Source organism: Coenobita brevimanus, chromosome 14, assembly GCF_032717465.1.
Source record: "Coenobita brevimanus isolate Jiangsu-jjx chromosome 14, ASM3271746v2, whole genome shotgun sequence".
NCBI classification, from domain to species: domain Eukaryota; kingdom Metazoa; phylum Arthropoda; class Malacostraca; order Decapoda; family Coenobitidae; genus Coenobita; species Coenobita brevimanus.
This window is the reverse complement of record NC_136967.1, coordinates 58702491-58829400: the sequence shown is the minus strand read 5'-3', so window position 1 is coordinate 58829400 and position 126910 is coordinate 58702491. Positions and strand designations below refer to the sequence as shown.

Below are 126910 nucleotides of genomic sequence, written 5' to 3'. Positions count from 1 at the left end.
GAGGGGAGGGGGTAGGGAAGAGGGGAGGGGGTAGGGAAGGGGGGAGGGGGGAGGGGGAAGGGGGAGGGGGGAGGGGGAAGGGGGAGGGGGGTAGTGGGAAGAAGGGAGGGAGTAGGGAAGAGGGAAGGGGGGTACAGGGAAGAGGGAAGGGGGGTACAGGGAAGAGGTGAGGGGGTAGAGGGAAGAGGTGAGGGGGTAGAGGGAAGAGGTGAGGGGGTAGAGGGAAGAGGTGAGGGGGTAGGGAAGAGGGGAGGGGGTAGGGAAGGGGGGAGGGGGATAGAGGGAAGAGGTGAGGGGGATAGAGGGAAGAGGTGAGGGGGTAGAGGGAAGAGGTGAGGAGGTAGAGGGAAGAGGTGAGGGGGTAGAGGGAAGAGGTGAGGAGGTAGAGGGAAGAGGGAAGGGGCTAGAGGGAAGAGGTGAGGGGGTAGGGAAGAGGTGAGGGGGTAGAGGGAAGAGGTGAGGGGGTAGAGGGAAGAGGTGAGGGGGTAGGGAAGAGGTGAGGGGGTAGAGGGAAGAGGTGAGGGGGTAGGGAAGAGGTGAGGGGGTAGGGAAGAGGGGAGGGGGTAGAGGGAAGAGGGGAGGGGGGTTAGAGGGAAGAGGGGAGGGGGTAGAGGGACGAGGGGAGGGGGTTGAGGGACGAGGTGAGGGGGTTGAGGGACGAGGTGAAGGGGTAGGGAGGAGGTGAGGGGGTAGGGAGGTGAGGGGGATAGAGGGAAGAGGTGAGGGGGTAGAGGGAAGTGGTGAGGGGGTAGGGAAGAGGTGAGGGGGTAAGGAAGAGGTGAGGATATAAGGAAGAGGGGAGGGGGTAGAGAAGAGGAGAGGGGGTTGAGGGAAGAGGAGAGGGGGTTGAGGGAAGAAGTGAGGGGGTAGGGAAGAGGTGAGGGGGTAGGGAAGAGGTGAGGGGGTAGGGAAGGGGGACTGGAGTAGCGGGCATAGAGAAGGTGGGAGTTTAGAGATGGTGTGTACAATTAGCCACTGCTAAGACGCCAAAACACAAAAATCTACCTCTGGAAATATATCAAAATGGTTGTTTGTAAATGTTGGCAAATTTAACAATGGTATTTAACATATTTTCCATCGGCTGGTGAATTAGCAAGGAGTGTTTGGAACTTTTCATAAACCTCAGGGCACCTTTGAAATAAACAGCTGTTAACCAGGATTATTGTATCTCCCTTGTCGGACGGGTGTGTGAATAATGAACTTATTTCTTAGTAGGGATTGTCACCGAAAAAATAGTTTCTTTAGACCCAAGAGCACCAGCATTGTCAACAGCTCGTGTCATAGTGGAATTGCTGTACCGTGTAAATATGTAGTTATAATACGTCCACATCCACGTCATCCAATAGAGTACACGAATTATTTCTTTTAAGTAATTTCTCGGGGGGTGGGGGTACAGACAATCTTCACCCCCTCCCCCCGTAGTTCACACAACGCACGACGTCAGAACGCATGCCCTGATCAAGGAAGGGTGTAAATTACTATCTTAATTCAAATATGTGAACGGTACAGTCATGAGAGCCAACCTGAAAGCCGTTATGGCCAAAGCCCCATCCTGTCACCGACGACGACTACAAAATTTCAGTCAGTTATCGAGAAGGTGAATAAATCGGATAATGTCGGGGTAAATGATCATGTTAGTGCTAACCCATTCAGCCAGGAAATGTTGTTCATTATATTCTTGCAACAACCTGATGATTTTATTCAGCTTAGGGTACACTTTTCAAATTGAAGGAATCAGATACAGTACTAATAAAATCTTTAGTACGAGAGGCTGCTCGTAAGCTGAATAAAATGGCTTGATACCAATAAGAATAAAATAAGAATGATGTCACTCTGGTTCAGGGGAATAAACGAATCTTTACCTAACCAAGGTTTTCGTAGCCAACACATTTCGTACAGAAATAACAATGATTAGATGGACGTGTAGTTCTTACTTAAATGTTAGGCCTGGGTTTGGGGGGAGGCTAGGTTTACTATTGACGAATTAAGAGGAGGGATTGGGCAAAAGTGTATTGTTGTGATGAGGAGGGATACATTGAGATGGTTAGGACATGTAGAGAGGATGGAGGATGACAACTGGGTGAGGAGAGAGAGGTGTGAACGTCGGAGGTTGGGCTGCGAGAGGCAGACCGGAAAAGGCCTGGGACGAGGTCATAGTGTGTGACTTCAGGGATAAGGGAGTGAATAGGGAGGCTGCAAAGGATTGTGCAGTGTGGAGAGCCGCCATTATGTGACCAAGGCCGACGACGCATGCAAGCATGTTAGATCCTTTATAAAGATACGATACGAACGACTCGATGCAAGTAAGGTTCAGGGATCACCATTTTATATAATTCATCTCCTGCCACCTTTGCCTTCCATCTCTACAGTATCCGCGGCCATCCTATTGCGTTGACGAATAGGGGAATTTGGAGGAGGAACACGAACAACAACAGTCTACCCTCCTCCTCCCTGCCTGACTTGCCTCATGTCCCTCTCCCCCGCTCTCTCTCTCTTACCTCATGCCTCCCCCCCCCCTCTCTCTCTCTCTGTCCTATCTGTCTGTATCTCCACACTCCGACACGTCAACTAAATATGACCCACCACCTGTTTAGTGGCTGTGTGTGTGTGTGTGTGTGTGTGTGTGTGTGTGTGTGTGTGTGTGTGTGTGTGTGTGTGTGTGTGTGTGTGTATCAGTATGTGCGTGAACCTGTGTGTGTGCATGTGTGCGTGTATCTACTGTATGTGCTCGTATCTGAGTGTGCGTGTATCAGTGCCTGTGTGTATCAGTGCCTGTGTGTATCAGCGCCTGTGTGTATCAGTGTGTGCGTATATTAGGGTGCGTGCGTGCTCTGATCAGTGCTGGTATCAGTGCTTGCGTGAATGAATACGTGCGTGCATTAGTGTGTGCCTGCTCCGTGTGTGCGTGTTTAGTGCGTACATGCCGCAGCGTATGCGTGCATCGGTGTGTCCGTGCATCAGTTTGTGCGTGCATCAATGTGTACTTGCTAAGTGTGTACGTAGTCAGATTGTGCGTGTTCAGTGTGTGTGTGTGTGTGTGTATCAGTATGTGCGTGAAACTGTGTGTGTGTGCATCATTGTGTGCATGTATCTGTGCTCGTATCAGTGCCTGTGTGTATCAGTGCCTGTGTGTATCAGTGCCTGTGTGTATCAGTGCCTGTGTGTATCAGTGCCTGTGTGTATCAGTGCCTGTGTGTATCAGTGCCTGTGTGTATCAGTGCCTGTGTGTATCAGTGTGTGCGTATATTAGTGTGCGTGCATGCTCTGATCAGTGCTTGTATCAGTGTTTGCGTGCATGAATAGTGCGTGCATTAGTGTGCGCCTGCTGCGTGTGCGCGTGTTTAGTGCGTACATGCCACAGCATGTGCGTGCATCTGTGTGTGTGTAAATCAGTGTGCACGTGCTAAGTGTGTGCGTTGTCAAATTGTGTGTGTTCAGTGTGTACTTAGTCAAATTGTGCGTGTTCAGTGTGTGTATGTTCAGTGTGTGCGTGTTCAGTGTGCACGTGTTCAGTGTGCACGTGTTCAGTGTGCACGTGTTCAGTGTGTACTTGTTCAGTGTGTACGTGTGTGTGTGTGTGTGTGTGTGTGTGTGTGTGTGTGTGTGTGTGTGTGTGTGTGTGTGTGTGTGTGTGTGTGTGTGTTGGTATGTGCGTGAACCTGTGTGTGTGTGCATCATTGTGTGCGTGTATCTGTTCTCGTATCAGTGCCTGCGTGTATCAGTGCCTGCGTGTATCAGCGCCTGTGTGTATCAGTGCCTGTGTGTATCAGTGCCTGTGTGTATCAATGTGTGCGTATATTAGTGTGCATGTGTGCTCTGATCAGTGCTTTTATCAGTGTTTGCGTGAATGAACACGTGCGTGCGTTCGTGTGTGCCTGCTCCGTGTGCGCGTGTATAGTGCGTACATGACGCAGCGTGTGCGTGCATCGGTGTGTGCATAGTCAAATTGTATGTGTTCAGTGTGTACTTAATCAAATTGTCCGTGTTCAGTGTGTACGTGGTCAGTGTGTGCGTGTTTATTGTGTGCGTGTTTATTGTGTGCATGTTCAGTGTGTGCGTGTTCAGTGTGTGCGTGTTCAGTATGTGCGTTTTTATTGTGTGCGTGTTTATCGTGTGCGTGTTTATCGTGTGTTCAGTGTGTGCGTGTTCAGTGTGTGCGTACTTACTGTATGCATGGTGTGTGTGCGTATTTACTGTGTGCGAATACCAGTGTGTAACAAACTGTACAAATGTTTTTAAGAGTGAAGGTATGAAAAAAGTTAATGATGATGATGATGACGGCTACGATTGTGGCTGTGGTGGTGGTGATGGTGTGGTAATTTTGATGATGATGATGATGATAATTTTTTCTAGTTCTTTTTAATCCGGAAACGTTTATGTTATCATGGAGGGTTCTGTACTCTACTCCTTTCACCTTAACTTGGCCCAAATTTTCGTCCATTTGCAGCTTTTCACGTGTCGCAGTTGCGTCTTTGAAACAGCACTTTTTCGTGACAAGCATAATATTCTATTGTTACAACTCAGCATTCGAGATGAAGAGATTGCAATTTTAGGCCGAGTTAGAGTAAAATGAGTATAGTGAAGGGGATGGGATGGAGGGATGGAGTTGGGAGGTATACAAGAGGGTGTAGGATGGGGGAGGGTAGCGAAATGGCAGTGTGCAGGGCGACATGGAGGCGATTTGTTTATGGCCACCCCATACAGGTTTAAGGCGTCTAGCTATAGATATCTAGACAATTAGGGCTATAGATATAGGTGACGATACAATACTATTAAAATTACATCCATTTCCCCTATTTTCTACAATTTCTTTGGCCTACAACGCTTCCTGGCTGACCGTAAGATATCCCCGTGTCATAATTTAGTCACCTTAATGGCAAAAACAGCAAAACCAACACTTGCAGCAAGAGAAGAAGCCTACACACCATCACTACCCCCTAACCAGCAAAACGACGTCTATTGCCCTCATCTGTTGAATCTATTTGACCTATGTCACTTCCTGGTTGGTAGCAAGATACCTCTGTGTCCTATCTGAATCATCTTAATGGCAAAAACAGCGAAATTTAACCCCAAAACAGTAAAATTTGACACTTACAGCAGGAGACGGAGCCGACGCAGCCTCACCCTCTTATCGTCCCAGTACCACTGACTGACCAATGGAATGCCATGCTTGTTCAGCCCAGAAACTTGTGTGAAACTTTACCCAACTGCTTTTACATCCACTAGAGGGCACGGAGGCCCTCTCATCTTCAGGGTAACTCTAGTATTTTATTCTAGCTAATACAAGAAGCTAATATGCACCTGTGAGCTATTTATAAATGTCTGAGAGCGTTCATGCTGTAAATATTAACCCTCCAATGATCGTGACAACGCTAGTACTTTTTATATTTGACTCCAGACGATTTTATTCAGCCGGGAATGGGTCTTAGGAGCCTGAGTGCATAAGAGAAAACCGTCGTAGATGAAGCATCAAGGACCGTAGCAAACGAAGTCAGAAATTATTATTAGATGTTTACCATACTCTATTCACTTTCACTTTGCCTAATATTGCCATCTCCTCACCTTAAATGCTGAGCTGTAAGGATACATTAACACTAGAACATAGAACAATACTCTCGTTTCCCTAACTGGACCAAAAATTATGCTGAAGAATTAAAATGTAATGAACAGAAATAAATGCTGCATCAAAATGGGCATGCCCTCAGTTTCAGATTTTATACAACTCATGAAACAAGTCTTCAAATTTCAGAGTACTGAATGGTGGATAAATAAATGTGAAGGCCAATAACCCACACACCTGACTGATTTTTATTCCTACTTGACCATTTCCTTACTTAATTTCACGATGCTACTCACATGCCTGTGATGGAGAATAGGGATGGGATGACGATAATATGTAAGGTGAATTTCCCCATACACACAACTTCCTTCGGAGGATTTGTGGAATGTACAAAGCAGTTTGCCACATTTAAGTAAACAAAATCTATAGCATGCATCTGTTAACCTAGTGCCATAAGACTGTGCAAAGAAGACAATGAAAAACTACATCTTAAAACTCTTACCTTCTCCAGTCATATTTTCTGATGAGTCTCGTCGATGGCCATTAGGTCTGTCTGATGGATAATTCTGCTATGTATTCTCAGGCGTTGTTACCCCTGAAGTGGAGAAAGTTAAGGCATAATGAGATTCGTTATCTATCATATCGTTTATAGAGGTTCCAGCATGCTTACATGAATCAGCCTTGGTCACCTAATGGCAGTTCTCCATGTTGCTCAATCTCTGGCAGCCTTCCTGTTCAGTCCCTTATCCCTGAGGTCACACTATGACCTTGTTCCACGTCTTTTTCAGCCTGCCTCTCGCAACCCTACCCTCGACATTCACATTTCTAACTTTTCACACAAAACTGTCATTCTCCATCCCCTCCACATATCCTTGCCATTTCAGTCTATCCCTCCTCATCACAACACCAGTACACTCTAGTCCCATCCTTCCTCTCAATTCTTTAGTTGTAAACCTAGCCCCCACATGCCTTGCATTCAAGGATGCATTACACATCTATCTAAGCATTGTCAATTCTGTATTTTGAGCCAACAAATACAGCATCCTCTTCCTTTACTGCCCCGGTCTCACTACCATACAGCATTACACTCCTAACATATGCTGCATACAAAGATCCCTTAGCATGGAAGAAGAGCCCTCTTAATGTCAGGAAAGGCAACAGCTCCTTACACCTGTGAGACTTCACCTTGAATGATGAGTGAATGGAAGCATGGCCCATTGGATTGGGCAAATATGGGCTGTCTGGACATTGCTACTCATCCTGCCCTAGGGTGAGTGATGATGGTGATGATGACACCAGTGAGACTTAGTTACTCTCACTACCAATCGAGGAGACTGGCACATATTTAACAAGACCTTTTTCACCTTAACTTGGTCCAGATCTTCATTCCTCTGGCATCATTATAACTAAGCATTCAAGATGTCAATTTAAGGCCATGTAAGAGTAAAAACGAGTGCAATACAACAGACGGCCTTCTTCACTGACATACCTGCACTGAATTTTCTTCGACTGAAAATCCCCAACTCCTTTCAGCATAAATGATGACCAAGTGTAATAACAGAAAAATTTAGACAGCTAAAGAAGAGGTGCTGGGGAGCTCTTTAACTGATGAGAATGAGGACCTTACCGCGGATATAGAAGACCCTCACTTTACCAGACCCCACAAGACCAAGTATCAGATTCAACAGACACTATCATGGCCCACGTACAAGCCGCTGAACATACCGGATACCATCCATTGTGGAAAAAAAAAAAAAAAAAAACAAGCAGACCTACTGGGCAACTCTAGCCCCCCCCCCCCCCGACTTTTTTTGCATTTAACATGTGCTATCCAGTACATGGGACGTATGACACATGCCTACTGGATCACTCCCCGAGCACAGGGTCATTCAGAATGCAGTTACCAATGCTTGCAGCGGTTTTTCCCATCCACTTGGGTTTGGTTGTGGAGGACAGAGCGGGAAGTGGTGATGTGTCAGACTGTTTTCAGGATACTTCTGGTAGGCCTGGGTGGGACTGGAGGCTGTGGTCACACTGTACTGCACGTGGTCAACCTCAGTCTTGCTGCACCTTTTACTGTGTTAATATCTCCACCTCCACATCTCACGTCCCTCAAGTGTGAAGTATTACCCAATCATGAATGTGAAAAATGACTTCTCAACCAGAATCACCTTCCCCATCCTCTACTGAGAAAGTAACGAGGATGGTTTTTACAACTGCAGAGAAGATGGAAATGACAGAGGCATAAGAGAAAGGCACGAGCAGGGGCAACCTCAGTAGCAAGTACAATATGGCATAAAGAGATCAACACTGCTTGACATCCTGAAGACCAAAGACAAACAAAGGTTATAAAGGAAATGGAAGGCATGAGGAAGAATAAGGATGTGTTCAGGAATAGGCAGCTGCCCAACAAGAAACTGGACAAAGTGGTGTACATGCAGAGGTGAGCTGAGGGTGTTTCTGTACATGGCCTGGACATCCAACATGCAGCACAACTGCTTGCTACTCACCTTGGAGTAGAAAATTTCAAGTGTATTGATAGTTGGTTGGCTGCGGAGGTTCACAAGGCACTATGACACTGTTAACAAGGTCATAACTGTTAAGATGCTCAGCGCTGATGTCAATGCTATGGAGCTGTTGGTTCAGCATCTTCAGAAGCTCATGGATGATGAAGACCAGCAAGAATTCCAAATTTACAATGTCAATGAACTAGACTCTTCTGGTGTGATCTTCCTCAAAATATCCAGGCTTCAAAGGATATTGGCAGCAGTCCAGGGCACAGCACAATGAAAGAGTGTCTCTCCATTCTGGCCTGTGCCAATGCTGTTTTTCACTGCCAACAGCCAGTCATAGTAGGTAAGAGCAAGCGACCCTGGTCACTCAATGACATTATGACAATGCGTCCTGTAAAGTACCATGGGAACAAGTCTGCCTGGTTTACCCAGGATATCATTAATGACTGGTTCCACTGCGTCTCTAACCCGTCTGTGAGGTAGCACCAAAAAAGGTAAGGAATCAGTCCTAACAACATGAAGGCAGTGCTGCTGCTGGACAAGGCATCAGCCCCTCCTTCCTCCACCAAACTCTGCAGCAATTGATGGATGAATCAAGGTATTGTTTCCGCCAGCCAACACCACTGCTCTTACCCAGCCTGTGGATCAGGGAGTTATAGAGTGTGAAGAGGCACTACATAAACCCCTACCTGCACCAGAGCCTTATTGTGATTGAAGATGGACGGACCAAGAAGACTATGAGGACACTACAGACAAGAAACCTCTACACCATCAAGGACGCCATCATTAATTGGGCAGAGGCATGGAAGAAAGTGTCTCTTGCCACACTAAGAATGGGTGGTGTAAACTCCTCAAAACCCCCCAGGACTCCAGCACCACAGCATGATTTTGAGGGATCTGAGCCACAAAGGCTGGCAGAAATGTTGAGAGCTGCAGGGTGGTGGAACCTTGCTGAAAAGGAGCTGCAAAAGTGGCTGGATGAGGATGCTGTGTGTCTGGCTGCCATCACCAGATGGAGGAGGAGATTGCTGCTGAACTGTAACATGACCAGTCACACGCAAAGGAGGAAGATGAAGAGGAGGAGGAGGTGGAGAAACCTGGACTGTCTTTGGCTGCAGGCACTGATGCTGCAGACACAATTCTCATCACCATAGACAGAGTTGGTGGGTCTACTGCTCACCATTATAAGGTCATGTGGCTCATCTGGTTGAAGCTAATGCAGCTGCAACAGCCAAGGAAGGTCCAGGCTAAGAGCTCCCAGTTTTTCAAGCATGTGCACTCTCCTGCTGCCAACAGGATCTGCACAGAGTCGGAAACCTCTACCGTGTCTGTAGCATCAACATCCTCAGCCAGCCTCCACATATCCTCAAGATCCAACAGTACAGCCTAAAGGACTCTCTCCATATCAGATATGACACCAGAGCCACCAGAAACCATCTTTGCAGAGAGTGACAATGAATGGCAGTGAGCAGTGTACATCCATCTCTACAGGTAAAATGTACAATAAATGAGTTTCCTACCTTTTTTACCCCAACCTGGGCCTCTCCCCCCTCATGACTGCTAAATTATTATGCAAGGCTATAGTAATACTGTGCTAGTCATGAACTGTTATGACAAGGGCGTAAAATTATGGGCCAAGTTAGTGTAAAATGGGTATCGTTTTCATTTCTAGTACAGTACATCCCCACAGTACGCGAGTATATGGGCGGCAGAGGACGTCGCGTATTGTACTAGGAATTCGTGTATTGTGAATATCATAAACTTATGGGAAGAATTACATATGGGCGGCACCCCCCTTCATAGGCAACCCTTGAGACCTCTTTCAGACCTAAGTATTGTATTATACAGGGGAACTATCTAAGACATATTACCTAAGATAAAGTAAACCAACAAGATTATGGCTTTACTAGGTAAATCATCATGGATATGGCTTAACTAAACCAACAAGAATATGGCTGCTCACCTTTACCCAAGAGGACAGCAGGCATGATGGAGGTAAGAAGAGGATCCGAGGCAGGATGAGGCACCTAGCGTGCATCTCCTGCATCACCCACCTCACCACCCGACACACCACCTTCCTCACCACTTTCATCACCAGCACTTTTGACACTTGCACTAGCTAATGCACTCACTTCGTTCATAAACTCTTCAAAGTCTATTTCTGACACCTCTGACATCAAATCAGTCTCTTGATCCTCCTCAGGATATGGCTCGTCTGATGTTGAAGGGAGCGATTTCTCACTTTGTTCAAGGCGAAGGTAATGGGTGATGAGTGTTTGTTTGTATCTGTTTACTTCCTGGTTGTACTTGTTGGTGTAGAAGCAGAAGGTTTGTCCAGTGAAGACATCACTTCCTCCACTCGCAACTGAGAGCATTCGATGTCCTTGAATTCTTCCTTGAATTTATCAAGGAAACACAGTACCCTGCTGATCTCCATCATGGACAAATCTTCACTCTCCATCACTGGTGTTGCTGGCTTTGCTGCGATCTCCTGCTCTGCGTCGGCCTCGTCCACTTGATGCACAATTTCCTGGGGATCCTGATCTGCTGCTGCCGAATGTAAACCCCTGATCTCCCCCAGCGAGACGGCCTGAAACCCGGGGCACAGCTTGTGCACTTGTGAGAGTGGCTGCCTTGGCAGTGGCCAGAGACTGAAAGCCACTTCCTGGTGCAATTTCACACAGGTGCGGTACAAGGAGGCGCCAAGCATAGTTAATTGTTGCAGTAGTTATATCTGCCCAAGAGGACAACAAGAGATTGATAGTATCCTTGAGGTTGAATGACCGCCAAAAAGCCATAATAGTCTTCTCAGGAGTTGAAGTTGGTTGTGCGGGTGCTGTGCGTGGTGAGGATGAAGCGGGTGGTGAGTCCAAACCATCCTCGGTGTCCATGACATCACTCCCAACTGTGTTCAAGTCAAGAATTGCCTGCAGTTCCTCACAGCTGTCGGTCTTGCTGCGGAGGTGATCGCAGAGGTGTTGGTGGTATAGCTGCTTGACCGTTGCAATCAACTCCTGGTCTAGTGGTTGGATGGGAGGGGTCGTTCTTGGGGGGAGAAAAACGATCTTGCATTCCTTGCTAAGGTCTGCTAGCCAGGTTGGATGACTTGGGGCATTATCAAGGATGAGCAGCACCTTGAAGGGGATGCAAAGTTCCCGGGATTTTGCCTTGGCATCAGGGATAAAATGCCACAACAGTCACTCGGAAATGATGCTGCTTGTCATCCAACCATCGGAGTTGCTGTACCAGTATACCCCGCTGTCATCCATGCAGCACAGATTCTTGTAACATCTAGGGTGTGCTGCAATATGCACCAAAACAGGCTGCATCTTATGTGAGGCTGATAAGTTCACGGCAAACATGACTGTTATCCTGCTCTTGTCGATTTTTCTGTCCCAGGCCTGGCACTGGTGCTTACTGATATAAGTACACTTCGGCATAGTCTTGCAATACAGGGCTGTTTCATCAGTGTTATAAATTTGGTCTCTGATGTAGCCGCCCTTGTCGATTATCCCCTTTAGGATGGCTGAATAATCCCTGGCCGCCACTTCATCTGCTGATGCACGCTCCCCCATGAGCCGAATGTGACGTAGCTCCTTCCTCTTCAGAAAGCGGCAAAGCTATCCCATGGAGGATTTAAATAATTTCTTAACAGCAAGCTTCAGAGCTGCAGCTTTGTAGAAAATCTTGGCCTGGTCCCTGATGTAGTGCCTGTTCAGTGGAATTCCTTCCTCCTCCTTCCTCAGGATAAATGTAGCCAGGTACCACTCGATAAGAATTATAGCCTGGTTAGTCAGCCTGCTTCTTCTGTCCAATGCCGCTGTCCCATATGTTTTCACAGTCTTCTTTATGGCCTCCCTGTTAGCCCATATAATTCGGACGGACGATTCTGCCGAGCCTAGTTCCTTGCTAATGGCCGTGTTACCCATCCCACTCTCCTTCTTCCTAATGACTTGCATCTTCATGGTATGGGTGATGCACATCTTCTTCCTGGAGGGGGGGGCAGACATCTTGGCTCACAGAAAAAATAGCCTCTGAGTACACGGGGACGTACCTGGAACAGCAAGTGTACCCTCTGTGCACATGTGTTTCCTCTGCTGGGACTCTCACCTCACCACCCTCCAAGCGGCGCATATGGGCATCACGTGACGAGTGAGCAGCATCGCCATCACAAGGTGGGAGGAGCGTAAGTACCGTAACTGTTATCGCTTCTTGGGGGGGCAATGTCGTGTACTCGGGGTAACCCGGAATTTGAGCCACTTTTCGCCCCCCATCTCGCTTACAAGGAGTTCAATTCGCGTACTAATAATAATACACACACACACACACAAAAATAAGTCCTCACGTACAAGGGGGATCACGTACTCGGAACTCGCTTACTGTGGGGATGTACTGTACTGTACTAGAGTGTGCTATTTTACGCATTTTACATTCTGTGATTGAAATCACACTCGGGGGGGGGGGGGACACTGGATTTGCCAGACTATTGGCTTTATTGGATTTGGCTTCCTCCACAACAGACCCGGTATAAAAAGGCATCCACTGTATCCTCTCCTTACATGCTTTTTTTTTTTTTTTCTTCTTATGTCAAACTGGGAGGACATTGAGGGGAATTCAAGGTGCCCAGTGTCAAATAGAATGAGTTTCTACAATAGTGCTTTTTATGGACCATATAGTCTGGCCTTGTTATATGACTTCTTATTCTGTGATACATCCATCCATCATCCAATCCTATGTTGACCCATGAGGAGTGTAAAAGCCCGGGGCTAGGCAAGTTGGTCCTGACATTTAAAATGACAGTGACCTGCCCCACTCATTCCTGAGTGGCATTACATGAGCAATAAACCCCAACCACCTTTTGGATATAAACCTGCACCAGCTCAATGCAATTGGAATGCCATAATTACTCACTAAACCATCAGGCGCCATAATTTGGTTATATGGTTACCACCCAGCGTAGTAAATGGTTTCCTGGTGTATAGGAAACCATTTGGTTTGTCACTCAGTGTAGAGTCACCCACAGGCAGAAGGAAGAGGAAAGAATGAATGAAAGAAAAAGAGGAAGGAAGGAAGAAAGGAAAGGAAAGGGGAGACACCCAAAGCAGCACTACATCGAGTGAGTGGATGGTGAGTGCCCCCACCTACCACAATATCGCTACAATAATTCATAAATTATACCCTATCTCAGTTTGACATTAAAAAATTCACCACGATTTTGCTAGAAAAATGTTTTCAGTGGCCACCTCTAAGAATCTTGTGCAGATTTGGTGACACAAGTAAGTCTGGATAAATAATACCCAGCAAGAAATATCAAATACATGGTGTATTCTGTACTTAATAATGTACAACAGTAGAAGTGCCAATTTTCTCAATCTTTGTATGTTCACAATTTCACACATAATTTGGGAATTTTTATTTCATCATGCAAGTTGATGAATGTTTCAACAGGAGTTAGAGTATAAAAATGTTATTAATGGCTTCAACAAAAAATGGTGCTAGGATAAAGGTTAACTTGGGCATACTTTAATAGTTCTTTCTTTCCCTGTCGTACTCTTTCTTGATTTGGACCCTTGGCTGGGAAAGATGTCAGGATGATATACTGAACTGCAATTACATTCAACATATTTCTTTGCTTGTACAATAAAACACTCATGTGTTCTTTTTATATTTACATCCAATAAATGCTGATAAAAACTTAATATGTGAATTTGGTAATAACTGTATATGATAATACTATGAAACCAAAAATCTCTAAAGTTTGCTACATACACGGTTCTACTGTATATCCTAATACATAATGTACTATGCTAAAGTGTGTCAAAACATATGATGCCTGGGTACAAAAGCACTTTCACATGTACTGAGAGAAAGCTACATTTTTTATCCATTGAAGATGAGCTGTGGCTGCAGCATATATCCCTGGAAAAGCAGCCTGGCCACACCCATATCCTGCTGTCACCACCCCAGCCAGCATATACTTCCCAAAAACATTGTACACCACTGGTCCTCCAGAATCACCCTGGCAAACAAAACCCATAAATAATATGAAAAAAAAGTATTGCTGAGAAACTGGATAGTCATCACAGTGTCTGTCTTAAAATACCTAATTTCATAATCACTGTGATTAAAAGATGGAAAGACCTAGACCTCTGCCCCAAGATAAATGTTATAGAAAATATGGAATCAAACACTATTAACTGAATTCAGCATATCCATTTAAATGAAGACATAAAATGTGAGATCTGTCCAATTTAATCAGACTTGTCTTCTTCAAAATACTTCCCTCCACTATTCATTCAATGTTCCAAACATTTTTTCCGTTCTGAAACGCGTCCTGGAATGCATTTTCAGGGATGGTGCACAGTTCTCATTGCAGATTTTCTTCTATCTCTTCTGTCATCTGAAATTGGAGACCTTTTGGGGTGGATTTCAACTTTGGGAGAAAAAAAACATCTACAAGGGCCAAATCTGGAGAGCAGGGTGACTGGGGATTGAAAGTCAACTCATCTATCTATCTATCTATTGCCAGACGCCACAATCCCGCACGGGGTGGCCATTTGACTCTGAGTTATTTGTTTTACAAGGAGGGGCACTAACCCTCCACCAACCCACATGACACGTTGGGAGCACGTATGGTTTGGTTATATGGTTACCACCCAACGCTGCAAATGGTTTCCTGGCTTACAGGAAACCATTTGGCTTGTCACTCAATGTAAAGCCACCTGTAATGGAAAGAAAAGCAGTAAGTAGTGACAGGAAAGATGGGAGATATAAGAAGAGAGGAGGGCAGGCACAGAAAAAGAATGATAAAGGCTAAGGAAGAAAGTAGGCAGCACTACATCAAGTGAGTGGATGATGGTCGCCACCACCTACCACTCGTGCTTCGCCAAAATGTCACAGATAAGGAGCAATGCATGAGCAGGTGCATTGTGATTGTGCAGCATCCAGGTTTTGTTTGTCCAAGCCTCAGTCCTCTTCCTTCGCATTTCCTCCCTCAAACGATTCAGGATGTCTATGTAAACCTCTTTATTTACTGCCTGACCATGTGGACGAACTCATGATGAACAATGCCCTTCCAATAAAAAAAAAAAAAAAGGATGATCAACAAAACATTCAATCTGAGGGACTCTAACATGTTTTTCTGGTCAGAGTACACTTCCACACCACTGCGATGACTGCCTTTTTGTTTCAACATTGTAACTGTACACACATGTGTCATTACCTGTTACGACATTTTTCAGAAATTTTCATCAGTATTTGAACAATCATACAGCTCCTGCTTGACACTGAAAACGGTTCTCCTTTTGTTCATACTGTCAGCAGACACAGCACAAATTTTGAGGCAACACAATGCATCTTCAGTTTTTCTGTGAAAATCATAAGCTACCAGCTATTACAGATGCCTACTACTTCGGAAATTTCAAGAACAGTCAGGTGACGATTTCACAGATCACAGCATGCACTTTCTCAACATGGTTATTGTCTCTGGACATGAAAGGCCGTCTAGATTTGAGATCATCACTGGTGGATGTTCTTCCTGATTTGAACTCCTGGAACCACTTGTGACATTGTGTACTGCTAAACAGTCCTCCCCATATGCCTGTTGCAACATCTGAAAAGTCTCCATAAAAGTTTTCCCCACTTTGAAACAAAATTTCACACAAACACATTGCTTTTCAAGATCCTTCATTGTTCAACTTCCAAAAACGATATATTGTATTTCAATTCCAAATATGCAGTTTTTGCACCAAAAGAGTATATGACCAAAAATAGGTCAAGGTCATTCATATTTGGCACAAGTACTTGGGTTACCCTAGGATATCTTCCTGTATATCATCAAGGTTCTAAGAAAAAAGGGCAAAGAAAATAATAATAATAATACTTACCAAAACAATAAACCTCACCATATATATGTCGAGTCTTAATAAAACTCCTTTTAATATTGATGACCAGGGCTGTCTGATCACAGCTGGTTACCCAGAGAAGGCCCATGGGATGTACATGACCTTGCCAATGTCAAGTCACCTATGTTAATTTTCTCTTTTGAGCTAAATATGTTATCAAAAGCTGTGACAATGTGTCTAAAATAGTAGTAGCTAGCTAACAGGACACAACATTCCAGCAGGTCTGTCATGACTGCACAATCATGGTGATAGTGCAGTCACTGGTTTTGGTAATACACTAGTATGTAGGCTGTGCAAACTTCAGTTTTCACATTTGGCACATACCATGAAGATGAGTACCAAGGCCATATGTGCAGCAATGAGCCTTGCTTTAGACGCCATGGTGCCCAAGAAAAAAGAAAAAAAGGTGTGCATGATGGTCTGGCTTAAGAAAAGAACAAAATTCACACATCATACTGGTACCTTTCTACAGGACTAAGACTGCACAATCATTCCCATACATCGTATGGCATGACTCCGCAATCTTTATGGATGACAGAGAAATATCAAACCATGCTAGAAACTTGCCCAATCACAACTGACTATGTATGGGGCCCCATGAGAACTTGGCACTCAGTATAAATTAATTCTCAAGTCTATCTATCTAGCTATTGCCAAATGCCTTAATCCCACAGGGGGGGCGACAAACAAATTGCCTCCATGTCACTCTGTCCAATGCCATTTCACTGCCCTGCTCCCAGCTCACACCCTACTTTCTCATACATCTCTCTACTTCATCTCTCCATCTCATCCTTGGCCTCCCCCTCTCTCTCCTCCCCTCCGCCTCACTCGCATACACTCTCCTCGTTAGTCTCTTGCTCTCCATCCTCTCCACATGGCCAAACCACCTCAATGTATTTCTCCTAACGCTTTCTATCACATCCACATCCACACCACAATGCTCCTTCACTTCCTCATTTGTCAGTCTGTCTCTCCACGCAATTCCACATGCTCCTCTCAAATAACTCATTTCCACTGCTCTCTCTCTCTCTTGACTTGTGTCCTTCCAACAAGGTCCAAGCTTCACTTCCATACATTAAGACTGGTATCACAATACTGTCATGCAGCAACTTTTTTACTTCCATGCTCACTTCTCTGTTCCTTATCAGTGCTTTCAAAGTACTCTTTTCATTCATACTGCAGCACCATGTCTCACGCCTTTAGATGTTCTTACCTTACCATAGTTCTCATACAAAGATCTGTTCCTCACTCCAACTATGTTGCTAATGTCATAAGCTGTTCTACAGGTCATTTGTGCAGCCATATCATGAGTACTCTTCTTAAGGTGCCTCCAGAAGATGGAATGAACATCTTTTTATGAAACCAAGAAGACATCTATTACTTGTAATGAGTTTTGGTGGCATTCAGTTTATGAAGCCCAACCTAAGGAAACATACCTCCCTCTTTCTCCTCAAGTTGCACCAAGGGAGTAACAGTGGCACTGCTCACTTGCACAAGAGTACCATTGCATGGGGGGGTTCTAGCTAGTCCAGGAGACTATGATATAGGGAACCCGGAATCAGGAGCTCATTTTAAAGACAAAGCAAGGCACTTGACAGCTCTGGAGGGAAGACATTATGCTAAATTGTGACATTTTAATTGGAGACATGGTGTAACATGTTCACTCCATAGTTCTATGAGTCTGGGATATCTTCCACTGCCATTTCTAATGCCTGTGTGGTGTCATTAGTGGCTTAAGGCTACTTCCTGAAGTCCCTTCATGACATACCTGGTACTTGCTAAAAGTTAAAGAAAATGCTTCTTTGGCTGCATAAAAAGCTTTTTTTCCACCACTGATTCCTAAAAAAAAAATAATAATAATAACAAAATAGTTAACAGTCATCATCCTTATAAGATCATATGCCTTTCCTTCTTTCTACTTAAGAAACTCATCACATGTTTCCTACTAAACACACTGTATTACCTCCTCCTCTTATCAAAACTCCTTTCTTGCATCTACCTCAACCACCTACTTTTTCTTCCACTGTTCTTCACCTCCAAATTCCACCATGCCTCTCTTTCTTATTAATAACACCAAACACAGCATTTGCATTTCTAGCCAAACATTTTTCCTAGGTAAAACACAAATATTCCAAATAAATTTGCCCCTAATTTGCCACTTCTAACTTTGGCCCAACTTTTTCTTATAATAATCTGCCACTGCATGGCTTATTACCTTCATTTTTAACCTTTCACTTTCCTCTTACTCTCCAAACTCCTCTCATGTTTTGATTTCAAAATCCTATGATAAGACACACTTCTGACCTCTCACTGTCCTTGCATCACTAACACTACCAAACATCTTTCATTCTACAGTACATGTACTGTACTGTACTGTACACTCAAGGAAAGTTCGGCATTATATGTTCCCACAAGTTCAAACTTCTGAATAAGAGACACACATTAATGAAGCAGTAGCCAAACACTCACTGATCTAGTAACTGTGTGTGAGAGTGATGGGGTTATGGGAGGAGGAGGGTTATGGAAGCTTAGGACTCCTACTCTATCTCCTCCCATTCCCACGCCTCTCACATCATTATCAGACAGGTGACTGTCTGGCCACTGCTTCACTAGTAATCTCCCATTCAGTGTCTGAAGTGGTGGGCAAGAGTTTAACATAAAAATTGCCTCAACTGTACATAATCAGTAACAACCCTTTCAACATTCTCTCCAGTTTCTCTATACCACATACTTATAAGAGGTATGGAAGAATAAGGTGGCTTTAGGAGTGGTTGAGGATGTGAGGATAAAATATGTGCAATAAGACATAGTGGAGAAGGCTTGTGAGAGTGACTATACAATATTTATGGCATTTATGGATCAGGAAAAGAGTGTACGACAAAGCTGATTCTTTCACCAATTCTACCCCTTTAAAATCTTCATTTACACCTCTCATATTCAACAATCTTTAAAGCCTGCCTAGTGTCCTGGAACCTAGGCAGGGACAGGACCCATATTTAAGGCCATCTGGACCATGGCAAAAGTTTTTGACAGCAAAGGATCCTGGTCTGCATCAACTTCTTTCTAACCTACCTGGTGTGCAAGGAATATGGGGGCAATATTCTTTCTCCCTAATCCTAGGGACAGGATTTACAGTATAACATCCAAGGATGATGAATAGTTTCCTGATACAGATAAACCACTTGATTTGCCGATTTTATAATCATTGGTACGAAAATTATGTCAAATGAATGCAGTATAGGGTGGGCACTGTCATTCAACACTGCAATAAGAAGGCAATTTTAAATAACCATTCACTTGGTGGAAAAAAAGAAAAGAATAATGGAAGGAAAATTGATGGAACCGAAATGAGGGCTACATGTATGGTATCCTGGAGAAACTTGCCACATTCATTCCTTGCTGAAGGGTTGGAACAAAGCAAGTTCTGAATGTTATTCATATATATATATATATATATATATATTTATACACACACACTCTATATGGAGAGAGAGAGAGAGAGAGAAACAATGACACTTCATCTGTGGAACATTTTACCTGGCAAGCATCCTTCCCTCCAAATCTGCTGCCAGCACAAAGGAAATTTGAATCAACACCACTTGGGAATCTGGAAAAAAATAATAATACAGTAATAATACAAAGCTACAGGACTGTGATGTTTCCTGGGTGGCTGGCTATCACAAGGGTGAAAAGTGACAAAATGCTTGGTAACTAGCTACAAAATTATCACTCAGGGAAGCTCTGCCGCAACTAAAAATAGGTGCAACCTAAGCCTAATACAAACCATATTATACATATAAATTTTCTGGAGGTACCTCTGAGGTTCTGAAGATATTGAGGTTTATGAAGAATTACAATGCTAATTTGTATGTAAAACCAAACCAATGTACAAAAACCCAACTAATGTATTCTGTCTAGATTTAAGTCTAATTCTCCAATAACAATGACTACATGAATAAGGAAACTCTTTGGAAACTGTCATTCACGAGACAGCTCTCTTGGTCTACACTTACTATACAGCCTACAGCCAAAAACATAGTGGCCAATCACACATTTCTCTATATGTCTCTTATCACAATGCTCCTTATGTCTTGTAAATGTTATGAATACTATAAAATGTGGTGTGGTGGGGGGGCTGTGTGGTGTGATGTAGTGTGTAGCTGCATGGAGTGATATGGTGAGTAGCTGTTTGGAATGATGTGGTGTGTGGCTGTGTGGTGTTGTGTGGTGTGTGACAGTGTGGTGTTATGTGGTGTGTGACAGTGTGGTGTTATAGGTGTGTGACAATGTGGTGTGGTGTGGTTTATGACTGTGTGGTGTGGTGTGGTATGTGGCTGTGTGGTGTGGTGTGGTGTGTGGCTGTGTGGTGTGGTTGTGTGGCTGCATGGTGTGGTGTGGTATGTGGCTGTGTGGTGTGGTGTGGTTGTGTGGCTGCATGGTGTGGTGTGGTATGTGGCTGTGTGGTGTGGTATGGTTGTGTGGCTGTATGGTGTGGTGTGGTGTGTGGCTGTGTGGTGTGGTGTAATGGCTGTATGGTGTTACATAGTGTGTGGCTACATGGTGTGATGTGGTGCATGGATGTGTGGTGTTATGTGGTGCATGGGTGTGTGGTGTTATGTGGTGTGTGACTGTGTGGTGAGATGTGGCACATGACTGTGTGGTGCGATGTTGTACATGGTTGTGTGGTGTGATGTGGTGCATGGCTGGGTGGTGTGATGTGGTGCATGGCTGTGTGGTGTGGTGTGATGTGGTGTGTGGTTGTATTTACCTATTTGTATTTACCTATTTGTAGTATACAGGAATTGAGCAATGCTCGTGTTGTCCTGTCTCCATATCCACATTTATCAAGTCTACCTTTACACACATGAATGTTTTTCTCATGCACCACTTCTTTGTCTAAGTCGTTTCAAATATTTAAGAATATACCTAATTGTGATATACACGAAATGTACTATGCTCGTGGGTTTCCGTCGCTGTTTCTCAGTAAGTCGAATTTAACTTTAAACTCGTTTAAGTTTTTAGACTGGACGATCTCTTTGTCCAGGCTATTCCATAAGTCTATACTTCTGTAAGGAAAGCTATATTTCTTGATATCCTTCAAGCAGCTTGACTTTTTCAATTTCATTCCATGTCCTCTTGTTGCTCTCTTATCCCATACAAACAGATCTTCTTTGTCAATTTTATCTACTCCCACCATGGTCCTGAACACCGCAATCATGTCTCCCCTCTTTCTCCTTTCCTCTAACGAAGGCAAATCCAGTTTTTCCAGCCTCTCTCTGTATGACAGGTCTGTCAGACTGGGGACCATCTTGGTTGCTGTTCTTTGTATTCTCTCAATCTTGTTTATATCTTTCTTTTGTGTGGGCACCACACTACCGCTGCATATTCTAACCTGGGGCGGATCATGGCCACTATCAATTTTTTCATCATTTCCTCATCCATATAATGAAATGCTACTCTTATGTTAGTCAAGAGCTTATAAGTCTCTCCAACTATCTTGTTAATGTGCTTTTCTGGTGACAAACTATCTTGGACCAGCACTCCCAAATCTTTCTCTTCTCTCCTTTTTGTGATTAATTCATTACCCAAAAAATAATTCAGTGATGGTCTCCTGGTACTTTTACCCATTTCCAATATTTTACATTTCTTTACATTAAATTTCATTTCCCACGTCCGGCTCCAATTGTGTATCCTATCCAAATCCTCCTGCAGTATTTTACAATCCTCCTCAACCTCTATCTTCCTCAAGATCTTTACATCATCAGCAAACAGACTCGCATAACTGTTCACTCCATCTACCATATCATTTACGTAAATCAGGAACATTACTGGCGCCAACACTGAGCCTTGAGGGACTCCACTTGTTACTTCCCTCCATCCAGACATCTTTTCCTTTATTACTGTCCTCATTTGTCTGTCTCTCAAAAAGTCTCTCATCCATTCCAGAAGTTTCCCCTTTAGTCCTCCTATATATTCTAGTTTCCACATTAGTCTCTTATGAGGTACCTTGTCAAAGGCCTTCTCTAAGTCTAAGTACACACAATCCACCCAACCATCTCTCTCCTGTACCACATCAATCGCTCTTGAGAAAAAGCTCAACAAGTTTGAAACACATGACCTTCCACTTCTGAATCCAAACTGACATTCAGCCAAAATATTCATCTCTTCCAGATATTTTATCCATCTGTCTTTCAGGATTCTCTCACACAATTTTGCGACCATGCTGGTTAGAGACACTGGTCTATAATTCAGGGGTTCTTCCCTGTTTCCCCCCTTGTAAATTGGTACCACATTTGCCCTCTTCCATTCTTTTGGCACTTTCCCCTCTTCCAGTGGGCATACAATTAAGCTGTGAATTTTATCCGCCAGTTGTTCTCTGCATTCCTTCAGTACCCAATTAGAAATTCCATCAGGTCCTGGGGCTTTCCTTACATCTTGAGTTTCCAGTAATTTATACACTTCCTGCACCTCCACTTTTATATCTTTCATCACCGGAACATTTCTAATCACTCCCTCCCCTTCCACAAGCTCCTTTTCTTTAGTGAAAACTGACTGGAAACGTTTGTTCATTATTTCTGCTTGCATTGCCGCATCCTTAAAGACCTCTCCATCTACTTTCAGCTTGGTGATTCCTTCCTTTTGCTTCAGTTTAACATTAACAAATCTATAAAACAGTTTGGGTTCATCCTTGCATTTGTCAATTACACCTTTTTCAAAATTCCTTTCTTCTTCCCTACGTATTCTTGTGTATTCGTTTCTTGTTCTTTTATATTCTTCCTTTGTTCTGTCGTTACCTCTCTTTCTCCAATTGTTCCACGCCTTATCTCTCTCTTTTTTGGCTATCATACACCTTCTATTAAACCACTCCTTTTTCCTGTTTTCTTTCCCTCTTACTCTTGGTACAAATTTTTCCACTCCCAAGTTATAGAGGTCTAGAAAGATATCCCACTTCCTCTGTATCTCTCTTGTTTCTCTGAATTTTCTCCAATCCGCATTTTCAAAAAAATTTCTCAATCCTGTAAAATTTGCTTTGCCAAAGTTGTATCTTCCCTGTCTATGAAGCTCGTCTCTTGGCTCGACGTTTCCTATTAACATCTGGAACTCAATGACCACGTGATCACTTTTTCCCAAAGGACAGAGATATTCCAATGATTCTATTACATCGGGTTCTTTGGTGAACAGTAAATCTAACCTTGCTGGTGTGTCCTCACCTCGAAACCGTGTCTCTTCTTTGACCCACTGCGTCATCACATTATTCATTATTATATTTAATAGCATAGTACCCCACGAATCCTCGCCGCCTCCCGAGTACCATTCCTCCCAGTTCACCTCTTTACAATTAAAGTCACCCACCAAAATTATATTATTGCTTTTCTCAATTATTTTTTGCAAGTAGCTAGCCATATCTGACAACATCTCATGGTATTCGTCATCCTTCCATGCTCTCGTCTTTGGGGGAACATATACTACCGCCATATCTCTCTTAACATTCTCTCCAGTTTCTAATTTCATATATATCACTTCAGCCCTGCCTTCTCCCATTTCCACAGTATCTACATTTATGTTGTTCTTCACTGCTATCATCACTCCTCCTCCCTTTTTTTCTTTCCTGTCTTTTCTCCACAGTTTGTATTTACCATCTCCCAAATGAACATCAATATCTTCTCTTAATTTGGTCTCTACAAGGCACATGACATCAGGTTCATGTTCTCTCAAGAAATCATTAATTTCGATCCTTGTCGATATGAAACCATCAACATTAGTATATATCACCTTCAAATTATTTTTGACATTAATAATACCCTCTTCTCTCCTACTCTCTGTCCGTACCACTTCTTCAACTTCTGATCTTTCACAACCATTCCCCCTAGTTTCCTTCACTTCTATTTCCTTAAATACCATTTCCTTACTTTCATATCCAATACTCTCCAAAAAAAAGTATTACGTTCTTCCTCTGTCCTCTTATCATTTTGTTCCTTTACTTCTTCCTTTAATGATTTTAAAACTTCTCTTTCTTCTTCATTCAGATCTTTTCTTATTATAATATTTTCCATCCCCGCCTCTTTGCTTAATTTCCAGGTCACTTTAAGTATCTCATTTATTACACTTTCTGATGTAAACTTGACTCTCATTGGTCTTGTTTCCCCTTTCTTATAAGGCCCTATCCTCCTTACTTCCTCAATTTCTTTTACCCACTTGTCTCCTTCAGGGTCAATCTTGCCTAATATTCCTCTCACCATGTTCGTGTCTTTCTCGAGTCTTGCGAACCTAACCTTTTCTTCCTCTTCCCTGTTTCCAAATACTACCACACATCTGTTCCTTTCTACAGTTTCTCTCACTATTTTCTCTTTTTTCTTCAGTATTTTCACTACATTTTCTTCCATTTCTTTCTTGTTCATTTCCCTTTCTTCCTGGATGATCTCTCTTAAGCTGACCACTTCTTTCTGTTCTTCTTCTACGTGTGCCCACTTTGCCTTGTGTTCTTCTAGTACATTACTCACCTTCTCCGTTTTATTAGTACTCTCTTCAAGTTTCCTCCTCAGTTCAACATTCTCCCTCTTCAAATTCTTAATCTCTTCATTGGCTGTTTCGTTGGACTGGATTAGACTCTGTATGGTGGTTTCCGTATTTCCTGACACATCCTTTATCACTAGATTCTCTACTTTTTTTTCGAGTTCACTAATCCTCATAATTAATGTTTTCATCAGGTCCATGACATTAGTATTAGCATCAAATCCTTGAAATTCCATTCCCTCATTGTTTACATTTTCGGCCATCTTTAACGTACCGGTAAAGTACCTAAACAGCTGTTACCGAATAAGCCACAAACATTCATGTATACTATTGCCAACAAATCTTTACATTTTTGGTAGTCTACCAACTTTCATTATTTTAAATTTAAAGAAAGACCCTAGGAGACAGGACAGACAAAATTCCTGAAACTACTCAAGGTTAGGAGCGATGCCTGGGACGACCTCTCTCTCCGGCTGCTCTGTGTTGTAACATGTGCGGCTGTGAGGTGTGATGCGGTGTGTGGTGAGAGATGTGACGTGGTGCATGGCTGTATGGTGTGTGGCTGTGTGACTGCAGTGTGGAGTGCAGCTGTGTAGTGTGATGGGGTGTGTGACTGTGGTGTGATGTGCAGCTGTGTGATTTGCACCCTGTCTTGTAATATGGGTGGGTAACTGGGGTACAAAGTGCATTTCATTTCATTTCATAATCTATGCATGTCTATATTAACCTTCCTTCATTCCACATTCTGGGACAGGGTACATAATAAATACCAAAAGAGGTCAGGCAGCTTATACAAAGAAAACATTTAAGAACTTCTGCTTTATCTCAGCATTTTTCAGACTATGATCTGGAGAAAACTGCAAGATTTAGCAGCTGGTTTGGCATCCCCTGAATAGAAAACCTTAATGCCACTATGTCCAATCCTGATATTGGAGTTCCACTAATAAGAAGAATAAAATCATTTTGACTAAGTTTCTAAAACAATGTCTGGCCATTATCTCTGATAATTACATGCTTAATGTTTAATGTAATGCCTGACAAAGTAACTGCTTACCTATTGCTTATCCTATTGTAGTAGAGGTATATGATTTCTTATGCAACCTCGGTATACCATTAGATTTAGAGTACCCTTGTAAAACTGAATATGATGTATTGTGTTATGTGATTTTTGGTCCTGGAATTTGAATATGTTTAGTATTGAAATCTGAAACATAATTGTTTTGTGATGCAAAAAAGGTTACTGGGGACAAAAGATATATAGAAAACCCTCACTATGACAAACCCCAATATAGCAGATACTAGATTTAATGAACACCATGAAGCCCACCAAACTCTCATCAGCTAAAACGAACAATGTCCATTAAATGGGTCACAATACATGTGTTTTCTACCCTTTTTACTCCAACCTGGCCTGAAACTGCATTATCCCTATCATGATTGGTGAGTTGTAATAACCAACTACACTTTACTAGTCATGAAGAAGTGCTATGACAAGGATGTGATGGCAATATTATGGGTGAAGTTAATGTAAAATGGGTATAGTTTACATTTTAAGTACTAGAATATGCTATTCATTTATTTTCAAACATGAGCCTGAAATCCCACCTGGGAGGAAAGCCTCAGACCGAGTATGACGAACAATCAGCTTTAACGAACTTGGCTTTCCCCCAGTTAATCTGTTTTAGAGATGGTCTACTGTATTATAAACATTATTAACAGATGACTATAAAACTATTGCTTTTGTAACATACTGGCTCTCGGTGTACCTTGTGGTGTAATCGAAGAGTCTTCTATAGGCTGCATCACACTGCGAGGTTGGAAACAAAGTCACCACCACCTCACGTAGAACATCGCTCAGATCACCACCTTGAAAGATGAGAAAACAATTTGAGTAAATCTTCAGCACTTCCTTAGAGACTCAGGCATCACCAGGTTTACTGCCTCAGTCCAGTTTCTACACAGCCTGTTTCACCTGAAGGATTTGGTAGCTTTGTTATCAACTAGAAGCACAATACACCTGCAGACTCCCTCTACTACTGTAGGACAGGCATGAATGTCAAACTGCACTGCACAGGCACAGGTTCTTCCAGGTTCATCCCCTGCCAGTGCAGCCTAGCCTCATGGGTCTTTACAGAAGATAATTACCCTACTACACTTGAAAGCCAATAAAACTTTACTATTACCATCCAGACAGCCCTCCAAAACTGTGTTTTCATCACTACCACTGTCACAAACATGTAGACAGGTAAATTTCAGCTGATCAAGCAACACCTTGATCTTTCTCCAGTTCATTCTTAATCATCAGTCACCATTCATCCAACAATGGGTTATATAAAACAAAATGAGGTATCTGTTCCCTTCACTTGCCCAAAGTGGAAGAAATGAGGCACAATCCATCCCCTCTGTTCAATCACAGTCATTATCCAGTAACCATTCCTACCACCAAACCAACAGCTGGCTTTATTCTTGAACCTGAGGATGGACACACCAGCCTCCACTATGGACTAAAGGGTGATTCTTATTGTGGCTCCAGGCTCATTCGAATGCGAACCCAGTGGACTGCAGACAGAAGATGCTCTTCTTATGTCCACCATCTTTCTTTCAGAGGCTTAAGTAACTGCATGTGGAGGAAATAAATGGTTGTAAAGCCTGGCACAGAGGGGGTCCTCTGGTCACAGGGCAATGTAGAAATAAGCAGCCACAATCATATTCTTTCAAAAACGTCCACGCAACACACCAAAAGAAGTGGGGCTCTAGGCCCAAATATTTTCCTGAAATGTATTGCTGCACATTGCTGTACAGAACTAGAACTGTGTCCTTCTGCCAGTTTCCAACACCCACCAGTTTGTGATTTAGTGCAGGACCAACACCCTACATCTGAATCGTGGGGCAGTGCCTTAGAGCATTTCTAACTATACCAAGCAACAGTGTCAGTAATATGGTTCAAGACAGTGTGTTAAGCAACTGGTTATGACTGACGTTGTGTGTAACATAATCCACCCAGAAATATTTTAAATGGTGTTGTGACAATTGCTATGCTGTTATGGATCCAGTAGTTATATTGTTTCTGATGTGTGACATACCCAAATGTTGTTTTAAAAACTACTGGGTTCATTGTAATCTGCAACACTGTCTAATACACAAAACTGGCCCTTACTGAAAAGTGTGAGACTGACAGCACTGGAAATTATCAATGATGCAGGCTACTTCTATACCTCACTTCTGTCAACAACAAAGTTACAGAAACATGTGACATATGTGGATACAAATTGAGCCCTGTTTCCAATAATGTATCTATCTTTAGTGAAAACTATGAAAACAAAGTTACAACTCAAAAGCAATATGGGTATAGGGGGCAACCTAACTGAACTAATCGCACTAATAACATCATAGAGATTTTTCCATGACTGCAGCATTCCTACAAAATGGGATGCACAGTTATCAAATGGCAAAGGATGTTTACCTGACACTACATACAGTGAAGTAAAGTCAAACACTTGGCTTAACTCCTTAAAGGCGGCCGTGTACAGTCGCTCCCCCCCCGAGTGGCGGGGTTGTATCGCGGTCTGAGTACCTGTAGGAAAATATTCGCCAAAAATCAGAGATTAACCCTAGAACATTATACTTGGTATGGCAGATAGTACTTACATTCAGCTTTCTCCAGAGACAGGTGTTGAGCCTTCGTGGACTACCCAAGGACTTGTGGAGACTTGCAAAGTTGGGTAACCAAATCTTCACTTTCACACCTCCAGCAACCCGGTTTCCCCTCTACCACAGCCTCATTTTGTCACGGTAAACTTTATACTACAACGTAAAGGTAGTTAGGAATCCGTATTTGTACAATAAGCACTGAAAATAAGGCTAAAATCAACGGAGTGTACGGCCGACATGCAGTGTGGCGGTGGTCTTCCCGTCACTCAACAAACATTTCCATTTTCACAGCTAAAAACATGTATACTACATTATTTTCAATCATATTACTTCCCAAAAGATCACCACGGTGCGATTTTTATTCTGCCTTACGCCCGTCACTTTATTCTCGTTCCTGTCGGCCGCTTGCACTGACTCGGAAGAGCTAGAACTCGCCATAATGTCACTTTGAAAGCCTGCGGTAAACTGACGCTAAACAGGGGCAAACCGTGAGAAAAAAAGCTAGTGTTACAACTGGGGAAACAAGCGTTTCCTATTAGCATAAACTGCTTGTGAGAGGAGAGCGTAGATTTACAGTTCTGAGCACTCAGAGCGCTGCCATGTATCACAGCCAGGCTGGCAGGGGCCGTGGTGGGGGGGGGGGATGGGGGAAAAACGCGATACTTGGCAACAACGGAGGTCAGTGGTACAAAGGTCAAGTGTGCTAAAAGTAGCTAAAGGGTGGTGGTACTAATAGACAATACTAGCTGGAGCCTGCCTGCCCGCGGTTATTCAAAATTTACTAGAATCGCAAATGCGACGCTCCGCCGTTATGTCCTTTTTGCCGAGCGTCGCAAACACGACGATCCGCGTTTAAAGGGTTAAGTACACTCTCATACAGTCATCCACAAATACCATGTCATCAATCCAGCCATCACTTCCATCCCTGAACTAATATCCCTCCTCACCCTTAAGCCCTCACCAACCCATAGCCCTACTTATACAGTTACCAGAGAAATGCTCTTCTCTCTGCAGCTTCAAATTACTGTAATTATCTTAAACTGATGGGGTTTATGGATGACTGTTAACATGCATTCACATCAACATTCACACACAAAAGTTACCAAATTCAGTGGCACCCCATCCAGCCAATACCAGTCCATGACCCAGCGGTGGTGCATCTTTGGGATTCCAAGGTAAACACACTGGTGAAATCTGCAAAAACCCAGCATGTATTAGGAGAGTGTCTGTACTGATCAATATCAAAATGATCATACTCTCACATTTAGCTAACCAAACAAGTATAGACAACCATCCGGAAAGAATACTGACTTGCTAAACTTGGGTTCTTTGTAGGCAATGCTGAGGGCAGAGCATAAGGACAGCACACAGGTGAGGCATACTCTTCTGGTACCTCTCATTCTCAATAAAGTCCTTTATACAGTGTCTTCCTACATTACCCTACTTGTATTTACAGACAGAGAGAGAGAAATATCCAGTGGACAGCCACAATTCCTCCCTCACCTAACTCAGTAACCAAAATGAACAATTCATGCTGGAATCTATTCATCACTTCTTCACACAGCCCAACCGGAGAGGGATATGTTGATACAAAAGCGTGGATATAATGATCAATCAATACCTCTTTAATTAGAATTCTTGCATTCATTCTCCACACCTCAAATTACTTGTCTATTCACTGTTCAGCAATCATAATCCCTACTCTACTGATCCCCACAGGACACCTCACTACTCCAAAAGAAATTACATCTGTCACATGAACCTCTCTCCACATTGTCCACTGTCAACCTTACACATAATCTCCCTCCCAACTAATGTCTCCAGCACCTCTCCTGCAATCCCTGAGCATTCCTACATTCAGGAGTCAGAGAACTTACTCCCTCTGCTGCTGATCAGTGCAATCATTTCAAATTGCCGTAAGCACTAATCAATACAGCCCTATCAAAACTTGCATGATGAAACCCCAGGGAAAATTCTCCTATTTGGCAACTCATATGGGTCCCTTTACCTCTACAATGCACCCAGACATAACACCACCTCAGTACAACAACTGTAGCAATGGAATAGCTTTATTTTCAGTCTACTATGCATTTACATGTTTTCTGTCAAGTATATCTTCCTTTTGATAAACATAACACAACTTTTCCTCTAAGGAATGTTAATACAAATCTTTCTAAACAGTTTGCTAAAGAAAAGAATAATTCTGCCATCGTAATGGCAGAATATTTGAATAACTCCAGACATAATGCAAAATATACATGATAAAGCAGATTACCATGGAAATCTGTTCAATGTTCTATACACTTCCTTTTTTATTATAACACATCTTAGCATGTACAAACAGCCAAAAAGCCATTTTCCGAATGCATACCTTACTTGCCATCACATACAGTAGAGAAATGAACATAAATAATAGGTTCCTCTAACATGTGGATAGTGAGATTCTCATTATTGTTTTCAATTGCACCTGTCCCTAGCTGCGAATTCTAGATTAAAAAAAAATGTAACACAGAGAAATTAACAGAAATAATGGGTTCTACAAACATGTGGATAATGAGATTCTCATTACTGTTTTCAACTACACCTGTCCCTAGCAAATTCTAGATAAAAAAATGTCAAAAGAGAAATGTTTTGAAAAATCAGTGATAACTCAGCATCACTAATAATGAAAATTTACAAGAAGCCCAGCAGTGAAATGGCCCAAGAGCTCCCCCACGATTATTTTTGGGTTATTTTCACTTACCTTGGATTTCATATTGTTCATAAGTGTGGTGTATTGGTGTCATCAGGGATCAGCCATCCAGCCCCAACAACCCACCACTGCAAGGCAGGGCAGATGTGCTTGTAACCCTGTTACCTTAGCCACAGCTGAGCCAGTGGCCTTTATGGCAGCCCACTGTGACATTTTGTATGGAGTGATATGGTACCTCTGTAAAAGGTAAACTGACAACTGTGTTCAACACTCTATACCGTATTTTATTTGAAAAATCATACCTGTAAGCTTATGGGGGCAGATCTGTCAAGGCGAAGGAGAGCAAGATCATGTGTGGCAGCAGGTGCCCGGTACTGTGGGTGTAGCACTACTCCCATCACTCGTATGTCCACCTGTGATGACTCTGCAGACTGAAGATTGTGGGCACCCAGACGTACTAAATCCACAGCACTGGTCAAAGAAATGAGAATACCAATTACTGTGTCCATTTTATCAAATTATTTACAACTACAGTGTACTGTAGACAGCATGGCACAGGAATAACTATTTGCCTTTTCTTGAAATTAGCATTTTTAGGTCTGTGCTCCATAACCAGTGTGCTGTGGTAATGTTAATGGCATCAAGATAGGTTCTATGTGAAGGAAAAAGGACAATAATACTGTCAATATTATGCATGGTGGAAAGTGAAAATAAGTGGAATGAGTATGTACCAGTCGAGTGGAAAAAGAATGTGAACATGCCTTCCCACAGAGTAAAAGTAAAGTCACTGAAGTGCAAAAAACAATGATTGATAAGTCTGCTGAGTGTTGGGGGAATGGTACATGCAAGAAAAATCTGAAAGGTATCTGGTAAGTTCACCATCCACTCACTCGATGTAGTGCTGCTCTCGGGTGTCAGCCTTTTCCTCTCCTCCAACCTTCTTTCCTTCCATGCTCTTCTGTCTTTCTTTCCTTCAGTCTTTCCTTGTCCTTCTACCTATGGGTGACTTTACACTCCCTCTTCTGTCTTTCTTTCCTTCATTCTTTCCTCTTCCTTCTGCCTGTGGATGACTCTACACTGAGTGATATGCCAAATGGTTTCCTGTACACCAGGAAACCATTTACTATGCTGGGTGGTAACCATATAACCAAATTTTGGCACCTGGTGGTTTAGTGGGTAATTATTGCACTTCAATCCAATTGAGCCAGTAAAGGTTTACATCCAAGGGGTGGTTGGGGTTTATTGCTCACGTAATGCCACTCAGGGATGAGTGAGGCTGGTCACTATCATCTTAAATATCAGGACCAACTGCCTAGCAAAGGGCTTCTATGCTCCTCATGGGGCAATGTAGGATTGGATGATGGATCTGGTGAGTGATGAACAGGATGATGCTTGGAATGGCTGAGGATATTTGGATCAGTACAGTATCTGCAGTAACAAAAATAGCTGCTGCTACTGCTGCTGTTGTTGCTCAACTCTAGTTATGCCTGGCCCAGCAGATCTGTCAAAGTCAGGTAAGCAACCACCCCTGAGGTGTCATTCCATAGGTTCTTTACACTGTTGATGCAGCACAGCATGTGTTAAGCAATGCTCCATGATGTGGGTTATGTTGTGTACTGTAGAGCTATTCTATATGCAGGGCATGTGTCATCTGTGATTCCACACAAACCTTTGCTGGTAAACAAGGAGGGTTGGGTGATCTGATCTCAACCAAGCTTGGATGGACTCAATCAGCTATACTTTAGGTATCTCTAATGAGTGGTTATCAGGAGGGGAGACTCACGGTATGTTCTAATTGAGGTGCTGGCCTTGCATGCGCAATGAGTATAAAGGTGCTTCTGACAGACAGTTATTGAGGTTGCTGATCAACCCCAATGTCTGACCAAGCAGACCCATCAATCACAAGCAAGCAACCACCCCAGCAATCTTCCTGTGTGAAAAATCGATGTTCCCTTGAAGTCGGCAGCTCCTCGTCGCAGTGAGGTGTGGGGAAAGTGTGGTTGGTTCCTGGGTGGATGCTGCATTTGTGCTTCTCCACTCAGTTAACTGGGGCACCATGGTAGGCTCCACATCACCCTGTTATCTGGATACATGGTTACTACCCAGCACTGGAAATGATTTCCAGGGTTACAGGAAACCATAAGACATGTCACTCAATGCAGAGCCACGTGAAGAGGAAAGAGGAGTAATAAAAAGTGACAGGAAGGTAAGGGAGGCAAGAACAAGCACAGAAAATGAATGACGGATATGAAAGAAGAAGTACTGTAGGTAACACTACATCAAGTGAGTGGATGATGGGTGCCCCACCTACCACCAAATGAGTACATGATGGTAACCATGTGACACTCCACTTTTGAGACAAGGATGTACTTTATCAACTTTCATAATCAGCTTGATATTTATGCACTTTTCTCTTCCAGTATCTGTATTCTGTAAACAAGCACTTAATATCAAGCTCAAATTAAAACCATTCTTAAAATTCCACTCAATCCTGAGTAGCGGTATTTTCTATCTATCTATCTATTGCCAGAAGCCTCAATCCCATTTGGGGTGGCCACAAACAAATTGCCTCCAAGTCGCCCTGTCTCCCGCCATTTCACTGCCCCGCTCCCAACTCACACCCCCCTCTCTCATATACCTCTCCACCCCATCCCTCCATCTCATCCTCGGCCTCCCCCTCCCTCTTCCCCCCTCCAACTCACTCACATACACTCCCTTCATCAGTCTTTCACCCTCCATCCTCTCCACATGGCCAAACCACCTCAGTGTGTTCCTCATAACGCTTCCTATCACATCCACATCCACACCACAGCGCTCCTTTATATCCTCATTCGTCAGCCTGTCTCTCCATGTGACTCCACAGGCTGCTCTTAGATAACTCATTTCCACTGCTCTCACTCTTGACTTGTGTCCTTCCAACAACGTCCAAGCTTCACTTCCGTACATGGTGGTATTTTCACTCCTTTAAAGTTTCTTGCAAATCATAAAACTCCTGCTTTAACATTAACACTAAGGTCAACAATACCCTTTTCTACTCACTGGAACTGGTAATTCCATTGATGGCTATTTATAAGATGTACTTGTGCAGTTACAGTAGCACAAAAACATTTGAGCTGAGTTGTATCTGTGATGTGGAAGGCAGGAAAAGTGATGTAAACAATATAATTGGCCTAACTGGCCTGAGTCATCATACACAGTAAAGAAAGTTTTATATTTTTCTTGTAAGCCAAATATCATATATCTCTTTGTATGGTATATTGTAGTGAGGCAGCTGCATATCACATTCAAAGCTTCTTGACCACATTAGTGTTAATATTAAATTGAAAGAGTATGAAAAACTAAAGAATTTTTTCTTACGTCAATTGCAACAGAGATTCATGAAGAACCTCGATAAATACAATCCCTCAGCCAAAACACATTCAAATAGGATAGACGGGAAGAGAATCAACCATATGGCATGGCATGCCAAGTTAATATTTGCATGCAGTCAAGTGCAATCCATTTTTTTAAATTATTTGTTAAGTATTGTACCAATATTATTCTTTTTAAAGTCCCCTCTGAATCTAATGGTTGGCTGAAGTTGCTGGATGTCTGAGTGACAGTTAAATGGCACTCAGACATCCGGCTATATCTGAATGGAGTTATGAGACTGGTTCAAAGTTAGGTTGTGGAAAGAGGGGAGCAGATGGTGATGAATGATGAAGGGTGAAATATCTCATATCTGATGTATGAAAATTATGTTTTGATGTCTGCCAATAGAGAACAAGAGCTCTTCAGACTGATTTAGAGCTTTGTGAGTGTCTGTTAGCATCCTGTTTGGAAAGTAAATGTAAATGAGAGAAAAATATAGGAAACTATGAAAGATGTCTCTTAACCTGATGTGCTAATGAAGCCATTTCATTATTTCTGGCATGCTTTTCAATCACCCTGTTTTGCCACATCATTAAAAATGGTTTACAGTATTATCAAAACTTGGATTTGGTATGCCACAAGCACTGAAATAATTCTAAAATATGCCATAAAAGAAATAAGGTTCTGGGGTATTGTTTTACTTTATGGAAAATGGATATGGGTCTACTACATTCAGACTCAATGATATGCCATGAATATTTGCCAAGTGTGTCAATTCCACACCTCACATAAACATCATATGGAAAGCTTCCTCTTAATAGTTACTGCAATATCATACCTGTGAGTGACACAGTGAGCAGCGCTTAAGACATATTTCGGTGTTATGAGGATCCCATCACAGACCCAAGTGATCTGACCTCGATGCTTCAGACGACCAACAGCTGCCTGGGATAGTAATTCACCTCAGATACACAGTGGCTTATTTTGACACAACATAAATAGAAAATATCTGGACAAATCTTGACTCCTCTAAACACAAGAGTCAAGTGTTAATGTAGGGTTCTGCACACTCAGAGCCAGCACACTCAATCAAAAACCCACTTTCAAAATCTAAAGTGTTAAATAACCCTTTGATATGACCCCAACCTGACTACTAAAGACCCTCTATGATCTTAACTACACAACAGATATGCTTCCTAAGGACACAGCCCACTGCTCAGAGGTAAAGCAGTCCTACAAGGTATATTAAAGAGGTGTAAAGAAATAGAAGACAAGTGGGAAAAACTCACTCATCTCCTAAAAACCCTTTATGATCTAAACTATAATACAGTGTAGTGATATACTTTTGTAAGGGCACAGTCAACTGTATATAGGTAAAGTACATATAAAGCAATGACAGAGGTCTAAAGGAATAAAAGGGGAAAAACCTAACTGCACCTAATAGCTAAGGTTATTAACAAAAATCTTTAATAGGACAGTCTCATATAATTATAAAGAAACAGCTAAATGACAAAGCTTGGTTTAATGAGAACCACAAGAATGCTCAGCAGAATACACAGACTGTATTTTGAATGCAGACTCATTTCTATACATGGTTTTGCAGGGAGAACAATTCAAGATTGCATTCAGAGGCCCAGAGTTATAATCTTTAGCTGAGACTGAGTACAATAATCTTTTTAAAACACAGACTGACCTCTGTTATTAAACCAAACAAATGGTGGCGTGCTACGAAAAAGTCTGTTTGGTACTGATAACTCTCAGCCACTATTATGCAGACCAAATGCTTCAGTTACATATGACCCTTGTGAGAAGCAGAACTACTGTGATCCCTTGGTGATTGTGCATAACTGGCACTGAGCCTAGTGTGGAATAATGAAAGCACAGAACCTATGGGATTTATCATGACTGGTACCAAGCACCTCACATGTAAACCCCCTATACAACAATTTATACCCACTATATACAGTACATACATATAGTTGTAGTAAGTAAGGCTGAAGAGTGTAATTGTAAATGTGTATAAAGGGAAGGGTGATGCCCTGGAAAGAGGGAATTATAGAGGTATAAAGCTTTTAGATCAGATAATGAAGGTAATGGAGAGAGTTTTAGAAGGTATGATTAGAGAAAGAGTGAATATTGATGAGATGCAGTTTGGGTTTATGCCAGGTAGGGGGACCACTGATGCCATATTCATTGTTCGACAGCTTCAGGAAAAATATATTGGTAGGAGAAGGGATCTTTATTTTGTTTTTGTTGATTTGGAAAAGGCCTTTGACAGAGTCCCTAGAGAGGTGGTGAAGTGGGCAATGAGAAAGCTTGGCTTGGAGGAGTGGCTGGTTAGGGTGGTTATGGCCATGTATGTGGGTGCTCACATCCAGGTGAGAGTGAATGGAGATTTGAGTGATGAGTTTTCCGTGAATGTTGGTGTGCATCAGGGGTCAGTCTTGAGTCCCATGTTGTTTATCATGGTACTTGAAGCCCTTTCACGTGACTTTAGAAACGGACTCCCGTGGGAGTTGTTGTATGCTGATGACTTGGTGTTGATTGCAGAGAATGAAAGGGAGGCGGAGGAAAGGTTTAGGAAGTGGAGAGATGGTATGGGGCAAAAGGGTTTCAGGGTAAATGCAGATAAAACAAAAGTGATGATATCTAGGGTTGGTGGCGGTACTGTCAAAGACGAGGGAGAGTGGCCATGTGCAGTTTGCCACAAGGGCGTGGGAAGTAATTCCATCTTGTGCGGTGTGTGTGATAAATGGGTGCATAAGAGATGTAGTGGTATCAGAGGTAGACTGCGAGATAATGCTGATTTTATGTGTACGGCGTGCCGGGGTGAGCAGGTGGAGATCGTCAGACGTGAAAGAATTGAACTTGCTGGTGAATCTCTTGAGTGTGTGGAAGAGTTTTGTTATTTAGGAGACATGTTGTGTGCTGGAGGTGGGGCTGGAGCTAGCTCTGTGGCTAGGGTGAGAAGTGGTTGGAAGAAGTTCAGGGAGCTCTTGCCTCTCCTGACATTGAGGGGGCTCTCCCTACGTGCTAAGGGGTCTTTGTATGCAGCGTGTGTTAGGAGTGTAATGCTGTATGGCAGTGAGACCTGGGCAGTGAAGGAGGAAGACATTCGCCGGCTCAGACGTACAGAAATGACAATGATTAGGTGGATGTGCAGTGCGTCCCTGCGTCCAAGGCCTGGAGGGGCTGGGTTTACAATGGAAGAGTTGAGAGGTAGGATGGGACTGGAGTGTATTGGTGTTGTGATGAGGAGAGGTAGATTGAGGTGGTTTGGACATGTGGAGAGGATGGGGGATGATAGTTGGGTGAGGAAGGTGAGAAGTGTTAATATTGGGGGTGGGGTTATGAGGGGTAGACCGAGAAAGACATGGGACGAGGTCATTAAGTGTGACCTTAGGGTTAAGGGACTGAACAGGGAGGCTGCAATGGATCGTGCAGCATGGAGAGCCGCCATTAGGTGACCAAGGCCGACACATGCAAGCATGTTGGAGCCTTTAAAAACGAAAACGAAGTACCAGAAACACACATAGGCATGGTCAGTTAACAGAAACTGATGAAAAGGACACAATAAGGAGGAAACATATACCACAGAGAGACCTATAATGAGCTTGAGGTAAGGGGTTCTGAGGCTAGAGGATAGGGATATGGTGGTCTCCACCACCTGGGATTAACTCCTCCAGTAGGGCCTCATCTCTGAACCCCTCAGTCATCAGAAACCACACATACTGCACCAACACTGTCAGCAAAAAACCAGCTCTGGTGTGCAATAATGATGTTCTTAACAAAAAAAAAAAAAAAAAAAAAAAAAAAAAAAAAGCATGATAATGGCAGAATTGCAGATTATCATACTGCAGTGATTATGAAAACCACTATAACCAAGTGCATGATAACCTTGGGATCACTGTACTGGTTTCTGTTTCCAAGAGTAAACAGAATGACATGCAGCTGCACTGCCTCATCCTTGCTTTGCTGAACCTAAGCCTACATCCTTTACCTTTACAATCAATCCATTGACTTATGTAATCTTTTTAATTATTTGGATTCCTTTGGTGGGACTGACTCATATATATCTTTTCCTCTCTATCTTCTGATGGGATAAGCAACCTGTCAGCATCCAGACTACTGCAGTTCCTGGAATTTAAATCTGTCATGGAATTTTTCCAACACACTGGCACAGTGTTAATATTATTCCTATTCCACATGGATCAACTACTACTGTTAACCACGATAATATACTTAACTCCATTACTCTGGTTTTATCTAAGGTTTTTGAGCAAAGCGCTGGCCAGAGGGACTCTCAGCTCTTATTAATACAATAAATTTAATTTTCATCCACCAAACCAGTTTGGATTTAGGAACAACTTAGGTACCAGTGATGCTCTTATTGTTGTAACTCATGATCAAAAGGCTTTATAGGACATTGGACTTGAGTGAATATTACTGTAAATTCTCTAGATTTTAGTTCTTCATTGTAACTCATGATCTAAAGGCTTTACAGGACATGGGACTTGAGTGAATATTACTGTAAATTCTCTAGATATTAGCTCTTCATCCAACTTAATCATAAGCCATCATAAATCAAAAGTGAGTCCTATTATGATAAATTATGAGATATTAACCATATCAGACATGCCAAAGTTACAAATGTTCACAAGGGTGTTGGGAACACATCCCTTGCAAATTCTGAGGTAAAACTGTACCTTCTTTCACATTCAGATAATTCATCAGGATTACCCTTTTAAATATCCAAATGCTAAGAATATTTCTGTTTGGTTTTCATAATTATGGTGTTTTTACAGGACATCTCTCCTTTCCTCTGAGTTAAGTTCTGCTGATGCCCTAATCACCACCACCACAATGTTTGTGTATGGTGGTAATGGATAATTTATGCTGATCTTCCTTAAGTGGCTGAACAATTACTATAAAGTCTATCTATCTATCAATTCCCAGATGCCTCAATCCCGTTCAGGGTGGCCACAAACAAATCACCTCCACGTCACCCTGTCCCCCGCCATTTCACTACCCTGCTCCCAACTCACACCCCCCTCTCTCATATACCTCTCCACCCCATCCCTCCATCTCATCCTCGGCCTCCCCCTCCCTCTCCCCCCCTCCACCTCACTCACTGTAAAAAATACTCATAGTACTTTATCACTACTTACCATCCAAGGCCAAGAGTTGGGTGTTGCCTCCTTGCCTCCCACCACATCGCCTCTCACTGGCGGCCTTGTCTGCCCATGCCGTCGTCCACACTCTGGTGATGCTCAACACATAAATCTTTTGAAAAAGATCATACAGTACATAACGAAAGATATCTTCATCTGTATGCCTTCAGACTACTTTACAATGCAATCATCAAACTGCCTTCTAATTTAAGAGTGATATACCATTTATATTTTATATCTTATCATAACAGTATACCACATCTCTTCCCAAACACCATCTTCTCACAAACATACAAAGTGTTTGTCAGTCTCTAAGGTGATGAATAAATTCACACTATCCCTAGACCTCACAAACCATGCTCTCCCAATCAAGGTGATAAAAACTCCTTGAAACTAGACTACACAGATGCATGATAAAGACAGAACATTAAGCAAGCACAGACAAATAGAAGAAAAAAACAAAAATGCAGTGGCAAGGAGAAAGACATCACCAAAGACATGGGGATACCTGTGCTTCTGAGAGGAAGCATAGGATGCTTCTGTACAGCATTTCACCAGGACACATGAAATATCGTACCCTTTTCTCAACTCCCCAAAGTCAAAAGGTTATGATTCTCTTATCCATTTTAACAACTGCAAGGAGGCTAAAGATGGCTACAAGTCCAGATGACTGGGAGCCCAACTTTTACAGCTGCTTCCATGATGAGAGCAAAGAGTGAAAAAGAAGGAACTTTTAATTACCCAACCATTACTGCCACTACCTCCCTCTGTCCAGATTTTCAGAACTGTGACAAGAACAATGCACTCCAGATATATGTGTGTACTGTATGTGGTTGGTCTGAATAGTGTACTGAGAAGGCACCAAGGTTTGCTAAAAGTACCAGATCTTGAATATGTATGCTTGGGAACTAATCTGATTACTTCATTTATGGCACATGAAAAATGATCTGGACAATTAACTTACCAAACAAGGCACTTCAGCAAATATTAAAAATATATATGCCGAAAGCAACAATGTACAATACAGTATAATACAATAATAATAATAATAGTAATAATAATAATAATAACAACAATAATAATAAATTAACTGAACGGCTATACTGTTAGGCAACAAAGCTTAGAAGTATATTTCCCATCCACTAATGAATCATGTTACGGCACTGTACTCTGACAGAGGGCTTGTTTATATCATTAAAGGAATATACGTAGAGGTGTATGGTATATAGGAGGACTGCTGGGCCTTGATAGCAGGCTGTGAAGCCTATGCCCAGAGTCGAACACATTAAAAAAAAAAAAAAAAAAAAATACATTGGTAACACCATCAAGATTACTGTAACTGATACAAGAAACTTCATCTTCAGGCAAGCTAATAATAATTAAGTGCATCTTACCAAAATTTATTTTTGGTGGGCTTATGGAGGGGTGAGATGCGGTGGGTTTTGGCTGTTCCCTTGCTGTTGAATAAATAAATAAATAAAATAAATAGCAAAAATGCTCATGTAATGCCACTCAGGGATGAGTGAGGTTAGTCACTCTCATCTTAAATGTCAGAACCAACTTGCCTAGCCCCGGGCTCCTGCGCTCCTCATGGGGCAATGTAGGATTGGATGATGAATGAATGAAAATGAATAAAAATGAGGGTAATGAAGGGCCCCAAACACTTTTCCAGATAGAGAAAGATCTTTAGGAGTGGTCCTGTTTGCCAATCATTCATTAATGTTTTTCAGTTACAAGATGTTTCATTCCCATACAGACTTTACCCTAGCTTCATACTATGGCCCTGATGGTTCTGCATCTAGCTTGCATATCTGTGCATGTTTTCTAATACTGATAAAGAGATGGAAACACCCACTATGAAGGACAGCAGTATATCTGTGACCATTACAGGCCTTAACTGGAGGTCAGGGAAGACTATGTTAAGACCTGGGAAGGATAAGGCTTCCGTGTGGGCAACTGTCATTATAAGTCATCATGTTTTATGCTTAATAACTAGTGATTATAATAATAAATATACTAGCAAAACTTCAGTCTGTGTTGAATAGGGCAGCATGGCTTATCTTTGGTCTCCCCCGAGAACCTCGACTACCCCATTCCTAATTGAGCTGCATTGGTTACCAGTAAAGGCTAGAATGGAATTTAACTGTGTCTTATTATATTCAAGGTTCTTAAGTTTTGTGAACTGATGTATCTTGCTGAATTGTTAAAACTCCGACTGGCACATCCAGGTGTGATGTTTCGTAGTGAAGATGATTCCTTGCGTCTTGACGAGCCTGGAGCAATTTACTGGTCATCTTTCTCTGATCATTCTTTTGTGTACAGAGCCCCTAGATTATATAACAGATTGCCATTTTCCAGGAGACAACTCTTTTCTGCTGCATCCTCGAAGAGACAACTGAAAGCATTTCTTTTTTTCAAAATGCTAGGACTAAGAAGGAGGTGCTATGAAGGATGATAAGAGGGTTTAAGCATTGTCACTTTCACATTTTTTTACTAATGAAGTTTGTATTGCATATGAGAGATGTCACAATTCTTGTAATTGTAAAAATAATGTATATGTGTCAAGTGTTAGTGAACTCCCTATGGAAGTACTGGTGCTTTTGAGAAACAAAAGACCAGATTATTATTATTATTATTATTATTATTATTATTATTATTATTATTATTATTATTATTATTATAAGACCAGAGATGGATAAAGCTTTTGTGCAAACAACTATCATATTATAAGCCATCATGTTTTATGCTTAATTACTACTGTGTGGTGCCTAAGGTAACTATGAACTTTGATGACATTTGATTTGAAACTAGGTTGGGTGAAAGTACTCAACAGTGCAAACCTTGTGATTTCTGGCAATGTATTTGCATTGCACCCATGTTATTACATAATTAGCATATGTTAAAATAACTTACGGTTGAGGTTTTTGGCAATAGAACCCTATTGTACATTGAGGGATATATCTGTATGTCCATGTGATTTTCTTATCAGACTCGGAGTTGAGCAGGGTAAAGGAGGGGACAGCAGGAAGTGAAGAAGGAGAGGGATGGAAGGGGAGAGGAGGAACTATGGCAAGGGAGGAGAGGGGAGCGGAGAGTGGGAAGTGAAACAGGGAGGGGAAGGGAGAGGAGGAAGTAAAGCGGGGGAAGGATGGAAAAGGAAAGGAGGAACTGAGGCAGTGGAGGGAAGGGGAGGGGAGGAGAAAGGAGGGGAGGGAAAAGGAGATAGTGAAGCACAGGAGGGATGGAAGGGGAAAGAAGGAACTGAGGAAAGGGAAGGGATGTGAAGGGAGAGCAGGAAGTGAAATAGGGGAAGGAAAGGGAAGGATGATGAGAAAGTGGCGCAAGGGAGGCGATGGGAAAGGAGGGATTGAAGGTGAGAAGGGGAGGCGATGGCAGGGAGTGAAGCAGAGAAGAATAAGAGAGTATGAAGCATGGTAGGGAAGTGGGGAGAGTGAAGCAGGAGAGTAAAAGGTGGGAGGGAGTGAAGCAGGGGAGTAAAAAGTGGAAGGGAATGAAGCAAGGGAGTGAAGCAGGGGAGACAAGGTGAGAGGGGGTGAAGCAGGGGAGTAAAAGGAGGGGGGAGTGAGACAGGAAAGTAAAAGGTGGGAGTGAAGCAGGGAAGTGAAGCAGGGGAGTAAAAGGCAGGAGGGAATGAAGCAGGGGAGTAAAAGGAGGGAGGGAGTGAAGCGGGGGTGTAAAAGGTGGGAGGAAGTGAAGCAGGGGAGTGAAAGATGGGAAGGAGTGAAGCAGGGGAGTAAAAAAGGTGGGAGGGAATGAAGCAGGGCAGTGAAGCAGGAGAGCAAAATGTGGGAGGGAATGATGCAGGGGAGTAAAAGGTGGGAGGAAGTGAAGCAGGGAAGTGAAAGGTGGGAGGGAGTGAAGCAGGGGAGTAAAAGGTGGGAGGGAGTGAAGCAGGGGAGTTAAAAGGTGGCAGGGAGTGAAGCAGGGGAGTAAATGGAGGGGGGAGTGAGACAGGGGAGTAAAAGGCGGGAAGGAGTGAAGCAGGGGAGCAAAATGTGGAAGGGAATGAAGCAGGGAAGTAAAAGGTGGGAGGAAGTGAAGCAGGGGAGTAAGAGGTGGAAGGGAGTGAAGCAGGGGAGTAAAAGGTGGAAGGGAGTGAAGCAGGAGAGCAAAAAGAGAGGGGGAGTGAGGCAGGGGAGTAAAGGGAGGGCGGGAATGAAGCAGGAGAGGAGATAAGCAAGGGAGGCAGTGAAGCAGAGGAGTAATGGGAGCGAGGGGGTGAAGCAGGGAAGACAAGGGTGTGAAGCAGGGGATAGGAGAGTGTGCAGCAGAGAATGAATGGGAGAGAGTGATGCAGGGAGCGAAGGAGTGATGCAAGGAGAGGAGGGAGTGAAGCAGGGAAGAGAAAGGAAGTGATGCATAAAGGGGAGGAAAGGAAGTGAAGCAGGGAGGGGTGGAAAGGAAGTGAATCAAGGAGGGGAGGGAAGGAAGTGAAACAGTGAGGGGGGGAAGGGAAGAAGGTGAAACAGGGAGGGGAGTAATAGAAAAGAAGCAGGGAAGGTACAGACGGAATTTGAAGTAAGAATAAATTGAAATTGGAAGGGACCAACTAAACCGCACCCCCCTCTCCCAACACACACACTTACAGCTTGGCCTTGGGCAGCAGACGATGGGTGCTGCACCTCGGAAACCACAGATGGCTGGCCGGGTTCTCCTGAAGGTGGCCACAACAGCAGGACAGGAAAAGAGCTCACGGCACTCCCCTGGACCTCCGCCTTTGGCCACACATGACCTATTCACACCCCTGTTTCCACTGAAGTTTATGGCTGCAACACATATGGTACTCTCATCAATAACAAATATGTATTCACCAAAAACAAGTCTCTCTCTCTCTCTCTGGAAAAGCATATTAATAGGATAACTGGAAGGGCATACAGACTGTTGAACATCAACATTTTCAGTTTTCCACCTGTTATCCACTTACCGAATGAAGAGCAATAAAAAGTGATGTACAAGTGAATGAATACATGCCTCTTAGAGCTGAACTTAAAAGGGTTAAATGATTCAAGGAAGTGTGATCAGTTTTATCCTGATCTCCACTGATTCACCTGATTGTTCAAGGAAGCAAAGCAAACGAAAACACTATACTTCAGCCGAGATCTGGTGTGAAAAATTCTTGCCACATATGGCGTGTACATAATTTCTCTGATTGAGGGGAACTAAAACTTTTCCTTATCAGCTATTGTTCCAATCATGGCACATCATACCATTCCGAAATTGTCATAATAACTGCCTTCCCATGGTACGTACCAGACTTCATCCTCCGAAAGGGCCAAATATAGCTGAAAAATGCCTAAGACATTTCCACTATCAAAGAACAGAGCACGAAAACTTTCCTCTGTTTCCCCCAGTGTCAAAGACATTTCCACTATTAAAGAACTGAGCACCTAATTTTTTTTTCCCTCTCCCCCTACTATTAGATCAATCATGGCATGACATAGCTTTCTGAAACTCTTGAAAACTACCTTCCAGTGGCACCAATCATTTTTCAAGACAGTGCCAAATACAGCCCCAAAAGGCCAAAAATACAAATTTGCTCGTTCAGAGACACTTCACACCTGGGGTGTGGACACCTGTTTCTTAATATAAATAAAATACAACGTAATGCAATGAAAGTAAATAATAATAATAATAATAATAATAATAATAATAATAATAACAATCCATCCATCATCCAATCCTACGTTGCCTCATGAGAAGCGTAGGAGCCCGGGACTAGGCAGCTGGTCCTGACATTTAAGAGGAGAGTGACCAGCCTCAATCATCTCTGAGTGGCATTACATGCTTCACCGGCTCAATCCGATTGGAGCGCAATAATTACTCACTAAACCACCAGGCGCCAAAATGTGGTTATATGGTTACCACCCAGCGTAGTAAATGGTTTCCTGGTGTACAGGAAACCATTTGGTTTGTCACTCAGTGTAGAGTCACCCACAGGCAGAAGGAAGAGGAAAGAATGAAGGAACGATAGACAGAAGAGGGAGTGTAAAGTCACCCGTAGGCAGAAGGACGAGGAAAGACAAGGAAAGAAAGACAGAAGAGGATGGAAGGAAAGAAGGATGGAGGAGAGGAAAGGGTAGACACCAAGAGAGCAGCAGTACATTAAGTGGATGGTGAGTGCCCCCACCTACCACAAAATAATAATAATAATAATTTGGGATAATATGATGTTATTTGTTTCTCCTTGCCCCCTTCACTGACCTTGGCCAACGACGAGAGTGGTCGGGGTGAAGAAGAGCAGTACACAACAGGGCAGCTCATACTTCATCATAAACTACCGTACTTGATACGGAATGCCTGAAGCAAACCAAGTGATATAATATGAAAAAACAAATTCAAGTTAATTATCATAAGAAATCTTATGACCTACTGGTTCTTCCTAGATTCTGGAATGTTTACATGACAATAATGTGCTTTGTACATGACATGGCTTGTAAACGAAGGAATAAATATTGAGGGGAAAAAATCCTAAATCATCTATTCCTAACCATACACCCTGGAATGTTTACAAGATAATAATTTCCTTTGTACAGTACAAGACATTGCTCCTACATGCAGGAATAAATATGACTTGAGAAAAACAATCCTACGTCAGTCTATTCTTAACAGTAACATATTCATGCATGTCTCTTTTAACAACCATCTTTCCAACAGCCGGTATGGGTACAGCAGGGACACTTCAATGATGATCTCACCTTTCTTCCTGATTCTTAGTGATCCTACTTCCAGAATTTTAGTGAAACCTCTGACGTTCTATGATGTCCAAAGGCTTCAACTGGATATAGTACAAATCTTTCATTTTCCAACTGCCTTCTTACAGTTTCTATCCTTCTATCAGTGTCTCAAATCTCTGGCTTCCTTTCTGGTCACTATACAGGTGCTGTTACAGGTACCCACTGTTCTATAGGGCTATCAACAGTGGTGTTTCTCAAGATTCTGTCCCATCACCAGCTCTTCCTTCTATTCATCAATGAACTTTTCCGCAATCCACTCGTACACTGATGACTCAACCCTTCACATTTTTACACACTCTTTACAGCAGCCATCACAGCAGTCACTCCAGCGATCATGAAACGGGGCTGACGTAACATACCTGGCTTTGACTTGTCAATCATTTCTGACTAGGGGAAACGAAACCTCATTCTTAATGCAACAAAAACTCAATTACTACATCTCTCACCCCACCAAAATCTTGCACAGGAATTTCCCTTGATATGCAATAGCACACTACTGAGTCCTTTGCTATATCTTAATACCCTTGGCATTTCTTTTTCATGGAACCCATCACAGAAAGATTACACTACCTCTTATGCAAAAACCATTTACAAAAGATTACAGGAAGTATACTAAGCTGACTGTATTATTTTTTTTTAACCACTGCACAGCTGGTGACTCTGTACAAGGGTCTTTGCCCCTGTGTGGAGTACAAGTCACGTTTATTACGGTTAATTTACGACAACTTGCATTGGAAAAACAATAGAAGGCGAGATCTACAAACTGTCAAACAGCCTTTTTCTAATTCCTGGTTGTCCGAAATGGCAAACTGTCCGATTAAATTTGGTTCTGATATGTTGACTAAGGTCGTTAGATGATTTTTGGCTTTACTTTGGGTCTTTGTAAGCAACCTTTTTTCTGAAGATAAATGATAAAAAAAAAAAAAAAAAAAAAAAAGAGGCACATACGCAAGTAACACCAATAACAAAATTTGTGAAATGCATACGTGTATTTACAGTGTTAGATTAATTGTTGTTTTGAATTTGCAGTATCTCTAACACCAAAAAAGAGGTGTGTGTTCGCATATGTGTGTGTGTGTGGGGGAGGGGGGACCGCAAAAGGATGTAGCCTGGGAGCCAAGGGGGCGGCAGCCCGAAAAAGTTTGGGAACCAATGATTTATCTGTATGCCACTGAAAGGGTTACTGGACCTCTGCGGGTAACACACACACACACACACACACACACACACACACAGAGGCTAAATCAATTTTTGTCTATATATTTCTTAACTGTGATATTTCGAAATTTCAGTTTAGCGTATTTAAACCGATATATTCAAAATGATACAACAGAGTTCGGTTGATCTCCGTGGACATGCATGATGAAAAGGCAGAGATAGAGAAATATTGGACACACGGGACAACGGACACCTCTAACAGTACCACCCACCCCAGCCGTATCCACCACCCCAACACATCCAGACAGGTACCCTTTATCCCTCAGACACAGCCTTCATGCAAATCACAAGCACCTCAGACCCCCCCCCCCCGGACAGACCAATGTGCGTGAGGAAAAAATCGCTGGAAGTGAAAGTGTGGCGCTCATAAAATCTACGGCTGCAACCTGACAGGTTTTTATTTAAAAAAGTAGTGACACACACTGGCTTCGGTCGCCCATACAGCTGGGACGAAAATACCTCATGCTTAACTGAAAAGGAAGGCATCTAATGAACATATCCTCTGATTATGACATGAAGTCTTCAATTTACAAATCCAAATAATTATTTCATTTTTGGGTGTCAGGAGTCTGAGGTAAAGAAATCATGACCAAAGATCTTGAGGTCTACCCGTGAATCGAATCCAGAACCTCTCCACTGAAGGACAAGTGTGCAGATACCTTCCCAAACAATGACATGGACGTTACCCTGCCAAGTTGGCAAGCACGATTTGTGTGTGTGTGTGTGTGTGTGTATGTGTGTGTGTGTTTTCAGTATATGTTCGGTAAACAGTGAGATATGACAAAGCGTGGTCCTGTTCCTATGAGCCGATGAAGCGAGGTATTCAAAGTCAAGTTAAGTAAGACGATGACTTACGTTGGACGGGATGTTGTGGCGACGGTGGGCAGAGGCAGATGAGTGTGGCGGTGGTGTGGCTCGGCTGCCTGGATGTGCCAGTGTGAGAGGTCGCAATGACTGACACACACACACACACACACACACACCTTCCCAGAAAGCGTCAGGATACGCAGCAGCCTAACAAGCTTCATCCGCAGTTGTGGGTGTCTTACCGTCTTAAATCATGGTCGTTGAACTTTGTATAAAGTGGTGAGCTCAACACTTCGGTATTTACAGCACAGGGAGCCAGAATTACAGTTACCCCCTTGAGCAGACATTTGTTTCTTTTATTCCTGCTGTCTCCTGGCAACTTTATTCAACTCAGGCGAGACTTTTGGAACCAGTGGGATTAGTTACAAACTTCTTTAACGACCTCGCTACAACAGATTCCTTATAAAAAAAAAAAAAAAAAAAAAAAAAATCGTCTGCAACTTCCAGGAAGACGGATACATCATCATCATTACTCCCTTTGCTACAATAGAGGATTTTGTTTTTCTTTCGCTAACGCCAAACGATTTTACTCACCCTTCATTAACCCTATGAGGAACCGTATGTGCTGGATAACATCGTATTGTGATAACAAGGGTGAAAAATTAAAATACGACATCGTGGTGAAGAGTCTAACTGCGAGTCGGGTCAAAGCAGTGTGTTGAAAATTACCATGTGCATATGCTAAGCCTGGTAAAAGGTCGGAGGGGAGGAGCAAACACAAGTCACAATGAGGTACAGGTCAATATGTGAAAGGAAGGAAGGCCAACAAAAGGAAGTAAGATAACAAGAGGAAGATAAACATGAGGAATATGAGTGAGGATAAGAGAGGCACCAGTAACCCTAACATCATTAATGGTGTAATAGTTAAATATGATGTAACAGCAATGCAACACACGTGCCGCATTGTGTTAAATATTGTCATCCAGGTTTTGAAATTCACACACACACTGAGAATTTCATTAGTAATCCGATACGTTCAATAAATAACAAACATTACCAACAGCATGGAAAAAAAAAAAAGATTTCATATATACATACATGATGAGTCAGTCTTGCTATGTGTGGAAGCCCGAGACTACAGTAGGCTCCCGGTGACACAGTTAATCTCCAGCCGCCTCTTGGAGATTCGAACCGCCCCACGCTGCACATGGCCCTCATTCATCTTCACTGATTCCTTAGACCATTATCGCCTGGCGCCTAAAATCATCATCATCATTACCATCATCACCAACATTCAAACCCATATTCCAAGCTAAAAATGACATGGTAAACTAGGATCGAGAAACAAGGAACAAAAAAAAAGCATAATGCTGAGGAATTATCACCAGCATTCCAACTGACGCAGACCAGAATCATTCACACATCCATCAAAACATCGAAATACCAGCTCCACCTCAAGTATCTGCACGTTTTTTCTTGTCTCTCCCGTATACACACACACACACACACACACACACACACACACACACACACACACACTCAAATTCATCCTCCCTGCCCACCACACCTGTTCTCACCCTCCAACCTACTGACAACCACGCCCTTCACCACCTCATGCACGTCTAAAGGAGGGGTGTGCAGTCCGAACCTGGGTCAAGCCGCCATAACTGTTAGGGTGGCAATCCGTCTTATTGCATAACGTCATGAAAACAACAATCAATATGACTCCTGATTTTCGCATCGTGAACTAAATAGGACAAAATTGGCCCAGTGATAAGTCAGACAATTTAAGACACTGTTATATCAACTCTTTTCAGGGCAGGTCACATCAGCCATAGTCATAGGGAAACTAAACATTTAAGGCCCATTTTCGTTTAATATTAATCAGGTCATGGTCAATCACGGTCAGACATGATCTATTCAGGTTCACCTTGGTCCAATCAGGCCATTTAACCCCTTCACTCTGCAATTAACAGTCAGGTCAATCCTTTAAGCTCACAACACTTGGCCATTATCCGAGCTGAAATGGGTATGGGATCATCCCCAGATCAGAAACAACTACAAACGTACTAGATGCGAGAGCTTCTGGGCCCTTCGTCTAATAGCCTACCCTTTGTGTAGTTTGGTGTGGAAGGGTTATTTTGTGTGGTGGTGTGTGGTGTGGGAAGGATGATAATCTTGTGCGGTGTGGCTTCGCTAAAGCTGTTAAGTCTACGAGCGTTGTATCCAGCATCAGCAAATCGTTATGTGAAGGCCAGACGGACCGAGTCATTCCAAGAGATGTTTTCACGCATAAAAACGAGGGAAGTGCATAGGTATTACGGATGCTGGACATTTAACGACTGAACGGGAAAGCACTTCAAAACAGTTAATTTTACAATTTTCAATTATGTATCCACCATAACTATTTAAACCGGGAGTGAATGAAACTTTGTGATACTGTTAAACTGGTTAACTGCATAGAAAAAAGTTTAAGAAGCACTGACCCACACGCTAAGATTGAGGGGCGGTGACAACAGACTTCTCTAATAAGTTCGGCGTGTGTGTGTGTGTGTGTGTGTAATTCACCGGATCGGTCAGGATCACTTGATGGTCGTGATCGTCAGCTTTTACCCTCCCGGAAGGGAGCTGAGAGCTCATATAGTCCGATCTAAGGGCAAGGCTGTGACCTTCACACACCCACACATCCGTCCCCTTGCTCAAGGGGGACAGTAACCACCCACTTCGTCAGTGAAACTTTTCGCAACCTGAGCGAGGCGCGAACTCCCGTCCACCAGTTGACAGGCGAGAGCGTTACCACTGCACCAGCGAGCGGTGTGTGTGTGTGTGTGTGTGTGTGTGTGAGAGAGAGAGAGAGAGAGAGAGAGAGAGAGAGAGAATGAATTCCCTGAGCTAGGCAACTTGGGCCATATAGCCCAGCTAGGTGACAGGAGAGCGCTACCTCTCGCAGCAGGGAAGCTACCCGGACGGGGCGCGAATTCTCTACTCTTCAGTCTCGAGTCAGGCGCTCTATCACTAAGCCATCTTGCCCCCAGAGAGAGAGAGAGAGAGAGAGAGAGAGAGAGTGAGCGAGTGAGGGGGGGGGGCGGGACAGGGGAGGAGGTGCGGTGGTGTGGCAGGGCGTGGCTATTACACTCTGTGAAGATGGGCACTGTAGGTTGAATATTGTGGGCGTGGCGTTGGTTTAAGTAAAACTTTTCCCAACTCGAACAAAAACAAAACAACACAATACTCACCACCACCATCACCACCACCACCACCAACAAAGACAACATTACCCACCACCACCAACAACAACAACACATTACCCACCACCACTAACAACAACAACAACAAAGTAAAACACGCGACCTCAATTTACTTAAAATTAAAACAAAAAAGCAAAATAATCAGTTACCTTTCCAAGTAGCTCTCTCTCTCTCTCTCTCCCCTACCTACTTGTACTCCTTTTATTCACGGTATATGGGATGTCTTGTGGTGTTAATGACGCCTATATCTAATCCCTCTAATAAAAAGTGTCCCCTAAGCTTAATAATAATAATAATAATAATGCTAAATGAGTACTGGATTGAGGGGGTTACACATAGGGTGAAAAACAAAGAAACTAGAAAGTAAAACCACCAAACTGGGAGACCGACAATACAGACGAAGCAAAGTAGAGAGCAGAGGGAGGAGGAAAGGAGTCAGGGGGTCAAGAGGAGGAATGGCCGCCTATGCAGGATGGGAGGGAGGGAGGAAGGGACGAAGGAGGAAATGGTCTGGTACATGCAGAATGGAAAGGGTGAAGGAAGAGTAGGAATGAGAAGAAGGTGGAGAGGTGAGGAGGAGGGAGGAGATGAGGGAAGACAAGGAAGGAAGTGAGAGTGGAAAGGTGAGGAAGAGGAATAAGATGAAAAGTGAGGAGATGGAATAAACATGATGAAGTGAAAGAGTGAGGGAGGGAGGAAGCCCAGAGTAAGAGTGGGTGAGGAGGTAATACAGCAGACCAGCATGTAAAGCAGGGCCTGAAGAGTAAGGTTAGTAGGCTCGAGATACAGGTGAGGACAAGAATTTACCTAGTATTCACCTCTTCTACTTATCACTTAGATCTATTAGCCAATATTCTATACTGTGACTGGCTTGCAATGTTCCCGTACCCCTAGATGACTCTCTTCTATGTGATGATGCATCAGGAAGGAAAGGGACGGACGTGTTCGAAGTGTGAAGTACGGTAGATGCAGTGGAATAAAGGGTGATTTTTGTCCCTGCCTGTACAAGGTATTCCCGGGGTCGACTGGCTAGGTTGCGCCACCTTTCCACCAACTTCCCTGCCTATCTTCCTCCTTATTACTTACCTCCTCGACACGTATTCTCGTCAGCTTAGGACTCTCCCTAGCACATCTTCCTTAACTGTTTATTTCGACATGTATCACATTGTACTGCATGTTATTTATATATATACGTTAATATTATTCTTACTGTGACCAGATGATCAAGTTTATTGGAGCTAAAAGTGGGACATTGGCGCGCCCGCATATATATATATATATATATATATATATATATATATATATATATATATATATATATATATATATATATATACAGTGACATGTGACATGCAAGTGACAGCGACCGCTGATGCGCTACATCTCACCTTGAAGCTTATTAAACAAACGTCCCAAACGAAGGAACGAACTTCGAACATACCCTACGGTACGGTGAATGGGCCGACCAAAGTTACTACTTATTACTAGTTATTTTACAGGTTTTACATTAACAATTCGATATTTCATCTGGTCTGAATTATACATAATTTTACTAATTCATCATAATCTCATAAAAGAAGGTCATGTTATAATTATCTAATGTAACAGCAATTTTCTAAAAGCGGGACATTAAATCTGCTAAAAAAGCGGGACATATTAGTCACAATTAAAAAGGCGGGACAGACGTCAAAAAAAGCGGGACTGTCCCGCCTACAAGCGGGGCTCTGATCACCTTAATTACACTGTATGTTATTAATATAGACTTCATCGATAATCGCATGGCAAAAACAAGATACAAAAGATCAAGGTTCCGACAAGAAAACGCCCTCTACTTGCCCTTCCAGTGTATTACATAACTACCATTCCTGCATACGTATTTGCCTAGGTTGCTTTCCTACTTATATAATTATATATAGTTACCTTTCCATTACTTACCTTCCTCAAAACACCCTCTCCCCCTACCGACGTAAATACATAAGCTTATCCAACTCACATTATGCCGGTCTATCTGCCAACTTTCCAACATACTACCTCCTCGTTTATCTTATTAATTCTTTCATATTGCATCTACAGTATACCTGAGTTTCCACCTACGTTCTTACTTGCCTCCTCATCTACCTGCATACAAACTTTTTTTTTTTTTTTTTTTAGCTTGCCAAGTTACCCAACTTTCCGTTTACTCACCCGACTACCCGCCAAATTACCTACTCGCTTCCATAACTTCCGGAATACAGACTTTCATAAGTACCTCAACATACCGTATAGACTACATACCAGTGAAACTACCTAAGCACCTACTTGTCGACCTACTCACATACTAGCCTACATTTTCACCTACTCATATTTCTTTGCATCACTATCCTAGGGAGAAGGTGAGAAAAATATTATCTACATTTTACCTGTGTGGAAAATTAGAGGACAAAGAAGGTACGGGAATTAAGAGCTGAGTCTCCCCCGCATACTAACATCCTCCCTTTACCTACTTATACTGTACTTCCACTGTACTTCACACTAATACAGCCTATGTACTTAACATATACTGCGCTTGTTTATCGCATACCATTCATCCTTACTCACCACGTACCCTACTGATTTACTTACCCACTAACCTTCACAGATACGACTCCTACCTACATACCTTTACACCTTTCACCCTACAGTACCTACCAGCTCTCCCACCAACTCAGCCTGCTCACCATCATATCGACCTCCTTCATTCTCCCTTTATATAACATCTCCCCTTCTCCCCCCATGTCTCCTCACTACCGACCCACATACCTTTTAAATGTCAATCTAGTTCCCTCCTTTGTTCCATCTACTAGACTCACAGCCATGCATCTCCCTTAACCCCTTAAATTTGATTTTTTTTTTTTTTTCGGTCCACTATCACATAGTTCTCTCCAGTTTTTGAGATCTCTTGTAAAGAAAGTAATGAAGGTGACATCCAATTTCCATTTCGAAAAGTCTCAAAACTAGAGCTTCTGGAAGTAGTATTAACAAGTTATTAATTATGTTGAAAAGTTAACTACACTTTACTTACCCCATCTGTCTTGTATACCTACCCACCGACTCCTCACATGCCCATAGATTTGCCCACCAAGGTATAGTGTATCTTACCACACTCCGTTCACGTTACCTTGGCCTAAAATTGCCTTCCGTCCATTTTGAATGCTAAGTTATAGCAAGAGATTAAACGTATAGAATATGACGCTAGTCACGAAGAAGTGCCACAGAAATTATGTCCAGGCAGATTATTGTCTTTTTGCCACTAATTTACGTGAAATAAGCTGCAAAAAGATGAAAATTTGGATCAAGTGAATGAACTATACCAACACATTCACCACCCACCCACCAACCCAATGCATACTTTCACATACACATTTACAAGGATACTGACCCACCCATCTACCTATTAAGCCATTACAAACTTTTACGTACCATAATGCATGTACTGTACAGTGTATTTACTTACTGAATTAGTTCAGAATTTATCTACCTACGTAATGTATATCAGTTTATTAAGGTATAAGTGTATTATCATGGATAGATAAATATATACATGGATACGGACCGACAGATATATAGATATGTGTGTGTGTGTGTGTGTGTGTGTGTGTGTGTGTCCGGATGGATGAGCAATGAGACGGGATATGAGTCACTTGACTTAGGCATGCACACAATAACATACGCTCATCTCTTTATTCTACATTTCCTTTGTATCATGTGTTATTTATTACCAATTGCGTGAGGGTGTAAGATAACCTATGTTTCAAAGTTTTAGCAGCACTATCATTGTGAAAGATTGATAAACATGTGATTGACTTTTCCTTGATTGTCTCATTTGATACTGAGGAAATCTGGGTGCCCGATGAGATTTTGGCTGAATCATATCTTCTTGGTTGTAATAATTAATAACAGTCGTGTTTGTATTAACAAAAGTTCACTTATCAAGCAGAATTTCTACATATATATAAGCAGAATCATCCTAACTTTGTGCTGCGATATCTACCTCAATTTAATTTAATAAAATGAAAAATAGTAGCTCCATCATGGTCTGATAACATACGGCAAAAGTATCAGTTCCACGTCCAACACTTGTGTTTCCATGCTACAAGGAAAATGCAGTGAGTTAAGAATTGCAGTAGTAAAGATAAATCAATGCTGTGACTCAGTGATTATGTCATTACATAACTGGTCAAAGACTTGTTCACTGCAGGACTGGCTTTTTCCACTGGGAAGAGGTAATCCGTATACCTCACCACGATGTTATAGGACTGTTTGACAGGGGGAACAAAGTCATTTCCAGGAGAGTCCTAGGTCTCCTACCTTAAACTTCCATAACTAACACCCAGGATTTCGTAATTACTATGCAAGTCGTCTGTCCACTGCATAAACTACTACGTGGTAATTCACACATCCACGCCTTTTTTTTCCGTAATTTCTTTCCCAGCGGAAATATGGCACTTAAACAAACGTTCTATGAGCAGTGATTTTCAAATATTCTTCGGTCATTCCCCCCGTCAATATACAACCATGTTGGCCAGCAATTTCCGAAAGAGTGCACGAGTCACTTGTGTAAATATGAAAATACTCTATACTGTGAATATGCTAAAACGCAGAACGCAGAAGTGTTCAATAGGGTCGCCAAGTGCCTGACTTGCATATGTCCAGTGCACTGTAAGCAGACTGGGTACGGCTCCATCATCTATAATAGTAATCTTTAAGAGGTGTAATAAATATCTGTGTCTAGCAACGAAATCGAGCCTCTATTCCGCAATCCGAGCACTTTATTGCCACCCGGTAACTGACCTTTTGACGTAGCAGATAAATGTGTCCTTTACTTAAGGCTGCAGGTATAATACTTGAATAACTGCCAAATGATTTCAATCAACTGAGGAAACCCTTGCCCAGCAAACGGTTATGCTAATGCATTTGATCATGAAAAAGTACTATATAAATAGGTAAGACCCACTTTGGATTACAGTGCTAAGTTTTCGCCAGTTTGGCTTGTACATAATATCGCTTACTTACCGTCGGTATGGAGAAGCTGTGTAACTATCTGAGCGATGGACATTATTGTTCACAGCACACTGCCTTTGTCCGGCAGTCGTCTGGCGCCCGCTGATGATAATGATGACGATGATACAAAATGTGGTCCCTTACTGAAATTTACGGATATTGTACTTATATGATAAAACACACACACACACACACACACACACACACACACACACACACACACACACACACAGGATAACACAGGCGTAAACACTCCTCAATTAGACACGGTCGATACTGCAACAGTATTTATTGCGAGAGGGCGAAGCCCTCCCGAGTATCTCGTCAAGTAATGGCATTTTCTCACTTTATGAGCGGCCCAATCCGGCCCGGCCCAGCCCGGCCCGATCGTAAAGCTTTTGAGAAGTTTATATATCAGCAACCGCAGGGCCGATCACTGCGTGGTTTGCACCATATGATAGCCCCATTCTTAAAGATTTGTTTTTGACAGGTTTCATGACACCCAGGCGGTGCTCGTCGCACGTGACATACGCCCAGTGCAGCATGTCGAAAATCTTCAAAAGAGGGCCACAGGCCAGACAGTTTGAGGTAAAGGCATGAAACTTGGTAGGTGGATAGCCATCAATATACTGTACTCTAGACTTCCTCCGGGCGTAAGGTGACATTTCAGTGCTTTCGGATTTAAATGGCCTCGCTCGTACCTCGCCGACAAATTTTTACTGGTGTACTACAGGCTGAAGTAAATTTAACAACATAACATCTATTTCTGCTTTAAATGTTAAATCTCAAGCATCGTGTGACGTTCTGTTTCATTACCAAGGTGAATGAACAGTATGCGGAAGGGTACAAAGTAGGGTGCGTGGTGATGGTGCAAAGCAAGAGAGTACGGTGTGAGGGGAAGGTACCGAGGGAAGGTGCAGGGTGAGGGAGAAAGGTAAGGGTGCAGGTTGAGGGAGGGAGGGAAGAGGTCAGGATGAGGGACAGAAACTGTGTAGGAGAGGAAGGGAACTGAGCAGGGTTAGGGAGGAAGGCGGGAAGCGTGCAGGGTGAGGTGAAGGAGGGAGGGAAGTGTGCAGTGTGGAGAGGAAGAGTATATGTGGGTAGGGTGCAGGCTGACTGGAGAATACAAGGCGGGCGGTTGAGGGAAGGATACAAGGTGGGAGACGGAGGGAAGGATACATAGTGGGAGACGGAAGCAAGGATACAAGGTGGGGGACAGGGGGAAAGATACAAAGTGAGGGACGGAGGGAAGGATACAAGATGTGGGAAGGCGGGAAGGATACAAGGTGGGAGACGGAGGGAAGGATACAAGGTGGGAGACGGAGGGAAGGATACAAGGTGGGGGACGGAGGGAAGGATACAAGATGTGGGAAGGCGGGAAGGATACAAGGTGGGGGACGGAGGGAAGCATACAAGGTAGGGGACGGAGGGAAGCATACAAGGTAGGGGACGGAGGGAAGGATACAAGGTAGGGGACGGAGGGAAGGATACAAGGTGGGGGACGGAGGGAAGGATACAAGGTAGGGGACGGAGGGAGGGATACAAGGTGGGAGACGGAGGGAAGGATACAAGTGGGGTAGAATGGGGATGTGACATTTCCCTTCGTGATGGTGGCAAAGAAGTATACAGTGCTACCATTGCCACCACCACTCGCACTCGTCACCACACTGACATCACCCTTCAACCTACGCCACCACATTACCTCGCACCCTACACCACCACATCACCCTTCACCCTACACCACCACACCACCCCTCACCATACACCAACCCTCATCCTACACCACCACACCATCCCTCATCCTAAACCACCTCTCACCATACATAATCTCTCACCCTACACCCCCCTAACCATACACCACCACACCACCCCTCACCCTACACCACCACACCACCCCTCACCCTACACCACAACTCACCCTACACCACCACACCACCCCTCACCCTGCACCACCAGTAAAACGACTTTGTCGGCGAGGTACGAGCTAGGCCATTTAAATCCGAAAGCATTGAAATGTGGCCTTACACCCCGAGGATGCCTGGAATATACTGATGGCTATCTACCTACCAAGTTTCATGCCATTACGACAAACTGTCTGGCCTGTGGCCCTCTTTTGAAGATTTTTGACATACTGCACTTGGCGCATGCCATGTGCACCGCCAGAGTGTGATGAAACCTGTCAAAAACAAATCTTAAAGAATGGGTTATCATATGGTGCAAACACGCAGTGATCAGCCCTGAGGTTGCTGAGATATAAGCTTCCCCAAAGAGTTAAGCTGGAGCCGCTCATACGTGGGAAAATGCCACTATACTTGACGAGAGACTCGCAAGGGCTTCGATCTTCCTCGTAATCACACCATCCCCCATCCTACACCACCACCCCACCCCTCACCTTACACCACCACAGCATCCCTCACCCTACACCACCACACCAACCCTCACCCTACACCATCACACCATCCCTCATCCTACACCACCACACCACCCCTCACCCTACACCATCACACCACCCCTCACCCTACACCATCACACCACCCTTCACCCTACACCATCACATCACTCCTCATCCTACACCACCCCTCACCCTACACCATCACATCACCCCTTACCCTACACTCCATCAACGCAATCACATCACCCCTCCACTAATACCACCATATCCCTTCTCATCCTACACCACCATCTCTACAGTCTGTATATTAAACGTCGAAATAATACATATCTCACTCACTGGCAACGGCTTTATATGAGGAACAGAACAAAGGAAACCAAATATGTAAAAACTATAATAGCTTAAAAACAGAATGGTCATGGGTAGGTCGCATCTCACTTGGAAATATGACAGATGGTCAACTAGAGGTACACAAGCAACTCATTTTGAGTGAGTGGTATAGCCCGGGTCGGGTTCTGAAGTTGATGAACACATTAATTGTGATGTCAGTGCGGTGTTTTGCACACTACAGGCAACCCTAAGATTTTACATATATATATATATATATATATATATATATATATATATATATATATATATATATATATATATATATATATATATATATATATATATATATATATATATATATATATATATATATATACAGGGTGTCCTGTTAGTCCGGCATCATAGGGATTAATGCATATTTATTTTCTTTCCATCTATCCATCCATCCATCATCCAATCCTACGTTGCCCCATGAGGAGCGTAGGAGCCCGGGGCTAGGCAGTTGGTCCTGACATTTAAGATGAGAGTGACCAGCCTCACTCATCCCTGAGTGGCATTACGAGAGCAATAAACTCCAACCACCCCTTGGATACAAACCTTCACCGGTTCAATCCGACTGGAGCACAATAATTACTCACTCAACCACCAGGAGCCAAAAATTTGGTTATATGGTTACCACCCAGCATAGTAAATGATTTCCTGGTGTGCAGCAAACCATTTTGCTTGTCACTCAGTGCAGAGTCACCCACAGGCAGAAGGAAGTGGAAAGAATGAAGGAATGAAAGACATAAGAGGGAGTGTAAAGTTACCCGTAGGCAGAAGGACGAGGAAAGACTGATTTTCTTTCCAATTACATGAATATGGGAGTCATTATCAACAGCTTCCATCAAACTTCCTATGATGCCAGACTTACGGGACACCCTGTATATATATAGCCTAGAGAGAGAGAGAGAGAGAGAGAGAATGGTGATTCTCCTCAGACATAAACAGATGGCATGAAACAATCTTCTTTAATTCTTTCAGTGCGACGATATCTAATCTAATTTTATTCATGTTACCTCAAGATGTTTTTCTCCAACTCTGGGAGGACCTTTCGTATCCCAGTGAATGTAGGTCTGGTGCATCGACTGTTCGATCCCACAGACGTCACCAAAGGTTTTACGATTATGTAACGCTGCTAAGGTTAGATGACTGGTAGTCTACTTTTAATGTTCTGTGATACGGTAGATACCCTGCAGAGGTGCCTAGGAAATGGCTGCTTTGTCTCAGGTTCCTACACCATGAAGACGGTTAATATAGGACTGGGTGTTGCCGCACAAATTCTCGGGAAAATAAAATAAAATTCTCTGCACTCCGAGTCAGAGCGCAGCATATGGGGTACTCTTAGTCATAAAATTAATATGGTGCAAGCTTCTGTGCAGCTACGGGCATATGATAAAAAAAATCATAAATAATATATCACATTATGTACAGAGGTGATCGACCTTCTTAATTTATCATGCACCCAGAAACTCGATCGATTTCCCCTAAAAAAAAGCTAAATCCCTATAAGGCACATAAAAATAATGGAAAACGTCAGTATTCACATATAGTGAAAGTAGGATTATATTTCTTTCTCCCTTGCTATGACATTACTGGTACTTCAGCTAAATATAGACATCAAAGTACGCATGCGGTGAATGAAGCGTCACTGGGCAGCTACGCGGGAAGGTCTGTATCGCATCACATCAGTGGGAGGTAACACTAACGCACGACTATCCGGAACTTCATAACATAGGCTGCTTGGAAGTGCTGACGTCAGCTTAAATCCCCGTTTTATCTATAGGCTACTAAGATAAATAAAAGGAGGCAGATGCCCCTACCTTAGAGAAACTGCAATTCATTTTTTAATTACTATAATTTTAAAATTATCAAGCAAAAAAGGGAAGCTAAATTCATTCCTGTTATTTTTAGTAATCGAGCAGCTCTTCACCATGAATGCCGAAACTCTAAATAAATCTGAAAAGCGTGAAGTGCTGGAAGTTATGACCACTGACCCAATACTCAGGACCAACTACAAAAGTAAGTTATTGAAAATATTTTGCAATTTTATGAAAAGCAGGTGCGGGAGAAGGACGCCTTCACGTGGTGAAACCTAGGCTACGTAACTGAACGGCTCCTTCACTCGGTTATACAAACGTCTCTCAAATCCCTCCCTATTCTCCAGAAAAGAGGGATGGTAGACTGCAGGAGAAGGGCAACTTCAGCCTGCAGTCCATCCAGCTCAAGTCCAGAAGAGCCTGAGGCAACATCGAGTGCTGCACGGAAGTTTGAACTTTTGTCTGAGTGACACTGACGCTCCAGCTATCTTCACCATAATCTGTGTTACCTTTCTTATTATTTAAAAAAAATATGAACACAAACATAAAGTATATAAACACAAATTATGGTGCTTGCTAATGAGACGTTATCTACAATGACGTAGACGAACGAAATTCTGGGGTTGTGTGTACATCGCTTATGAATGAAAGTAATGAACTTGCGGTATTTGCTCGTACTGCTATGGAGAGCAACTGGTGTGTACAGTAGTCTATTCGGTAGAATTGTACTGCGTATTATGACGAATCTGCTTTACGTACCACTAGGACGGAGGAGGCTCGTAGGCTAATCTAATAATTTTCATGTCCAAGCTTTAGAAAAATCAATTCCTATATCGACTCACTCTACTCCGAAATCTTTCCATCTCGTATTCAACATGACCAAGGCTGCTTCCCCAAGGCCGCTTAGTAGGTCACCCCTTGCTGTTGTAATATTGAAGAGAAGCTGGTTGGGTAAAGGTCGTTCCACCATACAAACAGCCCCATCCTCACATACCGTGCACTGTAGCACTTAAAGCCACGTCAGTTTTACAGTAAACTACCAGTACAGGTACTATTTTAATAAAATATCAACATACCATGGCAGACCGCTATTTATTTACTATTTTATTTATATGTCTATTTATCTGAGCAGGTTAGAACGCTAACCAGATATTCACCATAACTGTGTTATTTCGGAAACTATCATAGCTACAGTGGATCTAGGCACTTCGCTGGAAAGCTTAGGAAAAAGTAACAGGTGCTGCTTAACTTACTTTTCTTAAAGTTCGCCACCATAAAGCTGTACAAGACCAAATACGAACATTTTTGCACCGAAACTTATTTCGAAATTATGGAAGCTAGAGCAAATCTACGAACACAGACTGAAAACTTGCAAAAAAAAAAAAAGAAAATAAATAAATAAAATAAACAATTATAATAAAAAGAAACAAGTTACTTATGTGACTTTTCAAAACTCCCCAACATACTGCTGAAAAAAGGCCAAAAAACACCAAAATGAACACCAAGGTTTTGTAAGGTACAGCAGAGCTAAGCACACCGCTGTAAAATGAAAAAGCATTAGGTATCACTTCGCAAAATGCTCCACTATATTGCGTAACAATGCCAAAAGGCGCCATTTTCAATACCATCATGAGCATCATGCAAAAACACTGCTGGAGGGCTTATGGGAAAGTAATAGGCGTTAATTAGTGTCTTTCACGCAATTCGCCACTATACTCAGAAGCGAAACAAAAAACATCGCTACTCTACAACCCAGGAAAAAAAAGGATTATATATATATATATATATATATATATATATATATATATATATATATATATATATATATATATATATATATATATATATATATATATTACCGAGGGAAAAAAGCAAAACTGGTTTACCTTGGAAATTTTTTAAAGCCACAGAGGACTGGTGCACATCTTTGGAAAGTATATGGGAAAGTAATAGATGTTACTTCTGTGGCTGTAATAAAAATTCTGCACATATTACCGAAACTGAAAAACGCCAAAGTGATCATCAAACCGAGTAATCTCGAAAACTATTCCCTCTACATTCCCTATCCCCCCCCCCCTTTTTTTTTCTTGCTACCGCTACCACCAGACGTGCTGGGAAGTTAAAATACTCGTTACATTAGCAAGCGTTCGCTCAAACACGTTCCACACTTTTAAGCGTGGACGCCTGTAAATTCATACATTCACTATTGATTTAAACTGTGATAAATCCTCGGAACTTTCTTCTCATTCTTTGTCGGCTGCCATTCTCAACATAATCCTAAAAACTTAGCTACAATATCTGCTTTCACTTCATTACTAATTGTTCAGGATGGTAGAATATATGATTTTCTTGCCAGTTAAGGAAACAATTTACCATCACCAGCAGCACAAGGGTTAAGATTCTTGAAATATTTTCCGGCCTTCGCCACCCCTTCTCCACCCGCTTCCCCGTCCCCCGACTTCCCTCAACCCTACAGATTTATATTACACCAGTCTTATTGCTACGACTACCAAGGTTATCTTTTATCGTCATCATAATTAATTCCATTATTCATAGTTTTCTGGCCTGCTCATTTTCGCACGTCATCGTCGGTATCAGTTCAGCGTCTAACATTTTCACCCCTGCTTTCAACTTTTACAGGTGTTATTAATAATTTGTGTCGTCTATTATAATTCTATGCATGATTCATGCGACCGTGATCTACTTCCGCCTTGATCTGAGTGCCATTCTTCCTCGCTGTGATAGGATGCATCGCGGTTGGTGACTTGAGACATGGGTGAATGTGCATTGGAGAGTGAACTGAAGTGTAGGAGAGTGTTTGTGAATAAGTGTGAGACGATATGCGAGAAGGTGAGTGTTTATGCCAGTACGTGAATCGGAAAGTGGAAATGAATGAGTGAGTAGGTGGATAAAGGAGTTAAAGTATTTAAGACAATGAAAGTGAGCCAGGGAGAGTGACTTTGTCTAACAATGTGAATGCTGATAGTGAGCTAATCAACGTGAATGAGTGAGTGAGTGTAAATGAAAGCGAAAGAGTGAATGAGACTGTGAGAGTGCCAGTGAGCGTGGCAGTGTGTGAACTGTACAGTGACTGAGTGTGACTGGATAAGTCTGAGTGTATGAGTTCGGGATGAAGGTAAAGCTTTGGAGGGATCATGTGTTAAGTGAACGGAGTAGGTAAGAGTGACAGTGAATGAGTGAGATTGTGTGTGTGTGTGTGTGTGTGTGTGTGTGTGTGTGTGTGTGTGTGTGTGTGTGTGTGTGTGTGTGTGTGTGTGTGTGTGTGTGTGTGTGTGTGTGCGCGCGTGGGTGCGTGTGCGCGTGTGCGCGCGCGCGCGTGAAAACCTGTACGTGCAGTTCGTGTGCCCCCTTTGGTAAATATCTTTGGAGGCCATACAGGATACAAAGAAATTTTTGCGTATTTGACATGTGATACGCGTGAAATTATCTGAACGTAACACTGGATTGCAAATGGACCATTATGAATACAGTTCTAATGGGTATGCCAACTGACACTTCTACCGGCAGACGATTCTGTTGGCATGAGTGGCATACTGCCATATTTCCCAACTCCTTCAATGCGGTAACTTTCTTTTTAAAGGCTTGTCTTACAACAGTACGATATTGATACTTCAAACTTGAAAGGTTAGATTACAGTCTTCCTTAACTCCTACATTACCAGACATCTTTCAAGCTAAATAAAATGCGTCACTTTGCGTGAGGTGACTTTAACCAAAGATGTGACAGGAAAGAACACTTCAGATACATCATAACTGCTACTGACGTCATTAACCCCGTGACGCCAAAGGTGACGAGTGTACCCAGTCACGTAGGTGGCTTTGACCAACCACGGGACAGGAAATGATATTCAATGATACGTCATCCCTCCTAGTGGTGTCATCAAATGTAACGAGTAGCGAGTGAGTTCCCAACAAGGAGATCTTCTCTGCTCAGTGTTGTCCTCTTTCTTTCCCCTCGTCATTTACAAATCTAGAACTGTAGAAAAAAAGGTAATTAACACTGAATGATAACATTATTGTTGAAAATATGCATCGATGGTATCGGGAAAAGCCATAAACCAGTGTTCTCATTGATGATGCCGGGAAATTATATTCCCCTGGTGAGAGAGGATAGTGTTTGGAAACTCCCTGTACTGTTGTTTGCAGATGATACTGTGTTGTTGAGTGAAGACGAAGGGGAGCTGCAAGGCTTGGTGGATGAGTTTGAGAGTGTGTGTAAGAAACGGAATCTAAAGGTGAATGTAGGGAAGAGTAAAGTGATGGTCTTTGAGAGAGGTGAAGTCAATGAATGTACAGCGAGGTTGGATGGTGAGGAATTGGAAAATGTGAGTAAGTTTAAGTACTTGGGTAGTGTGATGAGTAAGGATGGAGGTTTGGAGGGTGAAGTGCTTGAAAGGGTACAGCAGGGAAGAAAGGTTGCTGGTTCTTTGAAAGCAGTGATAAGAAACAGGGAAGTGAGCATGGAAGTGAAAAAGTTACTACATGACAGTATTGTGATACCAACTCTAACGTACGGAAGTGAAGCTTGGACGTTGTTGGAAGGACACAAGTCAAGAGTGAGAGCAGTGGAAATGAGTTATTTAAGAGGAGCCTGTGGAGTCACATGGAGAGACAGGCTGACGAATGAGGATATAAAGGAGCGTTGTGGTGTTGATGTGGATGTGATAGGAAGCGTTATGAGGAACACACTGAGGTGGTTTGGCCATGTGGAGAGGATGGAGGGTCAAAGACTGACGAAGAGAGTGTATGTGAGTGAGGTGGAGGGGGAAAGAGGGAGGGGGAGGCCGAGGATGAGATGGAGAGATGGGGTGGAGAGGTATATGAGAGAGGGGGGTGTGAGTTGGGAGCAGGGGAGTGAAATGGCGGGGGACAGGGCGACTTGGAGGCGATTTGTTTGTGGCCACCCCAAACGGGATTGAGGCGTCTGGCAATAGATAGATAGATAGTCATGATTATAGATGCCCCCCACTTTGCTTTATAAATTCAATATCAAAATTCTTTTGTCTCATATACTTGACTGTGACTCAGTCCTTGGGTTGACTCAGTCAGATGAAAGGAAACTGAAAATTCTAAAATGGTAACTTAACAAAAAACGTATATTTCCTGGGTATATACAACTGTCTATTAGGCAACTATCACGCAACTGTACACCAGTGTCATTTCCTTCAATAAACTTGATCAAACCTGACATGTCTTTAGTACTGTTATTATGCGATAAAATTCTGCTATACTACAATCAATTCATACTATCCGTAAATTCACTGCATTAACTATTTTTTGTATTTATGTTCTGCACATTCAATTCAGTCTTACCTATAAGAATTAACATGTGTACCCAAATCCCTGCCTAATTACAGTACTGTACTTGTAAGATACATGAGCTGTCTGACAGCATTTCCAGCACAGTTACTTAGGGAAATATAAACCTTGTTAAACTAAAGAAAAAAAAATAACATCAAGCAGGAAATGTAATGCTATTGTTTTCCATTATCTACTTATTGCCAGACGCCTAAATACCATACGGGGTGGCCACAAACAAATCGCCTCCATGTCGCCATGTCCCCCGCCATTTCACTGTCCTGCTCCCAGCTCACATCCTCCTCTTTCATGTACCTCTCCACTCCATCCCTCCATCTCATCCTTGGCCTCCCCCTCTCTCTCTCCCCGTCCACCTCACTCACATACACTCCTCGTCAGTCTCTCATTCTCCATCCTCTCCACATGGCCAAACCACCTCAGTGTGTTTCTCCTAATGCTTCCTATCACATCCTCATCCACACCAAAACGCTCCTTCACATCATCATTTGTCAGCCTGTCTCTCCACGTGATTCCACATGCTCATATAATTCATTTCCACTGCTCTCACTCTTGACTTGTGTCCCTCCAACAAGGCCAAGCTTTACTTCCATACGTTAGAGATGGTATCACAATACTGTCTTGTAGTAACTTTTCACTTCCATGCTCACTTCCCTGTTTCTTATCACTGCTTTCAAGGAACCGGCAACCTTTCTTCCTTGTTGTACCCTTTCAAGCACTTCACCCTCCAAACTTCCATCCTTACTCATCACACTACCCAAGTACTTAAACGTACTCATATTTTCCATTTCCTTCTCATCCAACCTCACTGTACATTCACTGACTTCACTTCTCTCGAAGACCATAACTTTACTCTTCCCTACATTCACCTTTAGATTCCATTTCTTACACACTCTCCCAAACTCATCCACCAAGTCTTGCAGCTCCCCTTCGTCTTCACTTAACAACACATTATCACCTGCAAACAACAGTACAAGGAGTTTCCAAACACTGTCCTCTCTCATTAGCGCCACTCCAACATCCACTACCCTATCTCGTATCTCTTTTATAACCCTATCCATGTATAGATTGAACAAACATGGAGACATGACACATCCCTGTTTCAATCCAACCTTCAAACAGAAAAATTCACTCAGTTCACTATCCACAAGCACTGCCCCCTCATACATACTCTTCACAGCATTCAACAACTTCCCATCTACTCAATACATATTAATACTTTCCACAATCCTTGTCTATCCACCCTCTCATATGTTTTCTCCAAATCCATGAAGGCCGCATACAACTTCTTTCCCTTCTCTAAAAACTTTTCCACTAAAGATCTAAGAATGAATATCTGATCTACACAACCTCTTCCCTTCCTAAAACCTCCCTGTTCTTCTCCAACTAGTTCCTCTGTTATTTCCCTAACTCTGTCAGTAAGTATCCTACCATATACTTTTCCTATTGCATTATGAAGACAAATGCCCCTATGATTACCACACACTTCTTTTTCCCCTTTTCCTTTGTACAAGGGAATAATTATACCTGACTTCCAATCCTCCGGGACTCTACCTTCCTCCCAGGCCATTCTGCACATCTTCCATATCCAACCTTCTACTATATCTCCAACATGCTTCAGCATTTCACCACACACTCCATCAATTCCTTGGGCTTTCCCCATTTCGACTTTCTCCATTGCTTCTACAACTTCCATCTTACTGATTTCTTCCTCTCTTTTCACATCCCTCCTCCTCCCAGCCATTCCCCAGCCACTTATATTACTTTCATTCTCTTCGTTTTCGTTCTCGTTTCTGTAGGCTCCAACATGCTTGCATGCGTCGGCCTTGGTCACCTAATGGCGGCTCTCCATGCTGCTCGATCTATGGCAGCCTCCCTGTTCAGTCCCTTAACCCTGAGGTCACAATGACCTCGTCCCACGTCTTTCTCGGTCTACCACTCGCAACTCCACCCCCAATATTAACACTTCTCACCTTCTGCACCCAATTATCATCACCCATTCTCTCCACATGTCCAAACCATCTCAATCTACCTTTCCTCATCACAACACCAATACACTCCAGTCCCATCCTACCTCTCAACTCTTCCATAGTAAACCCAGCCCCCCCAGGCCTTGCAGCAGGGACGCACTGCACATCCACCTAATCATTGTCATTTCTGTACGTTTGAGCCTCCGAGTATACTCTTCCTTTACTGCCCAGGTCTCACTACCATACAGCATTCACACTCCTAACACATGCTGCATACAAAGACCCCTTAGCACGTAGGGAGAGTCCTCTCAACGTCAGGAGAGGCAACAGCACCCTGAACTTCTTCCAACCTAGCCACAGAGCCAGCTCCACCCCCACCCCCAGCACAAAACATGTCTCCCAGATAACAAAACTCTTCCACACACTCAAGAGACTCACCAGCAAGTTCAACCTTTCACGTCTGACAATCTCCACCTGCTCTCCCCGACACGCCGCACACATAAAATCAGCATTATCTCGCAGTCTACCTCTAATACCACTACATCTCTTGTGCGCCCATTTATCACAAACACTGCACAAGATGAAATTACTTCCCATGCCCTTGTGGCAAACTGCACATGGCCATTCTCGCTCTTCTTTGACTGTACCTCCACCAACCTAGATATCATCACTTTTGTTTTATCTGCATTTACCCCTAATCCCTTGTGTCCCCACACCATCTCTCCACTTCCTAAATCTTTCCTACGCCTCCCTTTCATTCTCTGAAGTCGGCACCAAATCACCAGCATACAACATCTCCCACGGCAGTCTGTTTCTGAAGTCACGTGACAGGGCTTCAAGTACCATGATAAACAACATGGGACTCAAAACTGACCCCTGATGCACACCAAGAGTCAAGGAAAACTCATCACTCAAATCTCCATTCACTCTTACCTGGGTGCAAGCACCCACATACATGGCCATAACCACCCTAACCAGCCACACCTCCAAGCCAAGCTTTCTTATTGCCCACTTCACCACCTCTCTAGGGACTCTGTCAAAGGCCTTTTCCAGATCAACAAAAAGCAAAACACAGATCCCTTTTCTTTCCAATATATTTTTCCTGAAGCTGTCGAACAATGAATATGGCATCAGTGGTCCCCCTGCCTGGCATAGACCCAAACTGCATCTCATCAATATTCACTCTTTCTCTAACCATACCTTCTAGAACTCTCTCCAGTACCTTCATTATCTGATCGAAAAGCTTTATACCTCTATAATTTTCTCTTTCCAGGGCATCACCTTTGTACACAATTACAATTACATTCTTCAACCAATCATCTGGGAAAACATACTCATATAATATCATATTTATCAGGTCAGTGACTAACCTAACCCCTATATCTCCTGAGGCCTTCAACATTTCGGCAGTCAACCCAGACACACCTGCTGCCTTCCCCACCTGCATCCTGTCTATTGCTTCACTCACAGTAGCAGCGTCAATCAAAGGCCAAGGGCCAAACATTGGATCCGCTGGTTCCAAACCTTCCCTGTCCCAGTCAAACTCCTCATTCAACAACCGGCTCTCTCCACGCATCTTTAATATCCCCACTGTTCACCACTACCCTTCCTTCATCATTCTTCACACACTGCTCACCTGTAATATCCCGATTACCCCTCTTCATCTGATTTGCCACCTTAAATATCATATTTTTCCTTTCCACATGAATTAGGTTATCAAGTAAAAGTCTCTGTGACTCAGACTTCGCCCTGTATACCTCTCTTCTAGCCCTACGCTTGGTAGCCAAGTATTCCTCCTTGTTACCACCCTTCTTCCATTCCCCGAAAAGCCTTCTTTTCTCCTTAACTGCAGCTTCTACACCCTCATCCCACCACCAAGTTACTTTATATCTTGGTGGTCCTCTTGTTCAACTGCATATTTCATCAGTAACTTTCAAGAGGTTGCTCTTGAGGGCTCTGTACTGTTCATTAACGCTTCTGTCTACGGCTCCCTGTCCAGCCACCACTTTCCTAATCTCGTTATAGAAGGCATCCCTTACTGCTTGGTTTTCCAGCTTCCATAATTTCCTCCTAGGTACATAAGTGCTCTTTTTCATCACTCGTTCTTTAAGGACCATATCACAAATCAATAGTTTGTGCTGCTGCATACACTCCTCGTTTCAATAGCTTTAACATCCCTCACTAACCTACTATCAGCCCTCCTGACAAGAAAATAATCCATCTGACTGCTGTTTCCCCCAGACTCCTACGTAATCAACCTACTCTCTTTTCCTAAAATGTGTGTTGCACAAGAAATATCCGCGCAGCGAGGTGAGCCAGACACCACCATCCCAGGAGGAGGGTACGGGAGGGCAATACCCACCCCACTAGGAGGTGACAGGGAGGCTGGTTTACCTGTCACGTCTTCCAGTCAAGAGTGTCATATCTCCCTCGTGCCCCGATGCCCCTCTTCTCCGCAGCCAGACCACACGGCAGTGTGCAGGAAAAGCACACTACACTCCGGCAGAGGGAACGCTCGTCAGAATCGGAGTGGGACTTGTATTAACAAGCTCCCAAGCAGACCCTCGAATGCTGAGTCCCCTGGATCGGCCTCCTTTTAGAAAGAGGACTCAGGAGGAGCCTCAAGGGCTGCTATCCCCACCAAGGAGCAGAGGACGTGCCACCACCATCCACCAAAGCTGTCTCCAGGGCAGGAGACCCAGACCCAAAGGCAGGAGAGCAGTCTCCATCGGCACTGTGGCAATAGCCGGGCGTATCCATCGGGCGCCTTCTCCCCGTCGTCAGGGTCTGTAGCAGCAGGTGGGTCGGCTCTAGGCCACTCTCCCCCTGCCCATAACCGGGCTCCTGCAAAAGGCGGCGCCTCCTGCACCGACCACCACCTCGGTGGCGAAGTGAGGTGCCCCTCACCCTGCCCCTCAGTATCCGAGGGCGACTCTTGCTCCTTTTCAGGGGAACCTCCAGAGACCAGAGCGGGCGAGATATCCCCAAGGGCCAGTGTCCTGTCGGTGCAGCCCCAGGTGTTGTTGGACTCCCCCAGGACAAGAAGTCGCAAGTCCTCCCTGACAGCCTCCTCCCGACGGTGAGACTGCAACCCCCAGAAATGGCAGGCCTCCCGTGGTGTCTGTCGCAGCAGCCAAGCCTCCCCGGACGTCGGCAGCCACAGCCCCTCCTTGACGGCCGCCCCCGTGGGGCGTGATAGTTGTGCGTCCAGGGCGCCGCCCCCTCCACACCCGACCCCAGCCCTGGGCCTCCCCAGGTCCCCTCCCAGAACCCCGACAACGACGAAGGGCCGGCGCTGAGCTGCACGCCTGTTGGCCCTCTTCAGTCCCAGCCCCAAGAGCCTGGTCCCCTGTCTGGCCTTAGCAGCTAGGGAGCCACCCCACAAACCACTGGCCTATTCTTCCCGGACTCGTGGCAACCCGATGGACCATCTGCCTCTAAACTACTCACCGGGTGGCCCTCCTCCTACGCCAGGCCGCCACTTGGAACCCCCATCATAGCAGGCCGTCCTCCCCTCCGTCAGAAACTGTGAGTAATAGATCCTCCCTTTATATTCCCCCAGTGTGACCTTTCCCCGCCCCACAGTGGACCCTCCACGTGACCCGTCCCCAAAGAACGTGTAACTCTTCCCCAGTGTGCTCACCCTCCCCTTGTGAATTCTAGTGTACCATATTACTCAAAGTGCTGTTACGTGGAGTGCTCGACATACCCGCACGGGTCAGTCCCCCCCCCCTACCGTGACCGATATCTCCCCAGTGCCACCTTCCCCACAGAACTACAGACGTCAGTGTAACCCGCAACCATGGACTCCCACTAACTCCCCTCCCTCTCTCCATCCCCACGAGATTATACCCACCCTAGCCTCATTAACCCCCCCCCCCAGTAACTGCCAGTGTGAGACCACATATATACTGTATATATATATATATATATATATATATATATTCCCTTATATGTGATGCGGTATGGACTAAGCTAGGGCTTCGTCTATGTGACGTAAACATATTATATTAGCCAGACTTTCATCTTTGTGACACGGACACCTAGGCTTAAGGTTGAGTACATATATATTGTCATCTCTATTGTGCTGGAGACACTGAGCTCTGTTGTGTACGTCCCCACCGAGCAGCAGACATCGGTGTAACTCACACCCGTGGACTCCCACTAACTCCCCTCCTTCTCTCCATTCCCACGAGAGTACACCCACCCTAGTCTCATTAATCCCCCTTCCCAGGACTGCCAGCGGGAGACCACATATATATATATATATATATATATATATATATATATATATATATATATCTGTCTATCTATAGCCTGACGCCCTAATCCCGCAAAGGGTAGCCGCAGACAAAACGCCTCCAAGTAGCTCTGTCGCCCACCATTTGACTACCCTCCCCCCAACTCACCCCCCCCTCCCTCATATACCTCTCAACTCCATCCCTCCACCTCATCCTCGGTCTAACCCTCCCTCTCCCTCCCTCCACCTCACCTACATACACCCTCTTAGTCAGTCTTTCATTCTCCATTCTCTTCACATGTCCAAACCACCTCAGTGTATTTCTCCTAATCTTCTCAACCACTACCACATCCACCCCACAACATTCCTTCACTTCTTCATTCGTCAACCTGTCCCTCCACGTCACTCAACATGCTCCTCTCAAGTAACTCATTTCCACTGCTCTCACTCTTGACTTGTTCCCCTCTTGCGAGGTCCACACCTCGCTTCCATACGTCAGGGTAGGGATCACAATATTATCATGCAGTGACTTCTTAACTTCCATACTCACCTCCCTATTTCTCATCACTGCTTTCAGTGTACCAACAACCTTCCTTCCCTCCTGTACCCTTTCACGCACTTCATCCCCGAAAGTTCCATCCTTACTCATCACACTACCCAAGTACTTGAATGCACTCACATTCTTCATATCCTCACCATCCAACCTCGCTGCACACTCTGTGACTTCATTCCTCTCAAACACCATAACTTTACTTTCGTTTACATTAACTTTTAGATTCCTCCTCCTACACACTGTCCCAAATTCATTCACCAAACCTTGCAACTCCCATTCATCTTCACTCAACAATACTGTATCATCAGCAAACAGCAACACCGGAATCTTCCAAATCTCACCCTCATTCATTAGAGCCACCCCCACATCCACTGCCCTACCTTGCACCTCCTTTACAACCCCATCCATGTATATATTAAACAGCCATGGAGACATCACACAACCCTGTTTCAGTCCCACAATGAGATCAAAGAACTCATTCAGCTCACCATCCACTTGCACCGTAGGCCTAGCTCCCTCGTACATACTCTTCACAGCACTCAACAATTTCCCCTCTACTCCATATATTCTTAATACCTTCCACATACCTTGCTTATCTATTCTGTCATAAGCTTTCTCCAAGTCCATGAAGGCAACATACACTTTCCTTCCCTTCTCTAGATACTTCTCCACTAAACATCTTAGAACAAATATCTGATCTACACATCCTTTACCCTTCCTAAATCCCCCTTGTTCTTCTCCAACTAGCTCCTCTGTCATATGCCTAACCCTATCAATGAGTATTCTACCATATATTTTTCCAGTCACACTAAGAAGGCAAATACCCCTATGGTTACCACATACTTCTCTCTCCCCTTTTCCTTTGTATAAAGGAACATTTATACCTGATTTCCAGTCCTCTGGAACCTTCCCTCTTCCCAAGCCAATCTGAACAACTTCCATATCCACTCCACAACAATCTCACCTCCATACCTAAGCATTTCACCACACACTCCATCAATTCCTGGGGCCTTTCCCAACTTAATCTTCTTCATCGCTTCCACTACTTCTGCCCTACTGATCTCTTCCTCCCTCCTCTCATCTCTTCTTCTCCCAGCCATTCCCCAACCACTTATACTCGCACTGCTCTCACTCTCTACATTCAGCAAATCCTCAAAATGCTCCTTCCATCTCCTCAATTTCTCTCTCTTCTCCACCAACAATCTATTATTCCTATCTTTCACTCCCCTACCATTTCCCCTTTCATACTGCCTTACTTTCTTTACCTCCTTCCAAAACAATTTCTTACTCTCCCTCCATTTCACACTCAGATTCCTCCCAAACTCTTCATCCACTTTCTTCTTACTCTCCTTCACCAGTCTCTTAACCTCCCTTCTCCTGCTAACATATACCTCTCTCTTCTCTCTCTCATCTTCTCCCCTACCTCTTCTCACTAACCATTCACTATATGCCTTCTTCTTTTGTTCATCAGCTCGTTTCACCTCATCATTCCACCATGTTGTCCCTTGCACACCCTTGCATCTCCTCCTCACTCCACAAACTGCCTCACACGCTGCGCCTATCTCTTCTGTGAATATCTTACATACGTCTTCCACCCCTTCCATCTGCTCTACCTCATACCTTCCCAATCTTTCTTCCACTATGCTCTTATACTCTGTCATTTTCTCACTGTCTTGCAATTTCTCCACTCTTCTCACAGGAGCTGCTTCCTCCTGTCTTCCCCTTCATCTCTTCAACCACTTTCTTTGCAGCTCTACCTTGGCCATCACTAAGTGATGGTCCGAGACTCCATTCCCCCACCCTCTCCATACTCTTGCATCCAACACTTGTCTTCTCATTCGCTCATCCACACACACGTAGTCTATCATCGCCTTTCGTTCAACACGTTCACCATCCATCCTCCTTATTACTCTCCAAGTATACCGGTGGATCATCTTATGACGAAAGTAGGTGTTGGCTATTGCCAACCCCTTACAAGCACAGATGTCCACCAAAGCACTACCATTCCCATCTACTTCAGCTGGCACACCCCACATGAGATGCGGTATGGACTAAGTTAGCTAGGGCTTTGTCTATGTGACGCAAACATCTTGTATTAGCTAGGCTCTTGTCTCTATGATGCGGACACCTAGGCTTAAGGTTGAGTATGTATATATTGTCATCTCTATTGTGCTGGAGACACTGAGCTCTGTTGTGTACGTATGGTCACATGTAATGTGCCTGAACGTTTCTGTAGAATACTCACTGTGATACTGTGGGGACATATTGTAAAATTACTCAGGTGCAATCCCGTATTAGACAAGCTGAACTAGGAATTAAGAGTGAACCTTGCTACTGCTATATTGTACCATTGTATCCCTCTGGCTTTGATCACAGAATAGTGTGTGTATGCATTCTTAGTTAACATATAAGTGTACTGTTTGACACAAAGTATTTGTGTTTTTCCCTTCCTGGCTGACCCTGACCCGGTCTGGAATAAAGAACCCCACACTGCACCGTACATAGGACCGAGAAGTCGGAACCTAGAATACGCTGCATAACAGCACACAATCATGTTCATTGCCTCCCCAAACTCGAGTATCCTTTCCCCTTTCGCATTTCTTATACATATGCACATCCCCCATGTTCATAACCTTGAGCTGCTTCACCTACATGACCATTTAAGTCCCCTCCCAAAACCACCATCTCATCATTCTCCATACCACCTACTACACGTATTAAGTCATCCCAAAATCTATCCTTCTCTACCTCATCCAAGCCTGCCTGTGGAGCACTGCAGTCATCATCCCACCGAACAAAATTTTCACTACCAATATCCTATCACTTACTCTCATAACATTCATAACATATTCCACCCATTTCTCCGCAACCAACACACCCACACACCCATATTTGTCTGTCCCCCCTTGCCAAAACAATTACAGGAGCAATACTTCCCAACAATCTTTCTGGCAGATCCACACCAGTACTGGACTTCCTGCAAACATGCCACATCCACCCACCTCCTACTGAATGCCTCAACGACTTCCCCTGCTCTTCCCCTCAAACTTCCCACATTCCATGAACCAAGTCTCATCCCACTGGGTGATTTAATGTTTTCAGGCTTGCTTTGAAGCTTATTCTCGTATTCAGTCATAGTCTTTGATAATAAAGGGGGTAGACATACCACAGACCCCACTCACTACACAGTCCCAGTTCCAGGCAATGGATCTGGGACCCCCTAGCCCACCAGCTTACCAGTGGCTGTGGTAGTGGCCTCAGGGCACACTGCCAGGACAGCTGCAGGGACACCCTCCAAGCGCACCTTGGTACTGCAACTGTCCCGCCATTATATACCCACTGATAGGGCAGCCTCCTGGGGCACATCTCCCAGGTTCAGGCCCCTCTCTACTGGGCAGAAGCGACAGCCTGGGAACCGCCATGCCCTGTACCCTCTAGCACAGGTTCGAGCTCCATCTCGTTCCGGATCCATGATCTATGCCGGCAGAACCCTCGTCACGCCCCCCCAGAAGTCTCTACATTCAACAATTAATTAAAGTGTTCCCTCCATCTGCTCACTTTTTCTCAATTCTCTACTAGTAATCTACCATTTTTATCTTTCACTCCCCGACTAACTTCATTGCCACCCTGTCTAACTCTCTTTACCTCTTTCCAGAGCATTTCCTTACAGTCCCTCCACTTCACACTCAAATTCCTTCTCTCATACTAATCTCTTCACTTCTCTCTTCTTCTCTACATATAACTCTCTCTTCTGTCCCTCAAATTCTTCTATGCTCCTATTTCTCATCCATTCATTATATGCTTTCTTCTTTTGTACCACAGCCTGTCTCACCTCTTCATTTCACCATGCTGTTCCTTGCATCTCCTTTCATCTTCTCTTCACCTCACACACCACTTCACATGCTGCACATATTTCTTGTGAATATCTTGCACACACCTTCCACATCCCCCATCTGCTTCATTACACTGCCTTAGTATTCACCCAGAAATCTGCTATTTTGCTTATTGCCCCTGAACTGCACAGCATAACAATGTGGGGTTTTTGCAAGAAACACACCAAATAGTGGAGTTGTACCAGTGGAGTGGAAGCTGATGTACAGTTCCTTGTGCTGAGGTGACCAAAGTGTGTGTAAAAATGATCAGAGAAATACCCAACTGGAAACTGGAGTTAAAGGAAAATTAAGTCCTAGGTGAAATCTCCCTTCTCAATCGCCAAAAATTATGAGGCTGCTTGCGGCAGACGTGATCAGGTATGGAGTTGTCACAGCCTTATGGCAAAATAAAAAGGAGGGATTTTTAGCATCTAATCTTGGCCCTTTTATCATCATCATCATCATCATCATCATCATCATCATCATCATCCAAACTTTTCCTACCCCAGGGTGAGGTAGGGTCCTTTTAACATTCGTTTAAAACATGCAAAATCCCTAATACTAATCTTCAATCACTTTCTTTACTTGTATACATGTAACAGTTCTTCTTTTTCCTTCCCTATGTCAGGCCCACTTCTAACCTCATGGCGCTTCTGGACAATAATGCTGGCCATGGTATGCACAATACAACTCATGATGGTACGCATGAGTTTGTCGATGGCCTTGGTGTGCATGGTGACACCCTCACATCTTACTCACACCTCTGCCAACAACACCACAGCATCAAGAGGAACTGACTCCATCTGTGCTCAAGAAATGGAGAACACAAATATAATGCTAGAACAAGTAAGGAGAACTGACTCACCTGGCAGTGTCTTATATGTTGCAGGATGGCTCAGTCTGCTTGTGTTGACATGGGTGTGGCTGCAGGAGAAAATAAATAAATGATGCAGGACAGACTCTGATACAGCTAACTGAGATGTTCCTGGAGCATAAGAGAAATTGCCTAGTGGTGTGGAAGAGTAGTGTATTATATGGACCACCCTCTATATTTCTCTCTCTCTCTCTGCTGAAATGTTGAGGGCCTCAGGAGATATAGGAGAGGGGTTAGTTAATGATTTGGTATGATTATGTATGAGTATTGTCCCAGTTGACAAGCTGAAGAGACTGTAAATGTGTGCAAGGAGAAGGATGATGCCCAGGAATGAGGATATTATAGAGACATAATACTTTTGGGTCAGATAATGATGGTACTGGAGAGAGTTCTAGGAGGTATAATTAGAGAAACAGTGAATACTAATGAGATGCAGTCCGAGTTTATGCCAAGCAAAAGGACCACTGATGCCATATATATATATATATATATATATATATATACTGTATATATATCTTGCTGATGTTCCATGGCAGTCTTTCTTCTCTAGTGATCCCAATTCTACCCAGTCCCACATTTGCGACTTAATACTAGCTGGTATGGATTTATTCATACCAAGTCAACAATTCACTAAAAGATCAAACTCTCCAAAATGGTTTGATGGCAATTGTGCCAGAGCAACAGCCCAAAAGTCATTAGCATATAACTCTTACTTAAAATCAAAAACATCTGAATCACTCTCCCAATTTAAAATTGCTAGAAATCATGCAAAAGCTGTATTAAATCTATTTAAATCAAACTTTCTTCAAAAGTAAGCATCAAACTACTTAACAACCCTAATGACAATAGAATATTCTAGTCAACTCTTAATTCTTTCAATAACAACTTTAACAAGTCATCTTCCATTCCCCCACTAAAATCTTCGGATGGCAATACAGTATTACAAATGACCCACGTGGGAAAGCAGATATCTTTGCTAGTACCATTGCAAGAGACTCTACCATAGATGATACCAGCCAGAATGTCTCAGTACTGGAACTTGATTCTCCCGAAATTGCCCCACTTAAAATACAGACAAGATTCGTAAAATCCATCCTAGACAATTTACCTACCAACAAAGCTCCAGGCCCAGATGGAATTCCGCCAATTGTTTTGAAAAAGTGTTCCCCTGAACTTGCCTCTGTCCTAGCTAAATTATTCAGACTATGCATACGTACTTCTTTATTCCCAAATTCATGGAAAGAAGCCAATATCCACCCAGTTCCGAAGAAAGGAAGTTCGTCTGACCCCTCCAATTACAGACCAATAGCTGTCACATCTTCTCTTGGTAAGGTATTTGAAACTTTAATTAATAAGCATATTGTTAAACATCTTGAATCCAACAACTTAATTAGTGATAGACAATACGGTTTTCGCCACGAAAGATCCACCATTGACATACTCAATCTCTTAACTCATACCATCCATCAATCAATTGATCTTTTTGGAGAAACTCATGCAGTAGCTCTTGATATCTCTAAAGCTTTCGACAGAGTATGGCACCGTTCCCTGCTGCCCAAACTCCCTTGCTATGGACTAACGTCTTTTGTTCCTTTGATTTCTTCTTACCTTAGTGACAGGAAAATAAGAGTAGAAGTAGATGATGTATATTCAAATTTCCACTCAATTAACGCCAGCGTGCCGCAGGGATCAGTTCTGGCGCCAACCCTATTTCTGGTTCATATTAATGATCTCTTATCTGTCACTCACAATCCCATTCACTCATATGCAGATGACTCAACACTACATAGTTCATTCACACTCAGACATCCATTTACAAAGTCTAATATCTCTACCTCTCAACTCAGTACAGCCATCTCCATAAATCAAGATCTATCTACAATCAGTGAATGGGGACAAAACAACCTTGTCTCTTTTAATGCTAGTAAAACTAAATATATACAGTTTACTAATAGACAGATATTACCAGATTCGTATATTACCTTCAGTGCTACTAATATTCCCATCTCCAAAAGTATTGAAATTCTTGGTGTCTCACTTAACAGTGCCCTCAGCTGGACCTCTCATGTCAGATCACTTGCTAAAACCGCCTCAAAGAAACTTGGATTATTGTACAGAGTCCGTAACTTCTTTGCCGATGAGCAGTTAGCTATAATTTATAAGAGTCATGTGCGCTCTCAGCTTGAATATTGCTCACCCTTGTGGAATGGTTGTGGAGAGGTTGCATTAAGACAACTAGACAAAATTCAGAATAAAGCTGTTAGAATCATTAAGAACCCTGCCATTACATATAAACTACCTCCCCTGCAAGTAAGAAGAAATGTTGCCTCCCTTGCATTATTTTACAGATATTTTTTTGGCAAATGCTCAGACGAAGTTGCGTCCATGGTGCCACCTCTCCATGCCTTCCCTCTTGCTACACGGGCATCTGGTAGCGCTCATGACTGGAATGTCACTCAACCATATTGCAGAACTTCTGCCTATCAGAATTCTTTCATTCCCCGAACTGCATCTCTCTGGAACTCGCTTCCCCAGAGTTGTTTCCCTCCAAATTTCAACCTACAGCTGTTCAAGTCTAACTGTTACAGATATTTTATGAACAGAGGACACCAGTAATCTGGTGTATGGATTATTTTTTTTCCCCATTTGTTTTTCCTTCCTCTGTTCTGTTATTTAAAAATATATATATACTGTATATATATATATATATATATATATATATATACTGTATATATATATATATATACATACAGTGGCATACCTGAGGGGGGGGGGCTGCTTGAAACTGCCCCCTGGGCCCCCAATTGAGGGGGGGCCCCAAAAAGCTTTAGAAAATTATGAGCTTTTTTATTAATATTTAAAAAAATATATACTGTATTTATCATCCCAACAATCCCCGCTTAGATATTAGATAAGTTTTGAGAATGAGGGGGGCTAGGTTCTTTGCAGGGTCCCTCCTCCAGAAGGGGAGGCCCCACAAAGAACCTAGCCCCCCAGGCCCCCAAATCTCTAGGTATGCCCCTGTATATATATATATATATATATATACCATATATATATATATATATATATATATATATATATATATATATATATATATATATATATATATATATATATATATATACAGTATATATATATATATATATATATATATATACAGTATATATATATATATATATATATATATATATATATATATATATATATATATATATATATTCTGTGCCTGCCCTCCTCTCTTCCTATTTCTCCCATCTTTCCTGTCATTACTTAATGCTTTTCTTTCCGTTACAAGTGGCTTTACATTGAGTGACAAGCCAAATGCTTTCCTGTAAGCCAAGACACCATTTACGTCGCTGGGTGGTAACCACATAACCAAACCATACGTGCTCCCTACATGTCAAGTGGGTTGGTGGAGGGTTAGTGCCTCTCCCTGTAAAACAAATAACTCAGAGTCAAATGGCCACCCCATATGGGAGTATGGCATCTGGCAATAGAGATAGATAGATAGATATACATACATACATATATATATATATATATATATATATATATACACTATATATATATATATATGCACAGTATATACACACACAGTAGAAGACCAATTTAATGGAGGTCGATTTAGCGGAAGCCCGGAAAATGGAAGCATTTTCTTCCAGTATTTTTTGCCCAATTTGAGGGAAAATTTCAGTCACAGCAAGTATAATTCCGTTAAGAAAATTCCGTACACGATAATGCATATTTGGTGGTGTTAATCAAGATGGTGTCTAACTTCTTCGGAGCTGAATATAGTTTGTGGCAGTACTAGAGCATAATATAAGGTTACTATAGTGCAGCCAAAGGATCGAGTTAATATACGTTAGGCAAGGTTGGGTTTAATTCACCAAGGTTGGCTTTTCAGTGGAGAGGCTTTAGTTTGGCTAAGGCTTTGGTTAAGTAAGATATCTCAGGCTCTACTGAATTGGATAGTTAGGTAAATAGGTAGGTACGTTAGGTTAGGTTAAGGTGTCGGATTTGTTAGGTTAGAGTAGGTTAGGCTAGGGTATGTTAGAGTTGTTTGATAGGTTAAAATAGAACAGAATGGTTAATTAAACCAGTCATTGAGATCATTATGGTTAAGTTGATTAAGTATAAGTTGTGTGATGTTATGGTCGTAAGAAGCTACTGTTTGAAGCCAAAGGTTAATGTACAAGGTATGTGTCTAGTCTTGTGTGCTGTAGTGGGTTATATAGTAGGTTTCTGAGAGAGAGAGAGAGAGAAAGAGAGAACCATATTTAATATAACATTCCCTTTCAGTATTTCCAGATATAGCTCTTTTTCATCTACCTTTCCCTATTCAGTTTATATCTTAGCATTTACTACTCTCAGATTGTGTTTTGTTGGCTGTGTTCAATTTAGTATTAAGTGAAGGTGTCTGGAGTTAGTACTCGGATGGGTGACCGCCTGGGAACACTAGATGCTGTTGGCATAACGTTCTCCCTACGTGTGAAGTGGGGTTGGTGGAGGATTAGTGCCCCTCCCTGTAAAACAATTAACTCTAAGCCCTTGGCCACCCCGTTTGGGATACATGGCGTCTGGCAATGAATGAATGAATTAATTAATGGGTTCATCTGCTGTGTATACCACTGAGAGTTAGCACAGCTTGCTAGGTTTGGGCTGCCTTCAAGCCGGAAAGTACAGTAGCAGAAAAGTTTCCCTTATATTGAGCCTTGGTTATGGAGCTCGATTTTGCAGAAAACTCGAGATAATGGAATGGGGCTTGGCTGAATAAGTCCGATAAACTGGGTTTCTACTGTATACATACATACATACATCTTAATCTACCCTATGATACGATACCCCACCTAACGATGGGTCTTTACTTAACCAATACATCATTAAACTGGGGTATACCTGTGTGTGTGTGTGTGTATATATATATAGAGAGAGAGATAGATAGATAGATAGATAGATAGATAGATATGCTTCCCTGAATGTGCACTAGTGCTTTTTTTTTTTATTATTATTATTATTTATTTACTGTCCCTGTGTATTCACCTTCAGAAAAACATGATAAAATAAAATTTTTTATTTATATCTGGTGAGTGAAACCAGTGTTTACAAGAGACTGTAGCCTATTAAATCTGCAAAAAAAAGACACCTTTGGCTTGTTGAAACATTTTTTTTTTTTTTAATGCAAGAAAGAAGGAACCAAAGGCCATGAGCCCGCAAACTGTTCCTTCCAAGAAAAAAACAAAAACAATACAAAAGAGAGCCAAATTCAAGATCCGATCATTTTGAGATGCCTGGACACTCTGCGTTTAAAAGACTGGAGATCATAGGAAGTAGGAAATACAGACAGAGGGAGATAGATCCAGAGCTGACCTGTGGCATAAATGAAGGACTGGGAGTAACGGTTAACTCTTGCATTAGAGAGTTAGAGAGAAAAGGAATGAGAGTTTGCTGCTAGACAGGTGCTACGCACCTGTCGTAGAGGTGGAGGGATGCAAGCAGACAGTTCAGAGGAGCAGTGACCGCTGAAATAGCGACAGAAAAGAGATAAAGATGCAATGGTGTGGCAAAGAGACAGAGGTTGAAGGGAGCCAGCAAGAAGAGCAGAGTTAATGAGACGAAAAGCCTTTGACTCCACCCTATTGAGAAGAGCTGTATGTGGGGAGCCTCCCCACATATGAGAGTTGTACTCTACACACAGGTGAATAAAACCCATGTATAAAGACAACAACTGTGCAGGGGTAAAGAAAGTATGGAGTCGGCTTAGCACAGCCAATCTCTTGGAAGCAGATTTTACGTGAGATGCAATAAAATCTTTCCAAGATAAATCCAGAGTGACTGAAACTCCAGGCATGTTCAAGGATGATGCAGGATTGAGCTGGATATTATTAAACATTAGTGGGTACTCGTGTGGAAGATTGTGTCGGGTAGATAGGTATAAAAACTGAGTTATTGATGCATTAAAAACAACATGATTATTTTTACTCCAGTCAGAGATACGATCCAAGTCAGACATTAGGTGTGCCATAGCCTCATCCCTTGTTTGTTGAAGTAACTGCTGAGGTGGACGTTGCGAGAACCGAATGGAAAGGTGAAGGGTGGAATCATCAGCGTTCGAGTGGATAGGGTTAGATGTATAGCTTAGGTCATTGATGAATAAGAGAAGGAGAGTTGGTGATAGGACAAAGCCCTGAGGAACACCACTGCTGATAGATCTAGGAGAAGAACGATGGCCGTCTACAACAGTGGCCATAGAACGACCAGAAAGGAAGCTATAGATGAAGGCTCAGATAGAAAGATAGAAATTGTAAGAGGGCAATTTGGAAATTAAAGATTTATGCCAGACTTGATCGAATGCCTTTGATATGTCAAGTGCAATGGCAAAGCTTTTGCCAAAGTCCCAAAAGGAGGATGACCAGGAGTCTGAAAGGTAGGTGAGAAGATCGCCAGTGGAGGATCCCTGACGGAACCCATACTGACTATCAGAAAGAAAGTTGTGATAGGAAAGATGCTTTAAAATTTTTCTGTTAAGAATTGACTCGAAAACTTTTGAGACACAGGATGTTAAAGCAATTGGATGATAGTTAGAGGGCTGGGAATGGTCACTCTTCTTTGGGACTTGCTGAATGACAGCAAACTTCCAGCAAGAAGGAAAGGTATCCAAGTTGAAAGACAGAGGCAAAAGAGTTTAACTAGGCAGGGTGTGAGCACAGAAGCACAGTTCTTGAAGATAACAAGAGGGACTCCATCAGGCCCATATGCCTTGTTAGTATTAAGGCCAGTGATGGCAAAAAATACATCAGCTGAAGAAATTTTAATGTCAGCCATGAGGAAGCCAGAGGGGAGAAGTGATGGAGGAACAGCACCAGAATCGTCTAAGGTGGAATTGGAGGAGAAAGTCTGAGCGAAGAGATCTGCTTTATCAGTAGAAGAAATGGCTACAGAGACACCAGAGCAGAAAAGAGGAGGGAAGGATGATGAGGTAAACTTGTCAGAAAGGTTTTTGGCAAGGTGCCAGAAGGAGTGGGCCAAATTCGAGTTGGAGAGGTGATGAAATTATTATTAGCAGAACGAAGAACAGACTTAGCACGATTCCGGGCAGAAACATAAACAAGATGTGATTCAGGGATGGGTTGGCTCTGGTACCTTATATAGGCCCTCTTCTTGTTGTGGACAGCATTAGGACAAGCGTGATTAAACCAAGGCTTTCTTGCATTAGTCAAAGGGTATGAGAAGGGAATGTATGCTTCCATGTCTGAAAGAATAACCTCCATAATGTGCAAAGCACAATAAGATGGCCCCTGGCCATGGAAGCAATAATAATTCCAGGGAAATTGAAAAAAGTACGCCTGAGGGTCTCCCAATCCGCAGCTCCAAAGTGCCAAAATCGACGTTTCTTTGAGGGGTCCACAGGCCGCACCAGAGTGATAGGACAGGTCAAGGTAATAAGGTTGTGATTGGAGGAGCCCAATGGAGAGGAAAGATTAGCAGCATAAGCAGAAGGATTAGTTGTAAGGAAGAGGTCAAGTAGGTTGGAGCTCTCTCCAAGGCAGTCAGAGATATGGGTAGGGTGCTGCACAAGCTGCTCTAGGTCATTAAGGATAGAAAAGGTGCAGGCTTGTTTACTAGGTGGATCAATGAAAGGAGAGGAGAGCCAAATGTGGTGGTGAGCATTGAAATCTCCTAGAACGGAGATTTCAGAGAAAGGAGAAATGGAGAGAATGTAATCCATTGTAGAAGTAAGATTGTTGAAGAATTTTTCATAGTAGAATTAGGAGGTAAGTAAACAGCACAGATATATTTAGTCCGAAAATGACAGGAAAACCGAACCCAAAGAGTACAGAATTCAGAAGAATCAAGTTCAGGAACACGAGAGCAAGATAAGTCATTGCGTACATATACACAACAGCCACCTCTGGCTTTGAAAGCATGCATTTGTACTATGATATGGAGTTGCTGTACATCATCAGGCACATTAAACATAAAACTGGCAGCAGACATATAAATACCTTTTGTGGTCTCCTCCCCTACTACTTTATCATTCTTTTTTAATTAGTAAAACTAACAATTATTGGATTCAGGCTTGGTGGAAATAAAGGGCTCAACTGAATTTACTAGCAACCTAAATTTCTTGCAGATCCAGAAACAAACTCAGTAACTGGAGATATAAAGACTTATTATGTCCAAATGATGATCAATTGTGTTTAGTAAGCTTTAACTGGCACCCCTGATGGTGACTCACAGGCTAAAAGATATCATGCAATTTCCAGATGCATATTGGAGCTTTTAATTGGAGCAAGACCATACAAGGCCATCTTCTATGCAGCTACTTCTACGGATACATCCTTGGCATCTACTCAGGTGGGATTGCTACTGACAGGTGGGGTGGACGCGTGTTTATGCTGACAAGTGTGGGCACCATGGCACTCACTAACATGCTGATACCAGTTGCTGCCACCACTCACCACCATGCCTTGTATGCCATTAGGGTAGTTCAAGGCCTTGCAGAGGTAATTCATATGCCTTCAAAACTGACTCAGCTTTTGAGATTACCATAGTCATTACCTGCATATACAATACTTCACATTATTATTGTTTGCTACATTTCAAACAGTATGCAGCACTTCACTCACAGGATTTTTTGCGCATTGTGTATGATGAGTCATATGTATTAACTTGGTACTGTATCTAGCCATGCAATCATTTCCCTCTCAGGCCATGTGCTCAACAACAGGTACACAAAATCACAGCAGATGATGACACTTATACCATTTTACTGTAAATTGTAATACATTTGGATATCTTTCTTTCTCCTAAAAGGGGTCAACGTAAGAATACAGTCAACAGCCACAGAAATCCATTTAATTCCAGTTTGATGGTAAGTTAGTTGTACTGTACTACTATTGCCAGACCACCTAATGATCCCTATCAATGACATGTTGCTCCACGGCACTGGCATACAGCCTTGGTCAGAGGGTACAGGCTAATCGCATTCCACATGGTTGGCACCGTCACTCAGAGAGGGGCCTAAACCCTGGAGTAGAGGAGAAGCTGTCCCACCAGGTCGTGTAGCATACAACATATACAGTATAAATACTGTAGTGCTGACATGTGCTTGGATTGGTGTCTTTGCCTGACACAGTGGGTTCCCCCAATAACCCTACCTGCAGCAATGTCATATGTATGCAGGGTCAAGAGCACTAACTTGAAGTGGTGACTGGATGAGGTTGGGTGGCTGAGCCCTGATAGCACCAAAATCAACCAGACTATAGCCTAAAAACACAAAATTTAACAAACCAACTGGACAAACACAACCAAGGTCAAAGCTGCTTCCTAAGTTCACAATGGACAGACAGAACATGGGCACTAAGAATGATAGGAAGAGGTAATGGTGAAGCAACTCTCAAGGTAACAGACAGATGTACAGTGTGCACAAGACATGGAGAGGAAACACATATAGGGAACCATAAACAAGCCTGACAGATAAAAAAAATTTTGAGAGGAAATGAGCATTCAATGGGTGAGATGAGAATTTTGGCAGTGGAGTGATGGGTAAACAAGGTAATGGAGGTAAGGAGAATGTGTGAGATGATAAGAGGGCTGTAAAAAAAAAAAATAATAAAAAATAAATAAATAAATAAAGCATGAAAAAAACATATATAGCATACAAAATTAGAAGCACCCTTGGGATGAGACTATCAGCCATCTTGAAATCATTACCCAGGCATTACAGCTAAACACTCTTTCCATGAGCTCCATACATTTTTCAAATCTAGTTGCTCCTAGCTCACTGGTTGCAACTATAAAACCTTATGCAAATACTGATATGCCACTGCTGTTTTTCTAAATTCTCCATTTTCAGTTTCTCACTCTGAATGCCCCTTTTTGTTCCATATCCTCAAAGCTCTTTTCAAATGCATCTTGTACAGTACAGTATAGCACAATCATATGATAACATAAATTTCCTGCCATCCTCTCATTGCCATTATATTAATAACACTCCAAATCATCTTTCCTCTAATAACACATACCGGTAATCAAAAAAAGTTACTATAGAAATCTTTTCAAGTTCTCTAAATGATGTATAATTTACAGAAATTAGCTTATGTATATCACAAAGTGGTGGTAGGCGAGGGTGCTCCCCATCCACTCATTTAGTGTAATGCCACTTTAACCCGCTGTGTCTCGTTGACGTATATGTACATCCGAACATTTGCAAGGTCCATCATTTGCACATTTTTCAAATTTTGTGCGTGATTTTTGGTGCGTATATACGGAACACCTTCCTCTACCCAATGCCAGGTGGGGACAATGCCTTACCCCACGTGACCTCCCTCCCCCCCCTGCACACCATTGTCTTGGCAAGTCACCTGTTACCAGTGACCTGGCCAGTAAAGACATGTCGCACCACGGTACGAAATTCAAGGCCAGATGACAATGTGAAGTACAAAGTTTACGTAGTGTCAGAGGAAGCAACAGTCAGAAATAGTGATCAGGTAATGTTACCAAAAAAGGTGCAGTTTGTTGATGTGTTTGGTGAGTGAAACAACATTTACATCACCTATTTTACTGTGTGAAAACCAATATACTCTTGTACTACATATAAATTCGTACCAAATAAATAAATAAATGAGTGGTTTGGAATAGTTACCCCTCCCATAGAGCACGTTTTCTCTGGAGCCTGACCCCATAGAAAACACAGCGAGATAAGGGTATTGTTACCTGTATTGGCATTTTAAATCTCAGGTGAGTGATTTCTCTATGAATTTTCAATGTTTCTCATAAAAAGCGGAGGTTTTAGCCAAAAAAAAAAACAAAATCGAAAATCTGCCGGGATTGGAGGAGGTCACTGGTTAAAAATTTGATGGTGTTGTATGCACGGAGTGACTTATTGCAGGAAGTTACCGTTCCACTAAGTGTGCATGCACCGAGTGCCCTTTTAGTTGCTGTGCTGAAAGTATCTGCATGTTATCTCAAGTATTGTGCCATTTATCAATAACATTTTATGAAATATATGTGTCACAGAGATAGTTGGATGTTTTTATCGATCTATATGTAACTATAGGTCGATATATAGATATATATAAATAAATATAACATATGTACAGTATGTCACGGGCAGACTGTGAAATCAGTCATTTCATGAAGTACGGTTAGTTTAATTTAGGTTTAAATAAGTTAGGTTGATCTAGGATAAGGTTAGGTTAGGTTAGTTTAGGTTTGGTTAGGTTAGATTAATTTAGGCTAAATAGAGAAGGGAACAGTAACTTCTTGCATAAAGTCACTCTGTTCATATGACACTGGGATGAGGGGGGTTACGCTGACTCTACGCTGAGTGGGAAGCCAAATGGTTTCTTGTAATCCTGGAAACCATTTACAGGTGCTGTGTTGGGAGGTAACCATTAACCATATGGCCCAATAATGCCTGGTGGTCTAGTGGGTTAAGATGCTCCAACTGGAAGGAGCCCATAAAGGTTTACTGTACATGCTGGAGGTGGGTGATGTTTAACACTCACATAATGCCACTCAGGGGCAGGTGGGGCTGGTCACATAAGCCTTAAATGTTGACTCTGAGTAGCCTAGCCCCAGGCCCCTATGCTCCTGATCGGGCAAAAAGAGACTGGATGATGAATGGATGGATATATTACCAAGAACGATCTCTGGTTGTAGGCAGGTCTGCTTGGATTTTTCCTTGTTCATGTTTCATTAACCTAACTGCAATGCATGACCAGAATGATGAAATACAATTATAAATGACTGGTAAACACAGTCTCACCCTATATATTTGATATATACACAAAGTTCCATGAAGTCTATGTTTAAGTGTGCAATATCAGAAAAGGAAGAAGCCAAGGTGAACTCACATATGGCCAGGCACCATTCATTAAGCTACAGGTTACATTCAATAATATACTGCACATGCACACAAGGTTGTAATACTGCATAAAACTCAAAAGTAGGATACTAAAAGATCATCTGTAAAGACAATATGAAACAAAGCATGACCTGAGGTGGTAAGAGTAACCTGTGCAAGTAATACCCCACCTCTCCCCCTGTCACCACCATTCACCCCAACCTCCAGTACTCTTATATGTACTACTGACAGTTCTCCTCTTTCCAATAAGCATTTAATAATTTTGTGAGTTTACCTCATTGGTTGACCTGCACAAATTCTTTCAGACTCTATCCAGCCTACCCCAACTGGTCCTAACGCATTCATCAACTGTATCTCGCTTCTCTCAACTACCTGGTATTATCTCAGTTAACTGCCGAGTCCTCACACATTCACCTGGTTCAATAAATTCACCTTCCACTACAAATACTGACTAACATGTTGTTCATTATTTCACTCATTTCCTTAACTTTTTCATAATCTGTATAATTTTCCACCCTTTCAGTCTCACTATACTGTCCCATATTTTCAAGCTATCCTTAAAAAGTCTACACAACAATTTGGGTTCCCTCCTGTTTTTGCTCACAACATCCTTCTCATGCTTCACCTCCTCTCTCCATAACCTTGCAGTCACATCTTGCCACCTTATGTTCATTCCATGCTCGTTCACTAAATCTTCTCTGCACCTGATTTCTCTCTCCATTTAAACTATTCCTTTTTCCTTTCCATTTTTGCAGCAAAATTTTGGGACATGTCTACTGGTACTCTCTTCATAATGGTTTTCATCATAATTTTACATTTCTCATGGATACTGCTTGTCATTTTCAATTCACTCCAACCTATTTTTACAAAATACATGTACTGTAATTGTCTTGGGAAGCTTTGGTGTGTCTGCAAGTCAGCAGCTCTGGGCTTGCTTCACCAGTAATTTTTCTACAAATGTTACAGGATTTTCTGCATTTTCAGTTATAGCACAAATTTTGACACTATGGTGAATGCCGAGTTCAGGAATCCATGAGCATATAAATACAAAGGTACTGTATAAATATACAAATCAGTATTGCATTCCACTCACCCTCTTTCTGCCATCCTCCTCTCATTGTCACCAATCACGCCACAATCAGATGACCAGCCAAACCTCCACACCATCCTCTCACCATTCCTATGACAATACCACTCTAATGCATTGTCCTCCCTGTCAGTAAATAATAAAGTTGTGGTCTTTCATCATTTTCTCCTTTATCTATACACCATGCATATATATTTATGTATACATCTAGGGAAGGTAATTATTGCAACAAAGGTGATCCACTGGCCTTCTATCCTAAGAAAAAGGGCAAATAGGCCTAATCTGCAAAATGATTGAAGGATTAAAAGTTACAGAGACAAGCACTGCAGCTAAGCACCTCATGGCATCTGCTATTTTTATGTAGCTACTGTACTTCTTTGAGTTTGAAATAGGAATTATTTATGCCTGACTTTCTATTCTAACATACTTGTTTAAGTAGACATCTATAAATGGTTCATCCACGCATTCCAAAACAACTTGACATAATTCACAAGATCTACAACAATCCTTCCATTCAGATCCCCCATCACAAACACTTCATTACTCATTTTCATGTGCTCTACCATTACCATGTGACTCCAAAACCAGTCTTTCTCTTACAAGAGTCTATCATTACAATGTGCCATTTTAATGTACATCAATCAAACCCACTTCCACTATCTCACACTTCAAACTTCATATGCATACACCCTGAGTTGTTACATTTATAGCAATTCATTTCTCTCTACTATTCACTCTTCATGAAAAACCTCCATCCATGAGTGTTCAAAGCTATCTATCTATCTATTTATATATCTAGGCTGCTTCCCCCCTGAGACAGGACAACACACTCCCAATTTACTCATCCACACACACACTTACTCGTATCTTAGCCTAAAGGGGAGAAGGAACAGCTTACCTTATAAATATCACATTGTGTTACAACATTATGCTATTCATCCACTTCTCACTGTCACCATACACAATGCCATCACATAAGGTAACTACTTTTTCCCTACACTGAGTTTCCATCGTCAGTCATACCTCTTCACTTTTCATTCAGCAACACAAGCCTGCTTGGCTTTACTGGGTCCTGGGCAAGCACCAGTGTCCCTCATCCAAAACCTCAATGACTTCTGGATTGTAGTGTTGTGCAGAGATTATGTGTCTTCCCAGTTTATACCATCCATCCCCTTTTAGTCACCTCAAGCAGCAGAGAGTATGTGGGTAATACCCTTTCTCCTTAAGACTCAAAGACATCCAAAGGAAGTGGTTATAAATCTGCACGAGGACCTGAAATGTGAGGACATGCTAAAGCTTCTGCCCACAAGGATATGATTGTGTGACTAGATGCCAAACTTGTAGCCATGCTTCACTCCCACTCTCAAAGTTGTACCCCCCACCTTATATTCAGTCCATTTTTTTTTTTTTTTTTTTTTTTTTTTTTTTTAGTGACATACCTTATGCTCATTATCATTCTGCATCATCCCATCCAGGCACTGGGACTGAATGCTCATCAATACCTCTTGACACGATGGGGCACTCAAAGAGACATGAGCCTTCTGACCGGCATCAGCTATGCAGGCTTCCCTCTTGGTGTGATGCTCGTGCACCCACTAGTATCTTCTCTGTGTCTCCGTGGTCCATGGGGCGGATGGCGCTCTGTTTTCTACCTCCTGAGTGGGTTGGGAGCAGTATGGACTGTGCTGGCAGCTGTCTTCCTCCACAACTCTCCTTCATCACACCCTTACATTTCACCTGCAGAAATACAGTAAGGCTGCAGCTTTGTTGTTCTATAACTCCTTTTTTCTGTTAAAATATTTCTTCCTAATTTTACTATACTTCCATTTCCCTACAAAGTACAGTACTGAAGGCCCCTCCCCCCCCCTCAAAAAAAAGTTAAACACATTTCATCATTTCCTTAGATATTTTGGGGCCTGAGAAAATAGTTATTTAAACATATGGTTAGCTCAATTAAGTTCTGTAGTTCAAAATATAGACATCATTAAATCATCAAATAGCCAAATTTTGATTATAAATACTTATAAACACACACACACACACACACACACACACACTGCACCGCTCGCTGGTGCAGTGGTAACGCTCTCGCTTGCCAACTGGTTGACGGGAGTTCGCGCCTCGCTCAGGTTGCGAAAAAGTTTCACTGACGAAATGGGTGGTTACTGTCCCCCTTGAGCAAGGGGACGGGTGTGTGCGTGTGTGAAGGTCACAGCCTTGCTCTTAGATCGGACTATATGAGCTCTCAGCTCCCTTCCGGGAGGGTAAAAGCTGACGATCACGACCATCAAGTGATCCTGACCGACCCGGTGAATTACACACGAAATCAACATCTGTGATACATCTGTGATACACATTAACCTTTGTGCTTTATTCCACATAACTGACAATTATTATGTTAGTGTATTAAAAATTCTCATCATTACAACTATCATAATTATCCTTAACAACATATTAGTCCACTGAAGGACAAAGGCTTCACCTGTCTTTTTCCACTCGTCCTTATTGGTTCTTAGTCTAATCCATCCAATCCTGGCAAATCATCATGCTTTTTATTTGCCTCTTCTCCCGCGCTCCAACTCTGGGTTCCCACTGTTACTCTGCTTGTCCATCTGCTCACATCCATTATTATTGTTATTATTATTATTATTATTATTATTTTTATTATTATTATTATTTTCATTATTACTATCATTTTATGTGGTAGATGGGGGCACTCACCATCCACTCACTCAGCGTAGTGCTGCTTTGGGTGTCTACCCTTTCCTCTCTTCCTACCTTCCTCTTCTTTCTTTCCCTCATTCTTTCCTCTTCCTTCTGCCTACGGGTGACTTTACACTCCCTCTTCTCTCTTTCTTTCCTTCATTCTTTCCTCTTCCTTCTGCTTATGGGTGACTCTACACTGAGTGACAAGCCAAATGGTTTCCTCTACACAAGGAAACCATTTACTACGCTGAGTGGCAACATATATCCAAACTGGGGTACCTAGTGGTGTATTGGGTAATTAAGGCACTCCAATTGGACTGAGCCTGTGTAGGTTTATATCCATGCGGTGGTTGGGGTTTATTGTTTATGTTATGCCACTCAGGGATGAGTGAGGCTGGTCACTCTCATCTTAAATGTCAGGATCAACTTGCCTAGCCCTGGACTCCTATGCTTCTCATGGGGCGATGTAGGATTGGATGACGGATGGATGGATGGATTACTATCATCACTGCATTATTGTTATTATTATTACTATTTTTACTATCTTCATTTCAGTGATTATATGCTCAGCTATCATTTTTTTTTTCCAGGAAGCAATTTTATATCTGCATGTCACATCTAACAAAATCTTATTCCATTTCTCTCTGAGCACTCCTATGACAATGTTCCAAGGATTTTGTTAGATTCCAGAACTCTGATCCATAAGCTAGAAAAGGGACACACACTGCTTAAATAACCAGATCTTTTAATACACCAGCAACTGTTTATCATTCAATTGCTTAGTCCTTAGCTTACCAAAACCTTTACTTCCCATTCCTCTCCTTTGCAAGATTTCAGTGTCATAAACTGGCACTGTCTGAACTGCCTGAACAAGGTACTGTATATGTGTTCTTGAATACATTCTAATTCATCATCTATTACAATATTAATGGAAAGAACTAAACATATCTTTTACACATAATCTTTTGTCTTCATTGTCCATTTTCTAGCCTATCTTCAGATCAGTTTAAACAGTTATTACTGTTCAAGGAAGGTGCCTGTACTGGCTATGATAGTTAAAACTATGTCACCTTTCCAGTTGCGAGGGGTTAAGCAAAAATCCAGATGACTGAAATATGCACCATATTAGGGGTTCGGGTTGTAATATATCCTCCCTTAATGAATTTACCTGGTTCTTCATACACTTTGGGTGGCTTGGCTTTTATCACGCCATAATGTAATGTGATATCAGTGTCCAGCCCTTATCTAGGAGTTCTGAGTTTGATTTCTGGGTTGGGCATTAAAAACTTTCCACATATGTCTGCACATGTAAGGTGTTTCTCCAACATTGGATATACAGCACTGTACATACTCGTATAGATAGATAGATGGATGGATGGATGGATGGATGGATAGATAGATAGACAGATAGATAGATAGATAGTTTCTGTTATGACGTGGTGGGGGCCTAAAGGTCTATCTGACTGCATGGAGATTAAGTTAAAGGGTGTAACAGAAATTTTAGAGTCAAAGGGGATACTAACTACAGCAAGTCATAAGCTTAAAAAGGGGAAACAGTAATAAAGTCTCATTCTAATATCAAGGACAAAATGGGGGAATGAAATAGGCAGTTAAAAATACTTAACTTAGTCTACTTAACACTAACTTAAACTACAAAGTGAACAAAATCAAACAGGTTAAAGAAGGACTGTCAAACTAACACTTGCAGAAATCATCCTAAAGTAGTCAAATATCAATAATAATGGTATACAAGAACACTGAAACTAGCCACCTGGGATGCTGAACTGCTGGTGGGTGCAATAAAGACTATAAAATTAAACAAAGACTCTTGGCACTTGGATAAAATAGATGACAATAGCAGGAATAAACTATCTATTGTCTATCTACTGCCAGAAGCCACAATCTCGTAAGGGGTGGCCATCTGACTCTGAGTTATTTGTTTTACGCGGAGGGGCACTAACCCTCCACCAACCCACTTGTTGACATGTAAGGAGCACGTATGGTTTGGTTATATGGTTACCACCCAGCGTTGTAAATGGTTTCTTGGCTTACAGGAAACCATTTGGCTTGTCACTCAATGTAAAGTCACCTGTAAAGGAAAGAAAAGCAATAAGAAGTGACAGGAAACATGGGAGAAATAGCAAGAGAGGAGGGCAGGTACAGAAAGAAAAAGAATGATAAAGGCTAAGGAAGAAGTAGGCAGCACTACATCAAGTGAGTGGATGATGGTCGCCACCACCTACCACCAGAAATAAACCAGTGACTGAAAATTCGTTCTTATAAAGTAAATAACAGCATTATCAGTAAGTACAACTTAATCAGTGAATCATGTGCTGACACTCTTGATCAATAAACAATAACTCACATGTGGCAGATATGCAAGTACTATATATACAAAAAGTCCCACAGCAGAGAACACATCGACCCCTGCGGTCCAAACTTCAGTCGCTAAGTCCACTGGCAACAGACAACGAGGCATTTATATGAACTCGCAGAAGCACGACAGGTTTAACAGAAACTCATTAACAAGGTTGAAATTAACATGAGCAGATACGAGAAGGTAACTCTAATGGCAAAAAAGACTCTATGGGAACAATCCAGAAACAGATGCACGCATTAGCTCATACATCAGAAAGGCTCGAAATTACATATCAGTCAATGATAGAAAACCCTTACTGGTAAATCTTATAGAAAGATACAACTGCATGCATTTGGCCTGTTTCGCCCAGTTAGACATTTACAAAACTCTCTCCATTCACAAAAATGCTAAGTGTGATACTCATAACACAAATATTAAATGTTCCCAATAGTACATAAAAATATAAATACAGTAATGTTTATCAGCCACACGTAACAATATATAAATAAATAAATACAGTATATAGGGTAGAGAGAGAGAGTAAACCCTTAACCCTTTGTGCTTGGTGGGGTGCTCACCATCCACTCACTCAAAGTAGTGCTGCTCTCGGGCGCCTATCCTTTCCTCTCTTCCCTTTTTCTTTCCATTCTTCCACTCCTGTCTCTCTTTCATTCTTTCCTTTTCTTTCTGTCTATGGGTGACTGTACACTGAGTGACAAGCCAAATAGTTTCCTGTGCACCAGGAAACTATTTAGTATGCTGGATGGTAACTATATAACCAAATTATGGCGCCTGGTGGTTTAGTGGGCAATTAAAGTGCTCCAGTCAGATTGAGTCAGTGCAGGTTTACATCTAAGGGATGGTTGGGGTTTACTGCTCACATAATGCTACTCAGGAATGAGTGATGCTGGTCACTCTCATCTTAAATATCAGGACCAACTTGCCTAGGGCCAGGCTAGGCTCTTCATGGATTATATGACGATTGAAATGAAAGCAAACCCTTGATATACAGAACCCTCTTTTTAATGAATTTCAGTTTTAACGGCCACCTTGAGCTAGCCGAACGTTGGGTTCATTTTACGAATTTTTGTTTGGTACAAGAATTGACACGTGGGAAAGACTGACCAGCATGGCATCCCTACACACACACACACACACACACACCTGTACTCCTTCGCATCCTGCAGAATGCCACATCAGTTTCTGGGTGACCAGGATTGTGAAAGGAGCCATAAATAGAGCATTTATTGAGAAAAACATCCATTTACACCTAGCTGTATGTTATTGTGTATGACTGTGTGGCCGAATGAAGCTCTATATTTAATTATTTTTGTTCGGTAAAAGCCACGACGCCTGGAAAATTACCAAACAGCATGGTGTTTGGTTTTAACGAACTATCGGCTTTAATGTCGAGGGTCTGGTATCAATTAGTTCATAAAATGTGAGTGTACTGTGTATATATATATATATATATATATATACTGTATATTCTGTGCCATAAATACTGTTCACCCTTCTAGATACTTCCGGCGCTACAGTCCTGGGTATTTTGCCAAGAAGAAAGGCAATGTGCAGTGGCGGAAGATGCTCAAGAGTGGTCCTGTCTGGGCTCTGATGGGTACCAGTGCCTGTAATAGTTTTGGATATTTCGCTTTCACCCTCCATCAGCCTCTCTTCCTCAGGGATGTGTTTGGCTTATCCATTGAACAGGTATTTATGTCTATTAGAAATCTGTAATCATTATGTAATAACTATTAACTTCCTTGCATACAGGTTTTAATTATTTTTCTCCCTCATTCCTGGAGTCACCCATGGAATACAGTTAGCTTTATGGTAGTGATGTACACACTAGAAAATGGAATGCTTGAACGCATAAATCTCAGACTTTAAAAAGCTGGGACTGTGAGTGGTCCAGGTCTCTATAAAGTCAGGGGATATCTAAATGCCACTTGCCAAATGCCAATGGTTTTGAAAAATAAGTTTTGAGCAAAGTTCTTGTACATGCAAGACAATAAACCACTCGTATCCTGGTTGCTGTTTGGGAACTTCATTCTTCCTCCTCGCTTCTTTCATTTGGATGACAGTTTACCAATAATTTTTTTGCTAGGCATGGCTTCATTATCTTTTTAGCTGTTTTATAAAGACCTACCATTATGTTAGCTAACATTTTGTTCTTGTCATCATGTTATTCACCCACTTTTTCATATTTTGTTTGGGAACCTGTTTGGTTTTCACATTATTTGTATGAAATTTTCATTTTCCATAAGTTTCTTATATAAATACTGCATATACTGGAGAGAGAGAGAGAGAGAGAGAGACACACACACACACACACACACACACACACACACACACAGACAGAGTGTTATTTGAGAGGAGCATAAGGAGTTACATGGAGAGACAGACTAACAAATGAGGAAGTGAAGGTGCATTAAGGTGTGGATGTGTATGTGATAGGAAGCGTTAGGAGAAACACACTGAGGTGGTTTGGCCATGTGGAGAGGATGGAGAGTGAGAGACTGACAATGAGGGTGTATGTGAAAGAGGTGGAGGGGGGGAGAGGGAGGAGGAGGAGGCTGAGGATGAGATGGAGGGATGGAGTGGAGAGGTGTATGAGAGAGGGGCCCGGGATGTGAGCTGGGACCAGGGCAGTGAAATGGCAGGGGAGAGGGCGACATGAAGGCAATTTGTTTGTGGCCACCCCATATGGGATTAAGGTATCTGGCAATAGATAGATAGATATAAACAGTAAAAATATAGATAGATAGATAGAGATAGATATAAACAGTATATATATATATATATATATATATATATATATATATATATATATATATATATATATATATACTGTATAAAAGTCCTCCAATCTGACAACCAATAAACCAAATATCCCAATACTCCAAATTTCTCAAGGCAAAATTTTTCAAATTTTTCCAGGCTTTTTCCAAATTTTTCTAGGCTTTAGCTAAGGATTTATCTGGGTTGGACTTGCCCTTGAACTTGGATGTACCTGCCTGCAACTATTCATCTACAATTCTATGCATTTCCTGTGAGTAAATCAATAACCCATATCATTTTAATTGTTTATCAAATGGTCATGTACATATTTCTAGTGTTTTCGTGGGTCCCTCCCAATAGCCCCCCAAAAAACAATACTGTAGTCTGAAAGACCCTCGGTCCCCTGCCATTTGGATTACAGGACTTATACTGTGTATATATACTGTACATATATATACAGTATATATATATATATATATATATATATATATATATATATATATACAGTAATCACTCCAATATCCGGATCAATAGAGCCATCGGTAGGTTCGGATATTGGTTTTGTCCGGATATTGGGCCCCAGCTTATGGACTTGTACTTACGGACCCTAACACAGAGAAACACCTATACAACTCCCTCCGGACATGCATAGCACCTATTTAACACCCAAATCACACCAATAAGGCACATAAATGACTGAAATAAATGCAATAGACACATAAAATGTGGGTTTAGAAGTATGTTCATACATTAATAAACATTCTGGTACTTATGGACTCTAACCGAACCTAACCTAACCGAACCTAACCGAACTCTGAAAAACCCATTCCTACTGCACATGCATGAGGTAAGTTTAGTATGGAAAGAAGTACAGTATGACACTTTCTGGTAAGTATAGTATGGGAAAAAATACAATATGAAACATTCTGGTAAATATAGTATGGAAAATAGTACAACATGAAACATTTTGGCTACTTACAGCAAGTCCCTGGCCACCTCGATGAATAACCGCCTCCTCTCGGACTCTGACAGTAAGAACGATTTCCTGAAGCACTTGCACTACACTCTTCCTGAAGTCTTGCACTGAACTTAGTCACTAACACACAGAAGTCCGTTCTTTTCACAGTGTTCACTTTAGTCCAAATAATGTTCCATTAAATTTAAGTGTTGCACATTAACTTTTCCCAAGTTTTTTAAGTTTCCAAAGCCAAAACAAAGAAGGTTAGTTACGTTAAATTTCTTTTCTACTTAGTCTTTTCTCCCAACTTGAAAACCTTAACACAACACACCGTTTTTTTCACTGCACAACTCAAAATTCCCGTGTGGTCTAGTGGAGAAGTTCTTGCTGTTTATTCACTGTCAGAGCCCGAGAGTATCACTGGCAGGCGTCCAAGGGGTGCATCGGTGGGTAGTGGTGATGGCGTACCGACTACAGAAGACTCTGAAGACAGCCGCAAACTCACGTCTGGCGGTGACTCCACTGTAGCTGATGTGCTGGGCTGTGGCTCGGAGCATGAGGGCCTGTCTTGGGGAGGCAACGGAGTGGAACCAGGGCTTGGCACAGCGGGGTCACGGGCCTGAAAAAACTGTCAATCGTTGACTGGACGCAAGGACCGACGATTCTGGCGATTGATGATGCGCTGCCGGAAAGCACGCACTTCCTCCACGAGTCCCAAGGGCCCCATCTCCCTGTCGCAGTCCGGGTGTTCCAGGTGGTCTAGGACGAACTCTAGATGTTCCCCGGAGTGCGCTCAGCTTGGGGATGGCTGGAGTAGTGTCCTGCTGGGCGGAGTCTGCATCATCATCGCCTTCGTCGTCGGAATCTTCAAGTTCGGGACTGGACACCAGCAACCGAAGACGCGATCTCGATATCAGACAACGTCCTGATACCCAGGATCGCCCTCGTCGTCGTCCAACCACTCACGAACATCGTCCACATCAACATCGTCGCCGTGCGTACGTAGCCGTGCATGGAAGTCATCCACGTCAAACCCTAGGAAATCGTACTACATCTGTTCCGAGAAGCAGACGAGACCAACCATTTTCAAGAGTTTTCACAGGGACTTCCTTCCATGCACTAGCCCAGTTGTACAGCGCAGACTTGATGTTGTGGCGGCGAAGGTTTTCCAAAGTCCGCTTGCCTCGAGTGTCACGTCCTTCCCTGCGCTCGTCCTCGTCCTCGAGAACCACCATCACCTCGTCCAGGAACTTCCGACGGTACAGGCGCTTTGTTGCCACGATCACTCCTTGGTCCATTGGTTGAATGAGAGCAGTCGTATTAGGTGGCAGAAACATGCACCTAATACGGCCATTCTCAGCAACCAAGTCCTTGTCGCACGGGTGGGCAGGTGCATTGTCGAGGAGAAGGAGAGCCTTTACCTGGTCGCGAGGAATTCCCAGTGTCTTCGTCTGGTAATGTATGACCTCCTTGGACGATGTGATGGTGAAACCAGTCATTGAAAATCACAGCTGTGAAAAATGCTTTCAAAGAATGGTAGCATCCGAGAGGAAGGACATCCATCACCCCACGAAGGCACCGAGGCTGCTTTGGAAGGCCAACAATAACGGGCTTAAGCCGGTGCATGCCGTTAGCATTGGCACAACACAAAGCAGATATCCGTTCCTTAGAAAGCTTGCGGCCAGGTACACGCTTCTCCGTCTCATCGGCGAGAGTGTTCGTTGGCACCGAGCGATAGAATAGGCCAGTTTCGTCAGCGTTATAGACTTGACCGAGTGAGGCCCTCCCTGTCGATCAAGCCTTTCACCTTGTGCCGAAACTCGTCCACTCCATCCTCGTTGGCGTCCAATGCTTCGCCATGTGCTTTACGGTTAGTAAGGCCATGTCGCAACTTGAACGCGAAGAGCCAACCCTCGGATGCCTTGAAGTCTAGGCGTCGTGAAGCCTTGCAAACGTATCAGCAGCCGCCGTGAGCTGCCTTCCACGTAACATCACAACAGCTGCACGTTGCTGTAGATACCAAATCAACGTGGAGGCGGTCGATCTCTGCATACTTGGGAGTAAACATAACCTTCCTCTCCACGTTGCGTTTGCTTCTCGACGAAGTCAGCCGTGTACTGCATGAGCTTGTCTCGGGAACGCTTGATATCAAACAAAGTCGACCGGGCCAGGTTGAACTCGCGGAGAATGCGAGAGGAAGACCAACCCGCATCAACCTTCTCCAATATCTCCCGTTTCTTCTCCAGAGTCAACACCACTCTCTTCCTTTTCTCAGGAGGCGGGGCCATCATCACACACACTAAGAGTAGGGCAGAGAGCAGCAGGAGGCCTTGCAGCAAGTACGGCACCACCACAAAAGCGAGCACGTGGGCAGCCATTACGAAGAGCGCAGGTCCAGTCGCGGTGAGAGACAGGCGGGAAGTGGGGAGGATGCAGCGGCGCTCTATCGGACGTCGGAGGAATGACGAACCAAAACAATGCTCTCACGCGGCGCGCGCGGCAAGTTCAAATTACGGACGGCAAAAAATCGTTTTTTTTTCCAATTTTTTTGGATTTTCGGACCATTTTGGGAATGTTTGATCCCAGGACGATAAGGTTCGGTTAGTGGGGATGTTCGGTAATTGGGCGTCCGGATATTAGAGTGATTACTGTATATACAGTACATACACTGTATACAGTATAACGGTATATTTATATAAAGCAGCCACAGCTCAGTGGGTTAGATCGCTCCACTCTGACCGAAGGGTGTGAGGTTGAGTCCATCCATGGGTCACTGGTAGACATCAGAATCACATTTTCGTGACATCTTCAAGTCAAGATCATCTTGATCTCCATTTTGACTGATATTGAGTTTCATATGAGCTCACGAAAAAGGGTTGGCAAGATTGTATTCCCTTTACCTCAGAGCCATCTATAAACATTTGTTCGTGCACCATGGCTGCCTTAGGAAATTTTCTGCAAGTAGAGGAATCAAATGATACTATTTGTCATAAAACCGACCACACAGGGTTTTTCCTCAAAATTTTGGCGTCAGATTAAAAGGCAGCTGTACCATCGCTGTTGGACATAAGGTAAAACTGTCAATAACCTCAAGTCCCTCAGGTTGTGGTAGTACTAAGAAAAAACTATTAGAATTGCTCTGGGACTGGCAGTGAGGCTCTTGTTTCAAACAGTTTGCTGTAAAAAAGTAACTAACCATGTCAAATGCCCTTATATGGGGCCACTTATATGTCTCATTGGGTATAAATGAAGAACTTTTACTTTAGTTCCTGCTAAATGGTGCCACCACAGATGTCAGCTGACAGCAAATTTAAATTCTCCATGTCAAATAAACTTATATGGGACCACTTTTATGTATCAATATGCCATAAGCTCTACCTTCTTCTCTACTGAGTTTGGCTCAACTTTGGTAGCACTGAGTTTGTTTACAATATGGCAAGTCGATATGGGTCAAAATACCTTCGGAGGAACACTGACTAATCTTGAATAGTCATGCTCAAAATTCAAAATTGTTTCAGCTTTTGGTGCTCGTGAAAATGGGCATCAACATGATAGCCAATATGCAACATCAAGATTAGTAAAAATATCCTGGCTTTTAACGTCGCGAAAATGCAGCTCAAGAAGGGCATCCGGTCATGAAGTGCTACACACTCCAAACCTAAGTCCTCTACCCAGGGGAAATGCCCTGGCCTTTATCGAAAAAAAGGGGGACACAGCATAAAACTATATATATATATATATATATATATATATATATATATATATATATATACACGAGTATATCATACACAAGAGGTGGTACCTGAAAGTTCCAGTAATTTGAACAGAGGGAGCCAACTATTTGCAGTTTTGCCTTTTGCCACTAGGAGGAGTCAGCAGCAGCCCTTGTGCATTAGTGTGGCCCCAGCCGTGTCTGTGAGCAGACATGTTGTTGAGCTACGCTTACTATTATAATGTGGTGTGTAGGTGGTTTGGCAGTTTTGCCATGGCGGACCTCATTGAACAAAGAACCTGTTGTTTTCTTCGATATCCAAGCGAATGTTCACAAGGAATTTGTCCCACCCAGTCAATCTGTCAGCGGAAAGTTTTACTGTGAAGTTTTGCAGCGTCTGAAGGAGAACATCTGCCGCAAACGTCCAGAACTGTGGAAGAACAAGGACTGGGTCCTGCATCATGACAACACCCCTGCCCCCACATCAACTGTTGTCCGGCAGTTCCTGGCTTCCACTAACACGGTAGTCATTCCCCACCCACCCTATTCGCCTGACCTTGCCCCCTGACACTTTTTCCTGTTTCCCAAGCTGAAATTATGACTAAAAGGGTGTCGATTTCACTCGATTGAGGATATCCTGACAGAATTGCAGAAGGCGCTCAAGACCATCACACCAGAAGCCTTCCAGTGATGCATGGACTCATGAAAAAAATGCTGGGACCGTTGAATACATGCCCAAAGGTACTACTTCGAAGGCGACAATGAGAACTAGGAAGTCTATCTATCTATACATTGCCAGACGTCTTAATCCCATACGGGGTGGCCACAAACAAATTGCCTCCACGTCGCCCTGTCCCCCGCCATCTCACTGCCCTGCTCCCACCTCACACCCCCCTCTCTCATATACCTCCCCACTCCATCCCTCCATCTCATCCTCAGCCTCCCCCTCCCTCTCCCCCCCTCCACCTCACTCACATACACTCTCCTCATCAGTCTCTCACCCTCCATCCTCTCCACATGGCCAAACCACCTCAGTGTGTTCCTCCTAACACTTCCTATCACATCCACATCCACACCACAACGCTCCTTCACATCCTCATTTGTCAGTCTGTCTCTCCATGTGACTCCACAGGCTCCTCTTAAATAACTCATTTCCACAGCTCTCACTCTTGACTTGTGTCCTTCCAGCAATGTCCAAGCTTCACTTCCATACATTAGAGTTGGTATCACAATACTGTCACGTAATAAGTTTTTCACTTCCATGATCACTTCCCTGCTTCTTATCACTGCTTTCAAGGAACCAGCAACCTTTCTTCCTTGTTGTACCCTTTCAAGCACTTCACCCTCCAAATCTCCATCCTTACTCATCACACTACACAAGTACTTAAATGTACTCACATTTTCCATTTCCTTCTCATCCAACCTCACTGTACATTCACTGACTTCACCTCTCTCAAAGGCCATCACTTTACTCTTCCCTACTTTCACCTTTAGATTCCGTTTCTAATAAACTCTCCCAAACTCATCCACCAAGCCTTGCAGCTCCCCTTCGTCTTCACTTAACAACACAGTATCATCTGCAAACAACAGTACAGGGAGTTTCCAAACACTACCCTCTCTCACCAGGGCCACTCCAACATCCACTGCCCTACCTTGTATCTCTTTTATTACCCCATCCATGTACAGATTGTACAACCATGGAGACATGACACATCCCTGTTTCAACCCAATCTTCAAAGAGAGAAATTCACTCAGTTCACCATCCACACACACTGCAGCCTTAGCACCATCATACATACTCTTCACAGCATTCAACAACTTCCCATCTACTCCATATATTCTTAATACTTTCCACAATCCTTGTCTATCCACCCTCTCATATGCTTTCTCCAAATCCATGAAGGCCGCATACAACTTCTTTCCCTTCTCTAGAAACTTTTCCACTCAAGATCTAAGAATGAATATCTGATCTACACAACCTCTTCCCTTCCTAAAGCCTCCCTGTTCTTCTCCAACTAATTCCTCTGTTATTTCCCTAACTCTGTCAATAAATATCCTATCATACACTTTTCCTATTACACAAAGAAGACAAATGCCCCTATGATTACCACACACTTCTTTTTCCCCTTTTCCTTTGTACAAGGGAATAATTATACCTGACTTCCAATCCTCCGGGACTCTACCTTCCTCCCAGGCCAATCTGCACATCTTCCACATCCATTCTACTACTATCTCTCCTCCATGCTTCAGCATTTCACCACACACTCCATCAATTCCTGGGGCTTTCCCCAATTAGGAAGTAAGGTAAATTATTTTCCTACAATATCCAAATTTCTGGAACTTTTGGGTAGCACCTCGTGTATATATACATATATAGATAGACAGATAGATATAGATAGATAGATAGGTAGATAGATAGATATACAGGCGGCCCTCCACATTAGCAGAATCAACTTTCGTGGGTCTCGCACATTCACAGATTGCCCCTCTGTGAAGCCAAGACTGAATTTAATGGGTATGGTTGTAAGAAGCTGAGGAAAATATGTAACTGATGACTTGCTCACACATGAGTGTGGGCAAGTCATCAGCTATCTGTGATATTTTATGCTGCTTTCAGGTCCCAGATATGGTTTTTTAGGTACAGTATGTGCACACTTACACACAGGGGGTGATTTGCAGCTATAGAGGCATTTACAGGAGTGCACACCAAACATTCGTGGAAAATCCACATTCGCGGGGGTCTGTGTCCCCTACCCCCACAAATGTGGAGGGCCGCCTATATATATATATATATATATATATATATACAGTAATTATAAAAGGGCTGCATTGTTTGTTTGTTTGTCCTTCAATCATGCCCAAACCACAGGCCAGAGACCTCCAGACCCATATATATTCTAAATCAGGATGATCCAAGGATGGTTTGGGGGGGGAGCCAAAATTCAGATCTGGGTCATTTGGAGTCAACGGTAGAGTGTTCACCTTTTAGACCTGGGTATGTCAGGTACCTCTACAGCCCAATTTTTGGCATGGACACTCACATGACCTCCAGTTCGGACAATGGCTATGTGAGGTTGGCCTCTGAGGTCATTTAAGGTCACTGGTCAGAGGTCATTTGCAGTCACTGGTAGTACATGCTCAAATGCCTGGACCCAGCAGCCCAATTTTTGGCGTGGAGACTCACATGACCTCCAGTTCAGACACTGGCTAGGTGAGGTTGACCTCCGAGGTCATTTGAGGTCAACGGTAATAGTAAACATGTGCACAAATACTGTGCGTTAGTCTGCGAAAGCTGAAACAGAAAGCTTCTGGACCTCTTATAATCTCCCTTCAAAAGCATAAGAGGTGCATGGTCTTTATGGAGTAGAAAGGATGATTGAACTGGAACAAACAGGATTAGAGTGTTTGTCTTTTGGCCCGGCAATGCTGGGTACCCCTAGTAGTGTGTGTGTGTGTGTGTGTGTGTGTGTGTGTGTGTGTGTGTGTGTAATTCACCGGGTCGGTCAGGATCACTTGATGGTCGTGATTGTCAGCTTTTACCCTCCCGGAAGGGAGCTGAGAGCTCATATAGTCCGATCTAAGGGCAAGGCTGTGACCTTCACACACGCACACACCTGTCCCCTTGCTCAAGGGGGACAGTAACCACCCACTTCGTCAGTGAAACTTTTTGCAACCTGAGCGAGGCGCGAACTCCCGTGTGTGTGTGTGTGTGTGTGTGTGTGTGTGTGTGTGTGTGTGTGTGTGTTCTTACCTAATTGTTCTTACCTAATTGTATCTTTACAGGAATGAGTCAAGCTCGTACTGTCCCGTGTCTTAAACCATATTTATCGTACATATCCTTAAATTTGTGAATTGTTTTGGCACACACTATTTCATTCGGTAGTGCATTCCACTGCTCAAATGCTCTGTTAGGGAAACTGAATTTCCTCACGTCTTTATCACCTCTCTTCTTATGCAGTTTTTTGCAGTGTCCTCTTGCTGATGCTTCCCCATATGTTAAGTAATCATTTATGTCTACAGTATTTTCTCCTTCCCTGATATGCATTTATATAGCATTATCATGTCACCTTTTTTCCTTCTCTCCTGTAGTGTTGGTAGATTCAGTCTTTCTCCGTAGCTTAGATCCCTTAAGCTTGGTATCCATCTTGTAGAAGCCCTTTGAACATTTTCAATCTTGTCTGTGTTTTTTGAGATGAGGACTCCAGACTACTGATGCATACTCCAGGGTTGGTCTGATGAATGATGCTATTATCCTTCTTACTATGTCTTCATTTATGTATGTGAATGCTATTCTCATATTTGCAAGCAGTGTATACATGTCACGTACCTTCTCACTGATGTGGTCAGCCAGAGATAGTCTGTTATTGATAATCACACCTAGGCCCTTCTCTCTTTCTGATGTGTGTAGGGTTTTATTACCTAACGTATAATCCCAATCAGGTCTTTTTCCACTTTTACCAAACTTGATTACATGACACTTGTCCACATTGAATTCCGTTTGCCATGTATTACTCCATTCATGAAGTTTATTTAATTCTTCTTGTAGCTCTTTAAAAAAGTCTGTGTTAATAATTCTCCTTTGTATTTTTGCATCATCTGCAAACATATTTAGATAGCTTTCATTTCCAGTGTTACTGTCTATATCATTTATATACACTAAAAACATGATTGGTGCCAGCACTGAGCAATGTGGTACTCCACTAGTCACTTCTTTCCATGATGAGTAGTTTCCTCTTAGTACTGTTCTCATTTCTCTTTTTATGAGAAAGTCTTGCATCCAACAAAACAGTTTGCCTCGAATTCCTCCTTGATGGTACAGTTTCCATAAAAGTCTTTGGTGTGGTACTGTGTCAAATGCTTTCTTGAAATCTAAATAGATACTGTCCACCCATCCTTCTCTTTCCTGTATTGTGTCTATTACTCTGTTATAGTAGCTCAACAGATTAGTAACACATGATTTTCCTTTTCTGAAACCAAACTGTCTTTCTGTTATCATATTGTGTTCTTCTAGATGATTTACCCAAGCTTTTCTTATAAGCTTTTCTAATACCTTGCTTACAACACTGGTCAGTGATACTGGTCAGTAGTTGAGTGGATTTTGTCTATTCCCTTTCTTGAATAAGGGGACAATATTTGCTTTCTTCCAAATATCAGGTAGTTTACCTTGAATCAAGGATTTCTTGAAAATTAAAAATAATGGTTTACTTAACTCCTTTGCACATTCTCGTAGCACCCAAAATGAAATTTCAACAGGACCATTTGCTTTTCCTCTGTCTAATTTACTTAACTCCTCCTGTATTACTTTTTCTGATATTTGTATATCTGGTAGTATGTGTGGGCATGCATGCTCCACATAGTCCTTCTCAAAATTTTTTTCTTCTGTAAAAATTGATTGGAAATTCTTATTTAGTGCTTCACAAATATCTTTCTCTTGTGTATAGGTGATTCCCTCGTCCGTAATGGATTGTATTATATCTTTTACTTTGGTTTTGCTTCTGATATAGTTGTAAAACAGTTTTGGTTGATCACTACTTTTATTTATTATATCCTCCTCAAACTGTTTTTGGGCTTCCCTCCTTATTCTTGTATAGTCGTTTCTTGCCTGTTTGTAATTATTATATGCCCTTTCACTATTGTGTCTTCTGTATCTGCTCCACAACAAATCTCTTCTTTCTTTTGATTTTTTACATTCTGTATTGAATGTGTGTGTGTGTGTGTGTGTGTGTGTGTGTGTGTGTGTGTGTGTGTGTATTTACCTATTTGTAGTATACAGGGATTGAGCAATGCTCGTGTTGTCCTGTCTCCATATCCACATTTATCAAGTCTGCCTTTAAACATATGAATGTTTTTCTCATGCACCACCTCTTTGTCTAAGTCGTTCCAAATATTTAAGTATTTACCTAATATACCTAACTGTGATATACACGGAATGAGCTATGCTCGTGGGTTTCCGTCGCTGTTTCTCAATAAGTCAAATTTAGCTTTAAACTCGTTCAAGTTTTTAGACTGGACGATCTCTCTGTCCAGGCTATTCCATAAGTCTATACTTCTGTAAGGAAAGCTATATTTCTTGATATCCTTCAAGCAGCTTGACTTTTTCAATTTCATTCCATGTCCTCTTGTTGCTCTCTTATCCCATACAAACAGATCTTCTTTGTCAATTTTATCTACTCCCACCATGGTCCTGAACACGGCAATCATGTCTCCCTTCTTTCTCCTTTCCTCTAAGGAAGGCAAATCCAGCTTTTCTAGCCTCTCTCTGTATGACAGGTCTGCCAGACTGGGACCATCTTGGTTGCTGTTCTTTGTATTCTCTCAATCTTGTTTATATCTTTCCTTTTGTGTGGGGACCACACTACCGCTGCATATTCTAACCTGGGGCGGATCATGGCCACTATTAATTTTTTCACCATCTCCTCATCCATATAATGAAATGCTACTCTTATGTCAGTCGAGTTTATAAGTCTCTTCAACTATCTTGTTAATGTGCTTTTCTGGTGACAAACTATCTTGGACCAGCACTCCCAAATCTTTCTCTTCTCTCCTTTTTGTGATTAATTCATTACCCAACAAATAATTCAGTGATGGCCTCCTGGTACTTTTACCCATTTCCAATATTTTACATTTCTTTACATTAAATTTCATTTCCCAAGTCCAGCTCCAATCGTGTATCCTATCCAAATCCTCCTGCAGTATTTTACAATCCTCCTCAACCTCTACCTTCCTCAAGATCTTTACATCATCAGCAAACAGACTAGCATAACTATTCACTCCATCTACCATATCATTTACGTAAATCAGGAACATTACTGGCGCCAACACCGAGCCTTGAGGGACTCCACTTGTTATTTCCCTCCATCCAGACATCCTATCCTTTATTACTGTCCTCATTTGTCTGTCTCTCAAAAAGTCTCTCATCCATTCCAGAATTTCCCCTTTCAGTCCTCCTATATATTCTAGTTTCCACATTAGTCTCTTATGAGGTACCTTGTCAAAGGCCTTCTCTAAGTCTAAGTACACACAATCCACCCAACCATCTCTCTCCTGTACCACGTCAATCGCTCTTGAGTAAAAGCTCAACAAGTTAGAAACACATGACCTTCCACTTCTGAATCCAAACTGACATTCAGCCAAAATACAGTATTCATCTCTTCCAGATATTTTATCCATCTGTCTTTCAGGATTCTCTCACACAATTTTGCAACCATGCTGGTTAGAGACACTGGTCTATAATTTAGGAGTTCTTCCCTGTTTCCTCCCTTGTAAATTGGTACCACATTTGCCCTCTTCCATTCTTTTGGCACTTTCCCCTCTTCCAGTGAGCATACAATTAAACTGTGAATTTTATCCGCAAGTTGTTCTCTGCATTCCTTCAGAACCCAATTAGAAATTCCATCAGGTCCTGGGGCTTTCCTTACATCTTGAGTTTCCAGTAATTTATACACTTCCTGTACCTCCACTTTTATATCTTTCATCACCGGAACATTTCTAATCACTCCCTCCCCTTCCACAAGCTCCTTTTCTTTAGTGAAAACTGACTGGAAACGTTTGTTCATTATTTCTGCTTGCATTGCCGCATCCTTATAGACCTCTCCTTCTACTTTCAGTTTGGTGATTCCTTCCTTTTGTTTCAGTTTGCCATTAACAAATCTATAAAACAGTTTGGGTTCATCCTTGCATTTGTCAATTATACCTTTTTCAAAATTCCTTTCTTCTTCTCTACGTATTCTTGTGTATTCATTTCTTGTTCTTTTATATTCTTCCTTTGTTCTGTTGTTACCTCTCTTTCTCCAATTGTTCCACGCCTTATCTCTCTCTTTTTTTGCTATCATACACCTTCTATTAAACCACTACTTTTTCCTGTTTTCTTTCCTTCTTACTCTTGGTACAAATTTTTCCACTCCCAAATTATAGAGGTCTAGAAAGATATCCCACTTCCTCTGTATCTCTCTTGTTTCTCTGAATTTTCTCCAATCCGCATTTTCAAAAAAGTTTCTCAATCCTGTAAAATTTGCTTTCCCAAAGTTGTATCTTTCCTGTCTATGAAGCTCGTCTCTTGGCTCGACGTTCCCTATTATCATCTGGAACTCAGTGACCACATGATCACTTTTTCCTAAAAGGACAGAGATATTTCAATGATTCTATTACATCGGGTTCTTTGGTAAACAGTAAATCTAACCTTGCTGGTGTGTCCTCACCTCGAAACCGTGTCTCTTCTTTGACCCATTGCGTCATCACGTGTATTTACCTATTTGTAGTATACAGGAATTGAGCAATGCTCGTATTGTCCTGTCTCCATATCCACATTTATCAAGTCTACTTTTACACACATGAATGTTTTTCTCATGCACCATCTCTTTGTCTAAGTCGTTCCAAATATTTAAGTATTTACCTAATATACCTAATTGTGATATTGTGTGTGTGTGTGTGTGTGTGTGTATATATATATATATATATATATATATATATATATATATATATATATATATATATATATATATATATATATATATATATATATATATATATATATATATATATATATATATATATATATATATATATATATATATATATATATATATATATATATATATATATATTTACTTATTATTAAAATATTCTTGTACCTTTTTTCTCTTAGTGTTCTGGGGATCATTCATAGTTTGCTATATTTTTATCCTGTGTCCTCAGCCTCACCTTACCTTAGTTACTGTTTCCCAGGATTAAGGTACTGCTTCATAATTACCAGCCTTTACATACATCACTGTATCTACCTATCTATCTATTGCCAGACGCCATAATCCTGTAAGGTGTGGCCATTTGACTTTGAGTTATTTGTTTTATGGGGAGGGGCACTAACCCTCCATCAACCCACTTGCTGACACGTAGGGAACGCGTATGGTTTGCTTATATGGCTACCACCCAGCATTGTAAATGGTTTCTTGGCTTACAGGAAACCAATTGGCTTGTTACTCAATGCAAAGCCACCTGTAAAGGAATGAAAAGCAATAAGAAGTGACAGGAAAGATGGGAGAAATATGAAGAGAGGAGAGCAGGCACAGAAAAAGAATGATAAAGGCTAAGAAAGAAGTAGGCAGCACTACATCAAGTGAGTGGATGATGGTCACCACCATCTACAACAACATCATTGTAGTACTAGGTAAATTGGGCAGCAAGAGGCACTGTGCCCTTTAAAATACATACCTGTATATGTATACTAAAAATGAAATGTTACATGTTTTACTGATTGTATAAGAAGCATTTCAGCTGTAAGTGTTAACTAGCTGGGGAGGAGGGTTTTATGAAACAAGACTTAAATCTGACCTTATGAGCTACCCAAATCCATTTCAAGCACTATACCCCAAATGATTTAGTAAATTTATAATTTTGCACATGCACCATTAACAGCAACATTTGCTAAGAAATTATAACCAGTAATTTAAAATGAAATTAGATTTTTGCTTATTCAGAATGGTGTTGTGTCTTCACTACTTTGGGTGCTGGAGCTGCCTATCAGTCTGGGAGTTGGAGTGGTTGTGGATGCACTAAGGAGGAAGCATATCTCCCTCACCATAACCAAAAAAGTCTGCAACACAATTGGTTAGTGATTATTTCATTCTGTACCCAGGGCCGTAATTTCTGGGGGGGCTAGGGGGGCTATAGCCCCCCCAGTGTTTTCTGTATATTAATTTGTCAAAACTTCAACTAAGATTGAGGGCTTGTAAGGCTGAAACTGAAAATAAAAAGGAAGAAAAACGTGGAGGATTTCTGTTGAAAATTCAAACATATCTAAGCCTGTTTGATCGAATATATCTAAATTTGATCTAGAATGATCATAAACTAAATCATAATAGTACCTGGATTTTGATTATGCCAAAAGCATAAAGGCAGGGTGGTAGATTATTTCAAAATTAATCCTATTATAGGCATGTAAGAACAATCTTGACAAGGGTGCAGCAGATAACAAACATATAAAATGGACAAATTGTAAATCTTAGTCACAGTTTGAGCTGGAAGTTCAGACTCCTTTATTTAAACACCCATCTCCGTTGCTAAACATACACGCCTCATTAAGCATCAACTTTTAGGAAGAATCAAACTGAAAAAAATCAGATGGTCTGCAAACTTAAGCATTTTGATCTAATTTTATGTTTGTAGTATGGAGATATATACATCTGGTCTAGCCCCCCAAAAATTCTGCTGAAAATTACAGGCCTGGTACCGGTAGTCAGTGATTATCTATTCCCATAGGTAATTACAATATGGACTTATGATATTCAGTGACAAAGTTGTATACTGTAACAGTTGTTGAGCATGTGAATGTCTGCATGTTGTTTAATATAATAACATGGTAACACCTGTAGAAAGGAACTTTTAAAAATAAACCTTATACAATCATGAATCATTCAGAAAACTTGCACTAGAATGCACAATACTGTACAAGCTGATGACATTAAAAAACAGGCACCAGAATGCTTAGTACAGTACTGTTCTGTTAAATTTAAACCCTAGTTTATAATTTTAGATACATTTTGTAAATATTTACTGTAGCTTTATCCTGTAAAGTGTTGTAAGGACTGAAACGAAACTTAACAAATTAATCACTGGTCTGACCAAGATTCAATCCCCAGCCCAAGCGCTCTACACACACACGTTACCACTGAGCCAAACAGAAGATCCTGCTTTGCCTTCAGGTAACAAGGGCATTTATAGACACCATTACACCCCCCTTTTCTGCCTTTGGTGATTAATTTGGTGAGTTTTGAACACACAATAGTGTGACATCGGAGGTGACCATTGGGGACGCTGCGGACCACACCAAAGTTTATTCCTGGGATGTAAGGACAAGAACGCAGCTACCCAAGGATCAACATCAAACGCCAACCAAGCCTCGCCTCACATCCCACACCGCTACCAACCAACGTAATGACTGAAATGAAACTAAACAAATTAATCACTGGTCTGGCTGAGATTTGATCCCTGGCCTACACACTCCATGCACGGACGTTACCACTGAGCCAAACAGAGGATCCCCGCTTTGGATACAGATAACACAGGCATTCACAGACCCCATTAAAGTGTGACTGACGTTTTTTATTGTTGTCTGAGTAACAGCAACTGACATTCTGGAAAAAAGGCCTAACTCTGAATGTTCTGTCATTAATTTTACCTCTTGTTGTTGTCAGCTGACTATTATGCCATCTAAGGACAAACATACCTAATCACCTGCCCTATTTGTCTCTCCTTCGTCACTGCTAACAACAACTGAAAGAGAAAGAGAGAGTGTGTGGAGAGAGAAGATGGGGTCACTTGGGACTGTAATACACACTTCCGCCATCCTCCTTCCTCTTCTTCTTGCTAGCTTTTCTGCTTGTTGTCGAGCAGATTTTTATCTTTTAAAATTTGCCATGGCTAATGATTTGAATTATCTGACTAATAAAGTAAGTTATTTGTTACTTGGTACCATACATTAAAACACACTCCTGCACATCACAGACGAGAAAATAAATACAGTACAGTATATAAATAATGAGTGGTATGTGGGGGGGGGGGGCAACCATCATCCCTTCACGTGATGTAGTGCTGCCTGCTTCTACCTATGATGACCCTACACTGAGTGACATGCCTAATGGTTTCCTGTAACCCTGGAAACTTTCCAGTGGTAACCAGTGCTGGGTGGTAACCAGAAAACCAAAAAACAGGATGCTGTGAAGCCTACTTATGGTGTCTCTGCTGACTGGGTGAAGATGCAAATGTGGTGTCCACCCAGGAACCAAGCCCCTACATTCTTCCCCATGCCTCGCTGTGGCAATGCACTGTCTACCACAAGGGAACATTAGTTCATTTCATTCAGTGGCCCCACAAGGGAGACTACTTGTCTGTAGTTGATGGGTCTGCTCAACTGGAAAGACCTGGGTAACTCAACAACAAAATAAAAATAACAGGCAAAAAAATATATACTGTACTTTTACACCTCTGTACACAAATGTTGCAACTTAATTCCACTACAACTAAACTGTGAGAGATGCTGACCTCATAACAGACACACTCAAACTGCAACAAGTTCTCTTTCCCATCACAACTAAAAGGAGCTTATTAAGATGATAAACCAATGCTTTTTGCATACAACAGGAAGTATGGGAAATCAGAAAACCACAGTTTATGGGTTGATGTTCTACTGTACAGTTTCCTAATAACAAACAAAATTTAAGAAAATGTATCAGAAGTTTATCCTTACCATGTCCAATAACAACTTACAATACCCTTCCACCTAAACAAATTCTAATGGTATAGTAGGCTATGCAGAATAAATGAGTCTGAGTTATGACCTTAATTCCCAATAGGTAAATGCTGTACAGCTTTTTTTATTGCTAAATATGAACAGAGCTTTTTATATTGTTAAAACAATGTGGTAGTAAAGGCATAGTCGCAGGTCGGTGTGCCCTCAGTGGGAGGTAGGGACAGTCACCATCCACCCACCCCATGTAATGCTACCTCAGGTTTGGTGAGTGACAAGCCAAAAGGTTTCTTGTACCCCAGGAAACCATCACTGTAGTTCCAGAAGGCCAATGAATGGCACTGATGAATAGGAGGTACACAGCTAGTTAAAGAAGAGAACCCAACGGAATAAACAACAAGTGCAAATGGCTGATGAGGAAAACTGAGATGAAGGCACAGAAACATGGATAGAAACTGCAAGCAGGCAGTTTGGAAATTAAATAATTATAACAGACTCTGTTTAGGACCTTTGTGTTTTCTATCACAACAGCCACAATTTCACTGAAATTTCCAAAGGATATTAATCAGGAATCAATGTGAAAGCAGCAGACATTTACCTTTCTTTTCTACCACCTTACTTAAACTCTTCCACTACCATACTTGTAGTATCTTCCCCATTCAGTAACCCAGCACACTGCGAGCCATCTGTCTCGACAACAACCATAACTTTCCTCTTATCTACATTTTAAGGCCTCATTGGAGTCATTGCTCACAAACATTCACAAAATTCTGATGCAGCCAACTATGCTTAAATTGACTCCCAGCTAACAACATGGAATCATTTGCATAAATTAGATTTGAAACATTAATTTTCAGGTTTGATGTTGGCTGGAGTGACACCCATTATTGTGGTGGAGGCAGACTGTGGGTGGAGAGGTTTGGCTGCAGCAGCTTTGGCTCTGGTGGTGGTGGGTAATTGTGTCTCATTTGTGGGTGGCTACTACTACACCCCTGTGGATCTGGCCCCCTTTAATGCTGCCACACTCTCAGGCCTTGCCAGCACATTCATTGGACTGAATGGCTTCATCACTCCAATTGTAGTGGCCTGGCTAACTCCCATGGTGAGTTCATCTCCTGCCATGCCAATTTATGCATATCTATTCAATCTTTTTTTTTATAGTTACTGGTACTGACGATAAGAAACTGGACCCTAAATATCACTGGATGACGCAAAAACCAAGGTTAGTTACACTCCAAATTTAACAGCCAGCCAATCTGTGATGGCTGGCATATACACATATCATGATCATCCTCCAATATGTTTCCAAAATACAGTACAGTAAACTCTCAATTATCCGTTGTCGCAACATCCGGCCCAACGCAATATCTGGAGCTGCTAGCTTGGCACATTTAAAACAACATCCGGCAAAATTATGCAATATCCGGTGCCAAAGCAGGACACAGCTGGTGGTCTATGCAACATAAATGGTAACCAACCAGCACTGCATTGCTGTACTTTATCATTACTTTACTGTATTTTATGCTCAATTTTCATTTACTCATCATCGTCATCATCATCAGAACCTTTCCCAACCTAAGGCAGGGTGAGGAGTAGTAGCATCCAGATAGCCAGAGTTTACCCAATTCAATGGGCCATGCTTCCATTCATTCATCATGGGAAAGTTTTAAGGATAAAGGGTCGAGATGGGCAGTAACACAATATCCATCTCAATGCCAAGTACTGAGCCAATGGGGGGTACTATGCAATATCTGGCATTTTGTTATTTAATGTAGAACGTAGCTGAATTATGCCAGATAATTGAGAGTTTACTGTAGTAATGTTTGTGATGGTGTCCCCCATGGATAGCAACCCATTCTTAAGGTCTTGTAGACAAGTCTTACACCATAACTGAGTCATTCCTGAAATTCAACCTGTCTGTGTGACCAAGTGCAAAATTCGTCATGGCTTCAAGTCCCCATTTCCTTGGGGATTGTTACTCTTAAGGTGGTGCAGCCATTATCAGGCCCCTTAGATCATATAAGCCCTTAAAGGTATAACCATGGTGGTTCTTTGGGGGCTCCAACAGGCATCCACGTAGCCATGGGCATTTGCTCTGTATCCTGTGCTTCATCCTGCATTTCTGAAGGGTTTAGAATACAAAGTCCCAGCTAGAAAATGTCACTCTGGTGCATTATGCCCAGTGGCTGTTGGGATATCAACAGCTTGGGAATTGTAACCTACTGTGTTAAATCTCTTACCTTTTCATTACTAGGTAGGTGGGGAAGGGGAAAAAACAAATATGAATCTCTAAGTAGCTACAGCAGCCCCTCCAGATGCATGCATTGTGCTTTAACCTAGGGTACAAGATATCATCAGCTCACACAGGCAGAGATCCATAACCCATTATAAAAACCAAGATTCGTTAACCAACCCTCTAGCCTCATCCCAACAAAAGACCCTCTATGATCCCAGGTAGACTGCAGATATGCTATCTAAGGGCATAACCTGCTGTATAAGGACAAAGCAGCCACAAGATTATGGCATTAAAGAGGTTTAACAAATGAAAAAGTGTGAACAAAATCACCACAATGCATCCCAACTACCTTCTAAAAGAAACCTCCCAACTAGGCTGCCTACTGTACTGAGGTAAAACAGACACAAGACAGTGACATTAAAGAGGCTACAAAACAAGGGAAAAACTAACCACAGGGGCAATTCAAACTGTCAGGGACCTGTCTCCCAAGCACCATCACACAATTGGCATGCGCTTTCTGCATATGAGATATCCTTAACCCGTCACGTCCTGAGATTTTCCGCACCTCCGACATCCCCCAATCCCGAGGTTTTTGGCTAAAACCTCCGCTTTTGGTGAGAAAAATAAAAAATTCATAGAGAAATCGCTCACCTGAGATTTAAAATACTTGATCCAGGTAGGAGTTCCTCCTTACCTGACTGGGTTTTCTAACATGCTGGCACCAAAGAAAACGAGTTCTATGGGAGGGTAACTATTTCACACAACTCATAAATGGTATTTATTTATTTACTTGGTACGAATTTATATGTAGTATGAGAGTATATTGGTTCTCAAGCAGTAATATAGGCATTATAAGCATTGTTCCACTCACTAACTAATCACCATACCTGACCTTTTTTTGCCACATTACCTGATCATTATTTCTGACTGTTTCTTCTTCTAATGCTATGTAAACTTTGTCCTCCACATTGTCATCGATTGGGGAATCACTCTGGCCCTGAATATCTTTACTGGCCAGGTCACTGGTAACAGGTGAATTGCCGAGACAATGGCGTGAGGGGGGGAGGGGGAAGGTTATGCAGTGTAAGGCATTGTCCCTGCTTGGCATCTTGTAGAGGAATAGAGGAAGGTGTCCCGTGTATACGTACAAAAAATCACGCGCAAAAATTGAAAATTGTGCAAATTAGGGACCTTGCAATTGCACGACGTACCAGTACGTCGCCGGGACTGGCAAATGCAAAATGTTGCAACGTACCCATACGTCAAGGGGACGGGGCGGGTTAATGCCAATTTTTGGAGGATCCAGTGCATGCAAAACTCGTGCATCTAAAGGATCTACAGTATTGTCTCTACATTTTTAACTCTTTCATATCTCATTTGTGCAGATCAAGCAATGTTGCTTGGAAAGAGCAGGCAAAAGCTAGGTAGACTGAAGAAGAGTTTTGTAGATGTCTGTGAATGACATGCCTTCAAATTAAATGCAGATTTGAGTGATGGTAACTGAGAAAGAAGGTGACTTCCAATGTGACTTAAACTGGTGAGAATTTTAAGTGCAGTACTTGGATGCAGTGCTAAAAAGGAGAAGTAACAGTGCAAAAGACAAGGAAGGTAGAGTGACAAAGGGAAGGAAAGAGCTGGTGCTATGAAGATGTTGATAAGAACCAGAGGTCTCAGTGTGGTGGCTGCAAATGGCTTGAACAAAGGAGTTTTGGTACCTACCAGCAATCTAAAATATGGATGTGAGATTATGGTGTGACATGAAAATGAATATGCAAGCGTAAGATCAGTGAAGAAGGGACTCTTGAGGAATGTGTGTGGAGTGCAGAGAGTGGATAGGGTATGGAATAATGTGATTTGTGAAAGATGCAGAGTAAGGATGTTTGTAAATACCTGAGCAAATGAGAGTTGTATGGTCATGTGGAGAGAATGAGTGTGAATGTAGCTGTGAAAAGTGTGGGAGGAAGCATGGTAGGCCAAGAAGATGGTGGACAGATATGATAAATGAGTTACGCTAATGAGGCTAGCAAAATAACAAGGGACTGAGCTAGTTTGATGGAATTTGTGTGGAGGACTGTATGACAATGGTTTGGCACCCTTTCTTGATCTGACAGTCATTGGATTGACTCCAATGAATAAGCAGATGTGAAGCTACATGTGACAAGCTGAATATACCTATCAGGTGGAGCCATGAATCCAGGGACTTGAATGGTGAGTGAATGAGAGTGTGGCCCATTCAAAGGGGCAAACTTTGGTTAGCATCTTATTCTAACAATTTCTCTCTCTCTCTCTCTCTCTCTCTCAGGGCTCTACCTCATCCCAACTTATGGAACTTATGGAGGGAAAGGTCTAGATGATGATGATGACTTTCTTTCTTCAGTTTTTTCAACTTCGTTCCCCTGCAATAGATATTTTTTCTTGCTTTCTTTTTTCATTATTGCTAATACCCAGTACTATTCTTTGCCAAGGAAACTGTGCACCACTCTACTTTGCTGGTTTTGTTTCACCTTCCACTCTTCATGGAGAAATCTGGAGTGATGCATGCTTTTATTCCTGTTCTATAAGATTCCATGCACGTTTTTTGCTTTAAGTATCCTGGTGGGGTCCCGGTAGCCTGGTGCACAGTGTCTTGCCATGGCTGAAGGATGTCATTTTGCCAGGTTCTGCATACCATACTCTTTATACAGAATCTGTCTACCTATCTAAAGCTGGATGCCATAATCCCATAAGGGATGACCACAAACAAATTGCCTCCAAGTTGCCCTGTCCCCTACAATTTTGCTGTCCTTCCCCCAGCTCACACATCCCTCTCTCTCATATGTCTCTCCACTCCATCCCTCCATCCCATCTATTTAGAGAAACTTGGCCTAAAATGGCTACCTCTCCATTATGAATGCTGAGCTGTAATGAGCGACTAACACTAACATATGATGCTAGTCACTAGGAAGTGGTGTGGAAAGGATGTAGAGCCACAGCATTGTCTTTCTCTGTCTCTGAGCTACATAAAATAGGCTACATAATGACAAAAGCCTGGGCCAAGTTAAGGTAAAAGAACTACAGCAGACCCTCGCTATAACAGAATAACTGAGGGAAAGCCAGGTTCACAGGTGATAGTACGTTGTATCTGAGGGTCCCCCCTGAGGTGGGATATCAAGCACATGTTTGAAAATAAAATGAGAATACCGGTATCCTATTATAGTACAGTAATAAAAATGTAAACTATTCCCATTTTACACCTGGCCCATAATTTTGCCTTTTTACAGATTATTTCACATCCCTGTCACAACACTTCTTAATGACCAGTACAGTATTACTACAGTATAGTCTGTTATTACAACTCAGCAATCATGACGGGGAGAGGGTAATTTCACGCCAGGTTACAGTAAAAAAAAAAAAGAAAGGGTAGGAAACATGTACTGTGACCCATTGCACCCCACTTATTGGACACTGTTCATTATACCCAACAAAAGTTTGGTGGGCTTCATGACATCCGTTAAATTCGATATCTGCTATATCATGGCAGCGAGGGTCTACTGTACAGCACTGGAATTAGAAAGAATGAGTACTGCATATGCTGAAGAGGGGGTCAGGGCTGCATCTACCCATTTCACTCCTATCAGGTCTTTTCCTTTCCAGGATTAATTCTGCAATATATACCAATATACATCTACTTCTCTTTTTCTATGCAGGGCAGTAGAAGTGAGTGGCGAGCAGTGTTTTGGCTAAGTGCTGCCATGTATCTAGTTGGGGCCTTGATATTCCTTGTGTGGGGAAGTGCTGATCCACTCCCATGGGCCTTGACCTCACATGACAAGCACAGGTAGGGGTCAAACCAATGACTAATGACACAAGTGAAGAATAAGTAGGCATGGAGTGGGTGACCAAGAATGAGATGGAGGGATGAAGTGGTGACATGTAGAGGTGTATGGTATGTAGGAGGACTACTAGGCCTTGGGAGCAGGCTGTGAAGCCTATGCCCAGAGTCAAAAAAAAAAAAAAAAAAGTGAAGAAATATATGAGAGAGGAGTGAGAGTTGGAGGGACAGCAGAAAAATGGCAGAGGATAGGACAAAGTGGAGGCAATTTATTTGTGGCTACCCCTTACAGGATTAAGGGGCTAGGTAACAAACATATCTATCCATCCATCCATCATCCAATCCTATGTTGCCATATGATGAGCACAGGAGCCCAGGGCTAGACAAGTTGGTCCTGACATTTAAGATGAGAGTGACCAGCCTCACTCATCCCTGAGTGGCATTACGTGAGCAATACACCTCAGCCACCCCTTGGATATAAACCTTCACTGGCTCAATCTGCTTGGAATGCCATTATTACCCACTAAACCACCAAGTGACATAATTTGGTTATATGGTTATCATCCAGCGTAGTAAATGGTTTCTTGGTGTACAGGAAACCATTTGGCTTGTCACTCAGTGTAGAGTCACCCACAGGCAGAAGCAAGAGGACAGAATGAAGGAAAGATAGACAGAAGAGGGAGTGTAAAGTCACCCATAGGCAGAAAGACGAGGAAAGAATGAAGTAAAGAACAACAGAAAAGGAAGGAAAGAAAGAAGGTAGGAGGAAAGGAAAGGAAAGGACAGACACCCGGGTGCAGCACTACATCAAGTGAGTGGATGATGAGCGCCCCCACCAACTATTATCTCAATACCATTCTGCAAATCCTAGTGCTATATAACTATAGTAAACAGGGGAAGAACATTCATGAAATGCCATATTTCCAGGGCACCAAGATCCAGAAGAATTGATACCTGGTGCTTATGGACACTGTCTGAATGTACAAGGTACAAGCCCTAACAACCAGGTCCATACCCAAGCTGCAAATACATATTTGCAAAATGACGATAAAAGTTAAGGAATTAATTTCTTCTGTACAATAATGCCTTTCTCAGTGTTTTTATTTTTTTTTATTTTTTATTTTTTATTTTTTGACTTAGGGCATAGGCTTCACAGCCTGCTTTCAAGGCCCAGTAGTCCTCCTAGCACCACTTTGGCGCTAACACCCACCGTCCATATTGAATACATGCTATGGCTGTCTCATACAGGACTGGTGTATTGGTATTAGCAGGGGTATATTTATGACATGTCGGCGGGTCTTTGGGTAGTTCAGTAAAGTCTGCATTTATTAAATTCAAATCCTTAAACTGTTCCCTGCCCCAGTGGAGATTTCAACCTGGGTCCAGTAGGACTGCAGGCCACCTCTCTACCAACTGAGCTTCTGTGCTCGACTTTAGCAGCTAAGAACTTATTTATATAGTTGAAGAGCGCTCTGTGAATGGGTAAATGATGACTGTTTCTAATTCCTTTGGCTTCTTCCTGTGATCACTGACATTACACAGGAGTAACAACAACAAAACAGAGAATTAACCAGTGCAGTACAGTAAAAGGATTTAGCTGAGTGGCATTTGAATTTACTGCTCTTCCTATTGTACATAATTAGCAGTGGTTTTTGAACTTCATTAAACACTGAAAACCATTTTTACTCCTTTAATTTAAAAGGAAACATGTTGAGGCAGGGGCATATTGCTAACCTAGATTGTGTTAAACTGGTTAGCATATATTCATTTAAATTTCCATCCCTCCCCTTTTACACTGTTTTTGGTTATCAGTACAATACCCGTCATTCACTTAAACAACAGCCAGGAGGCAAAAACTTTATTTTTCTTATGCCAAAGAAGGTCACAGAGAAGATCCCCTCCATGTGGGTATTGCTGCAGTTTTGGACCATCAAGCGGGTATTATTGCAGCTTCGGTATGGGATATTTTTGCAGTTTCAGACAGTCCTGCCCCTCTTTTGTGTGTGTGTGTGTGTGTGTGTGTGTGTGTGTGTGTGTTTTCTATTACAATACTGTATCTCTGTATCTCATCAAATTACGGGTAGGGGTTCTTCTCCAAGATGTTTTCTTTGGAAATGCTTCTTCATGGTGGTTTCATTTTCATTATGTAAATAATTTCCCATACTTAGGGGGACAACCTTACTCTATGACATCTCAGATATTGTGAGATCCAGTGATGCTGCCACTTGTCAGTCTCTTTCAATCTTTCCTTAAATAAGCTAATCAGGCAGCTGAAGTGTTGCCAACAACATAAAGCTTATACATTTTCGGGGAGCTGATCAGAGTCAGTCATGGACCCAAGTGACCCAACCTAAGCCAACCCATGTGAAATACCTGCTTGGCGGAGCGAGCCAGACACCACCACCCCAGAAGGAGGGTACAGGGAGGAGACCCCCACCCTACAAGGAGATGACAAGGAGGCTGTTCCGCCTTTAGAGCGGGAATGACATATCTTCCGACGCCTCTCTTCCTCGCAGCCGGACCACCAGGCAGTATGCAGTTTGAGTGCACTACACCCTGACGGAGGAAGCGCTCGCCAGAATTGGGGTAGGACTTATAACAGTCAAGTCCCAAGCAGGCCCTCAGACGCCATGTCCACTGGATCACCCTTTGCAAGAGGAGGGGACTCCACCAGAGCCTCACGTCCTGCAATACCCCAGGGAAGCAGCGGCATAGTAGCGTCCTCCGGATCTACTGTGGGAGAAGTGACCACTGGTTCTCCTCCCTATGCCACCCACCTTCAGGAGCCAGCACTTCGGCACATCTCCCAGACGACCTTCGCTGGATCTCCCCAGGAGGGAGGCTGGCCCAGGGGTAGTATCCACCGGATCTACATTCGAGGGGCAAACCACCGGTCGTTCCCCAGCTGCACCAGCCCCCAAAGGCAGGAGGACAGAGTCCACCGGACCTGTGGCACCAGCCAGGAGATCCACCGGGCCTCACCCTCCGGTCGTCCCTGGGACAAGTGGCTGCCCGAAGGAGTGCACTCCGGATCTCCTTCAGCCACTGCCCCGAGTAGGAACCTAGGCAGTGCCTACCAGGTCTGTCTAGCCGAAGGAGTACCCACCGGGTCTCCCTCTCGCGCCCCAGCACAGAGTTCCAGCAGGGACCATCAGGCCCGCCAAACCGGGGAGCAGACCACCGGTCACTCCCCCTCTGTGACCCTAGGGGTTCCTACTGAGGGTGAAAACCCTTGCTCGGCCCACCCCTCCTGCGGCAGAATGAGATGCCCCTCTCCCCGCCTCTCCTGTACAAAGGGTGGGAACTGCTCTCCCGCAGGTACCCCACCAGAGACAAGCCAGGGCGAGACCACCTCTAGGCCAGGCATCCTGTTGCTGCGGCACCACCCTCGCCACCGACAGACACTGCTGGACTCCCCCAGAGCGAGCAGCCGCAGACCACCTCTGATGGCCTCCTCCTCAATGCGAGATCGCAGTCCCTGGTGTCGGCGAGCCACCCATGCCACCTGCCACAGCTGCCAGACTCCTGACGCAGCCAACCCCTGACGGCCGCCTCCCCTGGATGGAACCGCAGCTCCGTGAGGGTGCTGCCTGACCTGCAGCCCACCCTTGGCCCAGGCCTAGCCAGATCCGCTCCCAGGACCCCCACCACGACGAAGGGCAGGCGCCGTGCTGCGCGCCTCCTAACCCTATTCAGCCCTAGCCCCGAGGGCCACTCCTCTCCCAGGGCCCCTACCGAGAAAGTGCCACCCACCACTCTACCTTTCAGCTCCAGCAGGACCGGTGGCAATCCCAATAGCGACCTACACCAGGAGCACACTCCTGGCGGCCCGGCCCCTACGCCCGGCCGCCACCTGCGGCTGCCAGTGAAGCAGGCCCCTGGCGCACACCAGGGCCCCTCACCACCTGTACTCATGAGTAGAAAGACCCTAAGACAGTTGTTACCTCCCCCATCAGTGCGACTGTATGATCTTGTGTGAAACAGACCTCCCCTAGTGTCCCTAGTGATGCCCCTGCCCCCCCCCTTCTTTGTGAACTGAACTGTAATCCCAGGAAAACTCACATTGAACATTAGTGTTGGTAAAAAGGTGTGAGGCCCCGGCCAGCTCCCACGTGTGCCACCCCCCCCAATGCAATACACAGTGGACTACCCCTAAGTATCAGTGTTGTGCCTCGGCCCCCCGAGTCGTCATACACTCCACTCTCCCCTCTTAGTCTTATCCTGGCTACCCTGGGTGAATGCACCAAAGGTTTTACTCTCTGTGTCCAGGTCACGCAAGAATACTGTCACAATAGTGTCTTCCGTCCCTGTCACATGAGTAGGTAATAGGTGATATATCTCTCCGTCCCATGTCACACAGATGTAACATAAGGCAGCCTATATCCCGTCTATGTCACGCGGATGTGCTATGGTTGGTATAAGGTTTCGTCTATGTCATGCAGATATGCTATGGAATGAGAATATATTTTCCTGTCTCTGTCAAGCACGGTGTATATCGAGATAGACAAAAAGGGAAGTGTTGTGTTACTCCTACCTCTGTGTATATGTTAATGAGACACACCTGACATATTGTATGTAGTACACGTGTACTGTAGTGTGAAATTACTCTGTGTAAATGTAAGGTATATTTCTCTGTATTGGTCAATATTCTGTGTTTACTAGGTTTGGTCACAGAATGTAATGTGTACTGTTTTGTAACTTGCTTTACTGTTAATATACGTGTCTTTGATCAGTCAGTGTCTGGGCTTCCCCTCCTTGTCTGCATACTCTGGCCCAGTCATGAACAAAGAACCTATGGTCCGCACCGTACCTGGCCCTGAGAAGTTGGGCTCAGGCTATGCTGCATAACACCATGAGCATGCTATTTCAAAAATGTCCTTGTGCTGATTGTGCTCCTGTGTCTCACATATAATAATTTAGCTTTCTGTCCATAACAATGCGGTCAGCCCGGGTATCTCCTGTTATCAGTGTTTTGCCTAGTGAGATATCTCTTTACTATAATAATTTATTACAGTACAGAGAAGAAAAGTGAAATACCTGACGTAGCAGCAGAACACCACCGAGATGTTGCGACCCCCACCCCAGGAGACCACGGAGGGGCTTTGAGGGCGCGCACGCTATCCAGGCAGTATGGGCATATGTCCCCTACTACCTTGCATCCTTATTCCCCGCACCAGACCCAGTGGGGACTGTTCAGTGCGAGGACGTTACCCTCCAGCTGGACCAGCCCTCACCAGGTTCAGGGTGGGGCTGAAGAGTCAATCCCAAGCAGCACCCCTGTGACGGCCTCTAGCCGCTCAAAGCTAGTGATGGCCTCC

At 42.8% G+C, this 126910-nt stretch overlaps 2 protein-coding genes across 2 annotated transcripts; one reads left to right on the top strand and one right to left on the bottom strand.

The window, feature by feature from the left end:
* Positions 1–13924: 13924 nt before the first annotated feature.
* Positions 13925–76412, bottom strand: LOC145390417 (clotting factor B-like). Its single transcript, XM_080265349.1, has 11 exons — positions 76388–76412; positions 70964–71656; positions 43964–44143; positions 40751–40813; positions 39354–39445; positions 35024–35130; positions 31137–31305; positions 29246–29336; positions 26258–26357; positions 19515–19584; positions 13925–14092 (listed from the first exon to the last, which is right to left on the bottom strand). The coding sequence occupies exons 1-11, from the start codon at positions 76410–76412 to the stop codon at positions 13925–13927; spliced, it is 1758 nt and encodes a 585-aa protein (XP_080121475.1).
* Positions 76413–76503: 91 nt separating this feature from the next.
* On the top strand, positions 76504–126440 carry LOC145390416 (uncharacterized). Its single transcript, XM_080265348.1, has 12 exons — positions 76504–76510; positions 77584–77801; positions 85474–85486; positions 86110–86336; positions 92264–92538; positions 97374–97563; positions 112778–112907; positions 116403–116647; positions 121468–121598; positions 124210–125073; positions 125127–125555; positions 126326–126440. Exons 1-12 carry the CDS (start codon positions 76504–76506, stop codon positions 126438–126440), a joined length of 2844 nt encoding a protein of 947 aa, XP_080121474.1.
* Positions 126441–126910: the final 470 nt, after the last annotated feature.

Bases quoted from the DNA above. Each gene is read 5' to 3' on its own strand.
- LOC145390417 (XM_080265349.1), bottom strand. From the start codon at position 76,412: ATGGCGGGACAGTTGCAGTACCAAG. The intron at 31,306-35,023 runs GTATGATATTGC...TTCTTTGACCAG, and splicing joins GCTCACTGTGTCACTCACAG to TGCTGTGGATTTAGTACGTC. The intron at 19,585-26,257 runs GTACACCGAGAG...ATTTTTTTCCAG, and splicing joins CTCTTCGATTACACCACAAG to ATTCCCAAGTGGTGTTGATT.
- LOC145390416 (XM_080265348.1), top strand. The intron at 97,564-112,777 runs GTATTTATGTCT...TTGCTTATTCAG, and splicing joins TTGGCTTATCCATTGAACAG to AATGGTGTTGTGTCTTCACT. The intron at 125,074-125,126 runs GTGTCGGCGAGC...CTCCTGACGCAG, and splicing joins ATGCGAGATCGCAGTCCCTG to CCAACCCCTGACGGCCGCCT.